The following is a 127399-nucleotide window of genomic DNA, read 5'->3' as shown; positions in this document are numbered from 1 at the left end:
GGAACTCCCATTAAGGTTCAGACCCTTCATGATCTAGTCTCAGTCTTCGCAAATACCAGCAAATGGTTCTTTCAGCAGGACACCGTCTCAGTAAGAAACTGGGAAAAGGTCAAAGCAGACTTCCTTCTTTACAGGGACCTTTATGGACCCCAAACTATCCCCCCCCCCCCCGTATTTTTTCTGTGTGGCAGCTAGTCCATGATGCCCTTAGTGATGGGGGAGCAGCTGCTTATGAACTAGTGGCTGAGGTATTGCACTCTGCAGCTCAGTTCGAAAGCAAAAAGCCTGCCACATACTCGGCCGCAGCAAGCTCAGCCACAGAAACCCCCCCTTCTCAATCCTCAAATCCGGGGAGAGATTCCTCTTCAGACGAGGGGAATGTGGAGGACAATACAGACTATCCACCTCCCCATGATAGACCACCCCCATCAACCAAAAATCGGCGGCATCCCTCCCCCCCCCACTCTCACCTCTGCCCCTCCACTCAACTCCCATGGCTCTGACCCAGACCTTCCTGGGCTTATATAGTCCCTAACTTCTGTTCTTTCAAGATTTGTACCCTCCAACTCTGAAAATTCTTGGGAATCCCTTCTGGCCTGCCCGGTCTCAGTTGTTCAAAATGATCAGGGACAGCAGGTCCGGCAACATTCGGCACTGCCTTTCCAAGACCTCAAGCTCTTAAAAGAATCTATCAGAGACTATGGACTTCAGAGCCCTTTTGTTCACCAAATGTTGGACACCTTTGAAACCTTTATTATGACACCCAATGACTGGAAGGACACTTTCCGCGCGGTTTTGAGCCCAGGGGATTATCTTTTGTGGAAGGGTCAGTTTACAGAACTCTGTGACCAGTATGCTCAAACCAATATTCAAAGAGGTTTTCCCCAACAAACTAAAGAAATGTTAACCGGGGAGGGTCCCAATTATAGTACTAATCAGCAACAATGTTTATATAATCCTGCTGTTTTTGCACAAGTAGCCTTGGCTGCAAAATCAGCTTGGAAGGCACTGGGATCCAGGTGACAGCCTCACCAATCCCTTACAAAAATCCTTCAGGGCCCCTCAGAGCCATTTGCTGACTTTGTAGCTCGCCTTCTAACAGCAGCCTCTCGAATTATGGGTGAGGGCGAGCCTACCTCTATACTAGTCAAACAATTGGCGTTTGAAAATGATCACAAATGGTGCCAGGAGGCCATTCGCCCATGGAAGGATAAACAGGATATTTCTGGGTACATACGCTTGTGTAAGGATATTGACGGGGCTACTGTTACAAGCACCATCATGGCGGCGGCTCTGCAGCCATCAGCCCAGCACCCCCCCTCCTTTGCAACATGATTCATTGGACAATAGTTAATAATCCCCCTTTCCTTTCCTTCTGCCGGTTTCCAGAAAGGGGGGTATTCTCCTGTCATTCTTGTCTACCAATTCCACCACTGGACTTCCTTCTATAGTGTCTTTCAATCTGTCGTTCAACAAACAATCCTCCCTCAATTGTACCTGTCACCTTTCCTCTTGTTGGTCCAGAACCCTCAGCAATTCCTTTGTTGTCATGCGTTTCCCTAAGGTTGTTATTATGCCTGTCAATGTGTCTGAGTCTACTTCTCAGGTAATCATCCGAAATCGATAAGCAGGTCCGGCATTGGTTGTTGGCACCTTTAGTGGTCGGCGGCCTAGATCTATCCAACTTCATACTCAATGCAGATATCAACAACCATCTCGCAGTTGGACTACTCCAGAGTCTCCAGCACCTTTCTCACACAAAATTCCATCAACAACCACCTCGCAGTCGGACTACTCCAGTTGAATCCACAAGTTTCCTTAATACAGGAAGAAATTGACTTACTGACTTTAACTGCTCATGTTCCTTGTATTCCTACCTATGCCTTCATGTGTGTTACAACTGCCATCCTTTTCAACTATTCCTTTCAAGTTCATACCCTTAATGCCTACCTGCGCGGCCCGTGGAACCAAACCTTTCTCAATTTTACTGCACAATTGGCTAATCAAATTCTAACCATTAACAACATCCGTGCTTCAGTACAAAATCCTTGGGGGAAGCAATATCACTCCTAGGTACAATCCTCTTCTGCCTGGAAATCATTTTCTACATCCTGTGGTGCCAGTGGAATAGACGTGGTGCCAGTGGAATAGACGAAAAATCTGCAAGTACCTCTCCAAAACGTGTGCTATTCTCCATTACAGCCCACTGAAAATCCCAGGGTGTGGATAAACATTGCCCTTGACCACCTGTAGGCCAATGACGGGTAAGATGGTGGTGTACCCGTAGCAACCTAAGACAGCTCCACTACCTTACCTAGGATCCTGGTAGTGGGTGGCTATGACGGGTAAGCACGTGAGTACGACTGCCACAACCTAAGACAGGCCCAGTGTGTGTCCCCCCCCCCCCATCAATAAAGTAAAAACGGGGGAGTCAATGCAAGGAGTTTGGAATTTAATGGCAGTGTAATGGGAAACTACTGTAAGGTTTTCAGCAAGGGAATGATGTGTATTTCCAAAAGATCAAAAGATCATTATGACTATTGTATGGTAAGTGCATTTGCGAAGACATGGGAAAGCATCACCATGGTCAGTGAGACATGAAGGCACCTGGGCAGGGATGGTTTCAGTGAAGATAAGTGTCATGGGCCGAATCATATCTCCTCCCCACTCACGCCAAAATCCTAGCTTTCAGCACTTCAGGATGTGGTTATCCTCAGAGATGAGGCCTTTACAGTGGAAATTAAGGTAAAAAATGAGGGCATAAGCCAATATGACTAATGGTATTATAAGAAAAGGGGGTGGGACAGAGCCTTGAAGATGATCACCATCTCTAGAAACCAAAGAGAGACCTTAGAAGAAACCAAGCCTGCTGTCACCTGAATGTCAGACTTCTATCCTCTAGGACTACAAGAAAGCTCATTTCTGTGGTATAGTAGTCTGTGCTACTTTGTTATGGAAATCCTAGCAAACTAAGGGAGGGAAGTGAATGTATTCCAGATGTGTTTTTGGACCCGGAATCAGCATTACTTGCTAATGGATTGAATTGGAGTGGGAGTGATTGAAGAAGTGAAGAATGATTCTGAGGCTCCTACTTATAGAACTTACGGAAGATATCCACTTAAACTATTTGAGGATAGTTTAAGAAACCATCCTATTGAATAAAAGGACAACAGTTAATTGAAGACCTTGAAATTTGGAAAGAAAGAGGGGAACTAAATGAAATAGGACAATGCATGTGCAATGAAAAGTGTCCTACAAAGGTTAAGTCTTGATTGTTGACTTTAGCAACAATGTATCTAGGGAGTCTGGATACAAAAAAGAATTGGCGACAGTTTTGAGTGGGGAGCAAAGGTGAAAATGGCACTTAAGGGAAATGAGTATAGAACCAGAGGACTGAAGGGAGCAGAAGAGGCAGGATGAAGCCTGGGAGAGCAGCCAGGAATTGACTGCAGGAACTGAGGTGTGAGCTGAGAAGTGTCTGATGTCTCTGGGAAGGTCAAAGGGACTGGAGACATTTCAGTAAACACACACATTCACATATGCGTGCACACACACAAATAGTGACCAGAAGGGATTGTACCTAACCCATCTGCCATTTTCTATATAGGCAGCAATCCCACCTAAAGGAGTTTTCCTAAACTTTCTTGGGATCAGGATCCACGCCTCACATAATGCTTTGAATAAAAACTTAACAAATGTTTGTAGATAGAATAACTAGCTATCACATTTTCCTTTTTTTAAAAAAGGGTAGTAAGTAGTATGGTAGAGTATCTGCAGACCAAGAACTGGAATTTCTGGCTTTACTACTCAAGAGCTTGGGGCAAGTCATTTAACTCTATTGCTCAACAGAGCTTTCTGCAATGAGGGGAATGTTCTATATCTGTGCTGTCTAGCTACTGGTTACCTGGGTAGCAATTGAGGATGTGAAATATGGCTGATGTGACTAAGGAAGCAAATTTTCTAATATGTGGCTAGTGGCTGCTTTATCCAACTGAGCAGATTAACCACTCAAGTGTTCAGATTCTTCTGTAAAAGGAGAGACATGGGCTAAGTCTAAAATGCTATTTATTGTTCTAATTCTGCCTAACAAATTCATGTGCACATTATGAGAGTTCACATTTTGACTTCCTAAAGCCACATCTGTTTTTAAAGAATGTTAAAGTATGCACTTGTACACATAGAAAATATGTAAATGATCCTCACCAATTTTAATCAGTTGTATATAAACAAGTGATGTTTGGGCAATATATAGTGACATTAACAACTGGAGAACATGAGGTTCTTGGAGAGGATTCAGATGACTGCAAGAAGATGATTAAAGAGTTGAGAAACAAAACATTGGGTAAAGGTTAAGGAACTGGGATTGTTTAGAAAAAAGAGCGAGGGAAAATTTAATAATTATATTCAAATATATGAAGGGATTTTAGACAGAGATGGTATCCAGATGTTCTTCACTTATTAGCCAGGACACTAGAGACATAGGTTAAAGAGGAAATAAGTGAGATATTAAGAGGTACATCAAGATATTAAGAGGTACATAGTCTCAAAAATCTTGGTTTTTAATTTAATGGCGTTTGAAACATTTTTATGCCATGTGTCATACTGAAGTATACATATGGTAAAATAACAGAATGTTAAAACTATAAGCAAAGGGAAATCCCTGTTTGTGGGTCTTTCAAAAGGTTTACTCATTAGCTTTCAGGTGAGATTCAAGACATAACTTTTTGAGATTCTTTACAACATGAACATGTTACCAAGTAAACAAATTTATTTCAATTATCAATAAAATACATGTTATATATTAGTAATAGATATCTGTAGAATAAGTGGTGAGATTGAGAGATTCTTATCTAAATTATAAAACGGGGGCCTCCCTGGCAGTGCAAGAGGTTAAGCACAGCACTGTGAAGCTATCCACAGCCTCTGCAGCAGAAGAGATCTAGTAGCTTCTACTTTCAGGCCTGGTTGGGGAAATCATATGCCTGAATTTGACAGCCAGTATTTTCTACTGAATTGGAGATACTCTTCGGGGCCCCACTTAGTTCTACCCTAAGCCTGAAAGGCTTCATGCTCAAAATGTCTTCCCATCAACTCTCAGAAAAAACTTTAATTTCTTCCATGTGGATAACTCTAGCTAAATTTTAGAAGAATTCTGATTTAACTTTTTTTAACTGCAGTATATTAACTACATTAGAAAAGAAAGCATTAACCAAAATGCATCTACAGTGTTATAATATCAAAAATACCTGTATTTGAAAAGAATGGGCTTTCTGTAATGGATCTGACAGGTCCCCGAACTTAACAGAACAGAGTTGAGCCATCTACCCACTCTTGTAGAAGGTTGTCATACCCTGGCATAGTGTTCATTAGTTTTAAAAACTAGCACACCCAGATAGTATCTGAGTAGAGTTGTTCATAAATATTTTTCTCTGCTCTTAAGTTTCCACTATACATACAACCAATGTTAGAAAAGCATATTTAAATAAGTGAAAAGTTAGCATTATAATTTTTTTTTTTTTACTATGAAGTAGTGTCATTGTAAAGTGATGTAGCTTGCCTCTTTTCTAAACTCATCTCCCCACCCTAGCTGATGCTGTTAACTAAATGGGTGAATGCGATTTTGGTTTTTAAAATAATAATTTGCATGTAGATGTCTATTTCTTAAGTGCTTTAAAATGGCAGTTCTCTAAAATTGGTAACCAAATGACCATTTGAGACCATATTTACCTTTCTTATTTGCTTAGACTTATCATAGCTATAATCCAAAGGCATCTTCCCTTCATCTAAGCCCGCTTATTGTCACACACTGCAAAGTAACATGTTCTGAATGAATGAAGTCTCCAGGAAATGTAGAAATACCCTCTAGCAGGTTATATAGTTTTGCAGTGACCCTGTCTTTAAACATCTAAATATGTGCTAAATCAGTTTTCCAATTCTGCTAGTATTTGTTAGATAGTAAGATCAGTAATCTGTACTCTGAATTTGTTTTTAAGAAGGGGCTGGTTTAGAGTTATAAATTAGAAGTAGGGGGATGAGATTTGCGGTTCCCTTCTCACGACTAGACTGAAAAACAGTGCTTCAAGGCAGTAAGTCTCTTCAAGGCAGTAAGTATCATAATCATATTCATTTATCCTTCACGGTGGTTTCTAGCTATTATAGAGGGATCTCTTTCGAGCCAGAGTCTATCTCATGATTACTGATTAGTGTCAAATGTGGAACATGCACAATAATTGACAGAGGCTGTGGGAAATAACATTTTAAATTTAAGAATTCAGAACATGAATGTGAGTGAAAGAGTAGTTTCAGGACTATGTTAATTCACAAACAAAATACCTTCTGAATGTTAAAGTGAAAAACTCTGGAATAAAGTCTCTGAGTTGAACAATTGTCCTTTCAGGTCAAATAGAACTTCCCTGGGCAAACTATTCCTCACTCGCGCTTCATGCAGCTGTATCAAGTCAATGAAATCTCAAACCCCCTTAGTCCTCCTCGATGCAATAATAAAAACGCATTCATGCTTCTTCCATTTAATCCTTATTATTTTGAATGTAGACATTATTATACCAATTATTACCAATGCCTGGCATGTAATCAGTGCTCTGTAAGTACTTATACAACTGTTTCTTTTTTTTTTTTTAAAGGTTTATTTATGCATACAAGAGCTGGGGCACAAGCCAGAGATGCGGTGTGTGTGTGTGTGTGTGTGTGTGTGTAAGAGGATCCATCAGAGACAGAGTGGGGAACAGAACAGGCAGATTGACGAAAATACACTGCCAAGGGGAGCAGCGGGTGACACAAGAGAGGTCTGCTGTGCCACGTGGGTTTCTCCCTGGCAGGCTGGGGATCGAACTGAGCTTCGGATTGCTTCATAGTACAGTGCCTACCCCTTGTGCCACAAGGGAGGCCCAGTTATACAACTGTTTCATCTTCATTTCATCCACTTAGTGCCAGATACTTACTTAGCGGGTGGTACAAAGTCCCAGAAATAGAGGAAATATGCAGAAGGGGCTACTGAAACTGTGAGTGAACAGAAATCATGAGGAACGCAAGAAGAGTTTTACCAAGTCTCAGCAGTGAATAACTATGATAGGGGAACTTGCAACTTGAGAATAATTGATTCTGGAGGGCTAGATAACCCTCAATATAGCTAGAGGTATGGAGAATCCTGGGCAAGAAACAGCTCCATGATCTCCAACTTCAGCTGCTTATAATGTGACTTATCCCTTTCTCCCTGTGAATTCTTAAGCTAGACCCTTATTTACTGAGATAACCTGAGTCACTTATAATATAACCCCCCCAAAAAGTATAATTGTCCAGTGAACTTTTTTCTTAAAAACTCCTTGTCTGTTCACACTTTTTATCTGATTTCCCAAAAATCAGCCCAGCTTCATTCTTTTTTTAAAAAAATTTTTTTTATTTACTTATGTATACAAGAACTGGGGTACAGGCCAGAGATGTGGGGGTTGGTGAGAGGATTCACCAGAGATAGAGTGGGTAGAGGAATAGGAATAGGCAGATCTACTGAAATACACTACTAAGGGGAGCTGTGCCATGTGGTTTTCATTTGATAGCACTGTCTTTAACCCCTGCACCACCAGGGAGGCCCAGAAATAAGTGAGATATTTTTTATTTTTTAAACATTTATTTATGCATATAGAGCTGGGGTACAGAACAGAGATGTGGGGGGGGGTGTGAAAGGATACACCAGAGACAGAGTGGGGAGCAGAACAGGCAGACTGACTGAAATACACTGCTGAGGGGAGCAGCCGGAAAGACAGGAGAGGTCTGCTGCGCCATGTGGGTTGCTTTCTGGCCAGCCAGGGATTGAACTCATGCTGCAGAGGCTGCGGATTGCTTCATAGTGCAGTGCTTAACACTTTGTGCCACCAGGGAGGCCCAAAGTGACATATTTTTTAAATGACAGGATTCCAACATCCCCTTTTCTTCTACTTGTATGTGCATTTGTCAGTGGTTCTTTTGAGCTGTCTGAAATCAAACATAACATTCCTGTGGGAAGGTTACACTCTGGAATCAGAAATGACTCAAATTCAGCTCTAGCACTTAGCAGCACAGCTTTGGGCAAGTTATTTAAACTGCCTGGGCAAATTCATCACCATTTATTAAATATCGTGACATATAAGAGCTATGTCACACAGAATTATTTGCATCATGGCAGCATCATTGTTTGAGCTCCAATCCCACCTCTTCTTCTGGGGTCTGTGCTTACCTCTCTTCCCTCTTTCTTCTCTGTGTTTTTGAGCATCTACTTACTAACAGAACATTGCTGGATGGAAAGATGGGAGACACTGCTGCAGAAGCACCCAGAGTCATGTTGGGGACACAGACACATAAATGATGACAGTGAACTATGATAAAGGCCCTAATGGAGGTGGGGGTCAGATTCAGCGAGAGCCCAGAGGAGAAGCTCCTCGATGATTCTGGATCAGGACCAGATAGTAAGGAAGAACCAAGGAGGGGTTTGGTGAAGAGGTTCCCACCCACTTAGTGCTGGAAGGTTGAGTCTCCAGGGAAACCAAGGGAAAATTCGAGGCCCAGAGTTGCGAGTAAGAATATAGCCTGCACATGCCAAAGGATGAGGGGAAATGGCTTACTCAGGGACCACAGGCCGTTCATTGTGCTTGCAAACCAGAAGTCCTAGGAGTGAATCACAGAGAGGTGTTGAGAAGGAAGCACGGATTAGAATGGCAAGGCCTTCTATACCACACCAAGATCTGATATCATACCAGTATGGAATTTGCTGGCTGGAAAGATCCTTCTGCCATCAGAGGAGAAATCTGATAGAGCCACAAAAAAACAAAAGCAGGGACATGATTTTAGAAGCTCTGCACAAAGCAGTGGGAAATGAAGTAGCAGTGCTCAGAGCCAGGCAGCTGACTTGTAGACATGCGAACAACTAGGAACATACATCATTTACTGGTGGAGTGTCAGGGGCTGTGGGAGGCTGAGTATGAAGGCACTGAAACAAAGGTAGACCAGGAGCCATGAACCTAGAGGGTGAATCAGAGGAGGAGTTGGCTTGGGAGTGTGTCTATGGGGTTGGAAGTGGAGAAAGCAGGGGTAGAGAGTTCAGTTTTAGATGTCTGAGTCAAGGGGTAAAAGAAGGAAAGGTGAGGAAGGGGAAAAGAGGCTTTGCTTTCCACCAATGTGCCCATGGAAGGGCTTGTGAAGATGTCTACTTGCTTCTGGAGGCTCAGGAGGAACTTTGGGAGCTTTTGGGCATGGTAGTCTCCATTTCTCTGAGTAGTTGGTGGCAATGCAAATTTCTGAAGGGCAGGAGGGCGAGGAATCAACCTGAGGACAGTGGTAAGGTTTAGAACAGCTTTATCAAGTGAGTGAGTAGCTGATCCTGTGCCTGAAGAACTATGCTTGAGGAACTGTGCTTGAGACTGTAAGAATAGAGAGGCACCGCTTCTGTCATTTGTGTTTCTCTCCAGTTGTCCCAGGCATGCTTTCCAGAGGCTAGACAAGGGCTGGACACATCTTGTTTGCAACCTTGATATCACTGAGCAATGCACTGCCAAGAGAGGTTGCAAAACCAGGCTGTTTTAAACGTTTATACTCAGCCAGTGAATGCTGCTAACACACAATGCTTGCAAGGCAATATAATTATGCTACTCATCAGATAATACCAGCATTTACTTAAAATGTCAATTCACAATGGATAGGTAATTGGACAAAGTTTAAAGTTCTAAAATAAATGCCTTCTTATCATCTCTGGGATGATAATCTATAACCATTAAAAATGTCAAAGTATCAAAAGTTTTGATGGAAGCTTTTAATGAATGAGAGTCAGCGTCCCCATAAGTTTAGGTGTTGGAATGGAACAAAACATGACTGGAATAATCCAGTTTAACAGATGCAGTACACTGAAATACACAGAGCAAAAGAATAGAGGGCATAGATGATTATACGAGATTGAAACAATGAGTTATAATATTGAAATTGAATTAGAAAAGAAGTAAAGCAGGAGGGAGTGATAGGTTGGTAGCAAAGAGAAGAGGTTAATAGTAACTCAGGTTAATAGAAATCAAGTAATAGTAAATCAGGTGTGAAGAATGGAACCAGAGAACCAAACACTATCAAGAGAAAAATAAACATTTTCCAACTGGAATATTTCGATGATGACAGAGTGTGGACATAGGAGCAGGTGGCTAAAACAGTAGAGTGGAGATGAGGGTACATTGTAATTGAGAGTTGAAGTACTTGTAGGACTGAATCTTTCACATAGTGGTCTTCAGGGACACTGAAAATGACATAGGAAAACTGATGGTGGGTGTCTGTAGGAAAACAACTCCCACCTAAAGGTGCCCTAAACTGGTAATGGGTCTTAAAGGGGAACTAGAGAGTAACAGAGTGGGGACCAAGAAATTGAGTATGTGTTATCTTTATCTTTTAGTAAACTCTGATTGATATTTTATAGATGAGGAACAGTAAATTTCAAAATCTTCACTGATGCTACAGAAGTGCTGACAGAACTTCAAATCACTCCAGAGTTTCAATCCTCTAATCAAAGTAATTTTGTTCTCAATTTAATGGCAGGTGAAACAATATTGAACAAAGCAACCTCTACTGTACCCTAAGCCCTTTAATTATAGTGTCCATGTAGTAAATGTTCTAGTAAAGCAACAGATTCCATTACAATCCTAGGTTTTCAATCAGTTTGGTTCTTCACACATTTTTTTTTTCAGGTGACGTTTTGAATACATAGTTTTTGCCCATAGTTTTGTTTGTGTGGATTGATTATTGGATATGAGAGGAAGAGTCTGTTCATAGGGAGCCTTTGGGGGTTGCTGCAAAGGAGAAGCCATGTTACCTGTGAATTGATCTGTGAACATGGGGCAGTGTGACTCCCTACTCACTACGCACACAACACTGGACTTAAGTGCTTACTCATGTCCACCTGCTGATTTTATGTGCATCACTGATTTATGAAATAGGTGTTACTACCTCTAACCTCAATACTGAAGAAATTAAAGAACAGGAAATAAGTTATTTGTCCAATGTCTCACAGCTAGTGAGGTAGAACTGGGATCTGAATTCAAGCCTAATTTCAGAACCTAATGTTTGTGATTAAACACACTTGACCTTTGGGGATGGGGTGGAGATAATCCAGGAAGGAGTCATTGAGGAGAATTCCTTTCTTCAGTGGGAGTTGGGGTCCAGAACAGTTGATTAGAATCTGCCATATAAACTATGGTAGAGTTCCCTCTTCAGAATTCTCCAGGGCAAGTCCTGGCTGGAACAGGAGATTATCTTTTTGCTCAGGGGACCTTTTCTTGCTTAATCCTATTTATACATCTGTTTCACTAGCATAGCAGACAAAATCTTTCAAACAAGAACTCAGATTTCTTTAGAATGGGCTAGTGGATTTAAAATCAGTAGTGCTGCACAACCCAGTGAATAAAAACATTAAATTTCATAAAAGGATGGTATGTGATGATGAGTTATGGTATGTGAATTGTATCTCAATAAGGCTGCCTTAAAAAAAATCAGTGTATGAATTAAACAACATTAAACTCTTTGCTTTTGAGTGATTTCAGATGGACTCCTTGCATGCATGACACTGCCAGCTAGGGAACCGGGCGCCTGGGCTGGACTCAAATCACCCCAGCCAGAGTCCACGTTGGTCCCCACCAGGAATAAGACCAGGGATAACAATGAGGGGCGGACCCTGTCCCCTTAAGGGTGCAAGGCAGGTACCCGGACAAACGCTTGGCACCTAAGGCAACCACAGACTTTTATTTTTATTTTTTACGTTGAGATTTTCCAGGACGCTCTTGGAAGTTTGAGTGCAAAAAAGTTGTCACGTAAGAAAAGGGCAATTTTGTTTTCTAGTCAATTACACGGACTTACAGATCTAGTTGCTAAACTTCACATGGCTGTTGACCCCTTCGAAGTGGGATTTTTCTTTTCTTTTACTTTTTTGGGGGGTATATTAAGAAGTGGGGGAAACCAAGCCGACGTTTAAAAGTCGGACTCCGATTAAATCCAGTGCTGGTTACAGGCTCCGGGGGTGCCGTCGGGCTGCGGCGGGGGGGCGAGACGCGGCTTTCCGCGACCCCTCGGACTTCTCCCGGCCTCGGCGGAGCGGCGGTCGGGCGCGCCGCGAGCCTCGCGGCCTCCCCCGGAGCGCGGCCGGGCGGGCGGTCACGTGGCGGGCGGCGGGCGCGCGGCGGCAGGAATGCAGGAACTCGCCGGGAAAGTTGGCTGCGGCGGATCCGGTGCGGGCGGGCGCGCATAGGAAGGAAGAGCCGCGAGGGGGCGGAGCCGGCGTGCGGCTCGGGCGGGCGCTTCTCTCAACTTTAGTTTGGGCGTCTGAGGCGAGTTTCTGTCTCAGTCGGGCGCAGCCGCCGCCGGGGAAAAGAAAGGGAGGAAGGAAGGAACACGAAAAGGAAATAAAGGCCAGAGGGGGAGGGGAGCGGCGACTCGCCGGCCGTCAGGGGAGGGAAGGCCCCAAAGTTCTCCGGCGCCGCCGGGCCGCGTCGCGCGGCCCCTCCTGAGGCGCAGCCGTCTGACCCGCGGGCCCGGGCGCGGGGTGCGGAGCCGGGCGGGGATGCGGGGCCGCGGCGCAGCCCCCGGGCCTGAGAGCGAGGACCGCGCCGCCCCCGCCGCTCCCGCCGCGCCGCCCGGCCCACCACCCTCGCCGCTCCCCCTCGCCGCTCCTCCCGTCTCGGCGCGTCGAGCCGAGGCGCCCGGGCGGAGCCCTCGCCGCTGTCGGGGTGCGCGTCGGGGGAGCCGAAGCCATGGATCCCGGGCAGCAGCCGCCGCCTCAGCCGGCCCCCCAGAGCCAAGGGCCGCCGCCCGCGCAGCCCGCCCCGGGCCAGGGCCCGCCGTCCGGCCCCGGGCAGCCGGCCCCTCCGGGCTCCCAGGCGGCGCCGCCGGCCCCCCCGGCCGGGCACCAAATCGTGCACGTCCGGGGGACTCGGAGACCGACCTGGAGGCGCTTTTCAATGCCGTCATGAACCCCAAGACGGCCAATGTGCCCCAGACCTTGCCCATGAGGCTGCGGAACCTGCCGGACTCTTTCTTTAAGCCGCCGGAGCCCAAGTCCCACTCCCGACAGGTAACTGCGCCCCCGCCCCGTCGCGGCCCCGGGCCGGGGCGCCCGCGGGCGGGAGGGCGGGGGGCGCTGAAGGCCAGGGTGGGGGCGGGGCAGGTCGGGGCGCGGCGCCCGCGGGAGGCTGAGTGCGGGGCCGAGATTTGTGTCTCTCCCGGGAGCTCCTCCGCGCGGCGGCCGCAGCGGGGAGCGTGCTGCCCCGGGCTTCCCTTCCTTTCTTTCTCTTCGGGGTTCCCGGGGCGGGGGGCTGGCACAATGCGCGCGCCTCCCGCGCTCCGCACCTTCGCTCGCGCGGCGGGCCGGACCGGGCCTGGCCGGGCGGGGGCGGGGGCGGGGGCCGCCGGCGGGGGAGTGGGGCCCGGGGCCCCCTGTCCCGCGGAGCCTCTTGGGCCCCCCCGGTCCCCGGGGGAGGCGGATAATTGTTCTCTTGTTTTCCAGTGTAGATTAGGGGTGGGGGTTGAGCCGCTCCGTTTCGCCCCCTCCCCCGCCCGCCGTCCCCTCCCCCTCCTGAAAGCGTGTGTTTTCCTGGGGCCCGGGCTCGGGCTGAACACAGGATCCAGACTTTCCTGGAAGTTGTTTGTGGAGTTGGTGCTTTCGCCGCGCCGCTGCCCCAGCGCTCCGGCCGGCGCTCGGGCGGCTCGCGAGTAGCTTTCGCCCGCGGGGGCTCTTGCAGGCCGCCCGAAGGCTGCTCCCCACCCCCCCCCCACCCCCCGCGTTGCGCCGGACCCACTAGCGCTTTCAGCGCCCTGGTTTTAACGCAAGCCTTTGATAATACACTGCAGGTTGACTCACAGGCCGAGTCCTGCCTAGTTCTGCCGTGATTAAAAGTTGATGTTTGGGAAGCGATGACTAATTCGAGGCTCGCCATTGCTTTTTCACTCTTATTGAGGATATGAGCATGGCTGTTTGGTGATTTTGTGGACTTGAGCCAACAGTGATATGAAGCTTATGAAAGTGTTAACATTCCGACAGGTCCCAGAAGATTTGTTTAGTGTGTTTTTTTTATTTTCTTTATTTCTTAACCCCCCCCACCTTTTTTTTTTTTTTTTTCCTTAAAGAACTTGCTTCTGGCTAAACTTCAGCGTAGGAACTTTGCCCGAAAGTTAATTGGTTTTCCAAATACTGCGATGTAGTTGGTCCACTCGGACTGTAACTTGAGTGGAAGGAAGAGTTCTCGCCCCCACTCCCTTTCTCCTTCCCATTTGCATGCCTGTTGTAAGTGCGCCTGTTGCATACCAAGGGGCTTTGGAACTCCGAAAAACTCAAACTCGCGAACAAAACCCGGGTTGAAGAGCAGGAACGAAAAACAATTAAGCTGCTTCTTTAAAATCTTCAGTTTGTAAGAGGTAGACTTAGTGTTCCTTTTTCTCTGACCACTCCAAGTGGGTTTCTGTGTGTTTAAATGTGTTGGCATTGCATCCACCATACAGACATCACAGCTCTGCTGGTAGTTCTTAATCTGCTTGAAAGTACAGGGCACGTAGGAGTTGAATCTCCCATTTTGTGGTATCTATATGCCAAAAAGAATTGCAGTTGAAAAGTAGTAAGTAATTGCAGTAATAAGTAAAAAATAAGTAGTAAGATTTTTAGCCAGCCGTCTGGATTCATACTACTCATAATATACTATAATTTTGTTTGTTAGTAAGTTTCTTACCTAAATGTTGTGTATCTCCAAGTTTAGCTTTTATTTCTGCCAGTGATTTTCTAATTCTAATTAACGTGATTGGAAACTTAGAAAATGTACACCATTTGACTGGAAGGCATAAATGTCCCAGCTGATTGCTTCCAGACTCCCTTCCTTGCCTCCTGTATGAATGAATCTAAGAGATTCAAACTTTTTTTTTTTTGGATAACGCTTAAATCTAATTAAGAAATTCAAATAATTATATCAGTTTAAGAATTGTATGAAAATGAGTTGTGAAATACTATTATCCACAAACTTACGGATACAAATTCATCTCTTCACACTCCCACATACTTAACATTTTCCATCATAAAAAAACAGGCTCACAGAGATCAAAATTATTGCCACACTAGCCAGTTTGGATTGAAACCCAGATATTTGGGGTCTCAGTACAAGTTTTTCCTACTGGTACACAGCTGTAATCTATGTGTGTGTGAGTACTTAAGTCATAATGTTGTTGAACTGTTGATATCTTTGTTGTCTAGATAGAGTATATGGTCGGGTTTTCCTTCCATTCATGAGATGGCTTGTGAGAACATTTAGATGGCTCTGCATTCATTAAAAGTTGTCTGACTGGATGTCATGTGTGCACAGTGAGAAAAAAAGATAATTGTGTCTAGGGCTTGGCTTAGGAAAAAAATTAACTATGTAAAACCTAGTTTAAAAACAAGGATACATAGTTAATTATATTCCTATACCTGGAATATTTTAAAGCTTGGAGTAGTGCCCATGCTGCCTTGGCCTTTTACAAATCAGCTTTTAAAATTCAGCATTTATTAGTTTAAGAATATTTCATTCTGTATTATCTGTCTCTAAAAGATGTTGAAAGTGTGTCTGTGTAGTAGATAGAAATTCACTCAGATGTACTGTTAAATAAAACTACAAGTGTTTGTAAAAGTATGTGTTTAAATTACATAAGTCATTTAAAAGTGTCTGTCTGCAAACCTGTATCCTTCTGTGCCAAATATTAAATGTTGAAATTTGTCATTAGCATTCAGAATTTCATGACAAGCAGACATCTGTCTAGGAAATTCTAAGGGACTCTTTAAAAATCATTTTTAAGAAATTCTCACTTTAATTTCCTTTCTAGGCCAGTACTGATACAGGCACTGCTGGAGCCCTGACTCCTCAGCACACTCGAGCTCATTCCTCCCCAGCTTCCCTGACGCAGGGCTCTGTGTCTCCTGGAACCCTGACTCCCACAGGAGTGGTCTCTGGCCCAGCAGCCACACCCTCAGCTCAGCACCTCCGACAACCTTCTTTTGAGATACCTGATGAAGTACCTCTGCCGGCAGGCTGGGAGATGGCCAAGACTTCATCTGGTCAGAGATACTTCTTAAAGTAAGTAGATTATTTTCTGAGAAAAGTAAAGTTTGGAAAAGAGAGTAAAGACATGAAACATCATGTCTTTTCTTTAATACATCATGTTTTTTTCTTTAATACTAATGTGAAGCTAAGTTTTTTTCCCCCCACAATTTTTTTTTTCCTGTTTGGAATGACCTGATTACCTTGTAATATTTTGAAAGCTTGATTGATTGAGAGCCTTTTAATAAATAATCTTTTTCTTTGTGGCAGTTTGGATATTCTCATTTTGAATTTGTGCCGAATCTGTTCATTAGCCTGGCTCGAAACTGAAGGAATACCCTGACAAATTTCAAATTGTGAGAATTATAAGGCTACCAAGATTTTATAAAATATATCTTTTAAAATGGATATTTTATTGCTAGAGATGAATCACCAAAATAAATTAAGACGTCTTTGGAAGTCTAATTTTACAGTATTTTAAAATGTGAAATGGTAAGCTCTGTAGTTGTAGTTTGATGAAAATTACCAGTTTTTTCCCAAAATGTAATGATAAATACAAAATTTCAGGTTTTATATTCAGTCACTAAGTGGCAAACATTTTTCAAAGTAGCGGTTTGAGAAGCAGTCTGGGAAAACAAAAAGGTCATTGGGTTATTTTTATTGGCCTTTTTTTAACAAAATGGTAAAATTTTATTAAAGCTGAGCAGAAACAATTTTATCCTCTAATTTTTAAGATCTTAACATTTTTATCTGACTTGTTGGATAAAGTGTATACAACTTAACTGAAAGTAATTATACTGAAATTGATGTTTTTGAAATGTTGCTTACAGAATTTTAAGGTTGCGATGATAGTGGAAAAGAATTCAAATTGTAGATTGTCTTGACAATCTACTAACGTAATCTGTCTTACAGATCAGATAATTTAATTAATGGTACTAATTTTTTGTATATTTCTTAATTAGTATTTTATGTTGATCATCTTTCAGGTTGGATTGTTACCTTGTAATATAAGGTTGAGTTCTGTGACAGGTGTATGTCGGAGGCGAGCAGAGGGAAAAGTTTGATATAGGAAAAGTTTCTAGTTTTTTGCCCCCTCTCCTGCAATTTTTTCCCTTTTTAAATTCGTTTTTTCTGGTGTCTTGGTATCCATTTCAAAGGGTCAGGTTTCAACCAGAACAATAAAGGGCCTGAGACTGGAAAGTACACACAAGTCTGGCAAACTCATCTGCATGAGCAAGATCATTTGTTCTCAAGCAGACGTCCAAAGTAAATGATTGAAAGAGCTGCTAGCTGTGAGGGATGTGTCTTGAAGGAAAAAGGAATGGAAACAAACCAGGTTGTTAGGAGGAAAAAGAAAGGCTGTACTTTTTTGAACCTCTCCCTGCTGGGTCACATGCTGGCCCAGGGAGGATTTTAAACAGTGTAATGGCCTGCTTGGCTGTTTTCTTTGGTTGTTGCTGTGGCTAAAAGTATAAGGTTAAAGATCAGCATTGATGCTCTTCTAGTCTTTGTACTTTGTTATAACATCTGCCTATATTTTAATTATTTTGAATGATCTTTTTGTTTTGAGCAGAAAGAAGTATTTTCTGCATTTATTTTTGTTTCCAGTGGATTTTACTCTGAAAAGAAATGTCTCTTAAAGATTCTGATATAGGTGGATTCATGAAGGGTTTACACACACACCCCCCACCATCACCCCATCCTGATCACCCCACTTGAGTGAGCCTGTGGGAAGATTAACAGATCAAAATGATACAAAAATTATACCATAGGCAGTGGTTGTTGGAGTGAAACTTATATGGAAAAGAAAAAACTTAAGAGGAGCAATGAAACATGATTGTCCTGTAAGTTTTTTTTTTTTTAAAGATTTATTTATTTATGCACACAAGAATTGGGGTATAGGCCAGAGTTGTGGAGGGTGAAGAGGATTCACCAGAGACAGAGTGGGGGACAGAACAGGCGGATTGAAATACACTGTATTGAAATACACTGCTGAGGGGAGCAGCAGGCTAGTCAGTAGAGGTCTGATGTGCCATGTGGGTAGCTCCCTGGCCGGGGACCGAACTCATGCTGCAGTGGCTGCAGATAGGTTAATAGGTTGCATTTTAACCCTTTGTGCCACCAGGGAGGTCCTGTCCTTTAAGACTTTTGAGGGACTTTCGCACAGGTGTAAAAGTAGGTTTATTACATGATAAGAAACATGAGGGGCTTTTTTTATTCCATTGAATAATTTTCTTGAATAAAACCTTTCAGAGGTAGATGGATCTGGTAGATGGTGGATCTCAGTCAGTAAAAGCAGGCAAAATCATGGATACGTTATTACCTGACAGGAATTAAATAGTGAGGACCCATAGTTCTGATGTGGAAGATGGGTACTACTACATATTGTTATGAAAAATGTCTGCTTTTTGAACAGTATGCAGTTTGGAGAAAAGTTATATGAAGATTAGTTCATATCCACTTGTTAGCTACTTCCATGATGTGGGCTATATGAGTTGACACAAACATACTTATTTTTGCTCACTGCACAGGCAAATGAGATTAATATCCTTCCTGGCTATGTGTCAAAGATGATAAGCAAAACTTTTGGGGCCAAGTTGCTCTTGTCAGAGTTCATTTTTATTATAGTTTTGAAATTGGGCTCTCTTTGCAGTCAGTCAATACTTAAATACGGTTTTTTTCTGTCTATAAAAGTTGCCAGATAGGTGCGGAATGAACATCTTGAACTAGGTGCATCCTGTACACTCATTTCAACAGTGAAAAATTATACCTTACTGTAACCTTTTAGATACTTGCTGCAACTAACTTACAACTTACGAAGTATGTAATTTATTGAGATTTATACTTTGCGGGAAGAAATCTGACCATAAGTGGTCCAGACATGCAAGGTGATGTAATTTGATTGAAAACTTAGAAATGTTGACTTTGGAAACAGCTTACTGACTTTTGGAAACATCTTAAGACCATAGATGAATGAATTTTGAAGTTGCCTGGCCTGTGTTTCAAGGTAGCATAATTACTGAGGGATTATAGGCAGGCAAGATTAGTATTTTTAAAGCCTTGCCAGGGTCATTTAGATCATCTGGACAAGACTTATACCTTAATTTGGCAAGTGGTGTGGTGGAAGTAAGGTACTGCCTGTATCTATCAAAAGCATATGCAAGCTTTGGTATGATGGTAAACTATATGTTAAAAAAGCTTATTAGTCTGTGTTTTGTATATTATTTTTCTACTGAATTTACTGGTTAAAACTAATTTTTCCAACATTGTATATTGAGCTTTTATTTAAAAAGAATTCTCTTTATTCTGAGAATTGCTGCATTCTTCAGCTGTCTTACAGTTTTCCTACAGGAAATACTACTTCAAGTAGTTGGTCAACAACTTCCTATTTCTTTATAAGCTGCTGAATAACTTCCTGAATTAGTGTTCTATAATATCTCTGGTTACAAGGAGTCTTTTTTTCTTCTCTGATTTATTTTATTGAATCTAATACCTTGTAACTATGAGCATGTACAAAGAACTTTTGTATACAGTGTAACATATCAGACCTTATATAATTTGATTTAAGAAATCTGATCCAGTGGTTTAAAAAGTTTGGAATTGTGTTACTTTTATACGGTTCTCTAATAGCTTTTAAAAGATCAATTTGTTTTATTTATCATTTTCTGAATAAGTGACCACAGTGTTTTTAGTCCTTGAAGAGCCAGGTTTTCTGTGACTGATTTGATTAAAAGCTATAGTGAATATCTTGATCCACAGTTTAAAATGGTATTTTTTCAGGGATTTCAACAATTCACAGTTTTATATCTTAGCCAGCATTCCAACATTCAGTGAACTAGCTTTGTGCATGTGTTGGTCACTATAAATGCTTTGATTCTCTTTTTGCCACATTCTTTACTTTTGAAACAGATGCTCCAGAATCTTAATTGAAGCTGCCTTTAAAAAAAAGTATCAATTAAAGGATGATTTAAACTGTTATGATTTGATCTTATTTATCTTCTCCCACTTAGGAAACTGCAAATTCATGCTATCTTTTGTTGCCACAATAAAAATTAGGTGTTTTAGAAAGGAACAGTTTCATAACGAATAATATGTCTATATTATATTCCGTTTTTTGATTTCTTATTCTATTAAATAAAACTTAAGTAAATGGTTTCCTTTTAAAAATGAGAAGCTTTATAATATTGTCTTTAAATGTTGATTAAGCTGCAGTAAACAACAAACAAACCAGTTTAAGTTGCAGAGTATTCCCCTTAGCTGAGGAGAGGGCCTCCTCTGTTTGTCTTGCTGTTGAGGTCGAGTGGAGAGAGATGAAAGTATGCCCTTAGCTCTCAGAAAAAATGCTTGCTTGTGCTCAGTGGGTGGGCATCCAGGGGAAGAATGGCCCGCAGTGCCACAGTGATTCAGGCAGAAAAACTCTGGAGGAACCCTTGAATATAGCGACAGAAGAACAGTTGGAAGATAGTGGATGTGACAGAGCAAATAGAATGCAGAGACAAATTAATTTATTTCCTGTGGAAAGTAATCAGTATTTTTAGTGTGAATTAAGAAAGATATTTAGTTATCAAACTAGATGTTTACATACTAGAAACTATTGGCTGCAAGAAGGTAAGCTAATTTTCTTTAAAAACTAACAATCAAAAAAATAATTCTTCCCCAAAACCTCATGTTAACTTTTAAAGCAAAACACACTTATGTAGTATTTGAATCATGGAAACTTAAAGTTTTTGCAATTGTGACATCATATTGAACTTTATAGTTAGAAAAATAATGTAAAGAAGCATCCTGAAATAGTAATAGGACTCAGAATTGCCTTTTACCTTAAGATGCTTGGGGAGGTGAACCTACACCCAACCTAATTTTCAGATGTCAAAATGTGTAACTGAAGGGTTAGGGCAAATCAGAGTGAAGTCATTTTAAAAATCAGTTGTTAAGATTTAAGATTATTCAAACTTAATTTGCAGCCTTTAGTAATAGCATAATTTAGTCATTAATTATGGCTTGAATGTTCAATAATAGCTGAGTAGCAGTATATAAAGGGAGGTCTTAAAGAGCTGTGTGGTTCTATAACTCTGGTTACTAAGCGATGCACTTCTTACAAAAAGGGCTTCTGATTCCAGGATTACTCAGAACTTCAAGCCATGAAAGGGACGTTGCTGTTTTTATGAAGAAGAATTGCTTCATGGCTCTGGTTGCTCAAGTACTGTAGCACTGAGTTTCCTGGGAACAAGTACTGCCACCGTGGAAACACTTTTATTTGCATAGGGCTTGACCCCCCTCTAAAAGCAAACAAAAGTGTTTGGTATAAATTATAATGATCCTTTTTTCCCCCTTCTCTTTAATAATTTAGATAAGGAAAAATTGTCAGTTTAATCCTCATTGGAATTTTAGCATCACTAGAGTTTTAGCATCACTAGATGTTAAGGTGGTCTAAATAATGTTGCAAAATAACAGAATAATGCAAATAGGGGTCTTTAATAAAATACCAATGTTTTCTTCCACCAAAAAGTTTCAGTGCTTTATTTTGGTGATGCTCACTTTAGTATGTGTTTCTCTGTATTCCTTCACAGGGATAGTCATTAGACTTAAATGCTTCATGTCATGTGGATCCAAATTCAGGACTGGTGGAGAGAGTACATTTTGTTAAAATCTCCTTTTTCCCTTTTGCAATTGCTTACCTAACCTAAAGTGAGGAGAGAGTTTTTTTTTTTTTTATTTTAAAGTAAGGTCTTTATTGAATAGTAAGTATGTTTAGAGAGAGAGATTTCAAGAGAAGTTTCACATGCGTGAAAACTTAGTACAAATTCATTGATTGAGGCTTAGACGACTTCCTGAGGTACTGTGTACTTCCACAAAATTGAACGTGCACTAGAAAGTTCTTTGTGATTTGACTTTTCACCTAATCCTGAAATAACTGTCATATGGAACAGGCTTTCCTGAAAGAAGTAAACCCTACCACCTCGGGGGTGGGGGTCTGATGTGGACCTTTTTATTTTTGGTAAAAGCATGAAAATGGAGTTCCTTTATATTTATAAAACTTTTTTTCCCTTACTCTTCTTTCATTTTATGGATTTTTAACAAGGTATATGTGTTTTATTTTAAAGATTTATCTATTTATGCATATAAGGGCTGGGGCACAGGCCAGAGAAGGGGGCGGGGAGGGTGTGTGTGAGAGGATTCACCAGAGACAGAGTGGAGAGCAGAACAGGCAGAGTGACTGAAATACACTGCTGAGGGGAGCAGCGGGCGAGTCAGGAGAGGTCTGCTGCACCATATGGGCGGTTCCCTGGCCAGCCAGGGTCCTAACTCATGCTGCAGAGGCTTCGGACTGCATCGTAGTGCAGTGTTTAATCCCTTGTGCCAAGGGAGGCCCTATGTGTTTTGTTTTAAAAGTAACACATGTTCACTAGAGATTTGGGAAATAGGGAAAAAAACATCTAAGTTCTGACAATGAGGGAATTTGAAGATACTTGTATTTATAGCATCGTACACAATTTCAATTTGATTTTTAGGAGAGTAATATATACATAGATTTAGAAAATCCATCAGTTTTCTAATAATGTAAAGGAGCAATTCTCACTCTACTTTTCATTTTCTCTGCTTTGCATTCACAGCAACTCCTTTGAGATCCCTGCACTCCATTATAAATATCATATTTATAAAATATGCAATACTATTATGTCTTGAATTACCTGCATTGCCCCAAATACTTACTTCCTTAATCTTCCCATTACTTACAAGAGCTGGGATACAGGCCAGAGATGTGGAGGGTGAGAGGATTCACCAGAGACAGAGTCGGGAACAGAACAGGCAGGCAGACCGAAATACACTGCTGAGGGGAGCAGCGGGTGAGACAGGAAAGGTCTTCCTTGCCATCTGGGTTTCTCTCTGGCCTGATGGGGATAGAACTCATGCTGCAGAGGCTGTGGATTGCTTCATAGCACAGTGCTTAACCCCTTGTGCCACCAGGGAGGCCCTACTTTGATTTTTTTTTTAAAGTATCTTTACATTGCTGATACTTTCTACTGTCTGCCTGAATCTGAACTGTGTATGAATTTTCCAAGTAACTTTCTTATTTTCTTGGGATTGTTAATTGCCTTGTTTTTTCATTTGTATTTCCATTGCTTTTTGGACCCCTTGAAGACCCACCTCCCAGAGTCTTTTGTCTTCCTGCTCTGGGCTAGAGGGCTGCTTTTGGCTGCCCTTCAGAGTTGTCCTGCTGAAACTTCCTACACTCTCACCCTGACTGTGCCCTGCACAACCACTTCTCTTGATTGGATACCCCATTTACTAGTTTTCTCTTTCTTGATTTGCTCACTGTTCGAGCAGGTTTGTCTCCCAAGAATTTTGAGAAAAAAGGTACATGGTAGACAACTGTTTTGGTCTTTTATGTCTAAAAATACCTCTATCCATTGACATTTGATGGGCAATTGGTTGTAGAATTCAAGATTAAGTTATTTTTCCTTGGAATTTTGAAGGGATTGCCCCGTTTTATTCTAACTTCCAAGTTTCTAAACTGAACAGTTGACCCAAATTTGCTTCCTTGGGAATTTCAGTTTTTTTATTTTCTTTATCTTTGAGGCATCTTAAATTCTATGATGATTAAAATCTATGATTAAAATTTATGGTAAGTGCCTGGTTTGGTGCCTCAGTCTTCAGTGTGAGCTGTGCCTTCTTAAAAGGTTTGCAATGCAGTTGCCCTAATTATTCTTTGACCCTCGGAAAAATTTATTAGTTTCTGGATAATTTTTTCCAGTCTGTTTTATCTGTTCTCTTTGCAGAATGGAAATACCGCTATTTAGAATAATCCCTTAGCTTTCTTATCTTTTGCCCCTATTATCTTTCAATTTGTCTGTTGTTATAATTTCTGGGAGATTCCTTCCACTTTAACATTTAATTTTTCAGTTTTTTCCCCCCAAAATTAGTCTTAATTTCTTCTGAGTTCATTGCTTCCCTGTTATTTTTAATAACATACTGTTCTTATTTCATGGTTGTGTTAATGTCATATCTCTCTGAGGATATTATTGTGGGTGTTTCTTTTAAAATTTTCTTCAATGTTCTAAGTGGGCTTTACTGGAGAGTGATAGAACCATCCAGACCTTCAGGTTTCTTAGGTCCCAAATGTCGGTTTCTTGGTTATGTTTCCTTGTAGTGGCCAGTTTCTCCAAATAAAAGTCTGCCGTTACCCTGTCTTTCTGTCATGGGTGTGGAGACTTACTCCCAGACTTTCAGTGTGGACTTCATCTCTGCTCATGGCTAGGTATTAGAATCCTCAGCCTTTTGGTCCATTTCTCTGAAAAATAACTTACCCATCCCCTGCTTAGGGAAACAAGGGAGTATGTGGTAGGTTTTCAAAAAAGCATATAGGCAGAATTTTTGTGAATTCAATTTGTAATTACTGGGTTGACTATATACAGTTGTCAGTGTATATTTGCAAACAGTGCCTTGACCATTTCATATGATTTGATTTAAATATTATAAGATCATTTTTAATAGACACGTAAGTAAATGTTTTTAACCAGGCAAATGATAGTCAGTTATATTTGTGTCTATAGTGTTAGTTTTGCTTGTTTATATCTTCACGTGTTAGATTTTCTTGAAGAAAATGGTGTTTTGCTTTGGACTGTATATGAATTTTGTTCAGAGAGTTTAGATTCTGAAAAAGTGTGAAGGGGTAGAGAGACTAGAGAGTTAATTCTTATTGTATATATGATACTGGAGGAATTTCCATTTGTGTGCCATTTTAAAGTTCTTTGTCTAGTACATACAGATTTCAAGAAGGGTTTTAAAGACCTCATAGAATTATCATGTTTGTCTGTCTTTTTCCCACCTAGTTTTTATCAATATGATTGGGAGCAGAATAGAGAAGATATTTGTGCACATCCAAGCTAATTCTGTAATTGTCATTATTTTTAATGTAGACTAATACCCAGAGATAGATAAATTTGTTTTATCTTAGTGTAGGTTGTTTCCCCTGGCAAGTGCTCTTTTAATAGATCGCTCAGAAGAAGAATAGCCTCTACTCAGTCTTCAGTAGGCTATTGTAGATGTTATAGAGAGGGCATTTCAGTGTGGACTTCATCTCTGCTTATGACTAGGTAGGTATCAGGCAAGATCTCACTTTATGGAGTTGGTAATTGCTTAGCCTCAATGTGATGACTTGCAAAATTACCGTAAGGGTAATTTTACCTTTAAATATGGAGAGGTAAGTAGTTTGAATTTCATGAAGACTACATTTAGGTTAAAGTAGATTCACTCATAGGTGATAAATGAGGTTTGTTAGGATCCTTTGTTGTTCATCTCAAGTTTATTTTCTCTGGGTTCACTTTTTCAGTAGTCTCTTTGCCTTAATGAGGTAGAAAGTGCTTCATATGGAATTCTTTTGTGGGAAGAAGAGGCAGCCCTTTTTAAAAATCTTAAGTGACCAGTGTGAAACCAGACCAGAGCACTGTAGACTCAGAAGAGAGGGTTAAATGATACCCAAAAGGTAGATACTTCTGGGTAGTAAAAGGAATTAAAATGTTGAATGGTATGGAGAAATAGAACAGAATCAATACATCATAGTTAAATATGTAGAATTAGTTTTTTACATAACCAAGTGCAAAGTGTAGAAATGAGCTGAATAGAGATTTCCAAGGCCCCTACCTGCAACTAATCCTTACCAGTGATGGGGTCACAGTTAAATTTACTGACCATTCCTGAGTAACTCTGGGGAAGAGTTGGCTGAAATACAGATGTTTCTATTTTTCCTTTACACATGTTCAGACTGATAGAGGTTATGTTTCTGAAATCTTGTAGTTAGGATGGGCTCCAGATGATGTAATGGGATCACTTTTAACCCCTTCCAGCTGGAGCATATGCAGACTCTCCTGTTAGAACTGATACAGACCTCTTTATGGGTGACGAGATAACTAGATAGTGATACATAAAATCATTCATTGTCCTCAGCATTTGAAGACAAAACCCTTTGTGTGCCTGACTCTTCCTCAGTTTTCAGTTAATGCCCATCACACCACAGGTAAGAATTTGCATAACTTACTGTCAGTGGCCTGACTATTCACAAGCACAGGATGATTTTCTCAAAAAAGACCCATAGATCTTGTGTATTGCATCACTTGCATTGAGGAGCTGGTACTTCTTTCCTCCCTTGTTCTTCGTTTTCTTTGAATTTACTCTATGCTTAGTGGCCCCTGACCCCATGGCTTTCTGTAATGGGCATTGTTTTAGGGTTTTCTGGTTCTACTCTGTGAAGTTGGGGCAAGAATAATATGTCAGTCTGAATGGACTGGGTAGGACTCAAGACTGAGTTGATGCAAGTCATCCTGTTTACCTTGTCATTTGTGACTACCTCTTACTGGAGAAGCTGTTGAGGCTCACCTATTACAAACTTGCTAGAGATAGATCTTGCTTCTTCGTTCAGCATTCTGTATATAGCTCTTGATGTATTTATTGGCAGATGACTTCCCTTAGACTGTTTGTTTGTTTCAGTCTGTTGGTTGATAGTCATCCAGATTAATGCGTGCTTTTAATTTGGCATGCAACTCCATGTCAAAAAAGATGCCAGCTAGATTATGTGTATTTTGTGTTTTCTAAAGTTTATTATATTAAGCTCAAATAACTAGAACTGTTAAAAAAAAAGATAACGCTTGGCTTCTGCATATAAGGGAACAATAGTTCTACCTCAAGGTATTACATGTTTGCTCCATGAGTAATGAGTATTTTACTACTTGAGAATAAAATGAATATGAAGTGAAATCTAGTGGTTGTAAAAGCAATAAAATATGAGTAGACTATTCTGTAAAATAAGGGGTTCAGCGGAGAAGTAATGAGGTGGTAACTACGGTAACTACTGGATCGTGGGAAAGGATATATTATTCAAGTTTTGTTTCCGAGTTTAGCATGTTCAATTCAGTGATTGTGGAGTACAAGAAGCAGGGAGTCAAAGGTTGTGTCACAGCTGCTAAAGGGCTTGCCTATCCAACCTTGAATGACATTTGCATACTAAGAAACTCCTTCCTTCATCAAAATAAAACTGCTAATTTTTAAATCTGCACTCTGACATTTGGGCATTTTTTAAAAAGAATTCTAATGTCAAAAAACTTGAAATTTATTAAAAAGACTTGTTTTTATACACTATTGGAAAAAAGTGTTTTAGAACTAAGGGTCATGCATTAAATAAATATTGTCATATGTGGTTATGTCCTGTATATATTTTTAAAGTTTGATGCTATAACCTATGTAAGATATTTTTAGGTCTCCTTTTTTTATACTTGTCAGAAAATACTAGTTGACATAGTTTTGTGGTACTATGTAAATTAGTTCAATGTTTGTTTACCAAATGAAATTGTTTATGCAAGGTGAATACAGACCCTTCCTACATTGATTATTTCTATGTTAGATAGTGGTTCACAATAGTAATATGTGGTGTAAAAGTTAAAATTTCCTTTTTTTTTAAGATTTATTTATTTATGCATACAAGAGCAGGGGTACAGGCCAGAGGTGTGGGGGGGTGAGAGGATTCACCAGAGACGGAGCGGGGAACAGAACAGGCAGATTGTTGGAAGTACATTGCCGAGGGCAGCAACGGGCAAGTCAGGAGAAGTTTGCTGCGCCATGTGGGTTGCTCCCTGGCTGGTTCGAAGTCATGCTACAGAGGCTGTGTCTTAACCCCTTGCCCCACCAGGGAGGTCCTAATTTTTTTTAAAAAGATTTATTTATTTATGCATGTAAGAACTGGTGTACAGGCCAGAGGTGTGGGGATTGAGAGGATTCACCAGAGACAGAGTGGGGAACTGAACAGGCAGATTGACTGAAAAACACTGCTGAGGGGAGCAGTGGGCGAGTCAGGAGAGGTCTGCTGTGCCATGCGGGTCACCTCCTTGGCTGGGGATCGAACTCATGCTGCAGTGGCTGCAGATTGCTTCATAGTGCAACGACTTAAGCCCTTGCGACTTAAGCCCTTTCTTTAAAGTTCAATAGGAAAGCTGCTGAAGACGGAAGTTGTCTTTCATACATTTAATTAATTCTTTAAATAAGCTGTGTATCTTTGTCTGCTATACTTTGTTGGTGAACTCTCTAGCTGATACACCACCCCCTGCTCTGAGCTAAGCAATTTAAGATGGCATCTGAAGCCACACGGGCAAGTTAATCATGGTGGATTTCTCCCATTTATACAAGAGTATACATCTTAATAAGTAGTTTATTTTTGCTTTTTCTTTCAAAATAAGCTGTAGAATTTGTTTTACTAAAGTAGAAACAAATAATCCATTTTACATTATCAGAACCAAATAAATATGTGCTTATTAATAACTTTCAAAATGATTGCTTGTCTATCACCATTATAAGTTATGGTGGATACTGTTTTTTTTTTTTAAAGTCTAGGATTTTGACTTTATTTTATTTTTTTTCTCGCTTTTATTTATTTTTTATAGAGGCATGTTTTTATTTGTTTGTTTGTTTGTTTGTTTGTTTTTTGTTTTGTTTATGCATGCACTGAGTACAGTCAGAAGCGCGGGAGGGTGAGATAATTCACCAGAGCCAGAGCAGGGAGCAGAGCAGGCAGAAGGACCAAAGTACACTGCTGAGGGGAGCAGCGGGCGGCAGGAGAGGTCTACACGCCATATGGGACCCTCCTCTGGTGGCCGGGGAGCAGCTGGGGATCGAACCGGCACCGCAGAGGCCACGGGCAGCTTCGCAACCCAGCGCTCAACCGCTGCGCCACCGGGGAGGCCCGACTTTATTTTATTTTTAAAAGTTTTATTTATTTATGCATACAAGAACTGTATGGCAGGCCAGAGGTGCTGGAGGGTGAGAAGATTCACCAGAGGCAGAGTGGGGAGCAGAACAGGCAGATTGACTGAAATACACTGCTGAGGGGAGCAGCCATTACGACAGAAGAGATCTGCTAGGCCATGTGGGTGAGCTCCCTGGTCGGGGATCAAACTCATGCTGTAGTAGCTGCACATTGCTTCGTAGTGCTGCCGCTTAACTCCTGCACCACCAGGGAGGCCCCAAGCATTTTTACTTTATTAATAAAACTCTTGTGGGACACAGAGTAGTGAGAATTCTTTACCTCAACTCAGTTTAATACGGTTTTGGAAGGAAATGAGTAGTTTCAGGAATGCTGGTAATTAAGAAATGAATATAGCTGTTCACAAAATATTAGGCTGTTAAGATTTCAACTTTGTTTTATAGTAAGCCACGTGGAGGTCATTTGCTGTTACTGGTTGTCTTACTGGCTGCCATAACAAAAAGCAACAGACTGAGTAGCTTAAACAACAGAAATTTATTTCTCCCAGCTGTGGAACCTGGGAAGGCCAAGATCAAGGTGTCAAGCAATTAGGTTTCCTTCTGACACTTGTTCTCTTGACTGGTAGGCAGCTGCCATCTGCAGTGTGTTCTCATGGCCTTTCGTGCACCAGGAGGTCTTTCACATTACTAGTGTAGACGAGGTCTCCTTGCATGTTGGAGGGAGCTTTCTTAAGAGGATGAAGGCAAAAGCTGCAGGGCCTCCTGAGGCCATTACACAGTGTCACTTCTGTTAAATTATGTTGATTGAGTTATGTGCCAAGGTCAGCCCAGATTCAAAGGTTTGGGAAGTAAACTTTGCTCTTGATGGGAGGAACAACAAAATATTTAGGCCATGTTTTTCAATCTACCACACTTGGATTGGAGGTTTTATGAAAAATAATGTTAAAGTTGGATGAATATCATTTGGAACCTAGAAATCTTGGAGTAGAATTTAAAGTCACTGGAAAATAGTTTATACAGGTAAAAAAGTAGAATCTTATTTCTTGTGAATAATGTATATAAGTTGGTAGGTGTTTCATTTTGAGATGCCTTCAAATCATTCAAGTTAATTTTAAACCATTCAATCAATGGATTTGACAGAATATGGAGAATTTGGTTACCATTCAGCATGTATGTTCAAAGTCATGAATTCTAATCAATATCTAATTATAATTATTCTCTAAAACTTGATATTTCATGAAAAACAATCACATTTTATTTATCTTTACATTAACTTAAACATGAACTCACATGGAAAGCTGTAGAGTAGAAATGGAACCTGGATTTCCTTGCTAACTTGTGTTTGATTTAGTTACATCATTGCATTCTTTCCCTACTTGAATTCTATTAAGTTGAGAAAAATCTTTGTTATTCTTGCTAATAGATTTGACTTTAATTAGCTTCTCATTACATTTTTTAGTTAATTTACAGACTGATAAGTTATCTTAATAATTGAGTTGTTTGTGTGTATGTCTATAAATACACATGAGTATAAGTAAAATCCTGCAGGAGGCAGTGACTCTAGATTGTTTTTCTATTTATGTGGTTTCTGCTCCCCAGAATTGTTTTCTGTGATTGCAGCACATGCACCTAGATTTTCTAGGTTGCTTATAAATGAAAATTCAAATGAATAATGAAAATAAAGACATTCTTAAACATTTAGTTTCAAAACTAAGCATAAATTTTTTTCTAAAGGCCTATAAAAACATTTTATTCCTCATCATGAAATTCAGTATTGTAAAAGCTGATTGAATCTATTCTAATTTTTTTTACTTAAAAGTTGAATTTAAACCATGAATCAGATTTCAGCCTTGTGATTCATACTCACAAAGTGGGTAATGTGGATAGTAGGATAGCTCTTGACTTTTTTTTTTAAAAGATCCTTGGAGATGCCTCCATTTTTGGTAGTGGAGTTGTATTGGGTCTATGAAGTGCTTTACAAGAAAAAAAGAGCAGCTATTTATGGAGCATTTCCTCAGGCCTGCAATTTGAAGCCATTACAGCAAAGTTGCTGAGCAAGTCAGTGATTACACACCCTTGTCTCCAGCCCCCGCCCTGCCACCAGTGTGGAGGGAGTTGACTACTGCTGAGCAAAAAGTTTGTCCTCTTCCATTATTGTCTATTGCTGTCTTTTTAAAGAGCAAGAGGGTTTCAGCTTTGGAACTCGCTTTCTTAACAGTTAGGTTATTAAACTGTTAAGGCTATAAACTAGCTTTTCAATTTTCAGGAAATAGTTAAGTATCCCCAAATACAATGATTCTCCCCACCCCCTTTTAGTTAATTAAAATCAGATCTCTTATCAAATGCAGAACTTGTCCAGCAGTTTTCTTAAACTCACAAAAACAGATGAAGGGCGTTGCCTGACAAAGGAATTCTAACTTGATATATACATCCTTTAGACTGGAGTGTTTATTTCAGGGAATTTGATTTTCCGATTTTAGGTAACTTTTGCCGCCTACCTGTGAAAACATTCTTTTTGCTGTAGGTTTTTTTTTTAAATAGGGATAGAAATATAAAATGGTCACATCACATGGCCCTTTTTCAGTAGCAAGAAATGAAACTGGATTATTTGTTGGATTTGTTAGATATGTGTTCAGAAATGGTACTTGATAGGTAACAGTACACCTCTCAAAAGGAGTCAACTTCAGTCTGCTTATGATAAGTTAATAAGGCTTTTATCCTAAACAGGACATTTTTACCTGTTAATTTTATAGCCTCTCTACTCTTTGATGTCAAACTTTGAAGAACATAGTAACTTTTATATTCTGATATCTTAAAAAATTTTGCCATTGTTCTTTGGTAATCTTTATCCTATAAAAATCTATTAACCCATTAGTATGGATTCAGTTTCAGAAAAAATTGAAATCACTAAGAAAAATGATTTTTAACTATACCTAAGATTTTAAGAAAGCATAATTTGATAGAATCAGACATTGTGTTATAAGAATTGAAATTTTAATTCTAATTTGTTGAAAGTGTTGACATTTGATTAATTTTAATAATCTAGGATATTAGAAATGATTTTCTAAAATAGATAGTAAGCAATATCTATAAGAGATGAGAAATAGGGCCTCCCTGGTGGTGCAAGGGGTTAAGCACAGCACTATGAAGCTATCTATCCACGCATGAGTTCGAGAGTTGGATCCCTGGCTGGCCAGGGAGCTACCCACATGGTGCAGCAGACCTTCTCCCCTCAGCGGTGTATATCAGTCAATCTGCCTGTTCTACTCCTCACTCTATCTCTGGTGAATCCTCTCACCCCCTTCTCCCCACACATCTGGCCTGTACCCCAGTTCTTGTATATAGATAAATAAATCTTTAAAAAAAAGAGAGAGATGAGTAATAGCTAAGTTATTACTCTGATCCTGCCCCCTCACCAACAAAACAACCCAAACAACATAAATTGTTAGCAATTTATAGCAAACAACATAAATTAAAAGGATAGCAAACAACATAAAAGGATAAAAGAAATATACCATGGCAGTGTATCTCCCAAATTACACCTTGAAAAAATAGCACCCCAATCCTGATTAATACTCTTGGACTTCACAGATTGGGTGAAATAGTGTTTCTGATTGTGGCAGTTAGACTTGAGGGAAATATCCTAGTTCTGTGACCTATGTTGAGATTTAGGAAATTTTTATTAAGCTAAATGATAACTTTCGTGAGGTGCTTTTTGGATTTCTTGACCTCTACCTTCTCACTCCTTTTCCAGGATCTATTTTATTTGAACAAAACACAACTTTCAAGATGCAGCTCAGGTTTTATCCTCTAGGATGTCTTTCTAGATTTTTCCTGGTTCCAGTTTGCCTTAGAGTCCCCTGACCTGGCCTTTCAGGAACGCTGGCTGCATTGGGAACACATTTTCACTTAAAGACTTGGTGCTGTCGTACCCCTGCACCTGGCGTGGTGGCACGTGCTCACTCCTGGAATGTTGAGAATTGCCTTTAAATGTTCCCAGTCATTTCCAAAGCCTTGAGTTCCTTTCATGTTTTGATAACCTCAGAAAACTTCAGCACTATGCTTGGAGCTACATAACATGTGCTGAGCGCTGAGTGGCCCCATCCTCAGTAAGGAGGGCAGGTGGGTGAATTAGTTAGAAATGGGTGAGAATATACCCAGTAGCCTTCCACACATGTGGTGGGTTAAGTCCTAAGTAGTATAGGTTATGGACTAAGAACAGAGATGTCTGTTGGAAGGAGTCGTGTGGAGTTTTGATAGAATAGGATTTTACACTAGACTGAATAGTAAATCCTTTTGTTGACTTTGCTTTATTTGTGAATCGTTTTGTAACTTGACAATGTGTGATTTTAGTAAAATCCCACATCTGGTTAAAAAAATAGTTTTCCTTCTTGTTTGCTTTTTAGCTGCTAGATTATGCCTCCCTCTCCCCCAACCCATTATCTTAAGGCCGATTCAGTTCACTCTGTGTTTCAGCACTTAGTGTAGCCTGGCATGTAGTAAGTGGTTTACAGACTTGTTCCAAGAGCTTTGGTTTCCTCATCTCTAAAGTTGACGGACTGGAATAGATGATTTCTAAGCCCTTTTCTACCTTGAAAGTGCTGTGAAAAATCAATGAAAAAATTCACATGAATTCTCTGTCTATATAGGTATATCAGATTACTTTCTGATGTGATGTTTTACTTACAGTGTTTTGGATTTAGCATAAAATTTGCTAAGTTTAATATGTAAATATCACCATTAAAAACATTGATAATATTGTTAATAGGAGCATTATTTTTAGAGGAAGATTTTTTCTTATTGCGATTTAACTGTGGACGAAAATGAAAAGGTTTTTATTAGTGACAATGGGATTTAGGTAGAAATGAACATGGAGTTGATATTCAGGGCTGAAAGGAATGATTAGAGAGGGTCAGTCTTTCTAGGTAAAGAATCAATGATTAGTTTTGGTAGTGTACTTTTGGTAAGAATGCAGATTGTTTAAGAAATATTGGTTCTGTTTGAGAAAATACTGACATATTGTTAGTTTATTAACCATTGAATTCTAAAAATGAAATTTGAGCCTTAAACTTCTAGCTCTTTCTCATTTATATCGCCTCTGTTAGCACAAAAATGGAAAGGCATCCACCATCCCTGAAAGCCATAAAGGGGTTTTTATAGCTTTTTGGGAGAAGGGCTGTTTGCACTCAGAGCCATAGTGTCCCAGACACTTTACACATATTTCTGAATCTGTTCTTTACAGTCAGTACTAACTTTAGACTGATTATCTAATACAACTGGGACATTTTTTTTGACTTACTGCCACCAACTTGCTGGTGATTGTTTAGTTGTTTTATACATTCCATTTTATAGAATATTAATATTTTGTGAGTAGTGTAGTGATTTATTCTTAGATATAATTTCAAAGAAAACCATTTAAAGACATTTCCGTTTGAGCATGTAAATTTTGTTTTTGTACTACACTGGATAACATTTAAAGTCAGAGTAACCAAGTCTTAAATGCTTACTGTGCTTGTCCAACCCAAAGCACAAGCTAATTCTGTTAAATCTGCTGTTTCTTTATGTTCATAAACAGATTTTGCTTTGGCCTCACAAGTTTTTTTGGTAGAACTTGTTAAATGTATACTGTCATATATAATGTCTGTTTAATACTGTGTGCTCATTTGGTGATTAATAAAATACTTGTTCAGTTAAACTGGAACCCATTACTTCTTTACCATGCTTCTTAAAAGAAATGACAGCACTAGAAAGGATGAATTTCGTACTTGTTCAGTAGCAACCACTTAACAGTGGTGGAATGAATTGAACACACTATATTCCATATTATTAAACACTGTAAGTTGTGATTTTTGTTGTTCCTCATTCACAGATAAAGTTTACCCTGAACACCCTCCTTCCCCAATACTGCTGATAGGTTTCCTTTATTATTTTAAACATATTTGTGATAATGTATGTGTGATTGCACATCAGGATTGTATAAATATTGTCCTTTAATACTTGGCTTTGTTTATTGCTAAGAGCAGATCACTACAGGAGGTTGCAGAGACATCTGGCTCTATCTGAAAACCAATGTTTTATTAGTTTAACAAATTACATGCTAGTATTTATACATTGATTGGGTTAGGATTTTATATCATTTAGGTTTGTATTGCTCTGTTTTTATATAATTATGAAAACAATAGCAGTGTCAAAATTGACTCATTTATTTCAACTTCTTTATTGGAACTGTAGTAGTTGGAATTTCCCAGTTCTTGGAATGTTCAACAGTGGGAATGATTTCTGACTAAAGATAAAGTGGCATTCATCATAAATAGATAGGCCTCAGGTTGTATGGTAGAGGTGTTCGGCACTCGCCATCCGCTGAGAGAAAAGACAGGACTACTGGTTGGGTTGCCTGCTGGTTCCAGACCCAGGGTGAAGAGTTTGTAACTAAAGGGGTTTGGACTCTAAAAATTATGCTACCAGGCAAGCCTATTTTTTAATGAAAACTGAAAATTCATGGCCCTATGCAGAAGATTGGTACACCCACACATACGGATAAATGTTCCCCAACTGGGTACAAAATGAGTTCAAGTTAATACAGTTTTTAATAATGATCTTAGTACTGAATTATTTCTACAGGAATAAAATATTTAATTGTGTAATTTTAAGTAGGGGAAAATAGTTTTAAGGAAATTTACCTTAGGACCCTTGACCTCTTTAAGACACTTCTTGAATGAATTTTAAATGAGGTTATTGATTTTACTAGGTTGCCTATTTTTAAAAAACAGAATAAGCTTCTGCTTTTCGGAATTCAGTCTAGCGTTTCAGAAGGGAGCTCATGTATTGCAACATTATTTATCTATTTTTGTAAAGGGCTGTTAATCACTTGGTGCCACCCTGTCTGAGTTGTGTGCATTTGGATTGTCTACATGAAATCATCTGATACAACCTCTCATTTCTGGAAAATCATTTCTTGTATTTTTAGCCTGCCACCCTAATATAAAAAATTGGTTAATGGAAATACTTAGAGACAAGAAGCTTACTTTTAATAAAATTTTTATTGTAGATGTCACCCTACCCTTTTTTAAATAGGATGGTGTTTAAAAAGCAAGTGTAAATGTAGTTATGGAATAAATTCATTTGTTCTACCTTTGGCCAAAACACACTCTCTCTTCTACCCTTCATTCCCCCCATTTCTAAGCACAATTTCTTAAAAAAAAAAAAAAAAAGATTAGCATATCTAATTTATTTCCATATTATATTTCTAGATACGTAGTTTTACTAGATACTTAGTTTTTGTTGGAACTGTCATTTAATGCCTCTCGAATTACTCTGCAGGAGTGTTAGCAAGGGTTGTAAACTGTAGTTCTTATGTGAAATATGAGCCTGTGCCCTCTTGATCAGAGGCCAGAAGTGTTGCCAACTGAACCAAACCCTGCTGTTTCCCAAGAATAGATAGTCCTCTGTTTAGTGATCTGGGTTCCACTCAGTGCTTGTGGAGCTCTCCAATAACTGTTTGGAATCCCAGAACATGTTGGTCTTGTATGTCTTTTTGAGTGGATAAGCAACGATTTCTTTGTAGGTAAAAGGAAAGACAAAATGTGAATAATTTCTTCACAGAGTTTGGGGAGGAACTCTGGAATAGCCACTGATACTTAAGACCTGATTTTGCCCCTACTCCATAGAAATTCTCAAATGTAGACAGAAGTGTCCATTATTATGTGTACTAAATATAACCACATGAAAAAGAAAGGCAATAAAATTAAGTTTCTCATCCTTGGAAACTTAAGCCCTAGAAACCATAAATACTGAATTGAAAACAAAATCGGAAGTAATTACTGGAGGCATGAAGAAATAGCTTCATCTGTGAGACATTAAATATTTGTAAAATGTTGACCATAATTTTCAACCTGTTGCTTTGAACTGTTTAAAATCAGGACACGCCAAAGACTCATAGGTCTTTATTTCATAGACAAGGATAGGAATATTTCATAAATTCAGAATTCTTGTTTTTAGGTCCATGCTGCCATATATGTACTTCTACTTTTCCTACTCACATACTTATTCATTCTGTACATTATGTTTTTCAAAATTGGGAGTGCTTTGATGCCGAAAATTTTGGAGTTCTTCATGACTAAAGTAGTTGGGAAGCTGTGATCCACCAGAGAGATATAGAAGAGAAGCCCTTTTATTTGACCAGCTAGTATAGGATTGTTTGTTTAATTGAAATTCCATTAAATTAGTTTAGTCAGTTATACCAAGTAATTAATTAGGATAGTTGTATGTAATAAGTAGTGTCTTTGTACATGTCAGTGGAACAACTGACCTAGAGATTAAGGTCCATAATCTGACCCTACATTCCAGTCACATCTCTATGTACAATCTCTCTCCCTCACCTCTGTCCCCCTGCCCACCATGTACTACCAGTCATTTGTTCTGCAGCAGCTAAGCATGCTCATGTATTTTGTAACTTTGCACCTAGTGTTCCCACTACTTGGGCTACTTAACCTGGGAAAGTTTCTCCAACCTCTCTTTTAAGGCTCAGATTCAGTTCAGATGCAGGCACAAATTTTAATGTAGCTGCACTGATAATATTTGCTTCCCCATCTCAACTTGTAGTATTAACATCACTAATTTTTATTCCTATAGCATTTCTTTGACTCTAATATGTATATTTTTTCACATTTAACTTCTGAAATTGGGCACTTCTTACAATTCATGGGACTTTACATTTGATTAAATAAAATACCTCTGGTACATACTACAGAGAATTGAGGTTTTGTGGTTGCCTCCCTTCTAACATGTATACTCTTCCTCTTTTAGCACAGCACCTGATCCTTTATGCTCAAATATTGTTGAATGAAATTTAAATGCTTCATTTCACTTTTACTATATTTAGGTAAATTTTAAGGGCATGATTTATTCTGAAATATATCAACAATTATAACAAGCATTTCTTGAGTGTTTATTATGTGCCAGGCTCTGGTATAAGTAACTTGAGTGAATTCTCATAACTCTTTTACCCCCATTTTATTGATGAGGAAATGAAGACACAGTTTAACCAAGACCATGTAGCTAATAGGTGGCGTAGTCAGGATTCCAGTTCTGTCAATCTTGTATCCATGTTCATGACTCTTAGCCACCATCCTCTACTGCATAGTGTGAACACAACCTTAGGAGTGGATTTTTTATGCTTGGGGTGCATGATCAACAAAATACAAGATAAAATCAAGTGCAAAGGAAAAGAGTGCCATCAAGACATGAGATAACACAACATGTAAGAGGCTGCTGTGGCTAACATTGGAATTTTGGGGTGCCTGCTGTCTGAAACGTCACTGTGTGATACATAACTATATTAAAACTCCAGCCAGTCATCTCTGCATGCAAATTATAATCCTTATTCTGACACTGTAAAGGGATAAACAAGATAAATTAAGTACTGTTTGGCATATATATGGTTATGCGGTTGGAGTGCATAAAAGAGATATATCTAGGCCTTTTCCACCTTTTGAAATTATTAAATCCATTGCTAGGTCGAATCTGCATTTTTGAGGGAATGAGGAACATTGAGCGTTCTACTTACAAATGAGGAAATTAAGATTCCAAAGAGATTAACCTGACTAACTGATGGAACAAGATTTCAGTATCAGCACTGGACCTCTGTGTCTGAGAATCACTGCTAAACATCTGTGTTTTGTTTTAGTTTTTGTTTTTTTTTCAGGAAGTCTCCCTCACCCCTTCCCCAGCCTTTTATTCCACCAGAGAATTATCCTGAAACCCATTTAAGGACTTTTACCAAAAATTTCATAACCTTGTATTTACATTTACTTTTAGCCACATAATTTCTCTGCCAGCCATGCCATGGACCTTATAACACTGATATATTAAAAAAGAAATTAGAGGGACTCCCCTGGTGGTGCAGCGGTTGAGCGCTGGGTTGCGAAGCTGCCTGCAGCCTCTGCAGCGCCGGTTCGATCCCTGGCTGCTCCCCGGCCACTGACAAGGGTCCCACATGGTGTGCAGACCTCTCCTGCCGCCCGCTGCTCCCCTCAGCAGTGTACTTCGGTCCTTCTACCTGTTCTGCTCCCTGCTCTGGCTCTGGTGAATCCTCTCACCCTCCCGCACTTCTAACTGTACCCAGTGCATGTATGAATAAATAAATCTTTAAAAAAAAAAAAGAAATTAGAATGATAGATAGTCATGAAAAAGGAAGAGAAAAATGTGTATTATTTAGGTTACAGAAACTTTGACTATACTGTGGGATTTAGTTTTAAAAAGCTTTCGAAAGAACTTTAAAAGTTTTAAAAGTATCCCGGTAAACTTTGTGGGTCTCTACTAACTTTAACAATGACTGTCCTTGATTATTTAGAATAATCAGCATGGAGTCCAGTCTGTGTTGGAAACAAGAATCTTGAGTGAAATGTATTAGTCTGTTTTAAACTCTAGCCCATTACATAGCATGAAAATAATACAGGATGCTTATACTTGGGAAACTTCAGTGTTTCTTAGTTGACTTGTAAGATTGCAGCTTTGATCTCTAAACTGCAAGTAAATATCTGATTTGTCTGTTAATATCTGGTTTCAGGGACTTGGGGAAGCTTGAAAACTTAAATGAGTATATATTTAGTGTATATTTATGATGAGCTATGTTTTTGCAAAAGGAAAGGAGCTGAGCATTCGGTTTGTCTGTCTGAAAAATCTTGTGTAATAGGCAAGAACTGAAAAAACAAAACTTAAAACTGAAAAACAAAACTTAAAACATGGTTTAGCAGTTCATTCAGTTCAGTAAATTCTGTGTGCTGAATTGCACTAATATGCTAAGCTTCAGGGTGCTATAGGAGTTAACGAGACCTACTCACTATTGGTGTCCTTTTAAGAATAGCTAAACTATGCTAGACCCATTATAGAATATTTGGTAGACCTTTTAAAATACTGTCCAATTGTTCACTGGCTAACTCATCAGTGTCTTTACTCATCTTCTACCAGTTCTTGCTCATTTTATCAACCTACTTTTATAAAGAAATACAAGTTATATTTTTTATTGCACAAGTAATAGGTGCTTACTGTAGGGGGATTAGAAGTCACAGAAAGGCCAAAAGAACAAATTATCTGTGATCTCACTATCCACTGATACCATTTTAGTAGTTTCAGACTACATGCACTATAGTCTTTAGATATTGCCAAATAATAAAGTACAATAAAGTTGTAGTTGTTTGTTTTCCCACTAGCAGCATAGGATACAGCCTATTAAATCAGGGCCTTTTTAAAAAGATTTACTTATTTATATAAGAACGGGGGTACAGGCCGAATGTGCGTGAGGGTGAGAGGATTCACCAGGGACAGAATGGGGAACAGAACAAGCAGACTGATGAAATACACTGTTGAGGGGAGCAGCGGGGGAGACAGGAGAGGTCTGCCGCGCCATGTGGGATTCTCGTCAGCCGGCAGGGATTGAACCTGCTCTGCAGAGGCTGTGGACAGCTTCACAGTACAGCGTTCAACTGCCTGTGCCACCAGGGAGGCCCCAAAATAGGGCCTTTTTATTGTTGTTTGTGGGATTCTGTTATATTATCTTCCATCCCAAACTAAAGGAATAGCAGGGCGACATGGCTTGAGCACACTCAGAGAGTATGATCCCCTGCCAGTGGAGTCAATGAACAACTTTCTGAGTGAGCTGTTCTTGGAGTAAGAATTTTTGATGGTTCTATAGAAAAAGAAGATGGGATTGAGGGAGGTTGTAAAATTGATAAAGAGGGTCAACTATATGGTAATAGATGGAAACCAGACTTTTAGTAGTGATCATGATGTAGAGTATACAGGTGATTCATAATTCTATACGCCTGAAACCAATTAATGTTGTAACCTGGTGTTAACCTCAATAAAAATTTATTGAAAAAGAAAAGGATGAAGTATAGTTTGTACAGGAAGATGGAATAAAATGAATATGACCTGTGAGGTAGGTAAGAAATTGACAACACATCTGCAAAAGAAAAAAAGGTGTTGTAACAGAAGAGATGATGAAGGGGCCTCCCCAGTGGCGCAGCAGTTGAGCGCTGGGCTGCGAAGCTGCCTGCAGCCTCTGCAGCGCTGGTTTGATCCCTGGCCACTAGCGAGGGTCCCACGTGGCGCGCAGACCTCTCCTGCCACGCCCACTGCTCCCCTCAGCACTGTGTTTCATCAGTCTGCCTGTTCTGCTCCACGCTCTGCTCTGGTGGATTCTCTCACCCTCCCGCGCTTCTGACTATACCCAGTGCTTGTATAAATAAATAAGTCTTAAAAAAAAATACTAAAAAATAAAAAAGAGAGGATGAAGGTGTGCGTGGTGTGTGTGCGTGTGTGTGAGTGTGTAATTGAATTTTAAGTCAATTGGGGTGGTGAAAGGGGAAGCCAGGTGTATTGTTGTAAAGGGACAGGAGAAAACAAATATGAACTGTGTTTAAGAGAAGCTGATATAGAATGTGACCTGTGAGACTGGAAGTCTAGTTTACATCTTTTAAGATTGGGGGTGGGGGTGAAATATTGGCCAAACATGTTACTGATGAATATAGGAAGTAAAGAGTAGGGATATGTAAACGATTTAATGTTGTTTTGACATTATGGAAAACTGGGAAAATTTGAGAAAGTTAAGATGATTGCTTTTGTTTGCATTGATGTAAAATCAGAAATTTATTTCCTTCCTAGTCCTTGTTCTTTTGGGATTGGGATTCTGGTTTGCTACTGAGTCTCTCTCATCCTCTTTCCCACTTCACACCACAGGATGACTTTGCCCATAGTTGGTGCTCAGGAACATTCGGTTGTGACACCAAGATGATCCTGTGGAGGGGGATGAAACTATCTTTGCATACACTTTTTTTTTTTTTAAAGAGGCATGTATTTTATTTTATTTTTTTTTTTTAATTTACTTATTTGTTTGTTTGTTTATACATGCACTGGGTACAGTCAGAAGCGCGGGAGGATGAGAGAATTCACCAGAGCCAGAGCGGGAAGCAGAGCAGGCAGAAGGACTGAAGTACACTGCTGAGGGGAGCAGCGGGCGGCAGGAGAGGTCTGCGCACCATGTGGAACCCTCCTCCAGTGGCCGGGGAGCAGCCGGGGATCGAACCGGTGCTGCAGAGGCTGCGGGCAGCTTCGCAACCCAGCGCTCAACCGCTGCGCCACCGGGGAGGCCCCTTTGCATACACTTCTTGAGGCAAAATAAACATGAAAAGCTGCTAGAAATGAAGTGAGAAGAAACCATGGGATCAGTGTCAGATGAAACTCTTCAGTCTCTTCCCCAGGCTTAGACTGGGCCAGGGAAGAACACATATTCGCTTTCTTCACATTTCAGTTTTTAAACTCAACTATTACTTGGTAGAGAAGAGATTGCTAGCAGTATGCTTACTTCTTTCTACAGAAATGAGGACTGTCATCTTAGTGTCCCTTCTCTTTTGTCTCACAAGAATTCTCAGGATGTTTTGATCTTTGGCCAAGTGAACAATTGCCACTTAGTATTTTGGGAACTTTTAAAATGTTCAGTTGGTGCTTGCTTATGGCAAAATGTGATACAAGATCGAATGAGAAATAACTTTAGTTAGCAAGTGGAGCCTGAGTTAAGTCATGTATATATGCTTTTTTATTTTTTTGTGTAGAAGAACTAGTCACATCTTGGGCTGTTTATAGTTCTGCTTCAGTTCATCAGGAATATCCACTGTCTTGGCATACTTATTTGTAGCTCCAGAGCCTCCATCTGTCAGTGATATCAAGTACTGTGATCTTAATTCTCTTTGAATTTTCCCTTGTACTAATAAGTTGCAAATGGGTTCACTGAACTTTCTTTCAGTTAAAACTAGTTGCAATCCTGGAAGATAAAATTGAAAAGATGGTTCAACAGCACATTTAGAAGAATTTTTACCACCTCTCTGACATTAAAGGAAAAAGAAACATCAAATACTCTGCCTGATAAACTTACTTATCCTTTAAAACATTTTTTTGACTGGAACAAACCATACATGCCACAAAATTTACTGTTACAAACATTTTTTCCCTAAGATTTATTTATGCATACAAGAATTGGAGTGTAGGCCAGAGGTGCAGGGGGGTGAGAGGGTTCACCAGAGAGAGAGTGGGAGCAGAACAGGCAGACTGACTGAATACACTGCTGAGGGGAGCAGTGGGTGAGACAGGAGAGGTCTGCTGTGCCATGTGGGTCACCTCTCTGGCTGGTAATCAAATTCGTGCTGTAGTAACTGCAGATTGCTTCATAGTGCTGACACCTAACCTCTTGTACCATCAGGGAGGCCCCTTACAAACATTTTTAAGTGTTTAATTCAGTAGCATTAAGTACATTTACAGTGTTATGTAACCTTTACCAATATCCATTTCCAGAATTTATCATCTTATCTAGAAACTGTATTAATAGTAGTCTCTGGGGGAAACCTTCATTCTTCTTTCTGAGTGTGTGAATTTACCTATTCTAGGTACTTCCTGTAAATGATTCCATAGAACATTTGTCCTTTTGTGAACAGACTTTTGTTCCTGTTAAGACTTGTAATATCCCATTAGATACGTATGTCACATGTTGTTTATCCATTCAGGTATTGGTGGATTCTTTGATTGTTCCCACCCTTTGGCTGTTCTGAATTATAATGATATTAACATTGGTATACAAGTAACTGAGTCCCTTGCTGTCTATTCTCTTGGTTATATATCAGTAAGTGGGTGTGGATCACATAGTAATTTCATGTTTGGAGGAAATTCCAAATGTTTCCACAGTGACTGCACCATTTTACATTAATATTAGCAGTGCACAAAGATGCCAGTTGCTCCCCACCCCCATCAATACTTGTTTTCTGATAGTAGACACGATAATGAGTGTGAGGTGATATTTCATTGTGGTTTTGGATGTCCCTGATGCCTGGTGATATTGAGCATTTTTTCATGTGTTTATCGATCATTTGTCTATTTTCTTTGGAGAATGTCTATTAAAGTCCTTCCCTACCTTTTAAATTAATAATAGTAATAACAGTAAACTCTGAATGCTTATTTTTTTCTATGTGAAAGGTAAGGATTTTAGAGTCTATGAAGACTCTTGGGGCAAGTACTTCAAAAGGACACGTTGTCAGAAATGAACTGTTCTGTACTTTTTAATAGGACAGTCTAGTCATGTAGTCATGCTGGGTAAAAACGATCCCTAAAAGTTCAGTGGATAAACACTTTATTTCTCATTTAAGTATTTTATTTTTATTTTGGTGGCTTTTGAAGTTGTGCTCTTTCGTAGTGATTTAAGCATCTTAGATGTATTTGTCTTGTGCCTCTGCTGTTTTGACCTGGTGCTTTCACTGTCTTCAGAAAAAAGGAAGAAAAACATGGACAATTCATACCTTTTTCTGTTCTTTGGCATGAAGTGAAACACAGGGCTTCTTAGCCCCTTGGCAAGAACTAGCCCCTAGATCCCTGCTCACTGTAAGAGATTATAGGAAGCTTGTGAGGGAGAGTTTGGAAATTTTTGAGTTCATCTTTAAATGTTTCTGCCTCATATAGATAATGGGGACTTCTAAATTGAGAATCAAAGAGGTTGTTTTAATTCTTAGTAAGAAAGTGTTAAGATCTTTATTGCTTTCTAGCAATCTTTTCTGCAACAGTAGAAATTGAAATGATGTTAATATAAATGACTTGTGTATACACTTTAGATACAGGTAGACATCCTTAGCTGGTAATTCATGTAGTTCTATATCTATTCTTATTTTTGAAATTCTTTCAGATCATAATAGTATATTTGTTATCTCCATTAACCTTGTATTTGTTAAATGACAACATTTTAAATAACATGTTAGTTATATAATTAAGAACGGTAACTTAGTACGAGCAACATGATTCAATACATAAGGGACTAGAGGTGCAAAGATGAACAGAACATGATCTTTAGTCTTAAGGCTAAAGTAGAGCTTTCAACCAGGGTTGGTTTTTTTCCTCCCCAGCCCCACCCCCTGTAATATTTGGTAATGTCTGAACACATAGCTAATTGCTAGCGTCCTCATAATCTTTTTCTTTCAGGAGTTTCATTGACGTCTGCTTTGACTTTTTAAAGTGGACAGATTTTATACCACAGGTTTTAGCCCATGTTTCCTTATTCCTCCCTTCCCCTTTACACTGCAATGATTTTCCAGCCTCTCTAACTAGTATCTTTTATGGATTCTTTAATACCCAGATCAGAGGTAATCTTTGCTGTGTGTCCTCTGTAGCTCTAGGCTTGGACCAAGATCCTTTCTGCAGATACTGAGCCTCCCTCTATCATTTTATATTAGAGTTTTATCTTTGTGGCTCTTCCCCACTGGAGGATGCTTCTCCAGATCAGGATGATGTCTTATGTAGATATCAGGCAGTTAAGATATATTCAGTAAGTGTTTTAGATGAACTGTAGTTCAGACAGTGTTGTTTGGGTTAAATTTTAGTTTTTGTGGTATGGGAGAGGTTCGAAATTTGGAAAGAAAAACTGATTGAGATGATTCTACTTCTGCTTCTACCATATAGTAGTGTCATGACTTCAAGTGGGTGGGAGAGTGATCATGAGTCTCATTTTTGTCTTCTACAAAGGGAGGGATGACGGGACATACAGATCAAGAACAGTGTTCAACCTGGAAGCAGTGTTTCACAACCCACCTCACAGGAGGCCAGACATCCTTACTGATGTCTAATAACAAACAGGATATTCCCCCCATATTTTAAGGAAGTGGATTAGAAACAGTTAATGTAAATTCCAGACACTGTGAAGGAAACTTTTAGGTACACTTTCTTCTTTATTGATGACCCAGATAAGTGCAGTAGTGCTGTATATTTCTTCTGGCTCGCATAAACTATCTTCAGTAAGCATCTCTCACCTGGCTAATGAAGGGCTACAAGATGCTGATGAAGTGGCTTCATTGTGAGTTGTTTTTCAGCCTCTGAGTCAGTGGCATCAAAGCATTTGTACAGGCTGCTGCTTCAATGACCTTGATGTGAGCACTTGTTGGACAGGTTGTGCCCATATACCTTTCCCTTTGGTCACTCTAGACTGGACTCCTTGATTTAAGAGGCCAGTCTGGGTGTTAGCTAAGAAGGCCACACTGCTCTGAGTCAGAAATAGTCCCATTATAAGCACTTGGTTAAATGACTCTTCTTTCATCGTTTTGGAAATGAAGTACTTGTTCAGATGTTGTTCTCTTTTCCTTCTAGTTGTAACATTGTAGTATTCTATATATATAAGTTTGCCCTTTAATTTCATTTGTATTGGCTTAAACACTTATCAGTGATTCAAGAGGTTCAGGTTATGCCTGGAACATAACTGGCACAATTTCTATTCATTGAAACAATAGATGCACTCATGGATGAGAGTTGTAATGGTAGTGGTCTGCTTCTATTGGTACAGATGTGTTGTGTTGTCTTTAGGTAATTAAAGGATTTCTTGAACAGCCCATCTTGAAAGTATAATGCATATTTTCTTACTCCCATCAATAATTTGAATTTGTTATTTTCTGTGCCTTGATAAAGTGCACAAGAAAGTAAAGGGTTTTGCTTATGAATAATAATGATTACAAACATTTTGTATATAATCCAGTTATATATAAACCAGTTGGTGAGATAATTCACCCTTTAATAGACTTAGACTCTCTCAAAACAGAAGCATTTCTATTTATCTTTGTTACCCAGGACCTAGTACCTTGACTTAGTGTTACGAAATTGAATCTTCAAATGAGTGCATGATAGGTGACATGGTAATTATTGTGACAAACTTTGGAAAAGCAAAATTCATTAAATACTGAAGTGATTAAGATAGTTTTATGAGACAAATCAAACCTAAATAGGTTATTTTTTAAAAAGATTTATTTATTTATTTATGCATTTAAGAGCTGGGGTACAGGCCAGAGATACGGGGGGGTGAGAGGATTCACCAGAGACAGAATGGGGAACAGCACAGGCAGACTGACTGAAATACATTGCTGAGGAGAGCAGCGGGCGGGCGAGACAGGAGAGGTCTGCTTCGTCATGTGGATTGTTTCCTGGCCTGGGATTGAACTAGTGCTGCAGGAGGCTGTGGATTGCTTCATAGTGCAGTGCTTAACCCTTTCCGCCACCAGGGAGGCCCAAACCTAAATAGGTTATTAAGAGAGCAAAATGATTTGGGATTCTGTATGCTGCCTGAAGTTGATGGTTTTCTCATGGAAAACTGGGAATTTTTTGAACTAGCGGGATTTATTTTCCCCACTATCCTTTGTCATCTCTCCCAACCACAAAATCTACCGTATGTTTCTGATTTGAACATCATTGATTATAGAAGAGAAAGTTATTTTTACCTCTTTTGTTGTTTTTGTTGCTATTTTCCTATTTTGCAACATGAGTATCTTGGGTTAAGTAATCCTCAAATTTTGAGGAGCTCTTCTGACAAATACTGGGTTTTCTATTTGTTGCCACTGGATGGGTCACATAAGAAAAATCTCTTATTCAGGTGTGTTTCCACTTTATGCATTGAAATGATCCATGTACTAGAATCAGAGTTTGGTCTAAGACTAATGAAACCAGATCTCAAATTCGTAGACTCATTCTTGTCTTAATTGTTATTATGGTGATACAGTATTTTTATTTCTTGTAATCCCTCACACGTCCATAGAGCTTCATGATTCTACAAAATTCCAGGAATGTCCTCTTCTGTTTCTTAAAACATTATGATTGTATATGATATATGAAGAGTTCTGAGCCTTAGTGAGTTTGTTATATATAGTGTAGTGATGTTGAAGGACAATTCTGCATTACCCTCTGATCAGTACCTTGCTAATTCTGGAAGAAACTTGTATGAAAACACAGATGGCAACTTCATCTGTGAGGGGCTGAGTGGAAATGAGGAATGCTGAAGCCTTCCTTGAAGTAGACTTTTAAGCTGGTTTTGACAAAAGAGTGTGGGAGAAACAGGAGTTGAAGCTGAGATGTGGTATGAAAAAAAAACAAAACATGAAGATGTGAGCTTGTGATCTGTGGAGAAAGTGTCCTTCAGGTGTGAAGTGTTTTCATGTGGACTTCAGAATCTTTCCATTTGTGATTTTAATCACATCTCCACTTGGACTTCATCATTGCAGACTGATACTTTCCAACTAGGCTTCGTCTGTTCCATCCCTGAAGCCATTTTTAATAGTTGGTCTTTGTCTAGCAGCTCCATTATGTCAGAATTGAGCAATAGTGACAAAAACTTTCCACAATTTCACAGGTACAAGTGATTCATAATAGGCAGAAGTTATTGCCCACTCTACCAAACTCAGCTACTACTTTTTTCCTCTAAAATTGTAGTGGATGAAATATTTTATGAAAACTCGTGTAGGTGTGCTTTTGTTTTTTTACATACAAAGAAATCTCCATTTTCCTCCGGTATTATAGTCGTCGCAACCTAATCTAAAGATCTAATTAAAAATTAGATTAAAAATCTAATCCCATGTTTTGATACTGTATTAAAGAATCAGTTATTTTCTGTATGTACATTGTATGTGAATTAGAAGTTTAACAAAATGGGGCCTCCCTGGTGGTGCAAGGGGTTAAGTCGCAGCATTGTGAAGCTATCTGCAGCCACTGCAGCGGGGCATGAGTTCAATCCCTGGCTGGCCAGGGAGGTGACCCACATGGTATAGCAGACCTCTCCTGTCTCTCTCGCTGCTCCCCTCAGCAGTATATTTCAGTGGATGTGCCTATTCTGCTCCCCACGCTGTCTTTGATGAATCCTTCCTCACCCCCTGCACCTCTGGCCTTGTATGCATAAATAAATAAAAATGAATCTTTTAAAAAGAAAAGAAACTCCAAATCTATAAACAGCCTCATATAATGTTTTAGATTTCCTAGAATTTGGGTTTACTCTCAGTAAGCTCGTGGGTGTTTAGCATTTTAATTAGATTGTAGAGGAATGTTCTTTCCATCCTTAAAACTCTTAAGAAACAGCACCAGAACCCCTTAAGAACTAGAAAACCATGAAATGACTCCTTGAGTAAGATTGGGCATCCAGCCTGCTAGGCTAGTTCTCAAAGATGGAGGCAATTCCTGAGTGATCATGTTACTTAGTGTTTGCAGTACAATCTTATATTAATTTCCTTTTAATGATCATGACTGGTGACTATTTACAACATTTTCCATCAATATCCAGAAAAGTCCCCCTCAAAAGATGCTAATATACGTAGTATAATTGAATTTCATACTTAACTTGAAAGGTTCAAAGAACAACATTTTATTTTCACTGGCAGGATCACATGTCAACTGCAACTTATAAAAGCACGTTGAATTTTCATTTTCACCAGAACAAATGTTTTGATTCTGGTGAGCTAGGAAATTTAAGTGATTTTTCTGTTCTTTTTTTATGAACATGTTAAGCCCAGAAGAGGTAGGAGGGAGACATTTAATCTGTATTTATAACTTAACATTGGTAGACTGGCTAGTATTCTGTATGTCCAAACCCTAGCATTTTCTTAAAAAAAAAAAAAAAAAAAGCACTATGGCATGAAAATTTAAAAGGTAGAGGAAAGGCAGGTGCCTACGTGGCTATAAATGCCAGAATCCTTTGCCACATATAAAATACATAGATCTGGCAACCTGCCACCTGTAGTAGCTTTACATACATTAGTCCTCATTTATTACTAATTATTACCAATAACCTTAATTTAGCTAAGTGGTTCTGTCACTCCATTCAGGATAGTTTTCCAAGTGTTGTCAACAGATATTAATTTATTCACTTAAAAAATGGTTACATGAATAAAATGCTCGGTTTTATTTTATTAGCACAGTAGGGATTCAAAAAGTAAAGTATTGGTTCTTATTTAATGGTGGCCTGCCATACATCATGGCTGCTGAAGCCCAGGTCCAGAAAAGTCCAATGACTCCACTGAAGTTGGGTATGTTAAGCTTCAAGTTAAGTAAACAGTTTCCTGCTTTCTCTTTAGATTCTGGAACCTCTGAAGGCATTATCAAAATTTCGAAATTATCTAAGTAATATCCCCTAACATGATATATAACTATTCAGTAAGAAAACAGGAAAAAAACAAACACCAAAAAACACCCCAGATAGGTTTTATGAAACAACTAATGAAATGCAATTAAGATCTAGTAAGACTATATGCTTCCTAATTATTTGTACAGAAACCATCTCTTATTGTTTGATTTGCATTGTATTCTTTCTGAAACTGTGGTATAGACTACATAAAAACGTTAACTTTAGATGTTGGTTGTTGCCTCCAGAGTTATTTTGCTAATTTTAATATGAATCTTTTTGGATGATTGAAGATGTTTTACAGTGTTATCAAACTTTGTTTAAAGTTAAGTAATAATTTTTGTTGGAACATTGGGGTTGAGAGTGGCCTTCTTGGAGGTTCACCATTTGAGAAATATTTCCCGGGCTTCTAGACTCATCCTATGTTAGTATTTTGGATGGCTGAATTCCTGTTGTATTGATAGCAGTTGAAAATGTGAATATAACCATAAATATGCTCTGAGGGTGGCGCTAGATTTGTAACTAAATGTGCTTTCCTCAAAGTAGAAACATAAGCTAGTTCACTGAACAGATCCTTATTTGGAAGCCACTAGTGTCTGATGAGAGGAAGCTGATTATAGCTTTGTTTGGCTGCCTAAACCTGTCTCTTTTTGATCCTGGAGTGAGGGCAGGCCTAAGTCATGTCATGGCAAATGAGGTCAGAATTGATATTCAACACATCTGTTTTCTTTTTCTTTTCTTTTCTTTTCTTTTTTTTTTTAAAGATTTATTTATTTATTTATACAAGCACTGGGTATAGTCAGAAGCGTGGGAGGGTGAGAGAATTCACCAGAGCCAGAGCAGGGAGCAGAACTGGCAGACTGATGAAATACACTGCTGAGGGGAGCAGTGGGCACGGCATGAGAGGTCTGTCGCGCCATGTGGGACCCTCGCCTGCAGCCAGGGATCGAAACGGCACTGCAGAGGCTGTGGGCAGCTTCGCAGCCCAGTGCTCAACCACTGCGCCACCAGGGGAAGCCCTCATTTGTTTTCTTGTCTTCACAGTTTCTCCCCCCACCACTCCTACATTGATTATTACCAAATGTAAGAGATAATAGTGCCAAGGTCTTTTATATGTAATATCAATTTAGGCAAAAACAGTGGAATATGTGAGAAATAAGCCTTTTGAAGAAATTGGATTTCTTATCTGGCTCTTGTGGGTAAATAATGTAAGAATCTCAGATTATGAAAGATTGTATACAATTATTAGATCAATTATTATGCTTTAAAATTTCCAAGAACTAATAAATCTTCCAGGTAATTCTTATACAAGTGGTTCAGGACCACATTTTGAATAATATTTGTAGATTTTCAGTGTCTTAAAATTTCTCAGAGCTTTTTTTTGATCATAGCTTTGCCCATCCTCTGTTTTAAGGTTAATATTATGAAAGCTGTTAGGTAGACCCTATAAATGAGAGTCAAGAGACTTGATTTCTCTCCTTTGTTCTCTTAACAAAACTGACAGTTCATTCTGTGATGACATCTGTCAATTTCTATATCATGAAATAAGGGCAGGTAAAAGCCATCTGAGATGAAGACAGAGAATGTTTGTGTTTTTGGAAGTCTCCACTTGAATTTTGGCATCATTCCTATAACTGTTCCAGCCTTACTCCTTCCTTGGGGAATACTCATTTCCAAGGGGAGAGAGAACTCATCTATGGTGATAAGGTAAAGTCGTTTTAAATTGATTTCATGCTTGTGAGTGTATGTTAATTTTGTTCAACTTAAGGCTAAAGGGTCAGATTACAGTGTTTGTACAGTTTGTGGAGTGTTAACAATTGTTATATTTACTCCTATATTTTCTGCTTGCTCTTACTCATATTTTAACCCATTTTAATAGTCTTTAGTGATAACCCAATTATTTCAATTTAAGATTTTGATTTACAATAATAGAAGCAGTGTTATCACAGAGGCAAAAAGTATGTAAGTCTTCTCATCCTTATCAAGAAATTTTAGTATGTACATATCTGAACATTTGAGAGTTCTAAAAATACTTCATGGTAGATATGTACAAATATAAAAAGCATATGGTTGTGGCTTAGGAAGTGTAGCTCCTAGAAGGATTAGATGGAACAAAGTATCATTGTTCCTAGATTCAATTAAGCCTGTAGGTTTCACTAGCTTGGAACAGCCTCCAGCATGTGACTCTATAAATAACACTTGCACAACAAACATGGGCTTGATAAGTGAGCAATAAATCCTGGCGGACTGCCCACTCTAGATTTTAGAACCACACTTGACATCATAGTGTCTTGGGGGCCTGACAAGGATGCAGAAATTTTAATATTCTACATTTCACACAACTAGTTTGTATTATTACTGGTTTTCCACTTTAGTCTTATTTTCTGTTGTTTCTTGAAAGTCAACCTTTTTTTTTTTTTTTTTTGTGGGACCCTCGCCGGCGGCAGGGAACGAACCGGTGCTGCAGAGGCTGCAGGCAGCCGCGCAGCCCAGCGCTCAACTGCTACGCCACCAGGGGAGGCCCGAAAGTCAACCTTTCTTAATAAAAAATACTGCATTAGTTGGATCACTTGGCTTCTCATTAGATACTTCATATTTAAATACAGATTTTTCTCATTTCCTTCAAAGATGGTGGTAATTTAGTTGTGCAGATGGCTGTAACATAAAAGCAGGTAACATTTCTGTCATTTTATCTTTTTTACCTTTATTGGGCAAAATTAGGAATTTCTAACAATTTCTATAACACAGTCGAATTGTAAGCCCAGCTAGCAAAGATGAGTTCATAAAAATGGATTTTATCAGTGTCTAAGCAGGTCCATCTTGGCAATTAAAAATAAATAAATTGATTGTTTTTCTCTGTGGCAACATTACAAAAAAGGTTTGGAAGGTGTGTTGGGAGATTAAACACTTATCCAGTGCATTGTTTAATTTTATGTTGATAAAATTTATAGATATGTTATATTGTTCCATTTAAATTGTGCCATCTGTCATTACAGAATCTTGGTGGATTTGGAAAATACCTGTTTGTTTTGTAGCTATATGAAGGTACAATTTAATATTGTGCTGTAGGGATTTTATGCAAAGGTTTAGGGTTAGAAAAAGCATTTTTAAAAGTGGATTATGAAGTGGGGACAAACCACAAACACAGTATGGTTAGGCCTAAGTTTATATAGTTTATATATTCATATTGATGCTAATACTACATTTTAACCAAGATTCCAGCATTTTACAAATTGACAGGAAGTTTGAGAAGACACTTAAACTCCTTTCTCTCTCCCTCCAAGTCTCCCCCTTCAAACAAGATCTAGTCACACCTGTGTGTTCTCACTGTTATCTATGGACAACTACGTGCTTTGCATGCAATGCCTTAGACTGAAATGTTTGTTATATTTCTCACTACTCTGAGGTTGGATTTTTTTGTCATTATTTTCAAATTTTAGCTAATTCATTACCCACAGTCAGCTACACCCCATATGTTTATTGATGGATTTGTGATTTAGCATTACGGTGTTCCTTATGGTATTCCTTGGTACTTAAAGAATAACCCAATAGAATAAACTTTGAATTCATCAGTGGTAATTGAAACAATTTCTAAAGCATTGTGTTCATGTATGGAATATAGTAGACAGGTTGGGAGGGTACGATTATTACTCTTCATAAGTTCATGATCTCATGGGAAAGACCATTCAGCTTATGCTATAAAAATGCTCTCTATTTATAGCCTCTAGTCTCTTAATCCAGTGGTTCTTAACCCTCACTGTCCCAGCAGCCCCTTTGAATAAGAAGTGTTTTATGAAGAGTTTATTCTAAAATGAAATTCATGTTATACAATTTAATGGAGTACATAATTTTGAAAATTCAGTATTATATAACAATCTATATAATATCAGGGAGAAATAAAGTCATTTGTGAGAAAATAATATGTATGTTTAATATATAAATGCTTGGGCATTTATTGGAAGTCATAATGAAATAGTCAAAAATTCATGAATCTGTATGTATAATCACCAAGAACATGACAGTTGTGGATAAAAATTAAGCATGTTGAGTAAGTAATTAAAATGCCAAGGGAGCATTGCTGTTGATAATGTAATTGTATAAAAAAGTTTTTTGTTTTTTTTTTTTTTAAGATTTAGGGTGCAGACCAGAGGTGCCTGGGGTAAGAGGATTTACCAGAGACAGAATGGGGAGCAGAACAGGCAGATGTACTGAAATACACTGCTGGAGGGGAGCAGCAGGAGAGACAGGAGAGGTCTGCAGCTCCATGTGGGTCACCTCCCTGGCTGGGGATTGAATTCATGCTGCAGTGGCTGTGGATAGCTTCACAGTGCTTGAGACTTACCCCCTTGCACCACCAGGGAAGCCCAAAAAGGTTATATTATTAACAAATTTCCAAAGAAAGCTAAATATGATTGCTTACTTTCTGGAAAAACTTGGTATATAATTAAAATTGTGTAAACGTATCTGGTCTGTATAAAACTGGAGCTTTATGTAAATATGGTTTTTAAAAAAAGATTTATTTATGCATACAAGAACTGGGGTACAGGCCAGAGGTGTGGGGGGTGAGAGTGTTCACCAGAGACAAATTGGGGAACAGAACAGGCAGATGTACTGAAACAAACTGCTGAGGGAGTGGCGGGCGAATCAGGAGAGGTCTGCTGCGCCATGTGAGTAGCTCCCTGGTCAGGGATCAAACTCCTGCTGCAGTGGCAGTGGATAGCTTCATAGGTTGCTTCTTAACCCCTTACGCCACCACGGAGGGCCTAATTGTGGTTTAACCTACATGAATGTCCTCCTTCAAGACATTCAGAAGTTCAGGAAGACCATCTGCTGTGTTGCAGGGAATCTAGGGTTGAGTACCCTCTGTCCATGAGATGTTTGTCTGACTGTGATTGCTGGAAATGCTCCCTCGTAAGTTCTAAATTGAGAACCACTGCTCTAAATCAAAATGCCCGTGTAATATGAAAGTGCTTTTAAAAGGTTGCAGTGCTCTTTGTTTTTTAATTAAAAGTAGAGTAGATTTGAAGGAGTAAACTTTTACCAGTGCATCAAATGATGCATAAGAATTCTATTGCCCTGTGATGCAAGTATTTTTTCATGTGGCACTATCAGTGGCTGATTGATGTCACTGTACTCTTCTGTAGTAATGAGGGAAACTAAACTTTGAATTTTTACCACAGATTTTTACCACTTTCTTTAATTTTCACCACTTTACTTTCTTTAAGATATAAACCATATATTTGTTAATGCATGAAAATATTTACCCTCTGGACATGCTCAAAATACAGTGCCATCAACTTTGAAGGCAATGCTTCTCAAACTTAAGTGTGCATAATGGATCTGCTGTGGATCTTGTTATTAGTTAGCCATTCTGTAAGATCTCTATACTTTATCACAGTATTAATATCAATGTTAGTCATTAAATTTCTTTTACTTAAACCACATTATCTTCTCTAGTGCTTATACTTGTTAACAGCATAAAATTCTAAATTTTGAGGAAATAATCAGTCATCAGTGTTTCTAGCACTGTAAAACCTACTTCCCTTTATCTTGCTCAGTGCCCCTTAAATGAGTGCCATGGACTCAGTATTAATTTTTCTTCCTTCCTCCCTTCCCCCCCTTCCTCCCTTTCTCTCCCCTTACTCCCCTCCCCTCCCTCCCTCCATCCCTCCCTCCCTTCCTTCCTCATACAAGAACTAGGGTACAGGCCAGAGGTATGGGGGGGGGGTGAGAGGATTCACCAGAGACAGAGTAGGAAACAGGACAGGCAGATTGACTGAAATGCACTGCTGAGGGGAGCAGCAGGCCTACTGTGCCATATGGGTAGCTCTCTGGCTGGCCAGGGATCAAACTTGTGCTGCAGAGGCAGCAGATATCTTCATAGTGCTGTGTTTAACCCCTTGCACTGCCAGGGAGGCCCCTTATCTGTATCTTAATAAACCAAAAATCTTGTTTATAAAGGAAGAAACAAAGTAGGAAGAACAAAAAGTCAACATAACTTTTTAGAGCTACAAACCTCCAATTTAAAGGGGTAGAAATAGTGAGTGTAATACTACCATAACTAACTTGTCTTTTTACTGATTAACCAGTTAACATCCTCTAATAATTGTACATTTTATAAAATGGATGTCTTTTTGTTTCTATGGAAGAGTTTATTTGCTAGTTTTGCATTAGTCTTAATAGTTGATGAATCTAAAAAAGAAAGCATTTTAAAAGTAATCTAATTCTCTTTTTAAATTATATTCCCAGAAAAAATTCTGTTCTGCTAGAGTGGTAACTTACTTTTTGCAGATTCCTTCTCTATTTAGAGACCAGTAAAATGGGGTGAAAAGAGCACTAAACTAGAAGCTAAGAGAAGTTTTATCCTGACCAACATGCCATTCATTGGCAGTGTGACTTAAGGTCATTTAGTTACTCCATTTTTCTGAGCCTGTGTCCTCAGTTGTTAAGGAAGGATTGTTCTGAGAAGTGAATGGGAACTGTTGTGATAGGTTTCTGTCCTTGGGCAGGGGAGCCTTGATGGTGCCCAATCTCTGTCATGGAAGAGCCACATCATTCTGAGGGCAGATAGCAGAAACTGGCAGCTTTACTCCTATACAGTAAAATCCAGGGTTTCAATAGCGAGGCAGCACATGTGTCTCATCGTGGGAAAATGTAGTATATTTCTTTGACCTTCAGAATTTGACCTACACACAGCTATTTTTTCCTTTTTTCAGTGTCCTGGATTAATGCAAGGGATCTCTTTGATAAGACACTCTTAACCATTCTGGTCCCACCTAAAATGCCTGGGAACTCCTCTCTACCGTATTCCCTTTATATTTGAGTAGTGGGAGAGATGCAAAGAATGTGATCCTGGGTTTTTATCCTACCAAGGGTGTTGCCAAGGAAATTGCTGTCTCCTTGTACTTATTGCAAGGTTGGAGGAGGGGAGTGGAGGAGGGGAGGGTGTAGGTGAGTCTGTTATAATAGGGCGCACATTTTGCATAATTTATTTCTGAGTTTAAATCCTAGCTCTGCTATGTACAGGTAAGTTGCTTTGGTCATACTACTTAATCTCAACAAGTTGTAGGTTTTTGTTTTTGTTTTTCTTCACCTATGTGAGAGACTCATGACTTAAATGGTACATTAACCTTTCTCAGCTGGGGTCCTGGAGGAATGAGATCTTGGGGTCTCCCCACAGTTACCTTCACATAGTATTTTATGTCCCATGGTTTCCCTAGGTATTTGCAGATGTCACAGTATTGTTACATGATCAGAATTCCCTGTGCTCAATATTCAGGTTTGAGTTTCATGGGATTTACATCTCACACAATAGAAAGCTGTTAAAACATTTCTGTATACCACACCCCCAATTAAATTGATTATGCAAAAATCATGCAAAGTGACTATGCAAAAAGTTAATTTTCTAATGATTACTGAGGAATTCTACCCTTTTTTATGTTTAATATTTTGCTAAGTCACTGAGTATATAAGACAAAATTCTGCACTGTGAAATAAGAGACCGAAGTCAGCACATGGGCTTTGGTCAGAGTACAGCTCCTTGTGTTTCATCAGCTAAACTTTGACATTATTTCCCAGCCGTAGCTGCTCTAAAGTGAGATCATAGGGCTTATCTTGGTCATAAATCCAAGTTGCCTTTCCCAAAGTAATAGCAGTGAATATTTGAATATCTTAAAGGGGCAGTACAATTTCACATTTCTTATTTTTCTATAGTATGTTTAGCAGCTAGACTAAGACCCCAGGTTAATGAAATTCTTTGATTGTTTTCTATTATTCATAATTACTCATTTTTAACTTTGAAAATACTGTTTGAGTTTTGTGTGATTTATTTTCTTGGTTTATATATTTTGATTGTGTTATTTATAATTTCATCCTTTTTAAAAAAACTTTTTTTAAAGATTTATTTTTGTGTAGAAGAACTGGGGTGTAGGCCAGAGGTGGCAGGGGTGGGGGACACACAATTTACCAGAGACAAAGTGGGGCAGAACAGGTGGATTTACTGAATACACTGCTAAGGGGAGTAGTGGGTGAGACGGGAGAGGTCTGCTGCGCCATATGTGGGTTAGTTATCTGCCCAGGGATTGAACTCAGGCCTTAGCGGCAATAGTTCTGAGACTATAATTTCACCTTTTTAAGAATCAGTGTTGTTTGAGCAGTAAAACTCTTTTCAAACTGTTTTTCAGATTGGCATTGATGTGAACTCTTAACCTCCCCTTTTCTGAATAATGCTCACTGCTTTGGTGTTCATTAAGCCCAGCAAATATTTTTTGAGCCCTTTCCCAAAGTTCATTTCCTTTAAGAAGTTTATGTTCCAGTGATAACAGAAATTGTGTTTTGTATTATTCTGGAATTTTATTGATCTTTAATACCCTATGCTTTTTTATTTTATTCCCCTTTGGTATTTTTGCAACATCTTTGTTATTTAATACACATTACAAAGAATTTATATCTTTTTACATTATCCTTTCACATGTGTGTCTAGTATAGAAATTATTTTCAGAATTGCTGGTTACCAGATGCAGTTTTGTTGCATACTGGGTATGTGACCTTGTGCAAGTCCCTTAATTGTTTGTTTGCATAGCAGCAGTACCAGTAAGACCAGGCTTCTTAATCATGTTAATGTCATATCTCTTGAGAAGTATACTTTCACAGCCAGCAGAAGTGCTTATGCACCTTGGTAGAGTGGAAACCCTGTCTTTGTAGCTATGTCTATATTCTGTTCCTTTCCACTCTGATGGAGACTTAACTCTTGAGTCATCCCTTAGTACATCTTAGGTAACTCTGTTTCTATTAATCCCTTCTGTCTCTGCCTTTTGGGCGAGGTGGGCAGTGGGGAAAGGGAAGAGAGGCAAAAACCCATATCTTTCCAAGTATTTATATATTTTCTCATTTTGTACAACTAGGTTTATTTGCTTACTCACTGTATCCACAGCATGACACTGAAATCGTTCTTGCCATTGTCACCAGTCAACTCCTTATTGCCAGGACTAGTGGGCCTTATAATTTTATTTTTGGAAAAGATGGGTGTTAAAGTCAATAAAACCATAAGAACTTTGGGAGAAAGTTTATATTGTTAGCACAGAAAAGAAAAAAAATATTTCCTGGAAAATACATACTAACACTTATATTCATTGAAAATATAGTAGTTAATAAAATGAATAAAAGTTCCAATTTAGAGCTTATTATATTTTTAAGATTTTAATGTACTTATTTTTGCATAGAAGACCTGGGGTGTATACCAGAGATGCAGGGGCTGAAAAGATTCACCAGAGACAGAGTGGAGAGCAGAACAGGCAGATCTACTGAAATACACTGCTAAGGGGAGCAGAAGGTAAAACAGGAGAGGTCTGCTGTACCATGTGGGTTATTTCCTTGGCTGGGGATCAGATTCAGGCTGTTGTGGTGCTAGTGCTGAGCCATAACCCATGGGCCACCAGGGAGGCTCTGGAGCTTATTTTAGTTGAAGGAAATGGGCAAATAAATGAAATGTCAGGTAATGCTGAAGAATTCTTACACAAAAATAAAGCACACAATTAGGAGTGGGACTTTGGAAAGGGTAGATTTTAGATGACCTGGCCATATTAGTAAGGAAGACTTTCTGGGACTATGATATTTGAGCAAGAACAAAAAGAGATGAGCAAGGAAAACATGCAGCTATCTGGGTATGAGTGATACTCGCATACTCTTTATTTGGTCTTAGTGTAAATACCTCTTTGTGGTATGAAATGTTTTTATAAAGATTCTTGTTCTTATGATAAAAAAATAGTGCATTTTTTTGGTACACTGTTGCAAATTGACTTATAGGAAAATACTTTTTCATAATTTAGTCTTATAGAATAAGTGAAAACAAATTCTAAAGTTAATTTAATTTCACATTTCCTTCGGTATCTAAATGCTTGGTTGCATTCTTTCATAGTTGGACAGTTTGGACAGAGGCATCTTTATTCCAAAAAGAGATGTAGATCTTTAAGTACATGAAACATTAACTGAGAAAACATAGTACAGCTCTATAGGACTCCAACTTACTGAGGGCTCAACAAATTTTTGGTTGAAAATTTAGCATTTGTATACTAAAATTTCAGCAAAATAATTGGTTTTTTTTTGAAAACAGTAAAACTACATTCTCTATATTTAGAACCCCAGTATTTATGTGGTTATGTGTAGTTGTCAGAATGGGGTCTCCCCCCATTCTGGGTGGAGCCCTATATAGTGATAAAAGGATTAATATGGTTTTTGTTTTTAGTTTTCAGAGAAACTCAATAGTTAGATGAGAGCATTCAGCAATCAGCTTCTGGAACTTGATTCCAGTATCCCTCCCTCATCTACTTTACCACTACCCCCCCACCCACTCCCACCCCCGCCCAAGGTTAGGGGTTTTAGGAGACAGAGAGTAGGCAGTGGCATATCCTTTTGTTGGAATTTAAGAGCTGATAATAATGAATTACTGTCTATTTCCTTTCCTAGTTTCTTAACATAATAGAGTGGAGAAGCTCTGTGTATCTGAAGAACATTATGTTGTCAAATTTGTTCATGACTCATGGGGAAGAGGGAAAAGAATAAGCTGTTGCGGGCTTGATAAGGATTTGATCTTTTAAAATGAGGTGCTTACATAGCAAACTTGAAGTATTGGCTTTAATATCTACTCTTTCCCCCTCCACTCCCCCCAATATCTACTCTTGAGCAAATGCCAGAACTGCTGCTAAACAGCATCTATGACCAGTGAAGTTATGTAACTCTCCTTAAATCAGCACTTTCTTTTAGCATTTTTAGTTGATCTGTAATAGCTTTGAAAAGATAGGTACTGTTGTCATTCTAAAGTGTACAAATTTTCAATATTCTTGTCCTCCCAGTTTTTGTCTCCATTCTGCTCGAGTTGGACCTAAAAGAAGTCTCCCATCTCCAGTAGATAATATTTAAGGCCCATTCTAGCAATAGTCTGTGATTCTTTCTTACCGTGTTTTTGACCAGATAATGTTATTGATAGGATAGCATTCTGGTTCCATTTCAGGAAAGTTAATGACAAGTTGTCATTTCCTTAACATTTACACAGTTATGCATTGGGTGATTAAAGAAAACTCAGATTTTTTTAAAGTCACCTTGTATTATAACCTAAGTGGTACTGGTGTGTCACTAAAAATCAATGTGTATATACTTCAGAAAGTTCACCACTGAAAGTCCAACTCTGTCTTTCACCATGAAATTGTCTCCTTTTATCTGATCTACCAATCCATTTCCCCTTCTTTTTGATAACCACTAACTGATTTTATAGTCTCAAAAATTGATTCTTTTATTTAGTTCATCTATTTGTTTTCTCTCTTTATGTACCATATATAAATTAAATCATATGGTGTTTGTTTTCCTGTCTGACCTATTTTACTTGCTACAGTATCCATCTATGTAGTCACAAATGGAAAGATTTCATCTATTATTTTTGTTTTATAACTGAGTAGTATTACATGTGTATGTGTACCACATCTTTTTCCATTCATCTGTCACTGGGCACTGAGGTTGTTTCAGCTCTTGGCTATTGTAAATAGTGCTGAAATAAATGTTGGAGTGTATATAGACAAAACTCAAATTTAAAATTTACATAGCCATACAAAGCATGATTTGGTTTTCTTTTAAAAAAAAAGATTTATTTATTTATGCGTACAAGAGCTGGGGTACAGGCCAGAGATGCGGGGGTGGGGGTGAGAGGATTCACCAGAGACAGAGTGGGGAACAGAACAGGCAGACTGACTGAAATACACTGCTGAGGGGAGCAGCGGGCAAGACAGGAGAGGTCTGCTGTGCCATGTGGGTTGCTCCCTGGCTGGCCAGGGATTGAACTTCTGCTGCAGAGGCTGCAGATTGCTTCATAGTGTGGTGCTTAACCCCTTGCACCACCAGGGGTGTCCGGTTTTCATTTTTTAATATAACTCTTCTCTCCCTCCTCCCATTAAAAAAATAATGAATTTGTGACCATACGTTAGGAAAACCTAGCAAAGCAGAGTTCTATAATTTTGCCATCTGAAAGTAAACACTGGAAACATTTTGATGTCCCACCTTCCTGTATGTTTTCAGTTTATACACAGTTGGACAGCCTCAATATACACTATTTTACAACTTAAACTGTATTATGAATATAGTATGTCATTAAATATTCTTTTTTTAAAAAATTATTTTTTATTTATACAATAGCTGGGGTACAGGCTAGAGGCACAGGAGGGTGAGAGGATTCAGCAGAGACAGAACAGGGAGCAGAACAGGCAGACGGACCAAAAGCACTGCTGAGAGGAGTAACAGGAGAGGTCTGCCTAGAACCCTCATCGCAGAGGCTGCGGACAGCTTCACAGCTCTGCGCTCAACCTGCTGCACCATTGGGGAGGCCCTGTCATTAAATATTCTGAAATATTTTCAATAATTACATTATAACAGTATTTAATGTGTATCATTGGCTGTTAACTGGCTTTCAAATTTTTGCTTTTACAAATTATACTAAACAGAACTTTATGCATACATCTTTGAGTACCTCTTTGGCTATTTATTCAGGATGATTTTTAGTTTCATATGCATGGTATTTTTAGTTTTTATTTTACTGAAACAAAGTTTGCTAGAAGAAGAAAAAACTAATTTACTTAGTGCTCATATACCAGAAACTATGCTTACTTTGTAGTCTTAAAACTGTTTTCAGGGCCTCCCCAGTGGTGCAGCGGTTGAGTACTGGGTTGCGAAGCTGCCTGCAGTCTCTGCAGTGCCGGTTCCATCCCGAGGGTCCCACATGGCTCGCAGACCTCTCCTGCCGCCTGCTGCTCCCCTCACCAGTGTACTTCGTCAGTCTGCCTGCTCTACTCTCCGCTCTGACTCTGGTGAATTCTCTCACCCTCCCGTGCGTCTGACTGTACCCAGTGCTTGTATAAATAGATAAATAAATAAATAAATCTTTGGGAAAAAAACCCACTGTTTTCATACCCAGTTTTACAGATGAAGCCTCCATATATACATACAAGATATTTTGCAGTAGGCTAACAGAATGCAGAAAAATGTTTAAATGTTTTACTCAGGGGCCTCCCTGGTGGTGCAAGGGGTTAAGTACAGTACCTTGAAGCTATCTGCATCATGAGTTTGATCCCAGGCTGGCCAGGCTGCACCCACATGGTGCAGCAGACCTCTCCTGTCTCACCCACTGCTTGCCTCAGCAGTGTATTTCAGTCAATCTGCCTGTTCTGTTCCCCACTCTGTCTCTGGCGAATCCTCTCACCTCCCACATCTCTGGCCTGTATGCCAGTTGTTGTATGCATAAATAAATCTTTACAAAAAATAAATGTTTTATTCAGCAAATAACAAAGGTATTTGATAGTCTCAGAAGATAATGAATTTGTAATATATGTTATTAGCATTTGGTATCTTTTTTTGCTTTACCTGAAGGATTTTAGATTAAAAAAATTATATGTTAATTGTTTTTCTTAGCTCTGGAAGAGAAAAAGTGGGTGTTTTATGAATTTTGGATTTTGGTCACATAAATTTATAATTCACTTTTTGTTTTGAAATTAGAACTACGTAATAATTGTCAGTGAAGCTCTTAAGAGGTGAAGTTGAGAGATATAAGGATGAAATGTTTGCAGAGTACTGGTGGAAGTCAGGTGGCAGGTGAAATGATGAGGTGCTTTTGCAGCTGGTTTAGCCCTCTCCCATTAGACATGTGTCCACCCTATTTTGATAAGTGGGATTGGGCTTGTTTTTAGGATCTGATGTTTGTTATCTAACACAGTGGTTTGTTTTGTCTTAGTCACATCGATCAGACAACCACATGGCAAGACCCTAGGAAGGCCATGTTCTCCCAGATGAACGTCACGGCCCCCACCAGTCCCCCAGTGCAGCAGAATATGATGAACTCGCCCTCAGGTGAGTGAGAATGCTGTCCGCAGTGCTTGTGTGCAAGGAAACTTCCTGTATAAGCAGTGACAGTTCTTTTAGAGAAACTGGAGCATTGGGGATGCTAATTTTCTATCCAGTTTCATATGGGGTGGGGGGACATGTCACACCATCACCCTGTTGAGTCATTGGTACATAAATGGGCTAGAACTGAAAACCAATGAGTTTTCAATTTCAGTTCTTAGTTTGGTTAATTTTGACATGCTTGTGTTTTATTCTACTGGTTTCTTTGTCTCAGGTGTTCAGAGTTGAAGTTTTCTTTTTCTTTTGTGGCTTGGATGTGAAGCCAAGCTACAGTGATCTGAACCCTCGTTTAAAGTGAATATTCACTCTACCTTGAGAGTAACTAGATGGTATCAATTTATAAATGCCAAAGAATCTTTTTTGGATCTAGCCATGTGTATTTGAAAGCATTTCTCACTTTTAAACAAAATACAAGCTTTAAAATATATTTTTTTCTGCCTCTTATTTGGCAGTTTATATAAATCTGCCGTTTTTCTTGTCCACATTATGGAGAATAACAATGCCTCTTACTATAGAGGAAGATTACAAAGGAAATAATGCAGTAGATATGTAGTGTCTATTGCATTTCTAATGCAAAGTAGCTACTAAGTCAAAGTTTAGTTCCTTCCTCTAGTTGTAAACTATTATCCGACTGCTTTCTTGGCTAGGACCCATGAATTAGATCATCTAATCATTTTAGGAAAAGATTCTCTTTCCCCAGGTAAGATGCAATCCCATGCCTAGCATCAGGAAGTACAGCATTTAGTATTTCTGACCATTCCCTTTCCTTCAGTCACTCTCTCTTTAAAACCCCTTTTTGCTGAGTCAGGGCACAGAAGGAATGACAGGAATTGGCAGCCCTAGCAGCCACAATGGCCTTTTCCCTCACAGCTCATCTATCTCCCTGCCCAACAAAGTGACCATAATATTGGTAGCTGCATTATAGAGTTTCTTAAAAAGCAGTCTTTGGAGAGGAGGGACTCTTGGAGGCAGGGAGGAGTAAAATGATTCATTGACAAACAGGTTCCTTGACTAGGAGAGTCACAGAGGCAAAATGTTCTTTTGCCCTTAGACATGATGCCAGAAAATGTTGCTGTGCCATAACACTGGGTCCTTGCTTTAGTGGGTTGAACAATTGAATTCTAAAGAGTCAGGAGCGGAAAACAGAAATCAAGACAAGATTTGTGACTGAACTCTTCTTGTCATAATTTCTTTAGATAAACTTGAGGAAAATTTGATTCTTCAGAATCTCCTGTATTGGCTTATTTTAATATCAATACATTTACTTATCAGTCTGTTGTATATGTGACTTTTAACTTATACATTAAAATTTTTATTTTATTTTTTTAAAGATTTATTTATTTATGCATACAGGAGCTGGGGTACAGGCCAGAGATGCGGGGAGTGAGAGGATTCACCAGAGACAGAGTAGGGAACAGAACAGGCAGACTGACTGAAATACACTGCTGAGGGGAGCAGCGGACGAGACAGGAGAGGTCTGCTACGCCATGTGGGTTGCTCTCTGGCCCACCAGGGATCGAACTCGTGCTGCAGAGGCTGTGAATTGCTTCATAGTGTGGTGCCTAATCCCTTGTGCCACCAGGGAGGCCCTTTATTTTATTTTTAATTTTTTTTTATTTTTGTGTAGAACTGGGTTGTAGGCCAGAGACGCAGGGTTGAGGGGGAGGTGGTGAGAGGATTCATCACAGACAGTGGGGAGCAGAACAGGCAGTTTCACAAAAATACACTGCTAAGGGGAACAGCAGGAGAGACAAGAGAGGTCTGCTGCACCATGTGGGTGAGCTCCCTGGCCTGATGGAACTCATGCTGCAGTGGCTGCCTATATAGCTTGATAGTGCTGAGACTTAATCCCTAATCCCTAATCCCTAGGAAACCCCTGTATTACATTTTTTAAATTTATGCATACAAGAACTAGGGTGTATGTCAGAGGTGTGGGGGTGGGTAAGAGGATTCACCAGAGACAGAGTGGGAAGCAGAACAGGCAGAGCTACTGAAGTACACTGCTGAGGGGAGCAAGACAGGAGAGGTCTGCTGCGCCATGTGGGTCAGCTCTCTGGCCAGGGATCAAATTCATGCTGTAGTGGCTGCTGATAGTTTGATAATGCTAAGATTTACCCCCTTGTGCTGCCAGGGAGGCCCTATTAAAATTTTTTTTAGTAAAAAAGTAAAGAATTTACTGACAGGCAATGTTTATTACATTTACCACTTGGAAACTTTTTTTATTTGTCAAATTTCTGTAGATTGTGAGAACAACCTTGTATTTATAATACAAATACAATTGACATTGTTTGTGTTGTCATGCTCCTCTAAAGTGCACCTAAGATATCAGTAACAAGTAACTCATTAAATTTGATTTGGTAAACTATGGCTTTTGCATTCAATAAGGTTGATTCTGATTCTTTTAGAACATAAAAAAATTTTTTTTGTTAAATTTTCTAATAGAATGGTCTGAAGAAGTGAGAAGGATTTGTATTCAAATGTATTCTTAAAGTCACAAGTGTAAATAACAGGTTTTAGAAATGTGCGTATATTTTTTCCAGCTCTGCATTTTGGTGGTTAAATATGAAATGTGTTTTTCATACTGAGGATAAATTAGTAGGCATTTTGACTTAGAGCAGTATTTAGTAAAGAGATGACGTTGGCAGGAACAGTTTGAGCTGCAGAAGCAGAAATGTGGGTTAGGAGTGAGGGGAGTTTGGAAAAAGGTTGGAGTCAGGGCCTTGGAGGCAGGACCTGAAATGGGAAATGCCACTGCCAGAGAGATCTGAGCATTTTTAAGTGAAAGTAGAAGCATTGAAATAATAAGTCGTATTTATTTACCAATCATTCTGGTGAGTTTATTTGTACTATCTCATTTAATTCTCATAGGGGCCAGTTAGGTTAGGTGCTGTTACTAGTTTCCCCTCAAATATGAGAAAAAGTTTGAATAACTTTCCCCAAATTACCCAACTTTTAGGTGATAGAAGCCAGGATTCAGAATTTGGTAATGGGGTAATAGTAACTACATGTGAACCAGAGTTAGAATAAGTGACAGTGAAGCACTACAGAAAGCAGAGGGAGATAGAGCCCTGGGGGTACTGTTATAAAACAGTGGCAGATATACTGGAGAACCACCTACCTTTATGAGGTGTGCTTAAGGAGGTCTTGTGTCTAATATAAAACATACTACCTACAAGAAGGGCAAATACTTAGTATACTAGAAGTCATTGTTTCTAATGGGGTGGTTGGACAGTATGATAACTTGTAAATCAGGAAAAGACTACCTGGCAGGTTTGGTGAAAGCAGAAAGAGGTTTTATTAATTAATGTTTAAGACAAAAAATTATCCTTCAAAGAGAAGGGATCACCAAAAATTTCAAAATGAGAGTAAGGTGTTAAACTAAGTACACATATGAATATTCCCAGGACAGATTTAAGTCTGGATTATTGGTCACAAATTTAAGTAAGGGTTTAACTGTTAAACCAGGGATGAGGTTTTGATAGCATCTGTACAGTACATGCCTCTTTTCACAATGAACTTGATTGCTCTTTCATACCTTTCATTGCAGTGGATATTTCAAGATAAATGGAGGACTTCTGCAAGGTCTTGAAATGCTTTGGAAGATTGTCACAGGGTTGTAATCTTGACATATGTTACATTCACAAAAAACTATAGTCACAATGTCACCTTTAAGGAGTTTTCTGCCTAGGGACCACTCAATCTGGGTAAGCTCCAGGCTGTTTTCAGGGAAGGGTACAGTATAATCTCCAAGGACTCTAAGAAAAATGTCCTGCCTCTCTTGGTCCAGGGTTGCTCCTTGAGAAAAGCAGCAAAAGTGACACTCCACTGTGCTTGAAAATGATCTTTTCAAGATCTTTAAAGAGCCGAACAAGAAAAATTGTTAGGGTATGAATTAATAATTTTTGAGGATATTTACTGTAATGAAGCAGCAGTGGCTTACGGGTCAACAGGAAGCAACTGCAGACATTCCCACAGTGAATGGAATACCTTCACATCTACTCATCCAAGCCTGATAGACCAGAAAGCTGAACAACTCTTTTTTTTTTTTTTTTTAAAGATTTGTTCATTTATGCACATAAGAACTAGGGTACAGGCCAGAGAGGTGGCGGGGGTTGGGGGGAGGTGAGAGGATTCACCAGAGACAGAGTGGGGAACAGAATAGGCAGATTGACTGAAATACACTGCTGAAGAGAGCAGCGGGCGAGTCAGGAGAGGCCTGCTGCGCCATGCGGGTCACCTCCCTGGCTGAGGATCAAACTCGTGCTGCAGTGGCTGCGGGTAGCTTCATAGTGCTGCATTTCAACCCCTTGTGCCACCAGGGAGGCTCCTGCACAACTCTTTTGAAGTACTTTGTTGGGTTAAATGCAAACTAGATTTTCACTTTTATTAGTAGTTATTTCAACAGGAACTTTCAGTTTTCTTTTTTAAAAAAGAAGTCTCATTTTAATACTTGAGTCTGGCTTGGTGTTTTGCTCTTTTTTTCTAAGCAATCGCTTTCTTTAAAATAAGATTATTTTCTCTAAACTCTCCAGACCTGTTGTCTGCATAATTTTTAATGGTTCTTTGGACTGAATGATCTCTTCAGAGACTGTCCAATCATGAGATTTCATATAATGCTCTTTGTTTATGTCTAATTTGTTTTAGCAAACAGTGATAAGAATTAACTTGTTCTTACAAGTCCTTTTTCAAAATATGATATTGACTTGATGGATTTTATTGTGAGATTGGAGACCTGTGGTTTGTAATTGGACAGCTTTCTGAATAAATATAGTTGAGAAATAACTTATAGGTGTGCCTAGAAAAGGTTATGGAGCAAGACTAACTAGATCTGATGAGGAAGATTAACTTACGTTCTTTAACTGTCAATTTAAGACAAATCACAGTGAACCTTTGTGAAAGGGATTTGTAAGGTGAGGAAAAGAAAATTTTGGAGTGAAAAGAAATTAGAATAATCCAGTAAGATAATGGTTCTGTCTTCATAGTAAAAATATAAAAACATACCCACATATAAAGGACTCTGTGTGTGTGTGTGTGTGTGTGTGTGTGTGTGTGTGTGTGTACCCTATTCTATTAAATTACTTGAAATGCTTGCCCTTTTGAAGTTATATTAAATCTATCATTCTTATAGTAATTTAATAACCTTTGGTGCACACTTGGGATCTTTATAAAATAGTTCTGCATACTGAGAGTTAGATAAAATTAGTAATTTTTGTGTTAGACTTTAGAAAATAATGACTTGGGGAAAGATGTTATTTATTATTTATTTATAGTAATAACTGAATAGTGAAGGTCTTTAAGCAATAGAAAAGGCAAAAAGGCATATTCTGTGATGGTCCGGAAATAACTTCATGCCAAACATCTGGTAACTAATTTAGGAACATTTAAAAATCATAACCCTTGATTTAAATTAAGGAAAATCAACCCGTTTATCTGCTCTTTAAAAATAAGACTTTATTAACAATCAAAAGTGAAATGTCTTAATAACAGCAGCATTTTAAGGAACTATTTTTATGTTTCATAGTCATTTATTTGACTAATACCCCCCACATCTACCATTGCAGCATGTTCAGAGTTCTCTATTATGAAAACTTGCATGAAGTTCCTAGGAAATAGCTTCAGGTGGATGGAGAAAATGCCCTCTTAGTCTTGAAAGGTGATGCATGTTAGAGGAATGTGCTGAACACCTATTTTTGCGGTGGGGAAGTGGTCAGAAGCAAGCAGTGTGAGAGGACAGATGCACCTTGGTGCCTGTCTGCTGCACTGCTCTTGCTGTGTGTGGTTTCTGTCAGAGCACAAAACCAAATGGCACACATAGGTTGTTACCAAGAAAAATAACAGGTAGACATTAAATATGAAATTCAAAAATGGCAGGTAAAATCAAAGTACAGTGTTTTTTCCTTTTAAAAACTCTAGAGGGTAGGGTGTGTGAGAAGCTGCATGCAGGTTTTAGGAGTTGATAATTACTTCATGTGTTATAGCTTACAAAGTTTGAACTTCTGCTTTTTACCTATGAAGTGAACTGAGAGGGAAGTTAAAATAGAGACTAAGGTCAGGGACTCTTGCATTTAGGTAGACATAAGTTTGAGTCCCAATTCTGTCACTTACTGTCTGTGAGATCTTAGACAAGTTACTGTATTTACCCGTGTTTAAGTTTCTTCACTTGGAAAATGGGGATAACAACAATGACAATTCAGGGTTGTTGTGAAGGTTAAATGCATAATCCATATAAATGTGATTGGTACATAGATTATTATTTAACACTGTATATGTACTTGGTGCAATATTGTGCCTATATAACAAAATGTTGACTTGATCTGACATTTAATCAGTTTGCATTAACTAGTAGCTACTGTTTATTTAAAATAAAGATTTATTTATTTATGCGTACAAGAGCTGGGGTACAGGCCAGAGATGTGGGAGGAGAGCGGTGAGAGGACTCACCAGTGGGGAACAGAACAGGCAGACTGACTGAAATACACTGCTGAGGGGGAGCAGCGGTCGAGACAGGAGAGGTCTGCTGCGTCATGTGGGTTTCTCCCTGGCTGGCTGGGGATCGAACTTGTGCTGAAGAGGCTGTGGATTGCTTCATAGTGTGGTGCTTACCCCATTGCACCACCAGGGAGGCCTAAAATTATTTTCAAAATCTATCACCACGGTATCTTTGGGGCTGTGTTTAGCTCTTAAGAGCTTTTTATCAAATGTGGGCATTGGCACTTATCCAAGTATTGTGTTATCTTCTGACTTCACAGTCCATTTGGTATGTGTGCTAGTGTTAAATATCAATATGCTTTTTTTTTCTATGAGTCAAACATTTTTTGATTCCTTTGAAAGTTCTTGGATATAGTAAGATGGAAATTTTTATTACACTATACTAAAGCAAATCAAACAATAAAATTATAGCAAAGCTCAAAGTTAGAGCAATAAATGTATAATAGTAAGAGACAAAGTGTATTTTATTAGTTACTCTCAAGCGCTGATCCCAAATACCTTTTTGAATTTTTTTTTAAGATTTATTTATGTATACAAGAACTGGGGTACAGACCAGAGGTGTGGGGGTAAGAGGATTCATCAGAGACAGAGTGGGGAGCAGAACAGGCAGATATGCTGAAATACACTGCTGAGGGGAGCAGTGGGTGAGACAGGAGAGGGCTGCTGCACCATGTGGGTTATCTCCCTGACCAGGGATCAAACTCATGCCACAGTGGCTGGTGATAGCTTGATAGATAGACTTTAACCCCTGCACCACCAGGGAGACCCCAGATGTCTTTTTTAAATGGAAATTGATGCTTTTTTCCTCATTTAGAAATTTTGGTAAATTAAGAGAAGTGATTACAGGAAAATAGTAAAAAACAAAAGCATAATAATACAGAATCAGTATAGATAATCTTCAAGAAACTTATTCTTGCTTTATTTAAGTTTCTAAAAATGGTTCGTAATATGGAAACTTCTACCATTTTAACTGGAAAAGTTTGGACTAGCCTATTTTGTTTTAATAAAGTCACAGATAAATAATATATAGGGAATATGGGGATTAAAATATTTGTGGGATAGAAAAAATAGGGAAATAATGGTTTCATTCAAGTTGCTAAAGCTGTTTTGCAGTGTATCATGTCGAGTAGAGGAGTTTTTCTGATGTCTGTGTGAAAATCAGCAGTGCCCTGCACATGGCTCTTGTAATCACAACCCAGTGCTCAACCGCTGCGCCACCAGGGAGGCCCTAGGTCTTAAATATTTTAGAGAGTACTGTGTTCATATATTTAGTTACATGCTTGATTATTTCAGATAAGGTAATTCCTTCCTGACTTTGCTGTATTTCAAATTTCAGAGATTTTCTCCTGAAATGCCAGGAAAGATACAGAGAAACTTGAGATTGTTGAGTTACTTTAACCTGATCTTAGAGCACAAACAACAAAATCTTTAAAGAATTTGTTAGGAGAATACTTTGAAATAATCATTTGGGAAAATAAAGTTAATCAGATTTCTGAAAGTTAGTAGGATTTTAGTGTAGGTGCCAAAACTAATGAGAAGAATGTAAACTTATTTTTGTTTAACTTACTGATTCATTTAGAAGAGTAAGAGAATATTGTTAAAGAACATAAAAATAATTTTCATTTGTAATTGGTATCATTGCTACCAGCTCTTAGTAAAATGAGCTATTATTAGATTATGGTGGTTAAAAATAGAAGTGTCCGTGTTCAACTTCCTGCTGTGTTATTTGTAGAATTTTGGAACCTGTGCTAAACTTTGGAGGAGAATGAGAAAGAGATTAAATTATTTACATTTAAGAACCAAATCAAATATCTGCTTTATTTCTTCTTTTCATAAGTGTTGGAATATTATTTTTATCTTCCCCACTGATTTCTAAATCCTTCTGGTTGCTCTACTGCTACAGTAATATGACTCATTTGAGGAATATTTGTGTGAAAGAGTAAGATACTAATGCTGTTAAAATGATATCCATTGACTACCATATATAGACAGCATCAGTGAAAGGAAATAAATACTGCAACGATAATCAGTTTTCCAAAATAGTACTCTTTTTTTTGATGTCATCAGGTAAGGAGGTAATAAGACTTACTATATATTAGAATTTTAGCAATAGATTATTATTTTCCCTGAATATTATGAAGTCTAAGTGAGCTCACAGAACTAAGCGCTTTAATTAAGTTAAAATCTAAGACATTCAAGTTTTACTAGATAAAGTCTGAATTCAGAGTCACATATTAGATTGTTCTTGAGCTTGTAGTATACCTCAAGGAAGTTCATCCAATTGTAATAAACAGAAAGGAAAATGATTTTTAAGAAATTCTAGTTTCACCTTGTAGTAGTTGTTCCCTTTCTCAGTCATTTATTCAGTAAATATCAAGTGCTCTACTTTTGTACAAGGCACTGTAATACTACTGGGGTTGTAGAGTCAAGTGAAGATTATTTATTTTTACATAATTATAACAGTAAATATTACTGCAGACATGAACCAAGCACTAAGAAAGTAGAGGAGGAATATCTGAATCAGTTTGCGGGGGTGGGGGGTTTGGAGGGGACGGAGGAGGAAAAATAGAGATATCTCTGAGGAGCCAGGTATTCACTCATCCTTTGAACAGATATTGAATACAAATATGTATAGGCCCCCTGTAATGGATACTTTTTGCATAGAGATCTCATTGAACTGAGATTCATACAGATATGGGGGGGATTCAGACAGGATGCTCTTTGTGCAACATAACAGCCAGTTGACAGGTGCAGGAGCATGTTTGGGGAACAATAAGAAGGCCACTGTACTTGGAAAGGTGAAAGGGAGCGTGGAAGCCATGTTGTCTGGGGCCTTGTTGGATATGAACAGAAGAGTGCTAGGATATGAGTAAGTTTCTTTAAAGTAGAGGGACTAGTTAGCAGGCAGTTGCAACAGCAGGGGAGAAGATGGACCAGGATAGTGGAGGTGGAAGTGGCGAAAAGTCCTCAACTCAAGACTTAAGCTTTAGTAGGTGTGTGGGAGTGAAAATTAGCTGAAGAAAAGTAAAGGTAAAAGGAACCACATGGAGAGATGACTGAGGCCTGAAACCACCCATAGCAAATAACTAGTGTTGGGATGGTGGAAAGATGACACTGAAGATACCCTCTATGTGATCAAATAATAAGTTTGAACTTTCTCTTGAAAAATTGGGGGAACCATTAAAACTATGACTCTTCTCTAGGGTCCTTCCCTTATGGAGGGGATAGCCTTCTAGGAGTTGCTATTTTTGTTACCTGATCATTTCATCTTTGATACCTATTTTTCAGACCCTCTATATTATACATGGATTATGTATTATGCACAAATGTTCATGTTAGATGTATTACTGGAACAAAATGGCAGAACTATTCCAAGAAACAGTACTTTTTTTTAAGTACCTAATTTAAGCCCTATCCTTTGTCATTCATTTCCTCCTTTAATCTTTCAGTAAGTCTTTTTTTAAAGATTTCTTTATTTATGCATACAAGAGCTGGGGTGCAAGCCAGAGATGTGGGGGGGTGGTGTTGGTGAGAGGATTCACCAGAGACAGAGTGGGGAGCAGAACACGCAGATCCACCAAAATATACTGCTGAGGGGAGCAGCGAGTGAGACAGGAGAGGTTTGCTGTGCCATGTGGGTCACCTCCCTGGTCAGGGATCAAACTCCATACTGCAGTGGCTGTGGATAGCTTCATCGTCCTACATCTTAACGCCTTGTACCATCAGGGAGCCCCCTCAGTAACTCTTTGAGGAGAGTGTTCATCTCCTTTTTGTAGATGAAGAAAGTGAGCATCAAGCAGATTAAAGAATTTGCCCAAGGTTAGAAGGCTAGTAAATACTGGATGTAGGACTTGAACCCGGTTTGCCTGAATCTACTCTGTCAGTTTTCTCTAAACTTTATTTCTCTAGAGTTTGTTTTTTTTTTTTTTTTTAAAGATTTTTATTTATTTATACAAGCACTGGGGTACAGGCCAGAGGCGCGGGAGGGTGAGAGACTCCACCAGAGACAGAGCAGGGAGCAGAACAGGCAGAAGGACCAAAATACACTCCTGAGGGGAGCAGCGGGTGTCACAGGAGAGGTCTGTCGCACCATGTGGGAATCTCCCCGGACCGTGCTGAGAATGGGCAGGAATTGAACTGGCATTGCGGGCCTGCGGACAGCTTCACAGCGCTGCACTCAACCCGCTGTACCACCGAGGAGGACCTATTTTTCTAGAGTTTAATGCAGTTTCTAAACTGTCACATTTAACTTCACTTATAATATTTCAAAGGTGAATTTTTAAAGACCCAGTAACCCACTGAGTAATAATTTTGCTATATTGGAGAAAGTTAATGGTAATTCTATGAAAAAGGCTGAGTAAAAGGATGCTTTGGGGGTGGTTAGGGCCTAGAAGGGTGGATGTCTTCAAACCCTGTGCAATGCTATAATGCCTGACTGTAGAGACCCTAAAGATTTTGGAATTTTTCCTGTGCCCTTAGGGGAGCCCTGAGCCTGAGAACTGTCTCCTCAAAGGAACATGATCTTGTGGTGTATACAATGTTTAACAGTTAGGACCAATTTGGAAGCCACTGCTAAAATTTGATCTTAGAAATGGGAAAGTCTACATTAAAAGTTTTATTTGAGGATCAAATGCAAAAGGTATTTTGAGGTAAAATCTACTCAAAATAAGGGGACGTGTGTTGAGTGTTCTCCATTTGTTGAAGCAGTGAGACCATTGTTGACCTTATGAGGATATTAGAGATACGGGAGCCATCTATATGGATGTGACTGATCTTAATGGATCCAGGAACTTCCAGAGGGAAAAAAATGAAGACAAACACTGCCTTTGATTAATGTTTGTCATATTTGTAGTTTCGTCCTTGAGAACAGAGTTGTGGCGGCTATCTGGGTTTGAGTCCTGGCTCTGCCACATGTCAGCCTAAGCTAAGTGATCTTGGTTGGGCAACCTTTCTGTACCTTTGTTTCTTATCTGTAAAAAACTTAGATCAGGACCTTGCATATAGTAAGAATAGTTTTGTGCTTTATGATGAATGAAGAAGACTAGAATTTATTTTTTTTTTTAAGATTTATTTATTTATGCATACAAGAGCTGGGGTACAGGCCAGAGATGCGGGGAGTAAGAGGATTCACCAGAGACAGAGTGGGGAACAGAACAGGCAGACTGACTGAAATATACTGCTGAGGGGAGCAGCAGGCGAATCAGAAGAGGTCTGCTTAGCTTAGCCGTGTGGGTTTCTCTCTGGCCAGCTGGGGATCGAACTCATGCTGCAGAGGCCGTGGATTGCTTCATAGTGCGGTGCTTAACCCCTTGCACTACTAGGGAGGCCCGAGAAGACTGGAATTTAAAAGTGGAATTGATCAGCATTAGATTCCTTTAAAAAATAATTTGCATCTGTTTTCTCAATTACTCTTCCTGTGTTCTCACTGAAACTATTTCTTGAACTTTGAACTGCTCGTCAGTGTGTCAGTAAACTTTCGGGTAACTTTTTTATTCCTGAATTGTGGGTCAGGTGAAGGGAGAGGCTGATCATTTGTCTTGCGGCATAGTTAATCAGGGCTTTCTTGTTTGATTAGACATTGTAAATGATTTGTTAGTCATTACTAATGTAAGAGGGTCTTTAGGCAAAACAGGAAGTTGGTGTTGAGTCACCTTTAGTATTATGACATGGAGGATTTTGTTTTAAAAATATTGCAGGAAGAGAGTATTTGATATAGTAAATGAGTTATTCAACCAGTACTATTATAAATTCTACATTAAAATTTACTTTCCCTTGAAAGAGGTCAACTGTGTAATAAAGTATGATTGGACTTTCAGTGGTGAACTTGATGTAGTACATACAGATGATGATTTATAGTGATGCACACCTGAAACTCATATTGTTACGCAATGTTATTTCTTTTTTTAAAAAAAAATATTTATGCATACAAGAACTGGGGTACAGGCCAGAGGTACAGGCATGAGAGGATTCACCAGAGACTGAGTGGAGAACAGAACAGGCAGACAGATTGGAATACACTGTTGAGGGGAGCAGCAGGTGAGTCAGGGGAGGTCTGCTAGTGTAGATCTAGCTGGCCAGGTATCGAACTCCTGCTGCAGAGGCTGCGGATAGCTTCACAGTGCTGGGCTTAACCCCTTGCACCACCAGGAAGGCCCTGCAATGTTATTTCAATAAAATTTATTTCCTCCAAAGATAAGTAATTCTTATTTATGAATTACTTTAATCATAACCTACCACTCACCACCCTTTCAACCCCTTACTGGTTGAAATGATGAAAGGTTTTCTAGTTGAGTCTTCATCATTAAAACAAAGTGAATCCCCGTATCTCATTCCTACCTTATTCTTCTGGATCCACATTGGCCTCCTTATTGTTCCCTCCTCTCTCACCATCCAGCAGCATCACCTTTAATGTCACTTCTTCCTTGCATACCTATTGGTCTGCCTTTCTAGAAGACTGTTTCCTGTTTTTCTTTCTGCAGTCATCTGCCTCCCCCTCCACTGATTGCATTTCTCACTAGCCAAGATGATACTGTACATATTTGTTTGTCATCTTGGCTAGATAATTCCATAAAACAGGGACTGCTTTGTTTGCTGTTATATCTCCAGGGCCTAGAATACTATCTGAATATAGCCTAGGGGCTCAGTAAATACTTACTGAATAAAAGAATATCTGTATATCTTGTACCTTCAGTTCAAATGGTCCCCAAAATGGAGAAATTGAACTTATATGTGAAGAATAAGAGAGTAGGGCCTCCCTGGTGGCGCAAGAGGTTAAGATGCAACCTATGAAGCTATCTGCAGCCACTGCAGCAGGAGCAACCCATATGGCACAGCAGACCTCACCTGACTCACCCGCTCTTCCCCTCAGCAGAGTATTTCACTCAGTCTGCCTGTTCTGCTTCCCACTCTTGTCTCTGGTGAATCCTCTCACCACCTGCACCTCTGGACTGTACCCCAGTTCTTGTATGAATAAATAAATCTTCCAAAAAAAAAAAGAGTATTTTGTTTCATAAGCACTAATAAAGGATTTTAATCTAATTTCAACCAACATTTATTATCACCCTTTATGAATAGTAGGTACTTTTTAGACAGTAAGACAGAAAAGTGCATAACATATAAACATTTTTTCAGGTATTTCACAGTCTAACCAGGAGATAACATATGTAACCAATTAATACCATATGATAAGTTAAGTGCATAGGTGTGAAAGGAATATCTTGCCGGCACAAAAATAGAATCTTCACTTGAACTGAAAAGTAAAGACTTCTAAACTGAAAATATTTTGCTGAAAAAATGCCCATGGGCCATAGCAGTTCATCTTGCTTCCAGAGCCCTAGTCTTCATTTCCATCTGGTCATTAGAGAACAAACAAGAAAAAACTTTTCGTCTATTTCTTCATAGTAATTACCTTTCAAGCATTAAGAAAAGGGAAAAGCATCATCCTTCTTATGACTTCTTTGTTCCTGGTATGTGTCTGCCATTTACCTCCTCATTCTCTAGCAGCTGTGACTGTAATATAGCTTTTGATTCATTAATCTCTGAACTACTCCTGGTGCCTAACAGTGAATAGCTGTAGTTAGATAAGTTAGATGGATACAAGGAGCAGTTCTGTACCAACCAAAGAATTCTAAGTATAGTTGGTCCTTGAACAACATTGGTTTCACCATGGAGGTTCACTTATATGGGAATTTTTTTCAGTAAATACAGTTGACTATCTGTGGGATCCACATGCATGGATTCAACCAGCTGTGGACACAGAACCCTCAAGGATATGGAGGACTGGTTGTAGGGAACTTGAGCACCAGTAGAATTTTTGAATCTGTGGGGAACTTGAAACCAATCTCTCTTTTCCCATCTACCCCCTTGGATACCATGGGCATCTTAGTTAAATTTGGGGGCGAGGTTGGGGGGAGGGCAGTTAGAAGTTATACATGGATTTTTGACTGTGCAAAGGGTTTGGTGTTCCTAATCCCCCACATCATTCCAGGAGTCAATTGTAGTTATTTTTTTAGGTCAGTGGTTCTGAAAGTATATTCCTTCGAACAGTAGCAGCATCTAGGAGTTTTCAGGTCCCACCTCTTAAAAACTGAATCAGAAGTTCTAGGGGTGTTTTAAGAAGCCTTCCAGGTGATTCTGATACTAAAGTTTGAGGTCCACTGTCAGATCATTTTATATAAACAGAATATTGCCATTGCATTTGCTTCATTTTATACACTCCATATTGAAGAAGTTATAATACTTATGATACACTAAAATCAGCATATAAATGGAATGCAGAGGCATTTTAAATTTATTTTGATCTATCCCTGTGGCCTTCTCTTACAAATTTAGTTTTGTGGGAAGCCCAGATGTCCTTTAGCCTTACTGATCTTACTCTCCTCTAACTGTAGTCCAAGCAGATGCTTGACCCCGACTTACAGTAACTGCAACTTGGTGATTCAGAAAATAGATCACTCTCACTTTCTCTGCTTTTCATGGTTACTCAACAAGTTCACTTAGAATTCTGCATTAAGTACCAAGTCACAGAATTTGTTATAAGGACCATCTGACTGAAAAAAAAAAATTTTTAATTCACATATGGGTCAAAGATTTGTTTCTTTCCATTTTTCTTTTTCTACTAAGGAGTCAGTTGTTTGCAAAACCTATTTAAAAACTCATTCCTCATCCACTGTTGTACACTGAAAATTTAATGTATGGAAACACCCCTGTACCTTTGATCAGTAGTTTTCTTTTTATTTAAAAAAAATTATTTTAGATCATTGCTTTCCATATAGCTTTATATTTTTCCCCACAATGTGAAATGGAAGGCAGTTGAAGATATAAAGCATTCCTTTTTTTTTTGTTTGTTTATCACATATATTTTGGTACATATTTGAGTGCTTACTAAATTAATATAGTAATTCTATTTATATAAACATTACTTAATTCTTTATTTAGAAATACAGTGAGAAAATAAGTCACTACTCTATTTGTTCTGAGCTTGTGTCTCCTTTATATCATCATGTCTAAAATTAGTGCATTTAGAAGTTTTTGATTTTTTGATTATGGTATAGAAGAACAAGTACAGTGCAAAGTTTCCTGAACTTAATTTTTTTGGCCTTTTGTTTTTAGTGAAATTCTAAGTTCTTAATGTGTGATAGTTGATAAGATTTGTATAGGAGAAATTAATTTAATTAATTAATTAATTAATTTTTTTGTGGGACCCTCGCTGGCGGCCGGGGAACGAACCGGCGCTGCAGAGGCTGTGGGCAGCCTTGCAGCCCAGCGCTCAACTGCTGCGCCACCAGGGGAGGCCCTATAAGAGAAATTTTAATGATTTAAATTCTACACAAGGGATAAAGTCACTATTGCACATTGAAATTTTAATGTATGGAAACACCTGCATAAGTTTTGGAAGGATGTATTTATATATCTGTGGGAAGCAGCATATTGTATCATTTAAAAGCTGAAACTCTGACATCAGACTGCCTGGGTTTGAACCTTTATCTTGAGCAAGTTACCACTGAATGTCACTGTGTTTCAGTGTGTGTACACTGTGTGTGATAGGGATAAGAACAGGCACACACTACCACTGGATGAAGCTAAATGTGCTAATGTTATTATATGTAGTGGTGGAATTGGAGGTGATGCTGTCATTGCTGCCCCTAGGAGTTTGTGTTGTCTTGTTATTTATAACAGCAAAAGAAAAAAACCTCTGGTAACCAACACCGGGGAAAGGGACTCCATTGTGTGCTATGGAGTACACAGATATGTTGTGTCAAGAAAAGATACTCGTTGTCTACTTAGTGAATCAGGTGAAGACGGTACAGGTGAAGCAGTGATGCTTAAGGGAATGTGTATGCACAGAAGAATAATCAAGAAGCCAGTCACAAAGCTGAAGTTGTTCAGTTTTGTTTTGTTTTTTCTTCCTTTGAGTAGGTTATAAGAAACCTTTGCTTTTCCATTGTGCATTTCTGCACTTTAAAAAATTTCAGTGACTACCTTTATGAATTTATGAACAGAAAGGTTAAGGACCAAAAAAGCACTGGATTAATAACATTTCATTCATATAGTCTGTTATAAATATGTTAATTGTGTATGATAGATGTACTACATGATTTTTAGCTCATTTATAGAAATATCAAAGTATCAAAAGACAAGATATTTCTTCATTAAGTGTTCACTGAGCAATTACTCATAGTAACTCTGAATTAAAAGGTGAGTGTCCTGGGTCTTGCCAAGACAGACTTGTAAATAAGTAATTACAGCTTTATCTGTTATATGCTAATAAAGAATAGAAGAGGAAACTAATCATTTTGGGTGGGTTAATCAGGAAGGGCTGAATTGAAGAGGTGACTTATAAATTGTGTCTTGCAAGACTAATATAAATTTGTAAGGGGGAAGGGCAGAGGGATGTCTGTGATAACAGGAACAGCACATATAAAAGATGGCATGATTTTCTGAAAAGTTGTGGGCAGGAAACTGGATATGTAAAGAAGACCTAAGAGGTGAATCCAGCTGGCATTTTCCTTTTGGTTGTGGAGAACATGGTAAATGTGTTTTCATAAGATGCTGAGTGGCATGAAAGTTTGTTGGTATTTAAGAAGAAAAACCTGGTGATTTATTAGCTAGGAAGACACTTAGAATGAGCAGAGATGCAGTGAAGAAGTAAACTGTCATGATTGAAACAAAGCGATGGTAACTATTGATGACTGGATTCTTAGACTGAATTCTTAGAAATGGACTGAAACAGATCAGAGACATTGTAAGTGAAATCTACAGAATCAGGTAGGTGGAGCAAATAGGCGAAGTTGGTTTGCATCCAAGATACAGTTCTTCATTCCAACTCAGGCAACTATGGTAGAGAGGGATCCTGTTATAACAGGCAGGGAGCCCATGTGTTGGAATCTCTAATGAGGTCGCTTGGGTTGTTGACTTGAGGCTCCTAAAAACATGCAGTGACTCTGTTGACTTGATCATCATTATGCTTTCTTAGGAACTTAGGATTTTCAAAGATGATTACTTGTTCTTAAAAAGTATTTTGGAGATGAGCCATCTTCATAATTAATGTTAGTTAACTGGTAGTTTCAGTTTTAGAGGATCTCTTCTCTTGGTGGGGAATAGAGATCAAATTGCCAGTGAATGCTATTGAGAAATTTGATTTATCTTAAGTTAGTTTGCTTCCAATTCATTGTTTAGGAAACTTGAGGTTCCCACAGCAGATTCCACCTCTGGACCTAGTTAGCATCCAGAACTTGGTGGGGGGCTTCCTGGGGACAGAGCATTCCAGTTCATATATCTGTGCTTCTTAACGGGGAGACCTTTGACAGTAAAATAGTAACAAATTGGTCTGTTCCTGATGAACTAGCTTAAATGAACTAGCTTAAATTAGGACTTTGGGTCCTATGGGCATGTGTGTGAGCGGGTCTGCTTAATGAACGTCACTTAGCATAATTCAGAAGGCTGACTTGGATGGCCAGTATAGAACAAAGGCAGTTGTTCCCATTTTGCACGGGAATCATATTTAGTTTCTGGTCTCAGATGTGGGAGATAAATTTTTTTAATAAGTAGTTATAAGGAAAAATGGTTCGGGAATTAGGCTGCTGGGTTAGAGTATCATCTCTGACAGTAACTGGCCCTGTGATGCAGTATCATACTGAGCTACTCTGTGCTTCAGTTTCTTTATTAGACCAGAAATAATACTACTGTTTATGTCTTTGGTAGTTGTAAGAAATAAATTAGTTAATGTACATAGTATACTTGGAACAGTGACCAGCACAAATGGTAAGCACACAGTTCATGTGGGTCCACAGATGGAAACATTTTAGGCATGGATTCAGCCTCTACAATTTACACTTTCTTCTCCTGACTCCTGGTGGGGATGGAAAGTGGAAGGGGCATGGGATAGTCAGGGAGATGAGGAAATATGCCTGCATGTAGTGATTTATTCTGGACTTCTCTTTTCATTGCAGTTATTACCTCCCAAAAGCAATTGTAGAGTCCCTACTACCCTCCTAAAGATAGAATCAGCTTCTTAAAACTTACTGCATTCTTTTGTCCTATCTCCCAGGTATAGTTTCCTTAACATGTAGCTTGAAATGGACTTTATTCTCTCTCTCTTCCTGGGAAATTTGCCTTCCAACAGTTCCAATGCTTAGCCTGTCCCTGTCCAAGCCTGTGACAAACTTAGAATTCCAACCACAACCCCCACCTCCTTGCAATTTCTGGGCTGCTTAAAAATAGGTTGCTTTTAGACCATAGTTTTCTTCTTTAAAGTTTTTTTGGTGTGAGCCAGTCACATAAATAATGGATATAAATGGAGCCTGGCAGACTTAGCTAAAGCATGCTTTATGTTGAACAGAATGTTTATGATAGTTTAGATGTTCTGAAAACATTTGCATGTATTCTTATTAAAGAACTTTGGACTTCCTAGGAAGGACTCTCTCAGAACTGATGGCTAGAGCACTTTGTGTCTTGTACTGTCAGTAGTAATAAATATATGCCCTCCGAGAGGGTTTTTCGAAACTCTCTTTTTTCCAATCGGTATCTTTGGGGATATAGATTTTATTACTGGTGGTATCTTTTTATTAGAGAAGAATCAAGTATAAAGTAAACCTTCTTCTCTGAACACATGTTTAATTCTGTCTTAATAAGTCATTTTATGTCAAGATGTGTTTTCTTTTTAAATTACCATCCTTCCCACATTTTTTAGGTGCACCAAATAAAAACCAACCATGATGTTTGTTTCTGTATTTTTAGGTCCTCTTCCTGATGGATGGGAACAAGCCATGACTCAGGATGGAGAAATTTACTATATAAACCATAAGAACAAGACCACCTCTTGGCTAGACCCAAGACTTGACCCTCGTTTTGGTAAAGGTTCATCTCAAAACCTTTTTAGATTTTTTTTTACTACTATTTTTTTTTGTATGTGAATTTGGGAAGGTTACATTAAATAAAATTAATTACATTGCTTTATAGTATCGAAAGATGACTGCCCACCCAACTTTTCAAGTGCTATTTTTAAATTTATTTTTATACCTTTCACTTTAAACTTGAGAAACTGAGGTCTAAATCCTCTTTTTTAGCTTGGACTCCTGGGATGGGGCTGGGTAAATGTTTTGAGGGTTGACTATCCAGGAGGATCACTGTTCCTTTCCCATTTGGGGAGAGAAACAGTGATCTTTTTTAAAGTGATCTTTCTGGCTGCAGTAGTAATCAGGCTGTCACACTGCATCTGAGACCTGGGGCACTGACTTTGTCAGTGCCTGGGTCTGCTTAGGCTTAGCTTCAGAGAACAGAGAGGACCCCCTGTGTCCAATGCGGTGGTGTGTGCTATCCTGAGTGGGGGCAACCCTGTCACCCTGGAGGTAGTCCAATGAAAGCATTTTCTCCTTTTCTTCTGGCTTTTTTCTCTCTCTTTTTCTAAGTGAAGGTCTTTGTTTTTCATTTTAGGATACAGAAAGCAAAACCATATTCCCCTCCATATCCCATGGATAAATCACCATTTGCACAAAGGAATGCTCTCCTTCCCAAATGTGCACATTTTGATAATATTATACAAGTTTTTTAGTGCCTTTTTATCCCTATTTTTCACTGTTTTCAGTTTCTTCAGTGGGGTTTCTGAGATATTTTTCCAAAGCCATGGAAAAATGAATCTAAAAAGGAGCAGACCGTTGTGGTTTTGAAGCTTTCGTCTTGGACTGGATGCAGCTAAATGAAAACAATGTGCAGATCACTGAGTGGGTCAGGCTGAGGGGACGGGAGCCTTTGAAGCTTCCCAGGGGTTGACCCAACAACAACTGTGGGGCCCTTCCGGGAAAGAGGAATTAACTCTGTGAATGCCAGAAAAATAGCCCTGGGGGAGGAAGGAAAAAGAAAAACTTCCCTGTTGGGAACATTATGAGCAGTTCTCCTGTGTCTTATGTGTACCTCAAACAACCTAGTGGTCAGCTTTCTGCACTGATTGAAACATACCCCCCACCCCCTCTCTTTCAAGTCAAGTCAAAGGTGGACAAGGGCAGGGACTGGCATTTTGACAGATACCCTGATTGGCTTAAGTACTAGCCTTTTGAACTTCAAGACCTATTTGGGTGTTAAAAAAGTAATGTGGCATGTTAATAATTTGCAACTTCAGATTCTATTTAATAGCTGAATAAGCCCATGTGGTTGAAACAGGAGACCAAGTAAGGTAGAGAATTTAATAAAGGTTGCCAGTAGTATGGACTAGAATGATAACAGCCATGTTTCCTTTAATCATCTTTAATAAAATGAATTTAACTTGTCCACATTTTGGAAATTTTAAAAAATGGTACTGTGGTTATTTACCCCCAACATAAGATTATGAAAGACAATGATTAACTCTTAGTTATTGCAGAAATTGGAACAAAGCTCTTTTTTTTTTTTAATATTTTCATTTAAAACCACAATAAAGTGACTTGGCTATAAGCGTAAGTGGAGCCATTAATTACACACACAGTTTGGTCTTTTGTTTTAAAAATGGGGAAAGTACCAAAGAAAATTTCTCCTTCCCTACTACCTCTAACCTCTGTACACACAAGTATACAATTAGATATACCCCAAAATGTCTCATAAATCCTCTTACTGCTTTTAGTTTTCCTTTTGGGGCCCACTATGTATGTGTATTCCAGACAGACTTGACAACTTGCCAAAGCTTTTTATTTTGTGGCCCGACTTTTAATCTGTTCCAGACCTTTTCAGTCAGAGAGCTCAAGTGTAACTGGAGGGGGGCAGGAAAGAAAAAAAATGTGGGTTTCTCTGATCTAGAGTGACAGCAAATAGAGACAAGCTGTTAGCTGCTGCATTTGGAGTTTTCCTTGAAATCTCAAGTTCTATAGTGGATTGTGTTTTATCTCTGCCAAATAAATATAAACTATCCCCTTTTTGACCCTTTGAGCCATGCAAACACTAACAAATGGTAGGTTATTGCTTCCGTGGTTGTGGAGTTTGCTTGCCTATATTCCCAAAATCTGTAGTATTCATGTATTTATCAATTGTTGGTCAAGTTGACCTGTGTCTTTGACATTTTAGAATGGAAGACATGCACTGCTGTATAAACTTAGCTTTCATCACTCGTGTGCTTCAACGCTAGCCTCTTTCGTATTTCTATGTGTGATGCTTTAATTATATTTAGAATTTTATCTACCAGTTCTTCCATCCCAGATGAAGTTAATCCATATAATTTCAAGAAATAAAATAGTAATTTGTCATGGATTATTTTTTTTACCTGCTTTTCTTTTTCCTTAATATATAAAAACTACTTGTCTTTGACATTTATATTGTTTTAGAGAATGTGTTAGTAATTTGTGACATAAGTGATATCAAGTGGCAATAAGATTCCTTGGTATATGTGTTGGCTTTGATAAAAGGAGGACTTTTATTTGTGTGCTTTTAATGGATCAGATTAGGAATGTTTTTACCCTGTATTGAAGAAAATTGACCCTTGAGTATTATACATGCCTTTGAATTATTTAATATAAACACTGTTTTATGGAGATTTTATGCTAGTAACATGAAGAGTCTCAAGTTTAAATATTTTCATGTATGTTGTAAAATTTGTTTTATGTAGTCACATGAATATTTTCTAGTAAAAGACCTAATGAAAACACAAAAAAAATTCTAATTCCTAATCTTCAGAATGAAAGGTCTACTCCAATACACTGATAGACAGTGAAGTTAGTTTTTATGTAATACTCTTTGTTGTTTGTATAAAAGGACATATTAAATAGTGTGGGTAATCTGTGTTTCTGAAAATAAGTGCTTGATGTGCCACCATTGATAAAAAAAAAATATTTGGTGCAAACAAAACATTGGAACCGAAGATTTGTGTTAAAAAGTTTTATCTTTTGACTGTTAAGGGAAGTAATGGACAATCTAGTGTGGCCAAAAAAAAAAAAAGCTCCTTTAATTTCCTAACAATAGTTCTGGACCTAGAAATTCTGTACATGGAAATTGTCAAAGGCATTGAAAACTCATTTTCACTTTACTTAAAAGTTTCCCAAAAGTTGTTATATTCGTGTGTGTAATATAATACAATTAAAAGAAAAGTAATATACACACATTATAATCTAAATCCCCAAGCCAAAAACTGTTCAGCACATCTATCAAAGTTAAAATACTTTGCATCAGTAATTAGAGATCTTTTAAAAATTTTTAAATTATGCTTTCATTGACCTTTAATGGGAAAGTGTTTCCGATAACTGTTTTAAGTATTATTTTGGTGACAGTGCACATAATCACCAACTCAGTACTTACGTCTGTTCTGTTCAAGATGAGAACTAACACGAAAGGCTGTAGACCATAAATGTGTTAACTCCATTAATGGAGTCTTGGGCAGATAGATTGTCTGCATTTAATCATTTGAAGTTGATTGAAGCAATTCCATCGATAACCTTGCTTTTTCTTTTCTTATCCTCTATTAAATCTTTTCTGGTCATCCTAAATTGTAAACAGTCTTTGGTTGTGGACTCTACAATTAACTACTCTGTGTCAGGAGGAAAAGATGTCTCTGTGTTTTAGGTAAAAAGGACTATTGCTAACTAAAAATTATTAATAAAATTCACCAAAAAATGACCTTGAAAAAGAATTTATAACTCATCTAATCAACATTTCTCAAAAGGGGTTGGAGGATATTCTGGGCACTGTGAGACATTGAACATCCCTGCCTCTAGCCCACTAAATACCATAATGTCACCAGTCATTGTTACTTCCCAGATCACCAAAACATGTTTTAAAGAACTGCTGGGAGATCTAGGGAAATTGAGCCTAGCCAAAGTTATATATTTAAGTATTTAAGTTAGAATCTGTGGTTCTTTATCTTTTGATGCTTATAATTTTTTTAAGATTTATTTATTCATTCATTCATTTATTTATTTATTTATACATTTATACAAGCACTGGGTACAGTCAGAAGCTCAGGAGGGTGAGAGCATTCACCAGAGCCAAAGCGGGGAGCGGAGCAGGCAGAAGGACTGAAGTACACTGCTGAGGGGAGCAGTGGGCGGCAGGAGAGGTCTTCGTGCTATGCGGGACCCTCCTCCGGTGGCCAGGGAGCAGCCGGGGATCGAACCGGTGCCGCGCCAGAGGCTGCAGGCAGTTTCGCAACCCAGTGCTCAACCACTGCGCCACCGGGGAGGCCCTTGATGCTTATAATTTTTAAGAGATTTAGATTGATGTGATTAGTTTTTGAGATCTACACCTAACCCACCAATACCAATACATGGCTATTTCAGAGGGATGAAGACGGTGAGTACTTACATGCTCTGTTGTGACTCATGCTCGGAAGTTAGCCAAAGGCAATGACTTTCCAGTTATGAAAGAGAGAATTATAAAATCTCTTGCGAGAGAACTGACCATGAAGCCATTTAGTTAAATTACCCTGCTTCACTTCTTTCATATTCTTAAGAGTGTCTTCTAAAGAACCTCAACTCTGATCTTTCTTTTGACTGGTACTTACCACATTACAAGGGAGTCCATTCTATTTCAGGAAAGTTCCAGTGGCCGGACTATATATGTTCCTTTTTTACCCAGAAATGTACTTCCCTTCAAATTTGTGAGTACATGTCTATTTCCACAAATGTTCTCTTATAGCTGTCATTTCTCCCCACTACCTCCCTTTTGAGAAACGTTCATTAGAGGAATTACTATTTTCAAGGCCAAATTTTGTGAGGTGAGGTTTATCTGTTAATAAGTTTTAGTTAGCAGCTGCTCTTCATACCTAAAACACACTGAAATATCTTTTCCTTCCATCCTTAGTAGTTAATGATATAGTCCACAATGTAATATTGAGAATTTAGGATGATGAACTAAGAATTCTGGTTTCTTTACTTGCCACTTCCTTCTCTGGATGCTTTTCAGTTTGCTCATGCCTCTTTCTTTCTTTCTTTCTTTCTTTTTTTTTTTTTTAAGATTTATTTATTTATTTATATAAGCGCTGGGTACAGTCAGAAGCGCAGGAGGGTGAGAGAATTCACCAGAGCCAGAGCGGGGAGCAGAACAGGCAGAAGGACCGAAGTACACTGCTGAGGGGAGCAGCAGGCGGCAGGAGAGGTCTGCGCGCCATGTGGGATCCTCCTCCGGTGGCTGGGGAGCAGCCAGGGATCGAACCGGCGCTACACAGGCTGCAGGCAGCTTCGCAACCCAGCGCTCAACTGCTGCGCCACCACGGGAGGCCCAGCTCATGCCTCTTTCAATGTGATACTCAATACAGTGTTTTATATGTATATTAATCAGTGAAGAAATAGTTGAGGAATTGCTCTGACCTAACATTTTATATGCCTTCCCAAACCTATTTTTCAAATCTATAGTAGGAGTTAGCTAGCATCCTGTCTTCTACACAGTAGTTACATAATTAACATACTGAATTCCAGTGAATTATGTTATGGAAAAAATTTGCCCACTAAACTGGGAATTGAGACCCACATTCTTCTGTTATCATAAGGCAACCAACTTGTTCAGAAAGATATCAAACATCTCTTGACTTAAGTGGATTCAGCTGTAAAATGTGACTGGATTATACTGGATGATTTTAAGAATATTTGCAGTCCTTAATTTAATACAATATGTTAGATTATAAAATCCTTCCCTGACTGCGTGAGACTCTTGCTTTAGGTTTTTTTCAATTGCTGTGTAGATTTGCACTCATTGAAGTTTCAGAGATACTTTTATTGCTTTATTTAAGTTTAGCTTTCGGTCCTCCAGTCAGTACTGGGAATTACTTTTGAAGAGGAGACAGGGAAATCTTTCAACCTTTAATCCCAAGATAAGCGTTATCGCATGGTGAGTATAACCAGGCAACAAATCCGATGGGGGATGGGAAGACTTAAATTCTGTCCACACTTTCAAACTCTTGGAGACAAATAGGATTTTAAACATGCTTATTATATTAGCTGACTTCATCTTAACTGTCTTCAAGATAACATATGTGTAGTATGCTTTGTTTCTAAAATTTAGAACTTCCATAAAGTTGCTATGATAGAAAACCTGATAGAAACTTATCTGAAGTGTGTTTCCAGGATGTTTTCTTATTTAGCAAAGCCTTTTTTGATATGCTTAGAGATTTTTACTAATTATTGCCTTTGTGACTTTTTAAAATTAAAAAAATAAACACTTACTGAAGTACTTATTAGAGCATATAAAAATTTGTTCAATACTTGAACTTTGCAGTTATATTCATTTTTTAAATTACGTTGAATTGAGGGGGTGGGACCAAAATAGTTGATTAATTATGGCAGTATTGCCACTGCTTACCAGTTAAACTCATGTATTTTCTATTTGATGATGGTACGTCATGGTACATTCTTATATAATGAGTTACATGTAATTTTTGAAACCTAAAAAAGCTTAAGATCACCAAAGTTATTAAATGATAAAGTAATGGTTACTTTATTTGTGTTATTACTAAAGCTCATAACATCAAGTGGGAAAATCCTTAATTAGTTTTAAAAAGAATACTGTGTTTAAAGTTATATTTGTGGCAACACTGCAACAATAGCAAGTATCTTATAAAATGTGCTCCAGAGAACAGCTGTGTGGTGATACCATGTTTAGTGCCAATTCAGAGACCCAGATACAAGAAACAGATCATAGAACTCCTAAGGGGGCACTCAAATAGATTTCTGCTGAAAGAAACCAGAATGATTTAGAAGGTGAGTTTCATAGTCTCTGCTTTGTTTTATACTTATTTTGTTCTGTTAGTCTGGGTGCTGAGGTCATTTTAGAATTCATTCTGGACTCGTTTCAACGTGGAGAATCTCCTGTACATTACTTACAGCATCCTACTAACTGGGATAGAAACTATTTCAATATTGGCTTGTTTACTCAGCAGCTATTTGAGTGCCAATTAGGTACTACGCTAGCTATTGGAGACGAGTTTGCAAGCGACTAAATAAATGCATCATTAGAAAATGTTCAGTACCATGAAGAATAGACAGGATACTCTGAAGAAGAGTGTGACAGGGAAACTGCTTATGCATGGGTGGTCAGAGAAGATTTTTAAAAGAGGGACACTGAAGGGTGAGAAGCCCATCAAGATCTAGACTATGCAGAAGAACCAGTTTTTGTGTTTATTAGTCAGAAATAAGATAAGCGTTCTTCTAAATTATAAATCCCCCAGTAAAAGGTCATTTAATAGTAATAAATTATGTAAAATTGAAATAGAACTGGTATTAACGGAATTGTTTGCTTATCTAGCATGAATTCATGATGTTAGGTGTGTTTTAAAAAGTAAATCTCTGTCAGACTAATAGTCCCATTATCTGTATTTTGTCTGTTTTCATGGTAGAGGGATATACAGAGTTGTACTTTGGAGTCAGAAAGAACTGAAAGCTAGTTAGAACAGTTTCTCCCTTCTCCTCCTCACCTCATTTAGCAGCCCCTGTGTCCTGCCCCTAAACTGCTTAATGAAGTGATGAGAAAATGTTCAGCTGGGATTTTTTTAAGCTTCATACACAATTGTTTTGTTTGAAAAATGCCATTATGATGAATTTTTATACCAGCCTTTTTGATAGATGGTTGAAGGAAGAAGAAATCAAGTTGACTTAATTATGATGTTTGTTATTAATGTTTGAACAAGGCAAAGATTTAAATACTTTAACCCAGTTTTAGGGGCCTGGAGGTTGGTGTTTGGGAAGGGAGAGAAGAGAAGTAAGATAATGTGTAGAGGGAAAGATTACTTTGCCTCTGACATTTGGAGTCTTAGATGAGGTAAACTGTTAGTACACAACTCAAAGAAAAAAGCATAAGGAGATAGCACTTTATTCCCTCTAGTCAACTAAAATCAAAGACAGCAACAGTGTTGAGCAGCATATGGAGAAATTGACCCTCATACATGGCTGATGGGATTGAAAAATGCTTCAGTCTCTTTGGAAAACAGTTCAGTCTTTACACAAAAAGTTTAACATGGAGTGACGATGTGACCCAGCAGTAGATTGTTGCTCCCAGTCCACTCCTGGGATATGTGCCAAAGAATTGAAACCTTATGTTCCCACAAAAACTTGTATGTACGTCTTCATAGCAACATTCTGTAGTTCTAAATAGCCAAAAAGAGAAAGTTTCACAAATGTCAATTAACTGATGACTTTACAACTCTGGTTTGTCCATACAGTGGTAGATTTGGCAATACAAAGTAATGAAATGTTACCTACCTATAATGTGGATGAATCATACTGTGTGAAATAAGCCAGTCAAAAGGCCACAAAGAGTTGGGAGAGACTCAGAGAGACACAGAGTAGAGGTAGCCAAGTGGCAGAGAAGGGCAGTAGGGTGTGTACTGTTAGGGATACAGGGTTTCTTTTGGGAGTGATGAAAATGTTCTAATTAAATCATGGTGATGCACACTTTTATGAATACATGAAAACTTAATTACGCTTGTAAATTTTATGGTGTATAAAATATCTCTAATATTCTTTACAAAATCTTTCTTCAGCAGTCATTGCCATTTAGGTGAATAGCCTAGTTGGGTGTTGGGAAGTGGTTTTTGAATGTTGATAATAAAAAAGATTCAGGACCCTGGCCTTTCGTAAGAGACAGATTTTCCCTGTATCAAATAGTAATTTTCACTAAAAACAATTTTGTATTTATAAATATATAAATTAGGGGCCTCCCTGGTGGCACAGGGGTTAAAGTCTCAGCCTATCAAGTTATCACCAGCCACTGCATTTCGAGTTCCATCCCTGGACAGGGAGCTAACCCATGACACAGCAGACCTCTCCTGTTTTCCCCCACTGCTCCCCTCAGCAGTGTATTTCAGTCACTCTGCCTGTTCTGCTCCCCACTCTGTCTCTGGTGAATCCTCTCACTCCCCAGCACCTCTGGCCTGCACCCCAGCTCTTGTATGCATAGATAAATAAAAAATATTAATATATATAAATTATGCTAACTAGTTCTTTGTAAAGGATTCAGTTGACTAAGTAATGAAGTAATCACTTAGTTAGCAGTGGGTGTTTTGTATTGTCTCTACTGTTTTGAGATTGAAAGATGGCCTAGTAACTTGTCTGAGACTTGATAAAATACTCGGCAAAGTAAAGAAATGCTTTCTTGTGTGGGTAATTTGTCTTAAGAATTCATTTTTTTTTTTTTTCCAAATTTTGAGATTATACTTTATGGGGTCAAGTTTGAAAATTTAGATTTTTAGAATGAAATTTGGAAGGAGACCCATGCTGATAACCTCCTTTCTTTTTGAGAAGGAATGGTCTGTTGTTTTTCAGTAATGGTCTGTTGTTTTTCAGTAATAGCTGAATTGCTGGTTTGCTTCCATAAAGCTGTGAGGACTGATTTGCTAAGTAAAACTTGAAACAATTATTGTTTCATAGTGCAAGCTTCTCAGACTCCCAAGTTTTTAAATATAGCCTATTATATAAATTTAAAAAAATTTGTCATATTTTAGGAATTTTTCTCTCTGAGATTTTCTCAAAACTAGAAATACTGGGATTCGGAAGCTGGTCATAAAGGCAAAGAAGTTAGTAGTGCTTTGCTTTGCTTTTCTAGCTGCCCTGCCCCCATTTCACAGGAAACAAAGCCTGTTTTGTTTCTTGTCTGCTTGTGAGGTCCCTGCTGCACCCCCTGTGGATGCAATGCTCTGGTGAAATGCTTGAGATACTCAGAAGGTAAGGAAAAGGATGCTTCAGGAGAGGAATAAATCCTGGCTTCCATAGATAAATAAGGTTGTTTGAATTGGTCATTTAAGTCAGTTCTTTGCATAGAAACCTTTTAGCACTGCTTGTGTCCATAGGTAACAGCATTTGCGTAACTCCAAGTGCTCATCATTCTCCAGAGAAACCTTTTCTCTTGTATATTGTGTACAAATTTCTGTTTAATTCTGCAGTTGTTCTTTCTCCACCTTTTAATAACCTGTTCTTCCTTTTTTGTGTTTTGAATACTCAGATAAGGTTAGATTTGAAAAAGACCTACCACCCAGTTCAGTATTGTGCATACTGGCCACTGTCACTGGTGTTTGCTACTATGCTTTCTAATGATGGTAAACTGGTGGGAAGCAGAGGATATTTACCTCTTTACTTTCATGCAATTTTGTTATTGTCTACTTAGTTTCCATAAGGAATATACATTACTTTATATTAGCTTACTAATTCTGTAATGAGAATCTGGTGTGAAAAACTCAAAAGCTTTTCTAATGTTTCCTATTAGCTAAAATATTTAACAGAGTGTAGCTGTTGAATCTGTTTTGAAATCAGTTATGTTTTATAATTCCAACACTCTACAACTTCCTCATGGCTATTTCCTCACAGTTTTTTAGGTTTATTTTTTATTTAATTGCCTGGAGCTGAAAGCAGTCCCCCTTATGCCCCCCCCCCCCGCCCAGTATTTTTTTGCTCTAGGCTTCACTGTGAGATGTTCACATTATGAAATGGATTTTCAGATTAGACCCCCTCTCAGATTTAAGTCATATTATCAAACCCGGTATAGCACAAAGTGTGAAATGTTTTTGTTAGGAGATGCTTAGTGTCCTACTGTAGTCCTATTGTAACAGGGTGGTCCCCAGGAAAGGGGGAGGTTCCAGGTTTCTTGCCCCACCCAAGGGAGGGTGGAGCTGAGCAGGGAGAGAAGAGGCTGCAGAGGAGTCTGAGGAAGGAAGGAAGCAGGATGGAGAGCCAGAAGGAGACCTGGAGGAGGCGCGTGGAGCCTAGAGACACGTGAAGAAACTGCGCTTGTCTTTTGGTCGTGGACTGGGTAACACAGATGTGGGTGAGACCCGTGGGGAGGTGACAGTGGCAGCTTTTATCTTGATTGTGATTTTGCTCTTTTTCTTCCGGGCTTGTCTGGTTGTTTCTGACCCTTTTCTGTGGGTCCCCCTGGGAAGATGCTTTAGACTTGTGGCAGGCTTTGGGGCCTTGCTCTGGACCAATCCCATTTGGATGGAGTTTTACCCACGAGGGGACGGGTAACTTTGGGTGCTTGATTTAGAAACTAGATTCTTTGCCTTTCCTGTATTGTTTCCTAGTTGTATTAAAGTTCCTTCCCATTAAAGTCTCATGTTTTGTGTTGATGCGGCGGATGGCAGAACCCTATATAGAATAGGCAGGTTTGCGGGGTTTGGGCTGCCCCTCTCCCTGCCCTGTAACACTAGGAGCACCTTTCCCCCAAAAGAAGAATCCCGAGGAATTGAACTAAGGCTCATTGTCATCACCCACGTTTTTCCATTTCAATATTGTAGTAAAGTTATCTCTCTGAATCATATAATAAAAAAGACTTGAGTGGCATGGCAAAGTGGAAGGAGGAATGGGGAGGATGGAAATCTATGCCAGGATGACTACCTGTGGGAGTGGTTCTCTTAAAGATTAGAAAAAACTGTTCTGGAGAAGGGAAGAGACTAAGGTTTATGGAGCATCTATGTGATGCTTTCCATATGTTATAAATCCCCACGGTGGCTCCAAAAGGGTGGTGTTCATATCCCCAGGTGCAGTTATGAGGAATTATGATGAATTACTAGTCATAGTTTGTTGGACTCCAGAGACTTTTTTTTTATGCCATACTTGAATGTCCGTGATACAGGCATCTAGTAATGTTGGTGAGAGGCAGGTAGAACCACTTGTGTTCATTGAAGTGCTTGATCAGTGCCTGGCGAACCTTAGTTCTCAAAACGTTTGGCTTTTTTCCTATCCATTCTCCTATGTAACACTAAACTGTAAAACAGAGGACCATTTTAGCCATTTCTTTATATAAAGATGTTTCATAAATAAGGTTGTGATAGGTTTTGGGGAAAAATTTAAAAGGCTTTGCCCATTACAGAACAGTGAGTCTTATTTTGACGTCCTTTCTTTTTTTTTTTTTTTTAAAGATTTATTTATTCATGCGTACAAGAACTGGGGTACAGGCCAGAGATGCGGGAGGATGAGAGGATTCACCAGAGACACAGTGGGGAGCAGAACAGGCAGACTGAGGAAATACACTGAGGAAATACACTGAGCAGCGAGTGAGACAGGAGAGGTCTGCCCCACCATGTGGGGATCTCCCTAGCCGGCTGGGATCGAATCCATGCTGCAGAGGCTGCTTGCGGAGAGCTTCACAGCAGGGTGCTGAATGAACCGCCTGCGCCACCAGGGGAGGCCCTTGACATCCTTTCTTTGCCAGAAATGTTAAAGTGAAATAACCAAAAAGTTGTAACTGAGTGTCATGCATTTTAAAATATTTTCTGTGGGCCAGAATATAACAATACACACAAAATAGAGCAAGTGCAGAGCTAGACCCAGCCGGGCTCCGGGACCTTTCAGCTCTTGATATCAGCAACTCAGTGTTAGAATAAGGAAAGAAATCAGAAACAAGCTCAGTGGTGAGGGCCAGACACACAACACAGCCTGCTGGCCCTGGCCTGTACAAAAGCAAAGATGGACCATGTTCCGTCAGAAAGAAGTAAGACATTTCAACCAACATTGTTGTAATTATAGTGTAATTAAACTAGATTATACAGTGTAAATAAACTTGCTTCCAAAATAGTAATAATAAGATTTGCCCTACCAGCTATTAAAACATTATAAAAGTTGTATTGAAAACCATGGTGCTGGGTACAAAAGTAGTTAATGAACAGAATCGAAAATCCAGATGCAAAATTTAGTCTCTGTTAAAGATGAATGGAGGTGGGCGCACTTCACACATAGTTGTTGGGACTAATGGATAGTCTTAAAGAAAGATAGATAGACCCCTTCATGCCACACACCAGGACAGATCCCTAATGGATTGCATTGAATTGCTAGATACTTAAAAGTAGAACCATACAGTTTTTGAATTTAAAAAATGGATAAATAACTTCTGTCACCTGGGAGTGGAGACAGAAGCTCAAATTTTGTAAAAGATCAGCAACTTTGACTACTTAAATTCTTGTATGGGGAAACAACTAAAGAGAAACGGTAAATTATTTGTAACTTTCACATGACAAAGTTGTTCTATCCCTAATGTATAAAGATTACTGAAATAAAGACCAATAACCCTGTAGGAAGATATATAAGCACAGTTCACATAAAAATCCAGGTGATTTGGTCCGACTTCTACAGTAAGACATTGCAAAGTAATCACACTGTGATACCATTCTCATCTTTTACATTGGAAAGAATTCAGAAGTTTGGCAAGGTTATGAAGGAAAAAACAGACACTATTGCACATTGCTGGTAGGGATACAGCAAAGCAAAACCCTTATGTTTGTATGAGAGGTGGAGATTTGTAATTTACGTTTGTAACCATTAACTCAGCAGTCTCCCTTTAAAGAATCTACTGTACAGTAGCAAAAATATAAAATAATGTATGAATACTTTTTGGTAATCATGAGAACATAACAGGAAATTGAATGGTATACTAATCAAAGTAAATGGGGGGAACCTTTATATGCTTATTTGGCGTGATTTTGACTTTATTTGTAGAGAAAACTGGCAAAGTGGAGTAAAATAATCATAGTATCCTACCATATAGTTAAGAGGTCTATGTGTGTTTGCTTAGATTACCTGTTTGGGGTGGAGGGATGGTGGATGGAAAGTAAAACGTGTTTCTAAACTTCAAAAGCAAATTGTCACAAGTGACTGCATGTTGAGCTGATGGCCATATCACAAACAGAAATTATGTCAGGTGGCTTTTAACCACAGTGATTTATTTGATTACACACATCTAGTGAAATATCCTCAATAATTCTTAAGCTAAATGGAAGTCACGATAGAAATATCAAATATTTGGAATAGAACAATCCCGAATCACAGTATCTCAAAATGTATAACATTCAGGAAAAACAGCAGAGATGAATTAATTGACTAAGTTCTCCAAGAAAAACTTGAACTAAATATATTCAGCTCAGCGTTAGAAAAAGAAATATAGAAAAATTGGAGAGGAAAAGCAGGGATTAAAAAAACAGGACAACATTAATAGTGTCATGTTAATGAGTCACTTTGTAGGTTGAGTTGAATTAAGGCATTCTAATCTTCCTTTTAATATCCTTGGTTCTTTATTGATATGATGCTGGCTCATGGTTAACCTAAGGAGAAAATTGTAGGTTTCTATGTTGATTCCTATCTTAAATAGTCCATTTCCTGCTTTAGTGAATAAATAATTTACCTAGAAGTGTTGTGGTTTTTCAGCACTAACCAGATATTGTATAATTGTTCCTGAGGATATTTTCATAATTTGGGTACTCAGCTCTTAAAAAAAAAAAAAAAGATACAAATTTATAAATAAAAAATTTGACTCCACGAAATGGAGAAGTCCCACCACAGAGCCTTGTTGGAAGATGGACCAGGGAGATCTGCTTGGTCTCCAAGAAGAGTCTACTTTTAACAGTAGGTGTTTACCAAGAGGCCTCTTGTGGACTCGTCCCCATAGAGCTCCTGTGTGGCTAGGAGACCACTAAGTCGCAGGAGTTGCCTGTGAATGTTATTTGGTATTTTGGTAGTGACGTTCATGAGAGAAATTGGTTTGTAATTTTCTTTGAATGTCCTTGTAAGATGTTGGGGGTGATAAAAGATGTAAGGGTGTAAGATGTTGCCTGATAAAAGCATGGCAAAGTATTCTTGCTTTGCTGTCTTCTGGAAGAGGTTGTACAAAATGCCATTATTTCTTCCCTGAATGTCTGTGAAGCCTTTTGGGCCCGAGGCTTTCTTCAGTCAGTTTCTATTGAATACGTGGTAAATACAGTGACCTGAAATCTCACCTTAAAAAGTTGAATATGTGTCTGAAAACAGTGAGCTGTCATTCTTATTTACATTTTCACACAAAAAATTTCCCATCTGCACATTGAGGTTTCCGCAACGTAAAGTTTGACCAATGTTATATCACTGACAAAAATTCATTAGTATAACACTCCTGGCCATTTCTGGTTGTCAGGTAGTTTATTATTGACTACCATCCATGTAGGCTAATGATGTCATGACCTACATCAGCTCATTGACATATACTTGCTTTATTAGAAGTGTGTGTACACACACACACACACACACACAGATATATTTTTTACTTTTTTAAGAATATACTAAATTTTTTTGCAGGCTTTCTTGCTCAGAATGGGTTGCCTTGATTATTTTGGGAGATTTAATTTTAACTGAATATATTTATATATTGTAATAAGCAACGAGTTCTCCTTGTTGAAACTTGAAAACTTACAAGTGTCTCTTTTTCAGCTCAGACTTGTAGTAACCCGGTTTCCCAGTTTCAGAGCAACCCATAATAGTTGTTTCTTAGCTGTCTTTTAGTTCATATTCTCCAGATTTGCAGTATTTATATTCTTCCACTACCACCTCCCCTTTTTTCTGTTCTGTACTCTCTTTTGCTTTGTCTCAGGCTGTCCCATGTCACTGTGTGTTAGAGAGGCCCACGGCTTGTAAACACTGCATGGCTGCCTCACATCTTGTAACGAGTGATGCCAGCAAACTACAATAACAACAAACTGTAACTGTTGTACTACTGATGGATTTTTAGGTTATTTCCAGACTTTTATGAAAAAGGTTGTGTTGTGTTGTATAGCCCCATTGCTTATGAATATCTAAGTCCTCCTTTTCCTTTACTAGTTTTTTAGGAAATCTATTGTTTCATTTCAGCTATGAACCAGAGAATCAGTCAGAGTGCTCCAGTGAAGCAGCCACCCCCACTAGCCCCCCAGAGCCCACAGGGAAGCATCATGGGTGGCGGCAGCTCCAACCAGCAGCAACAGATGCGGCTACAGCAGCTGCAGATGGAGAAAGAGAGGCTGCGACTGAAGCAACAAGAACTGCTGCGGCAGGTGAGGCCACAGGTTAGAAACCAGCCTTCCACTTTTTGGGGTTTGTTTTCCTATGTGAAGTTGGGCATACTTCAGCATTTATTGGTTACAGAGGGATGCTATTTCTGTCAAACTAGAGAGACACAGAAGTGTTCTATCTCTGCCCTGGCCTCACTAGTTTCTTGACTGGCCTTTGATCACGCAGCCTGTAGCTCATAAACCTGATCACATAGAGCTGTTTGGACCTGATCATGGAGGTCAGCAAGCTTCAATGGAAGCATGGTGCTTCTGCAGTCAAGTCGTGTACTTCTGGACTCCACTGAGGGGGAAACAATGGGCTTCATTTGGGGAAGAACATCTTTTACTTTAAACCAGTTATTTAGGTGAGTGAACCCATATGATATTTCACAAATGACATAGATTTCAGCATTGCTGAATCTAAGATGTCTCTTAAAACATATTACAAGTAATCCCAAGTTGAGTAGATTCCAGAATGATCTCGTGGACTTTTTTCCATGTTAGGAATGGTCGCTCCTGATGTTAGAGAGCTTGACTCTTCCAACCATTTCCATCAGTTTTCTTTCAGAAAGTATTGTTGGTCTTTATGTTCCCTAAGAGTAGATAATCCATCATCTTGAAATCCATGTCTACTTTAATTTGTTTCTGAGTAGTAAAATCTAAATTCAGATATTGGGGATGTGATCCTATCATTTAAGCAGTTTATTTTAAAATTTTATATGATTTTTTAATATAGATAATTATGTGCAATTTTGAAAGTATACAAAGGTGTCAATGATAAAGTCTCCTTTTCCATTTCTCTAATTCTGTTTTCTGGGTGGAAACAATATCAGTTTCTTGTGTGGTTCTTCCCTCCCCCCAACCCCCAGATATTCTCTTTACAGACATAAAATACTTGAACCTGTGGTACTTTCCCCCACCTAAATCATAACATCGTGTAGATGAAAAAATACTTTTACTCTACATTTCTAGTCCAAGATGATGGCACCTTAACAAGGTACTTTAATTTGTAAGGGCTGATTTTTAAAAATGTGAGTTGAATGTTAATGAAAATACATGAACTAAATACTGTCAGTGAACTCCTACTTGAGATTTGAGGAACTGGTACTATGGTATCCTAAAATCACCTTTAAATTGTGCTGTCAGTAATCTGCCAGTGTAATTCTAGTGTGTTTGGCACTAAAAGTGAGTCCTGATTGGCATCAGAGTTTGTGCCAGCATGTGATGTCTACAAGTAGCCTTGAAAAAAATTCTTCTTTGTCTGCTGTTAAGAAGGTGGAGGGAAGAAGCATATTAATACAGTTTACTGTACCTGGAACTGATATGTTTTTTGTATAAATAAAACTATAATTAGAACAAGGTAGCCCCATTTGAAGATGTAGTCATATGGCCATTGGGAGAAATGAAACAGTGGGAGAATGTGCCCACTTAGGAAGCCTGCGTTCATCAGATGCTTTTCATTTTGTTACTGAGTACTCAATAATCTAAGTAAATGCATGTTCCAGTTTCTCATGAATGAAGACTCTCAAAAGCAAGACACTGTACTAAGAAAAAGTTGTTTAATTGCTAATGTCATAGTGTTACTGTTTTTAAGGTAATTATTAAGGTCTAGAAATGGGCCATTCATCATTTTGTAGTATGCCATACATATTTGGCATGTGTATCAAACTATATGCCTAGTTGATTGGTGGTTTGTTTGTTTGTTTCTTTTGGTGGGAAAAATATTGCTACTTTAAAACTCTTCCTTCAAAGAATTTTTCTAAATCTTACTCTCACTCTTAAATGCTGGGTGATGGGTCCTGGACAGAATAGCTTCACTTCCTTTGAAGGTAACTTCTTTGTTTCTTCTTACTACCTTACTATGTCGCCTTTTCTTATGTTGAAGTGACAGACCTGTGCTGTTATCATACTAATAGTCTGTTTTTTAGGATGTTTTTGCTTCTTATCAATCAGTTTAAACTCAGTGTGTCTTTCAAGTCTTCTGACTTTCTGTGAACTTCCATTGACAGTTTCTTTTATCATGGAAATAGCAAATTCTAATTTTCCTGCTTCTCTAATACTCAGAAGCAAAGAACCTACCTGACCAATATAAAATCTTACTTGAGTCCCGACACTTAAGAGTTTTGCTGTCCTGTCTTCGATGCTGTTCAACGTTTCTGAGGTTTCAGTTTGTTTTGTGGTGATTCCATTGGCTCCTGTCTTCCTCAGTCTGCTGCTTCTTGGGCTAGCTTGGGAATTCTGTGCTATGGTGATATGTCTGGATGCAATTTATAAGTCAGCCTACACAGCCAAACTATGTGGCTTAAAGTAATTTTTATCCGTCTTATTTTTTACTCTTAGGCAATGCGGAATATCAATCCCAGCACAGCAAATTCTCCAAAATGTCAGGTAGGCTCTCATCTGATGTTTTAGAATTAAAAAAAAAAAAAAAAAAAATGCCCATTAGGAAAGAGAAACTTGTCCTCACTGACTATTAGGCCAGAGCATAACTTTGAGCCACCATCCATCCTTAAGTTAGCATAGCTGTTCCCAGCAGGTACACCATCTGCTCCCTCCTGCTCCTCCCAGGGAGCACCTAGCATTCATTTTTATTCTGTGGAGCTCTTTTCTAGTCTATATTTGAAATGTGTTACATCTCAATTGCCATCCTGTCAGCCTTGAGGTATGCCTAATTTCTCTTTGTATAGCTTTAAATAGTATTTATAATGGTTTATAGGAATTAGTAATTTGATCAAGAACAAAGGTAACACAGTTTTTTTAATTTGTAGGCTTCTTAGAATCATAATGATATGATTCTAATCATAATCATAGTCATATGATTCTTTTTAAGAATCATGATGATACTATTAGACAAGGAAAACTGTTTTCTAGTGGACTTTCTAGGGGAAAACTTCAAAAGTTTCAGCAGAGAGAATGATCTGCCTGGGTACTGATTTGGGTTTCTTTGTGGCTTTTGTAACATTCTCCTGTTTGAACCCCACGGGATGAACTGGTTGGGAAGATATCTTCCTCAGATGGAAAATTGTGCCGTTTTTTCCTTCACACACATGGACTTACCTGATTCCTGGGAAGAATCTCATTCTTGAAACCAAAGAGATTCTCTGTGTTTGGGATCTCCAAGATTTGAGAGAATTTGGAACTTTTCTCATGTGGGTGTAAGCAGCCATGGAATATCTTATATTTGGCATAGCTCTTTTGTCCTTGACTCAGTCAGCATCTTGTGTTTGCATCAGCTGTAGAAGGAAATTGATAAAGTTCCATTCCTTGTGTATACTATTCACTTGTCCATTGGAGGACCATGCTGATAAAGTCAGATAGTCCTCATAGAGACCACTTACTTTGTGAGAGAAAAAGCTCAATTTTTTATCTGTCTCATAAATCAAGTAATTAAATAAGGAATAACTCACAAAAGCCACCATTACTGATGTAGAGCACAAACATTCTTAACATCAGAACCATAACCATACTGACCTAGAAGAGCACTATAGCATTGTACTTTATAAAGTAAGGGTATTTCTTTGTCTTTTCTCTGAAACCTGCCTGAAAGGAGGTTTGTAAGTCCTGATAAGTGAAGTGGAAACTAATACAGGAGCAGAAATTAACTCAAATGAGATTTGTCTTCAAGTAAAAAGTCCTCCATGTCAAAAGTGTTTTCCAATTTTTTTTTCCTACTAAGGACTTTAATCTGTTAAATATGTCTTTAATGCTTGAGTGTGGGTATAAATAGTTGCTGTTAATAAAATTATTTTGTAGTGAAACTTTAGGAAAGGTGAGGCATAAAAATAATGCAAATTATTATGTATATATGGTATTACAATTACAGTACCAATTACTTAGATTTATTTTTTTTTAAAGATTTATTTATTTTTTTAATACAAGAACTGGGGTACAGGCCAGAGGCGCTGGAGGGTGGGAGGATTCACTGGAGACAGCGGGGAACAGAACAGGCAGACTGACCCAAAGTACACCGCTGAGATGAGCAATAGGTGAGACAGGAGAGGTCTGTCCCACCATGTGGGTTTGTCCCTGGCCAGCCAGGAATTGAACTGGCACTGCAGAGGCTGCGGACTGCTTCACAGCACTGCGGTCAACTCACTGCCCCACCTGGGAGGCCCATGATTACTTAGATTTATTTAAGACAGGGCAAGAAGGTTGAAATATGTATTTTAAAGTCCACTTTGTGTGTACAAGAAAAGAAAATACTGGTTTATTATTTAGTCAGCAGTATATTGACCAGGTACACTTATGAAAATGTCAGTAAATATGTGAAATTCATGGAGTTTATGAAATTCATGGAGTTTCATGAAATTCAGTGGTGTTTGTATCAGGCAAGCATTCGTATATGTTTTTCTTACCTTAATGTTTCCACATGGCCTTGAGGTATAGATGTCAGGAAAATTTTCATTAAGAAGGCCTGTACCTTAAGTGAAAATGACTTTAAATAGGGTTACCAGCATAATCAGGAAAGCCAGAAAAGAACCTTCCAGTCTCAGAGCACAGAATGTATAGAGTAATAGTGGAGAAAAAGGGGAACGATTCATTTTTTGACTGCCCAGCACTGGTTTGAAGTTGGTTTTTTTTCCTTAAAGCTTTTCTAATAGAAATTAGTACAAGATGACTCTAACAAGCAATATGAGATCAGTGTCATTATTTAATAATTACATACCTCATATGTTTTGGGATGTGGGAAGGTACAAAACTTCCAAATGTTTACAAATTACTCTTTCACAAGATGTCTTGACATACTTCCAAATAGAATTTCTGTGTTTGTATGTCCGGGTGAGGTTAATGAAATACCCAGGATGTGACTTGAATGATGCTGAAATGCAAAATCCTGAAAAATTAAGACAACTTTAAATATGTTAGTACATCTTCATAGTTAAAGATGAAAATTATCACCTTAATTTGTTACCAGAATTGTTTATTTACAGAATTTTGGAAAGAAATTGTCCTTGTGAGCTTCAATTTTCTAATTTTATTTTGATTCACTGTTTTTATGTTTCAAAAGCAGTTTCTGTTAGAACTTTTTGAGACTATAAGCATCATCTTTGCTTTGTGAGATTGAGCATGAATGCTCATATTTTTATTTATATTTCTTTCTAATACAGTAATTGCTCCTTTTTAAATTGAAGACATGTCCAGCATGTGAAATGTTTTAACTTTCTCTTAAGCTTTGTGGTTCTTACTACCTGTAAATCCCTAATACTTAATGAAATAGCAAGTATAAACTCTGCAGCCTGGATGGTCAGGGTCCAGTCAGTAGCTTCTCTTGATTCTGTTGACCTTCAGATGAGTATATTCCTCTGTCTTTGGAGCCCTGGCTCTGTTCATGAGCTTTTTTCCTATAGTGAATGCCTGCTTTTCCTCTTCCCTCTTACTGATCAAGAGTCTCCATTTCCTTCATAAGACACCCTCATCAGAAATCTTGAAACCACCCAGAAAATCTTGATTCTTGAGCAAATAATTGCTTTAATCTTTATAGAAATTAGAATTACAAATATTTTGAAACTAAAAAATATTGTATAGTTGCTCTTCCTTAAGAGTAGTATTAAGTTCTTATCATGGTCAGTTACTGGTTTAATGAATTTGATAAAACCACAGTGTTGATGTTGCAGAGTTTCTTTGATAGCATTGGTCCACAATGGTGAAGATGTTTTAGTCAAATAGAGCAGAATAATACCATGGTTCAATTGCCATCCATTTTCTTAATTTAATAATAGCAAAGAATGGGGCTCCCTCTGCCCCATACTGTCCTCCTTGTTAGCAGACACTAGAAGAGTAGTTTTTTAAATTATCCAATTAACACTTTTTCCAGGCTTACCTCTCTTCTCTTTGAAGTTCTCATATTGAATAAACATTCATTTGTGTGTTTTCCCATGAATGTGATGTTTATATTATTCTTGATAGGTACATTGAAATCTTTGTATAAAGTATTGGTGGGGAGATTTAGTCTCACACCTTGCATACACTAATTTTGTTTTATTCATTAAAGTCACCATAATTTGGGCCTCCCTGGTGGCACAAGGGGTTAGGTCTCAGCACTGTGAAGCAGTAGCACAAGTTCAGTGCCTGGCCAGGGAACTAACCCACATGCCACAGCAGACCTCTCCTGTCTCTCCCGCTGCTCCCCTCAGCAGTGCATTTCATTCAGTCTGCCTGTTGTGCTCCTTACTCTGTCTCTGGTGAATCCTCTCATCCCCCCTCCCCTCCACGCCTCTGACCTACACCCCAGCTCTTGTGTGCATAAATAAATCTTAAAAAAAAAAAAAGTCATCTTAATTTGAAAAATGCTATAATTAAACTTACTACTTTGAGACCATTATTAATTTACAAAATTTCTGTCAGAAAGAGTATTGGGGCTCAGGATACTGCTGGGAACCCCAGACTGGCTGCAGCTCAGTTTTGGAAGTCACTTTTCAGAGCTCAGGGCTAGTTCACAGTTCTCATAACAGTCCCCAGATCCATATATGCACATTTAAGGCAAAAACTTTTTCTGAAGATACTTTGGTAAATGGACAAGCATTAAATAACAAAAAGTATTGGCTATGTGTTTTCTTAATTTTAGAGATAATGAAATGCTCTGTGTCTGTTGAAACTGTTGGAAACTGGGATATGATATGTAGGGTCTGTCTTAAGCAGTTGGAAGTAATGGCTTTTCTTTCTCCTATTTTTAGACTTGTCAGCATAAACTGCTATCACTAAGAGAAACTATTTATAATATGTATATTTTTAGAGTTATTCTCCTTTTCTAAATTTGGATTTCTAGTTCACTGATTTAACTTTCCTTAAACAAATTGATTACCTGGGAAAAACAAACCCTCATTCATGTGTTATATATTATGTGAAAATGGGTACATTCTTACATAGTTTAGTGTTTGCCAAAGATACAGTTGCTTTAAGAAAGTAGCAAACATTGTATTTTATAGAATTTTCTATAAATGGAATCAAAATCTTTTCACCTAGATGATTGTTTAGTGATTCATTCATGTGTATATGAAGTTCATTCCTTTTAAATACTACCTAGTATTCCATTGTGGGGATCCTGCAATTGTTCATTGACATTTGAATTGTTTGTAAATTTGATTTGTCTAAACATAGGATTTTATTTTTTGGGGACACCCTATTTTCTGGGACACCCTAAGAACTTAATAATCTAGAAATGTTCATACTGTTTGCAGACTGATAACTATTTCTACTGCCGTTCTCCTTATTTTTTCTAAATGATATGAACCAACCAAAGCATTGATTTTACTGGGGCCAAATTAACTTAGATGCTATCTTTACCCTGTGGGAAATGATGATTTTTAAATGAGAGGAGGGAAATGGAAAAAGTCCCCACTCCTGATGGCTAGATCGTGAGTCCATAAAAGTCTACTAATAAAGCAAGCAAGCTTGTGTTTTCCTTTGTAAACCATCCTGGTGCGCTTCAGAATAAGCTGCATCCATTGATTTTACTTAAAGTACAGATAGCTCTGACTCCAAATGTGTCCTAGATTAGCTACGATTTATAAGCTGAGTGGGAAAAGCTACCACATTTTTGTATTATTACAGAAGAAAATGAGCTAAAATATGTGCTTCATTTAGAAAAAGTCAGATATTCTAAAAGAAATATTTGACCTCTGAAATACAGAAGCATGATGAAAGTTTGGCCAAATTTCCTGTAATTTGCTTACTTGTCCATTTTTGAAAGTCTGTCAAACTGTTCTAACTACCTTTGGGAAAAGAGAGACTTCAAATTGTATTTTTAGCTCAGTAATCTAATTTTAGGCATAAAATGTTCAGGATCCAAAAAAAAAAATCTCTTTTGAGCTGGATGTAACTTTCAACATGAAATGTTTCAACTCAATTTGGTTTTGTAGATAATCCAGTTACATCCCAAGGCTTATTTTTAAAATACCTATGCCAGATTTTCCCAGTTACAAAACACTGCTCATATTCTTCCAAAATGTGTTTTGATAAGGTTACTTTATTGCAACAGAATGTGTTTATTCTATATAGGAATCTATATTATATTATTTCTAAATGCAGTAAAATGAAGAAAGTTTATATCAAATATATTTTTTATTAAAAATTGAGATTATGTACTCATGCTTACTCCATGTTAAAATAATTACTTTTCTCTAAAGTCACTAGCGAAAGGTCTTTACAGCTCTGAAACAAATTTTCAATATTTCTAGTATTCTTAATTTCATCTTTCTTAATTTCACTTTCACATAGACAGTCCTTGGCTGAGAATTCAAGGAATTACAAACACTCATGGTGGAAACCCACCCCCACCCCCAAAATAGCCTGGGGAGGTATTCTTTCAGGTAGTTCTGCCTTTCATGTTCACTGTCCATCAAAATCTGACTAAAGCAAGAAGCATACCACTTCTTCAGGCTTCCATTTTGCTTCTCAGATCTTCTTTCTTGCACCATCTCTGCATGTGTGCATGTATGTATGTGTTTATGTGGGATTATTTTTATTTAAGTGGAAAGCCATCATTATTATTATTATTATTTTTATTTACGTGAAAAGCCATAAGTTACAAGGGCCAGTGAAGATTTTCCTACATAAATACATAGTTTCCCTCTTTTTGACTGTTTCTTTAAAATAGTAGTGTAATATTTTCATCTCTATTATGAACCCTAGAGAGATTATGTTCACATCAGATGAGAATATTAACATAAAAATCATTGCTATGGAGAGAAGTGCTCAAGACAACTTTAATTGCAGCAATTTGTCTTTAGTAAATACTGAATTTGTAGAAATTATTCATTTTTGGGTAATATATATCTACATAATTTATTATATAACAATTGCATCTCAATAAAGCTGTTCACAAATTACTTCAAGCAACTATGCCACCCTGTTCTGCTTGCTATAACTAGAAGTTTTAAAACTGAGTTGAAAAAGCATATTCTGGGTGTGGGTATGGTTTTGAATTAGCAAACTAGCAAAATTTAAATTAACAAACATGAAGAGTCTGCACATGATGGTTGGCTTTACCCTCATAAAACAATATTGGAAAAATGGAAACTATCAAAAGGGCTAAAAGAAGTTATAAACATGTGATGGAAAATATAGCCATTTATTTCAATAGTGATTTGCTTGTTAATGTACTTGCTTTGTGCTTCAAGGAATTCAAAACTTGGTGCATACAACCAGGAGAATGCCTTCTTCAAGAGATAGCAAATGAGGGCCTCCCTGGTGCACAAGGGGTTAAGCACAGCACTGTGAAGCTGTTGGCAGCCTCTGCAGCATGAGTTCGATCCATGGCCAAGGAGCTACCCATGTGGTGCAGCAGACCTCCCTTGTCTCACCTGCTGCTCCCCTCAGCAGTGTATTTTAGTCAGTTTACCTGTTCTGTTCCCCACTCTGTTTCTGGTGAATCCTCTCACCTGCTGCACCTCTGCCTGTACCCCAGTTCTTATATGCATAAATAAGTAAATCTTTAAAAAAAAAAATGAAATAGCAAATGAGACTCTTTCATCACAGAGCCCTAAGTATCTTCATATTTTATTAATGGCATAAATTAATTCAGTAAATTACAAATTATAAATTATTGCTTTGAGTCTCAAAATAATCCATTTTACTTGGCATGTCCTTAAGGAATAGAGAATAAATAAATAGTTAAAACATTGTGTGACTTCCACATGCTCAGGGTCACTTGTCCCCTGTCCATCTAACCCATCCTGCAGGTAGAGATGGGCTCACCATGGAGGATTACCCAGAGGAGGTAACTGGGTAACTCCGCAGTTACAAAGATAAGCATGAATGATGACAGCTTGGAGGAAAGATGAGTGGGTAAGGAGGAACCAGAAAATGTCAGGTTGTGCCTGATGGGCCTGCTGTTCTTGTTTAAATGGGAGAGAGGTAGAAATGGACTTGAATACGTAGAGGCCTGAGAGACTGCCAGGTTTGTAATCATGACCATCACAATGTGAGGGGAAACTCTGAAAAAAACCTGACCAAGGGCAAGAAAAAAAAAATCAGTGAGTGGTACTTTGAACCCAGGCACTGTCAAAGAGGCCTTCAATTGTAGTAAAGGCCAAAAAGTTTCCTCCAGTGTTTCTTTGTAACCTCAGTATAGAAATAAAGAAGCCCATTTTAGTATTGATTCAGGGTTGACTGGGTTGAGATAAAATTATGTATATACCAAGAATCTGAAGTGTTAGTGTATATTTCAAATGATTAGTCCCCAGTTCAAGCTTGTGGGGAAGGATAGAAAAGGACAAAAACAGTAAGGGAGCCAAAGACAGAAATAGCAGGAGAAAAGGACCTGGTGTCCCTGAGGTTGAAAGCTGGTAGATATGGGCCTGGTTGTGCAGGAGCTGGGCGGAAAATAGGAGTACACGTGTGTGATTTGGGAGTGGAGATGCTAAGCCAGTTCCAGGTGTGATCAAGGGAATTAATGATTGAAATGCAGTGAAGATGTGGTATCAGTGTCATTGCAGTGGTGAGGAGCCATAATTTGCAGAGATAGATTGTTTTATGGGTTTTGTGAGTGGATGTCAGTTTCTGGGAGATGAATGTGGTTACATGAAGGTAAGTTTCCTTTTACGTAAGTGGCTCTTGGTGGCTGTCAAGTGGTGATGGGGTAGGTAGTGATGAAGGAAATTGGAATCTAGAAGTCACAGGGCTGTCTTGTTACTGGATTTTACACCTAATAATGTATAAATAGCAAGATAGAGAAGCATGTCTTTTAACTGTTACAATATTGAAATAGTGATGAGCATAAGTAGTTTTAGAGATATTTATAATTACAATGTGAAATGAAAATGTCTTCATTGATGGAAAGTCAGCGGGCCATTAAATTTTATTGTTTTATTATTTACATTCATAATTGAATAAAATGCTAAATTTTGGTTGGAAGTTAAGGGAAAATGTGGTGGTGGTGTTTTCTGTCACATATCCTCTGCATTCTGTCATGATCCTTTGGTTATAAAACCCAAGTTTAAATGGTACATTTATTATTATATTTATTATATACTATTTTATATAATTCTTACATCATTTTTCATTTTTGTACAATGTATGCATTTTCATTGCACCCCCTCTTATTTTGACCCTGATCCTTCCTCTCCCCACCCACCCACCTCCCCGTAGTGTGTCTCTGGTTTATAGTTGCTTGTTGATTTTGATTTTTACTTTATTATTAGTCTTTCCTGGTCCCTTATTTAGGTTTTCTGAATTCCTGCTATGAGTGAGACCAAGGGATGGTATATTTAGAAGGTATAAACTGAAATTAAACAAAGTGGTTTGTACACGAGGGAGAATTCATAGTCAGGAAGTGGTGGAGAGCTAGTACAGCATCTCCACTCCCTCTGAACCCGGTGACCATAGGAATGAGGGGACTGGAGACAGAGCATGTGCCTCAGTGAAGAGGAGAGTTGTAAGGCTCCTTTGTGATGAAAAGCCATATTTTAAGTCAGAGTAAAGTGGAGAGGAGGCTGAGGCTCTAGCCAAGATGAGCACTGAAGAGGCAGGTGTGAGTCCATAGGGAAGGGAGCAGTGAACTCATGAAAAGGTGAGAAAGGGCAGAGTGGTAGTGAAGGTGTAGGGGTTCATCACTGTTAAGGAACCAGCCTTGAAACCCTGGGCACCCATTAGGCTGAGTCCTGTGATGTTGGAGATCGAGAGTAGCAGTGGCCTGTTCAGTGGGAGCCTACTGAGAAAGTTTTAGCTGTCCCTGAAGAACTGTTCCGGCTGTGGTGTGGACGCCAGAGGTTCAATGCTTTTTACTTCTTTTTTTAAAATCCTCTCTGCTATAGAAAAGAATATATTCAGTCTAGCTATTGATGGAAAAACCTGAAGTCAAAATGAGACACTTGATGCAGGGTGGGGGTGGAGCTTGATGGCTTATAGTAAATCATCAAATGTTATATTCTCCCTACTTCTTTGTTTTTATTGCTGGTACTGAGCACACATAACCATATGAGGGCTGGTGAGTAAAAATAAACTTTAAGATTGTTTCTTTTTAAAGACCAAACTTGTCATTCTACCACCGGGGGCAGGGGGCTGTCTTGGGGGTGTCTGTTAGAGAAAGGAGCTTAACAGAATGAAAGAAAGTTGTAAAGTGTATGTGTTTTGGGGTTAATGAAACTACATAAACTTTCATTTTATATAATTTAATTTTCATTCATTTAATAGAATTTGGTCTTTCTAATTGGGAAATTTATTAAATTTTTAAATAGATGTTAATAGGGTCTCCCTGGTGACCTAAAGATTAAGTCTCCTCGCTATCACCACGAGGATCTGAGTTTGATCCCGGCCAGGGAGCTAACCCACATATGGCCAGCAAACCTCTCCTGTCTGGCCCACTGCTCCCCTCAGCAGTATATTTCAGTAAATCTGCCTGCTCTGTTCCCCATTCTCCCTCTCCACACCACTGGCCTACACCCCAGTTCTTCTATGCAAAAATAAATAAAATCTTAAAAAAGAAAATAGTTGTTAATATGTCAACTTTATCATATACATGGTTAGTCTAATGGTATTTTATTTCTTTAAATTTAACAATGGAATTGTTCATCAGTAGACTGATTCTTTTTGTTTGTGGGTTTTTTTTTTTCTCCTAGGAATTAGCTCTCCGTAGCCAATTACCAGCACTGGAGCAGGATGGTGGGACTCAAAATCCAGTGTCATCTCCTGGGATGTCTCAGGAACTGAGAACAATGACAACCAATAGCTCAGACCCCTTTCTGAACAGGTTGGTAAGAATTGTTACTAGCAGTGTCTGAAAAAGATCATAGCTTTAAGATGATTCTGCTTCATGCTTCTAATAAGCTGTTTGAACATCTGTGTGGGCCAAAACCTATAGCTGTAAAGAAATCTCTCCATAAATGGCAAGTACAATAAAAGCGGAGGATTAAAAAGCCTCTCCTGAGAGAGGAAGTGAGCTGTTGAGACTTGCTGAGGGGATGCTTATGCACAGTCACGTGTGTGCTTTTGCTGGTGCTGTTGACTAACAGTTACTTAAAACTGCAAAATCATGAAGGAACATGTGAACGCCTCTCTGTGAAAGCAGATGAACTGCATCTTAAACCCATTTAGACCTGTATTGTCAGGATCACTGGAGGAATTTTCTACCTGAGTGTTTGATTTGAGCAGTTTCACACAGCAGCCCTGTGAGGCCTTGTGTTCTTAAAGGCTGTGGTTCGAGGAGATAAAATGAAAAGTTGTGCCTCTTTCAAAAATATGGATGAATATTAAAGGTAGTGTTTGAAAATAACATAGCTTAAGGATGCTTTTTACTGAGTTACCACAAATCTTGGGTTTCAGGCAGATTGCAAAAGTATTATTAAATATAATGCTATGTTGAAAACTGTGCAAGCTGAAACAGGTAATATTCTTTGTCTAGAAAGCCGTGTAAAATTAGGCTTGACTAAAATTCACTCTTGTAGGTTGTAAGGTGTCTATGGAGGTTCAGATTTTTCAAATATCGAACAGATACTTTCTGGTCTCCATACTTTTTAACTTTTTTCCTAGCCACTTTGAAAAAACACACTTCTAACAATAAATTTAAAGGTAGATCAGTTTTGGAAAAATCTTATGCTACCCCTCAATTCTTACTAATTGAATTGAAAATTTCATGATGTCAGGAAAAACAAAATACCTTATCCTGCCAAAATATTTGGTCCATTAGAATTTCCCAGCATTTGCTCAGTCTTAAGATGACTTCTGGTGGCCTCATGGGTGGTTCTAGTTTGAAGGCATTCTAAAATGTATTTAAGTTCTGCCAAAAAGCAAATGTATGTGTAAAAGATTATAATTTTGACTTGAAACAGAGGTTATTTAGGAAGACTCTGCCACAGAGCTTTTTTCCACACAAGGAAAATTTCAGATCAATATTATTCCAGTACCCATACTATTGAAGGCCTGTATTGGTCCTCAGATAAAATATGACTGTTTAGAAAAATGGGTAGACTGCTTTTATTGCTTTCAGATAGCCATTTGTGAATATTCTTACTTAAAATTTTTGATGAGAGCTGCACTACAGTGTGAGATTCTGTTTTCTGGTAAAGATCAGAGAGTGGCAACTCATTGGCCTTACTAATCTAAGGGCAGAATCCTGTGTTAAAACACATCTGATTGGAACAGTTCCCTTTTTAAAGACTGTTGATGATTTCCCTATTGCCTGTTTCTGGGTTCTGCATATTCTTTACACTGAACAGATAGTCCCCTACTGTGCCATGGAGTTGACACTTACTGATGGGGCAACATTCCCTCATCTCTCTTTCCTCATGATATTATCGAGGCCAGCTGAGATGCCCCCTCTGCTGCATTTCCAAGCTCCCTCCTCTTAGTTCTGAAAGCATGTGGCTCATATATAATCCTTGTGTATGATTCAGTAGTGTATTTGCTGATCTCCCTTCCCCAGATAGTGAGCCTCTCAGAAAACATTCATTGTAAGTGGTGGTGGTGGCATTGGAATAACCTTTGTATCCTCAGAGCCCATTTTATTTTTTTTTTTTTTTTTTTTTTTTTAAAGATTTATTTATTTATTTATTCATTTATACAAGCACTGGGTACAGTCAGAAGCGCGGGAGGGTGAGAGAATTTACCAGAGCCAGAGCAGGGAGCAGAGCAGGCAGAAGGACCGAAGCACACTGCTGAGGGGAGCAGCGGGCGGCAGGAGAGGTCTGCGCGCCATGTGGGACCCTCCTCCGGTGGCCGGGGAGCAGCTGGGGATTGAACCGGCGCTGCAGAGGCTGCGGGCAGCTTCGCAACCCAGCGCTCAACCGCTGCGCCACCAGGGAGGCCCTCAGAGCCCATTTTAATGCATGTGGGACAGTAGTAGATACTGAGGGCATGCTTATTGAGTACGAGTGGGGGCACACAGGAAATGGGCTTCTGTAAGGAACATTTGCTCTTTATGGAATTGTCCCTGTGAACTCTGTCCTCGGGAATGCTATGTACTTCCCCTGTGGCTTGAAATAAAGCTGCACAACTGTGTAAATCAGTTATTCTGTAACAGAGTCGTGAGTGTCTGATGTGTGCCCAAGCTTAGCAGTGGGAATAATGTCATGACTTGGGCTCAGGGCAGGCAAAATAAAAGCAAACCACATCCTGAGGCCTTCTCCGAAGTTGTTGCATTGTATACAGATAGTCTCAGAGGCAAATTTGTGTTTTTTCATATCTGTGAGTTTTTTGAATCTTGCCAAAATCTAGCCAGAAGTATTTGCGTAAACCAGTAGGTTGTAAGATAGGTTTTTGAGGGGGAGGGAGTACAAGGCAAATGCACTGAGTAATTTGGAGAAGAATTTTGGGGGATGAGTTTTTGACCTTGGGCAACTGTTGTTAAAAGCTTGTTTTTAGAGCTTAGTCATTTTTTTCTTTTTAACGTTTGTATAAGCTAATGTGTCCAAGCTGTGGAACAAGTTGCAGTTGACAACATGGTTAGAGTCCATTAGGACAGCAATTGCTTGTATTTCACACTTTATTTTCTAGAATTACTGGAACCCCAAATTTTAGAGTCAATGCCAACTTAGGAAAGCATTCTATTTATGAAAGTAAAGGTCTAAGGATACATAGGACAAATCTGTCTTGGCTCTTGTTTTCTGTTTTTTATTTCTCAAGTGAGTGCTTTGTCATGTTTCTTTGCTTTTAAATTTTTTTCTTCAATTGCATTATAAGACCTTCTACTGTATGCTGAGGTGTTGGGATTTTCTCCTAAATGGAAGCAGGGATTAAACTTGGGGAGTTCTTATCAGCAGTGACTCATCTGTTTTGGCCCAGTCCAAAAAAGAATTCTGGTTCTTTATTTTGGGTTGATTTTTTTCCGTGGCTTAGACTCTCTGCATGAGAGCTAGGAATTTACTGAGTCTAGTGTGAACCTGTCTCACCGCCCACCTGGAGTCTGTTCTGTTCTGTACTTCCCCCACTCAGGGGACTTAAGGCCTTGAGACAAGTAAGCTGTGTGGATTGCCCAGATTCAAATGGCATTACAGAGAGAATACCTCGACAGAGGATTTTCTTTCAGCTATAAAAATGGTGTCCTTTTTCCCCCTTATTGTCACCAAGCCCAGGACCTTAGATTTTGGCCCCTTAAAGCTGCCAGCATCAATTAGGATTAACTTGCCTGTGACTTTATAGTAGTGGGCTGTGGATGGGCCCTGAAGGAGGGTACTGGGTCTGGACATTGCCACAGGGATGTTCATTGATCCTCTTTGAGACTCCCGCTGGTCCTCAGCTGGTGTTTCTTACCACCTTGGGATCATGTTAAACATGTTTTGTATTGGTCTTTCCCTCTCGTTCTTTGTAGTGGCACCTACCACTCTCGAGATGAGAGCACGGACAGCGGGCTGAGCATGAGCAGCTACAGTGTGCCTCGAACCCCAGATGACTTCTTGAACAGTGTTGACGAGATGGATACAGGTTGGGTTCAGTTGGATACTGTCATTTTTATTACAGATGTAATGAGCGATTGTGAAGAGGGGTCATTCAGAAGAAAACCCACTGAAATTCTGTTAACTTCAGTTCAAATCAAGCCTGCTTCATTTTTACATGGCACTCTGTAATTTAAGTCTTTTCCTAGTTGTTAAATATTGTGGCTATCTTAACTCTTTTTGAACAAAACAGGTAATATGACTTCTTTGAGCTCTTAAAGTATTAAGCCAATTGGTGAAGCAGTTGAGGACCCTATCATTGTGTATTTGTATTCTTAATTTGGAATGAGGTTTCTATGTAGAAGTCAGTGTCTGCCTCCCTCTTTTCTCTTGGGTTTCTAGTCCAGCAGGGAATAGGGCTCAGGAAACCATGTGGGAAAGGCTATGTGCTGTGGTGGGACTCTCTTATTTAACTGTTGGAATAGTTGCAGGAGTCTCGAAGGAGCTAAGAAATATCTCCTGCCTCACAGGAGTAACTATGGAATCATTTCTCAAACTGTGGCCTTTGATTATCCCGGACTTGGCAACTACCAGGCTATGAGTTGGCAGGGAAATGACACTGTTCGCCAGCTAGCTAGTTCTTTAGCTGACAACTTCTGAGAGTGTCTGGCACGCCTTTTGAGCCTGTGCTCATCAGCTCACAGCTGTGATGCTTCCTAAAACCCAACCCCAACCCCTCTGCTTACCTAAATCTTAAATCATCCTTAGAAGTCACTGCAACTCTGTTTCATTCACACCTTTCCTTGCTCTTCTCCTCCCTATTCTCTCTTCTCATCCCCTAGAGCACTTAATGGTTCATGTACACTTTTTCTGGAAGTATATTCCACTGAAATCCTAAGGAATGTTAATGTTTCAAAATATCATGTGCAAAAAAGATTCTGTGGCCAAATAAGTTTGGGACACTTGTTAGTGAATGGGAGTCTCCAGGAGTGGAAAACAGTTTTATCCAGTCTTTTTGTTTCATTCTAGTGTCCCCCAAAGTATACTTAAGGCTCTGTGCCATCTCTTTTTCTTTTTCTTTTCCTTGTGGGAGTGAATGTCTGCAGAAGTCAAGCAGTGCAGCTGTTGTGCAGCAGATTTGCTTATCCTTTCTCTTCCTGTAAAATTTTTCAGGGAATTTTTTTTTTCCATGACCTTCTTCAGTGGTCAGCACATGGTAATAATCAAATTATTGGTTGATGATCTGAAAAATGTTGAAGCAAAAGTACACTTGGTGTACCTCTTTGATTTTTGGTTGTTTGACCTCAGATGAACTCTGACCTTTTAGGAGGTCAGATTGCAGTGTTCTCTCTGTACACATGATATGACTCTGCTGCAGCTTTCCCAAGAGGACCTGATTGTCTCTCTCTGCTCCCACTAGGTGATACAATCAACCAAAGCACCCTACCCTCACAACAGAACCGTTTTCCAGACTACCTGGAGGCCCTTCCTGGAACAAATGTGGACCTTGGAACACTGGAGGGAGATGGAATGAACATAGAAGGAGAGGAGTTGATGCCAAGTCTGCAGGAAGCTTTGAGCTCTGACATCCTTAATGACATGGAGTCCGTTTTGGCTGCCACCAAGCTAGATAAAGAAAGCTTTCTTACATGGTTATAGAGCCCCTCAGGTAGACTGCATTCATAATCTGTGAAGGATCTAAGGAGATAAGACATATATACCTGAAGTTTCCAAATAAGCCAGTTGGCAATATTCTGGCTAATACAGAAAAAGATGAACAAACGTCCAGCAAGATTCTTTCATCCACTATTTTGTTCTTCCTTGTCCATTGCTGCTGTTAATATATTGCTGACCTCTTACATAGTTGGCCCTAAAGAATCAAAAAACCCTTTTTTGTTTCTTTTGCTATTATAACTACTGTTTGTTTGGGGGCTGGGGGAAGTGAGCCTGTTTGGATGATGGATGCCATTCCTTTTGCCCAGTTAGGTGGTCACCGATCATTTTAACTACACACTCAGACTTGGAAGTCAAATGCTTCATGTCACAGCATTTAGTTTGTTCAAGCAATTGTTTCTTCAGCTGCCTTTGACCAGTAGAAAAGCATGACTTACTGGTCTGACAAGCCAAAAATGTTGTATCTGATATTAAGTTCTTAATGGTGATTTGAAGAGATAGCTGAAACCAAGGCTGAAGACTGTTTTACTTTCAGTGTTGTTTTTCCCTACTAGTGCTATGATTAGTCACATAGTGACCTTGATTTTATTTTAGGAGCTTATAAGGCATGAGACAATTTCCATAGAAATATATTAATTATTGCCACATACTCTAGTATAGGTTTTGGTGGGTTTTACTGTGGGTTTATTTTGTTTTGCTTTGTTTTGGTTGGATTTTTTAGTTCCCACTACCCCCACCCAACCAGCCTAGGCAAATTACCGTAGTAGTAAATCTGTTTATAGTTGTAGCACAGGATGGTTATTGTAGTTCCTTTGGTAAAAATCTACATTTCCTAATTGTTTTTACCATTTTATTTAAATCTTGATTATCTGCTCTCTTTCATGTATACCCACACACACACTTAGAATGTTTATCATAGTGTGATAGCAGAATGTATCTTTTTTTCCTAGCTTTCCCTACTTTCTAGTTTATTTTAAAGTGGTAGATTTGAATGTATGCGTTTAGAATACATGATTAGTAGTTTATATTTCATAGTTGGAGCAGTTTATGTCTGTTGGGGCTGTCTTCAGGTTTGAGGTAGTTTAGGGATTAGTGCCTAGAGGAGTACTGTGTACGCTCTGGGTGTACGGTAATGTTACTTAATGAATTTGAAAGAAGTAAACAAGAAATGGCTTTATTTTCCCCTTATTACTCCCTTGGACTAATGGTAAGTCTTGATGGGAAATCGAGTAGGTTCATAATGTACATGACAAAATAAACTTTTTATATAGTGGTTTTACCTTCCTTTAGCTTTGAAAGTTTACCTTCACCTTAGTTTTGGAAATAAATTCTAGTACTTTTGCTCTCACTTGCAATGAATGCATTGAAGACTAGATTGAAATATTGCTTACAAGATTGTTCTTACTTGCTCCTACTTCTGTATGCTGAGAATTTACCCCTGGGCAGTATATAAGATACTGTAAGGTCTGAGTTAGCTAGTAAAGTGATCAGATTAATAGATGTATATTAGTAGTTAAATTTAGCAAAGAAATAGAGATAATCATGATTATCCTTTTATTTTTCCAGGAAGAGATATAACTAGAGTATGTATCTACGGGAGTAATAATGGTTTCCAAAGAGTATTTTTTAAAGGAACAAAATGAGCATGAATCAACTCTTCAGTATAAGCTATGAAGTAATGGTTGGTTATGATTATGGTGGCACCAGCTGGCCACTTCTGTGATTAAGGGTCTTTCAGTATTTCTAGAATAAGCCCTTATTTTCTAGGGTTTATAACAGACATAAAAGCATCCCCCTCCCCGCCCCCAGCCCCGGCTAAAACTGCTATGAAAAACCTCAGCTTGGGGAAATAGGGTGTTGGGTTTTTTTTTTCCCCTAATTACAAAATCCAAGTATTCTGACCCTTCAGTTTAGAGGTGTGCGAAAGTTGGAAGGAAGTTTTATATTGTGTTCAGCGCTCAAAAATAATGCAATCACTGTTGTATATTATGATTCATAGGTTGATCATTCGTAATAATCGACTAAGGCTTTTATTAAGAACAGCAGAAAGATTAAATCTTGAGTTAAGTCTGAGGTGAAATGGCCACTGTTCAAGATGCATTGATTCTTTTTTTAGAGTAATCATGAAATTCTACCTAGAATACGTAATTGAGTATGTGAATGCTACAGCATGTTGGTTGTTTCATGTGTAGAAGATCGAAGCTACTTGGAAGGAGTGCCTGCAGTTTGCCAGTAAGCCACAAATTTATAATGATCTTATATATCAGTAAAGTAGGTTTAGATTAGGGGAGGGTGGGAAAGTAGGACAGGATTTGTGAAGACTTAGCGGGACCTTGATAGAGAACTTTATAAGCTTCTTTTCCTTAATAAAGACTTGTCTTGCGTCTAGCTGTCACTAAAGGCAGTTGTTCCTAAAATTTCAATCACTTTTAAGTGCACCCACAGAACTAGAACATGGAGTTCTTCATTCCCCCTCAACTTTAATTTGTCCAGTTATACCTCAATGTTGTAGTGGCACCGTGGCCTCTAACACAGTGCTCTGATATTGTGTACTCCATACTGACCTGAAGGAGACCTGAGAGTCTTCTCTTCCCAAATTTGAATCACAGCCTTGATGTGGTCTTTCTTGTTTAATGTCCTTGTTTTTAATGTAAAAGTGTTTAACTGCTTCTTGGTTGTATTGGGTAGCATTGGGATAAGATTTTAACTGGGTATTCTTGAATTGCTTTTACAATAAACCAGTTTTATAATCTTTAATTTTATCAACTTTTTACATTTGTGTTCTTTTCAGTTAGGGCTTCTTAAATCTGCTATATTTGATGGAGCACATTGATTTGGAGTTTCAGATTTTCCAAAGCACTATTTGCTTATCGTAACTATTTTCTAAATATAGTGCCTCCTTAAAAAAGAAAGACATAGAGAAATGACATTTATAATGTTGCTGTTTCAAGTGTTCATGGTAAATAGAATCTTGGCAGAAAGAGAACAGTTACATGTAATTCATAACTCCTACCAATCAGTGTTGAGACTCAAATAATGCAAAAGTGCAAGGCAGAATCCAGTGATGAACAGCTCATTAACTTTTGCACCTCTGAGAAATGAGTGCTCAGATGAATTTTATCTTCTACAAGCATGTTTTTATAAGAATTGTTGGGTGTGCCTATCTTAACAATTGTTTTCTTTATCTTGAAAAATTATTCTCCACATTTTAAATGTTTTATATTAGAGAATTCTTTAATGCACACTTGTCAGATATATATATATAGTACCAATGTTACCTTTTTATTTTTTGTTTTAGATGTAAGAGCATGCTCATATGTTAGGTACTTACATAAATTGTTACATTATTTTTTCTTGTGTAATACCATTTTTTGTTTGTTTATGTTGTTCAAATATATTCTTTCTTAAACTCTCTTTTGTTGTTTTTAACAATTGGTAATATTTATAACTTTTGACTTTTTAGTGGTCTTCCAATATAGCAAGTCCTAGTAATAAAAAGAAATACAAGGTGATTAAATAATAACTGAGACAGGCTAAACTTTAGATTCCCTTTTTTTGGAATTTGGGGGGTTTGCAGAATGGGTATAATTCTTGGAACTTCATGTTCTGTGTTATTCATGTAGAATTGTGTCACCTTCATTCTTTATGACATTAAGACACAGCGAATCTGATAGTCTTTGAAAATAGCCTTTGGTTGTATTTCTCTAAATTATTATCATGGTCTCCAAAATACAATATTTATATTAATACAATACTTATATTAAAGGGCAATTGCTATTGTTTCATTCCCAAATTTAAGTGGTAGGTCCTGAGCTTTAAATAAGAGTTGCATGTCTTTGAAATATTTCCTTTCTGTGTTTTTGTCTATAATACCTTTACTTACTACATGTCTGTTTGGGTGAGGCAAATCTGAAAACTCTTATTTTGCTGTGTATAATTTTATTTTTACAGTGGTAGAGAAAATTTAATTTTTTGGAACTTAAATTGATCATTTCCATTTTCTTGTGCAAAATGTAATACAGCCGTACGTACATCTTAGGTCAAAACCATACCGAATATCTGTAGACATCACATCTCTTACAGGGAGTTGCTTTTCAAGGCCATGTGCTTGCTGGTACATGGCTTGAAGTCCAGTAAGTGGATCTCTCATCAGAATCCTGGGTACCAGAATTGTATCACCGTTAGATAACTGATCCAGTTAGATAACTGATTCAGCAGAATGCTCAAACGATTAAATGTACTAACTTGGATTTGGGAGGAATAGCTTCTGGAGAGACCAAAAATGGCCTTCTTAAATATTTGAGAAGATTAATAGTCTTACTTAGAACCTGATATTGAGTAACTTACGTGTTTATCTTAGAAAGCGAAAGACAGAAAATGAATCATCCAGCTCTAAGATAAACAGAAAAATGTTTTTTAAGAGAAAGAGTGGCAGCTAGTAATCAACTGTAGAGTGGTCCGTGGACCTAATCCTCCCATCCTATTTTCTTATTTTCTGAAATGGCAACCATCAATTCTATGAAGTCTGGGTTTATTTAGTGTCTCTCTTGGGCTCCGGGGTTCCACTTGCCTCTGCTGCTGTGATAGGCCAGAAATCTGGCAGGATAGCAGCCATGTTGTCCCTACTCTATAAGTTGTTGGTATTTAGTCACCTTAACAATCATGATACACTTAACAGTTGTTTTATTACTCTGAATTTTTAACTGACTTTATGGAAATAGAAAACTAAGTTAGGTGGTCTGACCCTGGTGGAAGTTTAAAAAAAACAACCTGCCATCTGTGTATAATTCAGGACAGTAGTTGAAAATCTCTGAACATAGCCTCAACTTCTGTAAAATTCCTGAGCTATTCTGTTACTTCGAATGATTTTAAAAGAAGTGATACTGTAACTTGAGTTACAGTGTCTACACTGTAGTTGTAGTTAACTACAACTCTAGTTAACTAGAGTTGCTGTAACTTTGTGAACCTGGTAATAGTTTTCACCTCAGAGTAGGTAAGTAGACAGGACTGGAATCTCAGTAAAGGAATTTCTCAGAAACAACAAAAGAGAGAGAAAGCAATCTCTAAGCCATAAGGATACCCTTTAATTAACTCGAGTCTAGAAAACAATTTCAGTAGGACTGGCCACAGAAGAATACAGACTTGACATTTGCTTGTCTTTTACATTCTAAACCATGACAACATGTAGCGCTCCTGTATTCTAGGCCAAGGGATTTCTCTGGAATTCTGCATTGGGATTTGTAGAAGACCAGCATGAGCCCATGTGCTGCCCAGTCCAAAGACAGACAAAATGCCTTATGGGACACGTGTGTGTATATGCAGCCAGCTCCGAACTCCCTGCTGGAAGGTACACCACTGATCTAGAATGGAGTGCCAGGCCCTGGCCAAATGTGGAATATTGTTTAGAAATATTAACACAACGTAAACTAAAAATTGCTGACAATCCCTATCAGTCTTGCAACATTATTAAAACAAAATACTCAAGGTCTGAACATTTCCAAAGTTCTTAGGGTTTTTTGTATCCTGCTTAACTATGGCAAATTATTTTTATCAAGTTGATGTCCCACTGCTCTCCCTTACTGTGGAACTTGAAGACTCACTTTTTTCCATCATAGGCAAAGTGAAGATACTGTAATTTTCACAATCACCAACATTGGTTATAAGGATCACAACAAAAATGTTACAAAAGTACACTTGACACCCTTTTTTATTATCATGAAGTGTTTCTCAGCATCATCCTGTATAGAGGCTTAGGTTGTTACTGAATAATTCAAAATGGTCCTTCAAACTTAAGGTCTGTTCCATGTGTTTCCATAGGTATATAAGGCTAAGTATGCTGTTTTCAATAACAATGAAATTTCAGTTCTCTTAGAGTATGTATACATTACCTTATTTGAGCATACTGAATCTTGTAAGATATATTATAACTATACTATTCCCAACTGCTTCAAACCTAGGTCAAATGCTAGCCTATGGTTATTGCAGCTGTCCGTTTTTAAAAACCGTGTGTAAAATAGACGGTCAAGTAATGTTCTAGTGTTGCGTAATAAATGGCATGGTAATTTCCTCAAGTTCATTAAAAAATAGGAGTGTTAGTACTGAAGTAGCTTACACATTGTGCCATGAGTACAGATTCTATGGGGAAATTATTTCCTCCTGGCATCATCAGGGAAGGCCTCATACTAATGGTATGTTAATGGGGTATTGAATGGTTGTGAGTAACCAATATGATGTTACTGGCAGTGGGACGCACATGAGACAGAACAACTTTAACCCAGGAATGGCAGTATTTATTTGGCTGGACTAAACATATATTGGATTAACTCATCCACCAAATATTTGAGTGGTATATGACAGGCACTGTTCCAGGACCTGGAGATACAGTAAATAAATCAGACATGAACCTGTGCCCTCATGGCATGATCTACACTCTAAACATCAAGTCCAGATAATATAATTGAATGCTTACTATGCCAGGCACTTTCCCAAGCCTCTCCTTAACTCTTTTCAATCCAATAAGGTAGGTATTATACAGGTTTTACAGATAAAGCGGCAGAGGTCACACACCTTTGAGAAGAGGGTTTGCAGAGTCTGGCTCCAGAGTCTGATCTCTGTGGCTTGGATTCCTGTATAGAGGCTTAGGTTGTTACTGAATAATTCAAAATGGTCCTTCAAACTTAATGTCTGCTCCATGTGTTTCCTGGGTGAGAAATGAGCACCAATGAGCAATGAAGACCTTTGAAGTTCTTTTAAACTAGAATAATACTATGAAAAAAGTGATTTCTTTTATATAGGCTATGAAAACTTAAGGAAGTTGCTGAATTTATCAAAACGGTAACAAAAATGAGCTAGACATGCTGGTGGTAAGAGAAAAAGTAGGTATCTGTGTGCACATTCCCAAACATAAACAGTGAACTCAGAAACCTTTGAGTAGCTCCCAATTTTTTTCTCCGAAAACTGGAAGACAGGAAGAGGAGTGATGATTTTGAAGACAACAGGATTGGTTTCTCTCCCAACTGCTTCCCCCAGATAGATATGTCTGACCAAGCAGTCAGTACTATACAATAGATATGTTTATCAAAAGGTAGAAATTAGGCACACTGATATCTGAGATTTCCTGATTTGTAAAACTTACTTCAAGGGAAGAGAAACCATGGAAGTTCCAATCTCCTGAGGCTAAGAAGAACAACTACTCCAAGGTGGTGGGGGTGGGACGTCCTTGAACAGGAATAGGCCAACTAAAAATACAAGGCTGAAGAAAACTAAAGTCATAGGTGGGCTCCTAGCAACATGAGTGTTGTAGAGACATCACTGAAGGGCAGTGTTGTGTGAGCAGAAGCAACATTTAAAATATCTTAAAGTACCACTGGAGTCTAACTTGTGCCCGAGTCCAGTGGCCGCAGAAAGACCCTGAGACCTACACCGACAGGTAGTTCTAGAAGTTTTGAAGATGGGCCAGAGAGAGATGGGACCTGAGTGACAGGGTGACGAGTTTCCTTCACAAATTATTCCTCCAGGGAGAAGTCCATTGTCTCAGGAATCTTGATTCATAAGACTGAATCGGTCAGAAAGAAGAGAAAGGTATTTATGGAGGGAAAGCAAAACAAAAATCCAGGGTCTTCAGAGAATAAGTCTGCCCATGTGGGATAAAGTATTACTTGTTCAGTGAATATGTATTAAGCACTTACCAGATATAGGGTGTGGTGCTAGGTGTGAAGCTACAGCAATGGCAGAAAACACTGTCCTCGGCACTGTCTTAAGGAAGAGAGCTGAGAGGTGTTAGATATCTACTATGACTAAACACTTAACCAATAGAGTGTGGGAATGTGGTTGATGTAGTCAGGGAGGCCTCTGAGGATGAGTGAAAGTTTGTTGGGATTGGACCAGGGAGCTTGTCCTGCCAGAGAGTTGAAGAGCTTGGTCCCACAACCTTGAATGGAAAGAACTCTGTCAGCCCTGAAGAAAATACAACCCCAAACAGCTGATGTGATTAGAACACAGTGAGTGGAGTGCCTGGTGGATAGGAGGGACAGCGTGGGTACTGCTGAGGATTGGGAGGCCATGGAGACTTGTGCATGGGGGATGGTGTGGCCACCCAATCTGCTGAGGTAATGGGAGTGGCTGTGTGACAGCATCCTCCAGGTAGACAGGAAGCTACTGTGGAGTCCAGGGCAGAGGAGTGGAGGTTTGCTCTCTGGTGGGAGGTGAAAGCAATAGGCTGGCTGACTGGATGTGAGAGATAAGGAAGAGAGAGGATGCAGAAAAGGAGGAGCAGGTCTGGGGAGAAACATCCCAGACCAAAAATGTGTTGGGTAGAGACTGCTACCCAGCCCAAAGAGAGGGTGTTGCTGTATTACTAGTTTGTGTGAAGTCACCAACTAGATGGTGAACTTAATGGCAACTTGGGAGTGGGTTGAGTCCCATTAAACTCTTAACCCAGGAAACCACAAATACTTAGACCAGCCCACTATTGTCAAATCAAGAGCAAAACCAGAAGAAGCTAGAACTAGTGCATGGCAGTCCCATATGGACAACAGTTGAAAAGAATTGCCATGCCACAATTTTTAATGCCATGTTAAGTCCCAGCAGAACATATCTGTATGAAGTTAAAATGAAAACTCAAGGGTTTACCCATAGATGCTGATTTAAAATAATATAAGCACAAAGAGAATGTTGGCAATTGTGTTATTTCATCTCTAATAGGAATTGATCTCACTCCTTGAATTGGTTTTGTATATTTTAAATTGATCGGAGCACCATGTGTGTTTGATTAGCGCTTCATGCCCTGTTTTCACCATGCTGGGGGCTGTATAACCGTGGCCTCTGTCCAGCTAGAAGGATGAACTGCCAGGCCAGGAAGCCTCCCTTGATGGATACAGTTAGGGCAAAGGCCAGGCTGGCTGAGTGAGAAGTCATATGATTCCTTTTTATTTGAAAGCCCCAGTGCTTAAAATGGACCCCTGGCATTCTCTTTATTCCCCAAAATGGACATCCAGGGGTGAGGAGACTAGGGTTTGGTGCTCCCCTCTCCCTTGGCCTCAGCTCTGCATTTTCCTTTGGGCCAAAGTATAAATGGCAGCTAGTTTCCAGCACGCCTTGCCAGCCGACGTGGCTGCTCAACTATCCAAGGCTAAGACTAACAGCTCCCTGAACCAACTAGGCGTGGGGGGCTACCAGAGTTTCATGGGCTCTTGGTGAGGTGAGAGCCTGGAAACCCAATGGGGGCTGGGCAGCCTGGATGAGGTCACATGGTCGTGATGGGAGCCTGGATTGTGAGGGTCACAGAAGCTGGGAAAAAAAAAAAAAACGGTATCAAATGGACCTCATCCATGTTTCAAGCCCAGAGAACTGAAGCCCGCTTTGGAGAAGAATGACCCAGGAGCTGGAGGTGACTCACTCCAATGCACACAGCCAAAGATGGCAAAGCCAGGAACAGAACTCCCAGCAAATTCCTCCTACAGCCACATTGTGTAAAAACAGTCCAGGCTCCCCAAAACAGCTTATGGTTCCTGTATACAGAGTAGGAAAGCTCACACCTCAGGACAGCTAGGACAACGACTGATGGACACGATAGAGCCAGCCCTCCCATTTTGGGCATTTTCCAGCGTTCTATGTCTACTGGGGGTGGGGGTGTCCCTGGCATCACCCAGGCTTCTAAGACATTTCTCTCTGCCTCTGTCTCCTCTTTGTCTTCCACATATGCAATTTAATTTATGTAAGTTGAATGGGTGGTGAGGACCCTACCATAGGCCAAGAACTGTACCGGCCAAGGGAACAGTACCACTGCTGCTGCCACTGCTGATAGCAACAGAAAAACGCTAAGAACTGAATGTGTCCAGACACTATTGTGGGAGCTTTATTAACTCATTTAACACCAGTGATAAGTAAGTCTGTCCCCTGCTCTCAAGATGCTCATCTTTTAGGAAGAGTTCCTAAATCCTCGCTGACATCACAGTTCCCTAAAGAGCTTTTAAAACACCCTGATGTGTAGATTGCATCCCCAGAATTTTGCTTTGACAGGACAGGGGTAGTGCTTTGAGGGTTTCTTCAGGGATCTCTAGACAACTAGTATAGCCAGGACTGAGACCCCCAGAAGCAGGGAAAGGGGCAGACCAGTAAGCCAGCAGCTGCATGTGCCGCAGTGACACATGAGCCTCAGGGAAGACACAGCGGGGCACCAACATAGGAAGAGACTCCCAAGGAGGTGAAGCCTGAGTCACTGTCAAGTCACTAGATCCAAGTCACTGACCAAAGTGTCTTCAGAGGGAGTCTGTACCCATGGGGCTTCTTGGACTTGCAGCTCCCATGTGGCCCCATCCCAGCTGGACCTTCTTTGTTGTTGTAAAGAACCTGAGCCAGCGAAAGTCAAGCTAGAACTCCTGAGGGTAAGGTTCCCCCCATGCAGCCAAGCACTGGTTTTCAAACCCAACAGGAGGTACTGTCCCCAAATGGATCTGGGGCTCAACAGCTCAGTGTCTTTCCGGAAAGGACTGGTCAGGGGGAAGGGAGCTGGCTAGTT

The 127399-nt window shown here is 38.8% G+C and overlaps 1 protein-coding gene and 1 long non-coding RNA gene across 2 annotated transcripts; one reads left to right on the top strand and one right to left on the bottom strand.

Moving 5' to 3' along the window:
- The first annotated feature begins 12297 nt into the window (after window positions 1–12297).
- Window positions 12298–117387, top strand: YAP1 (Yes1 associated transcriptional regulator). The gene is made up of 9 exons (XM_037505723.2): window positions 12298–13084; window positions 15853–16103; window positions 63539–63654; window positions 82936–83049; window positions 98721–98902; window positions 101240–101287; window positions 111457–111587; window positions 115143–115255; window positions 116627–117387. The coding sequence occupies exons 1-9, from the start codon at window positions 12575–12577 to the stop codon at window positions 116863–116865; spliced, it is 1704 nt and encodes a 567-aa protein (XP_037361620.2). The 5' UTR covers window positions 12298–12574; the 3' UTR covers window positions 116866–117387.
- Window positions 117388–120800: 3413 nt separating this feature from the next.
- Window positions 120801–124138, bottom strand: LOC119240920 (uncharacterized). The gene is made up of 3 exons (XR_005124232.2): window positions 124016–124138; window positions 123448–123580; window positions 120801–121037 (listed from the first exon to the last, which is right to left on the bottom strand). It is a non-coding gene; the product is annotated as an uncharacterized LOC119240920 (long non-coding RNA).
- Between the last annotated feature and the right edge of the window lie 3261 nt (window positions 124139–127399).

Source organism: Talpa occidentalis, unplaced genomic scaffold (assembly GCF_014898055.3).
Source record: "Talpa occidentalis isolate TD23 unplaced genomic scaffold, MPIMG_talOcc4v2.1 talOcc4.12, whole genome shotgun sequence".
Lineage (NCBI taxonomy): Eukaryota > Metazoa > Chordata > Mammalia > Eulipotyphla > Talpidae > Talpa > Talpa occidentalis.
This window is presented reverse-complemented; position numbering and strand designations above follow the sequence as displayed.

What these genes read in the sequence shown, in the direction of transcription:
- YAP1 (XM_037505723.2), top strand. Translation starts at nt 12,575, where the DNA reads ATGCGGGGCCGCGGCGCAGCCCCCGGGCCTGAGAGCGAGGACCGCGCC. An exon ending in AACAAGAACTGCTGCGGCAG is followed by an intron (nt 98,903 to 101,239) that starts GTGAGGCCACAG and finishes TTTTACTCTTAG; the next exon opens with GCAATGCGGAATATCAATCC. An exon ending in TGTTGACGAGATGGATACAG is followed by an intron (nt 115,256 to 116,626) that starts GTTGGGTTCAGT and finishes TGCTCCCACTAG; the next exon opens with GTGATACAATCAACCAAAGC.